Consider the following 133,625-nt stretch of genomic DNA (forward strand, 5'->3'; position numbering starts at 1 on the left):
GAGATATGTAACACAGGATCGATCCCCAAGCCAATATGTGTACAACTATACAGTGGCGCATGACATTGATTTTAGTGGCTGGGAATGGTCATGAGTTATGAGACGTCCATATTAGATGTTCTTCAACCCAATTGCCGGATTTTTGAGACAATGAATTTTGTGACATACATATTTGCGCAAACTAATGTGTAAACCGAATATTGTATACAAATCATCAATCGCCGTAATGGTATTACACAATCCGATGATCACAGTCATCTTCGGAAGATTAAACGCCAAATATTTTCATTTTTGTATAGGGGGCCTACCAGCGTTCTGAAACATTCTAAAACACAAAGGAGGTTCTCAATCGTCAACTGTACCACAGTGCCATTAACGTAACATTGTTCATGATTGCCTATGTAGACTACAATGTATTTCGTCTAACCATGATTAAAGTTTACTAGTATTCAAAAGTCACGCGTGATACGTTGTTGTTGTTTCTGATTTTCTTTATATCGCGTCTTGAAACCGACACCCTCGTCTTATACGGCCCATAAGTCATACAGCCCACAGTCATACAGCCCACCAGTAAGACATTTTATAATGAACAATGAAGCATTCAAACCCTGGCCATTGTTCAGGACCATAGTCAGGGTGTTAACCACACACTTCAATACACACCCATTGACCCCTATGCAGAGGGAAAGTTTTGTACAGAGGGTTGAAAATATAACAAAGTCTGGAACCTAACTGTGAAATTATTCATGGATTTCATGAAACTGATTTGTGCTTTCATATTTAAACCACCTCCAACAAAATTGTACACTATTCAGCTATCACTCATATCAATGACAGTGTTATCTGATATATAGTTTTTGAATTATTAAGAATCAAAAGTGGAAAATGTTTTTTGAAACACCTAGTAGTTGACTTTGGAAGAGGTTCATCTGATTGGTAATTCTCTAATTAAGGCGAAATTTTGCCTACGGCAAGTCAACGCCAGTCTGTTTTCTGTAGTGTCGAACTCATGTGGGTGTCGGTCTCGTGGGTTGGCCCCAACGGGATGGAAGTACAACAATGCGATGGGACGGGATAAGCAGACTGGACAGACCGTGATTGCCTTGTCAGATATCTATTTGAAACTGTCAAAAAGTAATCTTCACCGCTGCCATTGCTAATGAAAAATCTTGTAGGCCGTAATTAAACGGGATGAACGTAATAAAACGATACCGCACGTAACAGGCCTTAACAAAACTCAGAGGTGGGCCGTAATGAGACGCGGCGGAAAATATTGTGTAGCGTCGCCTGACCAGACACTGTGAGAACGGCGTCTGATAGCTACCTGTTCACCGCAGCGAAGACTGGAACGAAGACAATGAAAGAAGACTCGTACAATGTAGAATACGGAGGAGGGGAAACAGAAGAATGTCCCATCTACCCACGGCGCACTGCCGTAGCCCCCGGGTGTAAACGGAACACTGTACATCCTGAGACATTTTAGAGGGAATGTGGCGAATAAAATAATGAGAACAGTTTACCGTAGATTTTTTTTTTTGTTCCGAGATTGTCCATCACACGGAACCGAAAAATACATTGCGTACATTATTCTCTATAGCAACGATTATAATCATTTCCTTGAAGCATTACCTATAGATGTTTACAGAATAAATCACAATTGACTTCATAGTCACAAAATTTCTTAAGCGCCTTACGCCACGTGTTACTGTGCATGCGAGTAGGCAAACATGACGGGATCTTCAGTCAATTTAGTTGAAAACCACAAAAAGCCGCGCCTGACAAGTATTGGCCATAGTGGGGGCACACCTGTCAACAGTATGAGGACCACGACCTACTGCGGAATCGACCTGAATGGCTTCTCTGAGGCCCTATAGTCACGGGACTCCAAGTTTACTGCACTGAGCTCCTCGAAAAAAAAATGAGGGCAGTTGTTCACCTTGTGTATAAACATGGAAGGACGTTTCTTATTTCACATCTCATCTTTTCGAGGAAACAGTCGAGATATTAGTGAATGTCACTGTAAACCATAAGCTGTGCTCAGTTCATGTTTGAATATTTTCTTTTGAGCGCCAACTACTGTGGATGACACTGAGTCTTGAACGATGTACTGTTATTGATTACTGCAATGCATTTTGAAAACTTAAGGTTTATTGATTGCTTATACCATTATCCGTCAAAGATTGTCGCCCCGAGCAGGGGGCGACAATTTTTGACGGGACAACAATTTATGTCGCAACAGAGTTGGCGGCATAAATTGTCGCCCCGTCACAAATTGTCTGGCGACAACTTTTGCTGCTCGTGCAGTTCCCAATTTTTGGGGTCATCCCACGAGAGCGACACCCACGAGTCATACGGTCCATGAGACCAACAAAAAAAGATAGGTCCATGAGTCATACAGCCTATGAGTTATACGGCTCACGAGTCATACATGAGTTCGACACTACGCACAAAAGGCTCAGCGAGACCGACACTAGGCAAAGAAAGCCCACGAGACCGACACCACACAATAAAGGCTCACTAGACCGACAGTACGCAAAAGAGGCTCACGAGACCGACGCTAGGCAAAGAAGGCTCACGAGACCGACAGGATGAACAGCGCCATATACATGTCAATTACCTGTACAGGGTGTTCCATGAAGGAGAAAATTACATACTGGCGGGTGCATTTACGTCACGCTATCGAGCGAGAGATTGTAACTAATTGAACAGCACCATATATTGATCAACGACATCAAGTAACTATGTATGTCTACACGTGTGGCTTTTAGAGGGAAGTTCTGTCACGCTACGGGGAGAGACATGTTACCAATTTATACGTTTGTTTTTTATGAATAAAATTGTCCTCTTCATCCCCCCCCCCCAAAAAAAAGTATTAAAAAACAATAGAGGACAAGAACTATGTATGGTTTGATTTTAGATGCCATCGTTCTATTTTAAATAGGCTTTCCCAATTTCTAGTTAGACGGTGGACAGGATGTAAGGGGTTTTATTTTTCGCCCTTTTCTTTCTCGCTTCACTAGTTAAGTACGCCCAATTGGATATCCTATCCGTCTTCTTATACCCACCTGCTTAGAGTTCAATTCTATTTTTTTTTCTGCAACTGTAATGTATGACATTGCAAAGGATGAAAACGTTTTATATCGCAGCGATTGTGGCTTGTATTTGTAGAATTATTTTCCTCAAAACGGTACATTTTTCATGAAATAGAATCATAGCTGTTTTCACGGATGCATCTTCTTTTTCCGAATCCGTAAAGCTACCTTAATAGACGATTATATTATCATTTTCTGTGAATTTGTACTAAATCAACATCTTTGCAGATGACTACTCCCCTTCCATATCATGTATAGCAATTGTGCACTGCAACATTGACCATTTTGTGAAATATTTTCTTGTAAACTTCATTTCACACCTGGGTATTATTCTAGTTGGTTGATCTGAATGTCCACATCATCCTTTTTTTTTCTAAGCAGTTGTATACCGGCATATGTTTTTGCGGACAGGGAAATGAGGGTGTTTTGGCATTTTTGAAATTAATGTTGAAACATCTCATGCACATTTTCTTAATTTTGTTTATTTTTTTCACAAACACTCAAACACGCAAACACTATTAAAAATCTTGAACAGTTCAGGGGCGAGGGAGGGCAATTGACGGGGTAATCCCCTAGCAACTCTCCTTTTCCATCTCTCATATCTTCCTTATGCCAGTATCTGGACACACTATACAATTAATTGGTCTATAGGTGGCGCTGTTCATCCTGTCGGTCTCGTTGGCGTTCTTTGCCTAGTGTCGGTCTCGTGGGCCTCTTTTGTCTAGTGTCGGTCTCGTGAGCTTAGTTTGCCTATAGTGTCGGTCTCGTAAGCCTTTTAAGCGCAGTGTCGGTCTCGTGGGCTTTGTTTGCATAGTGTTGGTCTCGTGAGCCTTTTGTGTGTAGTGTCGAACTCATGGGCTGTATAACTCGTGGGCTAATTTTACTTGATGTCGAACTCGTGGGCTTTCTTTACTCAGTGTCGAACTCGTGGACTCTATAGCTTGTGGGCTGTATGACTCGTGGGCTGTATGACTCGTGGGTGTCGGTCTCGTGGGATGAGCTCGATTTTTACACATTTTGTAGGCGTATGTCTGGGTTCATGGCATAACACTTCACACATTTTCTGTGCATATTTGCCCGGTTTTGCACTTCAAACATTTTGTGTACATACTAATGTCCAGTTTCATGATATATACTCCACACATTTTGCGGAAATAACAATGCCCAGTTTCATGTTAATACTCAACACATTCGGTGAGCATAGTCCGGCTTCATAGTATAACACTGACACATTCTGTAGGCATGAACATGCCCGGTTTCAGGGTGTAATACTTCACACATTTCGTAAGCATAACCCTAATTTCATGATACAATATTTCACACATTTTGTTGGCGTATGCCCAGTTTCATGGTACAATACTACGACTTTAAGGTTACAATTGTAAGTCGCATTGGGGTAGGGGATATACAGTTAACAACAAAATTATTTACCTCAAGGAAATGTTTGGTTTTGAGCAGATTTCTTACAAGTAAAGGATTGAGTGCTGGTGATTGGGTGTTATATCTCAACATTTCTATTGTTATGCAAATGAGGTGAAACTGGAATTAATGTCAATTTATTGAGGACAAATAAGAGCAAAAATTTAACACCCAATCACCATCACTCCTTCCTTCAGTTGTAAGATATCTGCCCAAAACTTTCTCAGGGGTATGAATAATTTTGTCGTTAACTGTAGCTGTACACGTCGGTTGTGTAAATGGTACGTTACGAATGAATGAAAGTGATAGTCTTGAAACTGTAAAAAAAAAAAAAAAAAAAAAATCAAGGAAATAACTACTATCTGGAAATTTGGCTATATTTCTTCCTCCTCCATTATCTCTCTCTCTCTCTCTCTCTCTCTCTCTTTACTTCCCCAATTATTGGTAAAACTGAGCAGTGGAATAATGAGTGTACTTTTAAGGGGAAAAGCACAACAACAGCAACAAAAACAAACAAACTAGGATTCCCTGAAGTAGGCCTACTCAGCACAACATCACGCAATAATAAATAATAATAATAATAATAATAATAATAATAATAATAATAATAATAATAAAACAGTCCGAGGCAGATGAACGGGAAGGGGGGGGGGTACTATGATCCATCAAAAAAGAGTGGGCAGATGAGGCACAAACGGGTGGGGGTCTTTTATATTTGAAAAGAAATTTGAACAATGATAAAGCCTTGAACAATGATATCACCTTCCACGTACCCGAACAATTTTTGCGAAAAAAAACTATCATGTTCACTGGACCTAAGTACTGGAATGAACTCCCTACGGAACTTACAAGCTGCACCACTTTAACCTCATTCAAACGAAAATTAAAACAATATCTTTTGAGCAGCTACGGCATGCATATTGTATAGTACTTGTTGCTCAGTATTTTCTCCCTTGTCTATCTTATTTATCCTCTAGTAGTAGTCCGACGGGATCCTAACCATGTACATTATTATTTTTCGATCAGTCTGCCTGTTGCGTTCTCTGAGCACTTATTGTTACACTCGATTGTTGGAATTCTTGCGCATGGCAGCTGTCTGTTACCATGGTCACACGGCCTGCATGGTTTAGGACCCCGCTGGAATTTGACTCCTGAGCTCCATTGTTCTTGTGTGTATATTTTATATTCACGACAAAATTCTTTTAGCCCACCTTCCATTTATGTATTTATGCCAAACTGTTACGTCACAATCTATACCTCCACACTCACTTAAATCCTTACAATCTCAGTCGTTGTTCTCTCAATGTCGTTTCTTGTAGTAGGTTATAGTTGCAACATGTGACCTTTCTGTATTTTATTCTGTATTTTATTTAGCAACATTTGATTTGATCTTGTTCGTTTTAATCGGATCCCCCAGTTATAGTATGGTCTAAAAATATCTGTACTTATGCTTCCCCTAATCTGATTTTACCCCCTGGACCTGCGGCTCTATACAAGCTTGCTTTAACGCAAGCACCATCATATTTTTCGCATCATGATCTCAGTTTAACTCGCATGTATACAGACCTTGTGTATACCAAGACAAACTTTTGAATATTCCGGTGAAGTTCTATTTTGAATTATGTTCTGTATAGATTTCGTATCAATTTACTTTATATTGTGATATATGTGAGAAATATGAAAAATAAATTGAAATTGAAAGCTATTTTAATCTTTTCTCAAGCAAAGAGTAACTTTTACCTTACGATTGGAAAAAAAAATATTCTCAATCCTTGACGAATTAATTTGTTTTCTTCCCTTCATTCATCCCTATATTGATGCGTCCTAAAAAGTAATGGCTATGATCTCGCTCTCCCCCAAATAATAATGATAATGATAATAACAATAATGATGATAATAACAACAATAATAATAAAACTGTTTGAAGAAAATAAACGGGTGGCTCTATAATCCATCTAACAAAGTTGCATAATAAAAAAAACCCGAGCAAAATGGAGGGCGGAAACGAAGGAGAAAATAGTTTAATTTTTTTCTCTCATAGCGTGGGAAAAGAAATATGAATAATAATAAAAACGATATATGAGGCCTAAGGCCCGTGGATTTCCGGGGATGCTTGGAGGTACATGGGCCGGGGGGGGGGGGGGGGGGATAAAAGTCAAAATATCAAGGATATCTCCCTGTTTCGACGGAACTTTTGGGGAATTCCATAAGAGGTTTTAGTAATTTTACCCAAATTTTGTTTTGTTTTGTTTGTTCTTTTTTTTGGGGGGGGGGAGGGGTGGAAATCTAGGTAAGTGTGTGTGTGTGGGGGGGGGGTTGGGCGGCGGGTGAGGGACAGGACAACCCTCGGATTTCAACTGGTGCTGCTAACCCCTCGAAACTCAAAGTTCTATAATTTATTTTTTTTTTGGGGGGGGGGGGAGTTTATGTTTATGATTAATTTCTATTAATTGATTTCTAATCTCAATTAAGCAGGATATTATAATTATTTATCGTTTGATGTGTGACTGTGTATGCAAGAGTTGAACGCCTGCATGAGATGAGTATATAGGTTCATCTGTATAGACATGTGGATGTGATGTGCATGTGTACGAGTGTGTATGTGTGCTAATGCGTGTGTTCGTATGAGTACGTTGATAACTATGGTTATCATTTTAAAGTGATATATTTTTTATAATAATTGGTATGAATTGGTTATTGCTTTTATATGATGCTGTATATTCTTTTTATGTTAATGTAACCGATATTTGTCATTGTTGAAATGTTCATACATTGTATGTTGTTTGATGTGATTGATAATGTTCTTGAATGTGATGCATTATAATTTAGCCTTCGGGCTACTACTGTCCATGTTTGTTTTAATAAACCATTATCAAATCAAATCAAATCAAATCAAATCAAATTTAATCAAATCAAATCAGATCAGATCAAATCAAATCAAATCAAATCAAATCAAATCAAATCAAATCAAATCAAACAAATCAAATCAAATCAAATCAAATCAAATGGCGGGAAGATTCCAACTCATGGACCGGATCACGGCACATATCAGTATCAAATTTCTCTGTGAGCGTTGGTTATGGGTAGAAGAGAGCACAATTCAACAAAAAAATCAGAAAACATGTAATTCTTTCATTAATCAAAATGTGGAAGATCAAATATGTAAACCCCCCCCCCCAAAAAAAAAGAAGAAATATAAGGCCCTCAGACCCGTGGATTTCCACGGGTGCTACTAGTTAATATAAATAGCAGGTAAACGCCAGGCAGATACATTGTGCTTTCATTGTGTATGCTCCTTTTCTTCTATCTGTTCACGGAGGTGTTCAATACAGGAGAAGATACTAGAATCTCTCCTTTGTAACCATGCTCTGTGCAGGGAAGAATTAATGAGGACTATCGTAGGTGTTGATGAGTTGCTTTGACGAAACGCAGCGTTCCTGTTTAAATGTGCATTGTTCCTCAATCACAGCAAACCGAGCGAGCAGTTCGATGCCCCTTCCAATACTTTCGGCAGCAATGTGTATAGAGAACAGGACACGTGAACAAAAATCAGTTTAAAAAATGTAGGCCTACTTCGTTAACTGTAACATGATACTCAAGTATACACATAAGTAGGGCCCTGCTTTAGCCAATTACATTTCATTATCAGAAAGATTTCACAATTAAATTCTAAGCTTCGCAAACGAAGCCATTTTGTACGCAAGGTAGTTGATCGATTTTCTTTAATGAAGAAAAACTGAAGGGATCTGTTGCCTGCCATATACCCCCCCCCCAAGTCCCACACAGGATTTTCACATTAAATTCATCTGAACGGAGGTCTCCGTGATATATTCATACTCTGTAAAAGAGCGGCTTAGAGCACAGTCAAAGACAGTGGAATGTATGTAAGCTTTCAAGAATTGTCACGCAATGAACCAAGGAAAAAATGCACAAAGTGCGAAGATATTTCACTCCTTCTGAATAGGCCTATCGAGACTACGAATGCTCAACGAACTAAAACAAATGAGATGCGTTTGAATCTGTTGCTAATAATGCTTAAGAAACAGCCCCAAGCTTTGCATGCATTTGCATGACATTCGACGGTGGAAAGGCTTCATTTGTCTAAAGAAACGTTAACCGCTTTGGCAAATTACCCATTACACAATACTTTACGCATGTTACGTGCCGGGATTACGTGTCATCAGGAGCAGGGAGGTGTCAGAGATGGAGAAAAAAAGAGAATCTTTTCTTTTGCCCATGCTCCGTGCCGCCGAGAAGTTATGCACTCTACCGCAGGCGTTGATAAATTGCTTTGACCATGGACCTGCTACACATATGGACCATGAACGGAGGTCTTTCTTTGATCCAATGTTCACCACCGCCACCTGATTATGTGCATCTTAATGAGTACATTCAGACGTTTGGACAATGACGATTGTGTAATCGTGCATCATCACTGACAAAAGAACCCGGTTTCCCTCATTTCAGTCATATTTGGCTGAGGTGCCTTTTCAGACTCAACTGCCTTTGAATAAACACCAATGATGGGGAGCAGCAAACCTGAAACAAGGACAAACTTTGCGTCACAAAATTGGTAATTACTGAAGCGGCCACTTGCGGCCATGCATGTAACATCCTTGAATGGCAAGACAAGCATGTCGTCTACAGCACTGCCCATGTTTACTCTGAAACAATGTGCGACAAATGGGGAAAAATAAATTACAAATCACAGTCAATCTGCTTAATTAGTTGCTTTTTCTTGTAAAGTACTTGCATTTCGCAAATGAAATTGCTTTAGCGATGATTTCGCAAGATACACTGCAACTGCACATGCATTTTTCTTGATTTAAGAGAGTTATTAGCTTCTGCACATGTAGTTTTTAGATTTCTCAACGCGCCGTCTTGTTTTTATCCAGGCTGGCTGTCGGTGGACAACACTGGATCAAAGCAGGAAAGCATGTTCAAAATGTGTTTGTGACACTTTTGACAGAAACAGGTGCACGAATTAATTAACGAGCCATGAATGTCCATGTGTTGTAGGTCCATGCTTTGACACAAGACAGCACTTCTGTTTAAATATGCATCATTCCTAAAATGCAACATACCTAGCCAGCAGCAAAACGCTGTCTCTCCAATATTTTCAGCAGCAATTGTTCAATGTGCAAAGAATATAGGACACACGAAAAAATGTAGTAAAAATGTACTTCTTTAACTGTAAAATGCTATTTAACAGGTAGAAACATGCAATTGCCAAATACTAAATTCGATAGATTTGGTAATAAAGAGTTAAACCCGGCAAACAATATCAGATTGTCAAATATCACCTTTTTTTTTTTTAAGACATTAATATTCAGTCCGGAGGTATCAATAACAAAGAGATTTGATGAAGAAGAAAAAAAAAAACATTATCATTTCATACACGATTACCACCAACTTGTATACAAGATTCAAAATTTCCTCTGAAATACAGTTGAAAATTCTTAAAATCAAGAACCTATTCTTTAGTCTCCTTATCCAAACTCTATGGAAAAGCGGCGAGGAGTATGGAACATCAAAGCCAGTGAAATGCTAAGGGTTAGCATTAGGGTTTGTCTTGCTATAGAACCCATATGCTATTCGCACAAATTGCGAAGAGACTCCACTTTTTTAACACTTTTTTGGTATGGTAGTGGAGAGCTTTAGCTGTTATTTTAGACGCGATCGCTATAACAGAGTGACGTTTTGATGACGAAACTGTTGTTTACAGTATGTACCTATCTTTTCTCAGTCCCCCTGGCATTCACAACGTCCCAAAATTCAGGAACTACTTGACTAACAAAAGGCATTGGAATGCACCTTCACAGCATAGTGGACATAACTTGCATGTTTACCTGCAATGTCTTTTGAAACGGAAGCATGACAGTTAGGTTTAGCTATAGGGAAAGCTACATTCCAATTTCTTTCATTAATCATTTAGTACCAAATTGACTCACCATCTGACAAATAATGCCACTGGTAGAATCTTGGTTTTGAAGTTGTTTTTTTGTGGGAGCATAAGAAAAATAATAGAAAACTATTATGAAACATATGACAATATTTAGACATTCATTTGGAAATTGCACATGCCGTCGAGGTTATCATGAGTCAACGCAAAGTCCACATGCACTTGCATTTTTTATGCCCTATAGTTCATTTAAAGGAAAATCGAGTCTTTGTTCAACATGACTTTTGATAAGAAAAATAATGACATCAATCAAACACGATAGCGATATATATTCATTTTTCAAATCATGGAAAATTTGGAAATCAGGGCTTTTTTTCATGATTTCCAGGCAAAGTCATAATGAACAGCCATAGACAAATGAGATGAGATGATGAATCCGTTAAACTTCATATTCCTCTCCTGCATAAATCTTCGCCTTTTATTTCTTTGTCGATATGAATAGACAGGCAATGTACTAAGATATCATGCGTGCTTATGATTCACAAAAGTTGCAAAGCTTGCCGGAGGCTTGCCCTACCATGGACCTAATTATACACGGACTGTTTAACTGCTTCTTTCTTTGATGTATATGATCGTCGCCGACACCTGATTATGTGCATCTTAATGAGTACATTTTGTTTCTCGAGGCATTTTGGGGCGCTTATGTAAAAAAAAAAAAAAAAAAAAAAAAGATTGCAGGATTCAAGAGACACGACCACTGGGTCGGCCGCCATCCTGAATTCCAATGTCATGGCCGCCATGAAGAAACAATTAGGGCTTAAAGATTCTTGTCTTGGTTTCTAAATGACTTGTGGCATTGATATTTCGTACACAAGGGCTTTTGGACATACTAAATTCAAATTCATGTGACGGATGGATTTAAAATGTCTGACAAACATATTGAATGACCGCCATTTTGAATTTCAGTATTCCGCCTCGACCAAAAAGTTGAAAATCCCTATCTTATGTTCTAATGACGAATGTCGCTGAAATAGGTTGCACATAAATATTATAACACGCTTGGTTAGGAAGCGGAATATTGTGATCTGTCTGACGAACGGTTTGCCCGCCATTTTGAATTCCAATATGGCTGCTAAAGACCGAATAATTTATTACGACTAATTACATAAGATATAATAGGATCTAGGGGGGGGGGGACTGCTGATTCAATTTGCATTGGTAAAGAAGAGGATTTCGTCATGAGGGCAGGGAGTAGGTCTACACATCTTGCTCCTTCGGTTATGTCTTCAGAAGTTGGTCCCAAAGGCAACAGGCGCCGATAATAAGCCAGTTCGTAGTTCCACTTTGCGCATGAGCAGAAAAAGGTCATTTGTACCAAGAGGCACGTTGGTTTTTAAATTCACTGAGATAAGCATCTGTCATATAATGATTATTCATGTCATCCTTGTAAATGTTGCTTGCCAGTACATCCACCTGACAGCAAACCTGGTATTTGGCAATATGAATAAAAAAGTTTTTTAATGCATTCAAAGCAAACCAATGAAATGGATGCTTCCCCGATGGCTGATTGACGGACCATTCTGGTCACCTGGTCTATGCAAGTTCATTTATTATTTGAACACGAATTCCATGAATTTATTGTTACGTCTGGTAAGCTTCCCGGTACGAATGTCTCTTTGAAAACGATTAAAGTGCCTAAGCAATTGAGAAAAAAGCGTTTACAATAGAACACCTGTGAACATACCATAGAGCTGCATGAACATACAGAAGACAGCGCTCTTCTTTGTATAGCGGTTTAGTTTCGATTCAGAAGTATAGGGATATAAAAACGAGACCAAATTGGTTAAAAATTCATTTATTATGACTAAGCTACTCATTTGGAAATGCTATCATAGCTTGATAAGCATATCTATGCCCGACAAACAAACTGACACCAAAAAGGTTGTGGCACCTCAGATGGTACCAACAACCCATTTTTCGGGTCTTGGCCCATGGACTAAATGAAGACATGGTATATTTTGTCATTAGGGCAGCGAGTGATCAGGTTGCCCCTTCCTACCGTCCGTAGATAGGAGCCTGCCTCACATAGCATCAGGCGGCGGGAGTTTGCATGTATTTGAATACGATTCATGTATTGAAAGCAAGCACATTAATGTTAACCTCCCCCAGTTTGGATCCTTGTGCGACTTTTTTTTTAAAATTTATTTTCTTTTTTAGAAACTGCGTGATTTCGATAGCACCAACGAAGACACGGTATTTTGTTAATAGGCGTTTTCACATCAGCCCGATGTTTCGAAATAGCGCGCTATTTTCTGACTTGGCAAATTAAAAAAATATCGCGAGCTTGGATTTTTATCGGGCTGATGTGAAAACGCCTACTGTGGCAGGGAATGGTCACGTTGCCCCTTTTGTAATGTTAGTAGTAGCTTGCCTCACATAGCACCAGGTGGTGGGAGTTTGCATGCATTTGAATACGATTCAGATTTTGAAAGGAATCAACTGACTAAGAATGTTAATCGTACCCAGTTTGGGTCCTGTGATAGGCTACGCCTACTTTGAGAAATTGCTGATTTTGTTGGCACCAATGAAAACACGGCATTTCCTCAATTAGGCATCGAGTGGGCACGTTGCTCCTATTGTAATGTTCGTAGTATAGTTTGCCTCAAACAGCATCTCTTAGGCTGCGTTCACATAGAAGTATACTATTCGGGTATTCGTGCGCGTTTTCGAGGGCACGCGAATAGCTTGAATCGAACGATAGGATGTCCTAACACCGGTTCACATAGGAGGGCACTATTCGAAAATGCCGAATAGCGTAGAATACTATAGCATAGTGGGAATCGCGTTTGTTCGATTTTCGAGCAGCGTATACCATCTTTTGTTTATGAAATGATGAATATTTTGGTCTGGATTTGCCCTTTAGCAAAAATAAGCATGTAGACTGACATTCTGACGCAGTTTAGAAATTGTTATTGCTGAGATGATAGTGTAGGAGGAAGAAGTAGGGAGTTGAAGGTGCGGGTGATGGTGTACTGGGTCGACGTTGACGGCGCATAGCGAATAGCGAATAACGAATAGCGAATAGCGAATACCGTATACTTCTCACCATGTGAACGCAGCCTTAACGAGAATTCGAAAGCATTCGAATATATTTCAGCTTTTGAAAGGAATCATTTGACTAAGAATGTTAACCGCACCCAGTTTGGTTCGTGTGATATGCCAGGCCTACCCTAAGAAACAGCTGATTTTGTTCGTAGCACCAGTGAAGACACGGTATTTTTTCAATCGGGCAGTTAGTGGATATTTTGCCCCTTTTGTATTGTTTCTAGTATAGTCTGCCCCAGTCCGCATCAGTTGGCGCGAATTCGTATGCATTTGAATAAAATTAGACTTATGATTGGAATCCCTTGACTAGGAATGTTAACCGCGCCCATTTTGGGTCGCGTGACAGGATATATTGAGAAACTGCTGATGTTGTGAGAACCAATGAAAACGAGGGATTTTCTCATATGGGCGTTCAAGAGAGTTTGTACTCCTGTCATTGGCTTGGGGGTCGATTCAGTGAAAACAGGGAGGTGGGAACACCTCCCCGGTGAAAAGTATTAAAGGGAACAGCGTGGACAGAGACCAGCCTGTACCACCGCTGGAGGAGTCTATGCTACATGGAGGAGTCGTGCATGCTGAGGAACGAGTCATCTTTCCCTGCAGCAAGGCATCCGACATCATGCCGGTGAGGAGCGGGGAGGACCACACGGCCGTTTCGTGGACATCATCTCTCCCAGGAGTTGGGCAGCTGTCTACAATGGCTCCTTTGTACCGGCATTCAAAGCAAATATAAGTAAAACACATTTAGCCCTCTATTTATCTATCTATTTATTTGCTTCACGAAATATCTGTAGACTATATAGATCTATGGTCTTAGTGAGGTAAAAACACTACACACGATGTGTGCATCAGATGCTTTTTTATGTTTACAAGTTAATGTTATGTAACATTGTTTGTGTGGAAACTATATTAACTGGTTACTTTATATTTGTATGCCTGTCGTATCAAAGGTAAATGTTTTTTGACAAGCCCACCATGCCGAGTGTCCCAACAGCCTTTACGGGGGACGTGCAGTGCAGCCAGTGAGACCAATCCAAGCTCGGACACCTGCTCGACTGACCACGGAGCCATCCCCGGCAGCAGACACCAGTCCACCTGTATACCGCCACGAATGGGCCATTAGTAGTTTAGTCTGTGTTTTAAATCTACGCTTGCAAAATGATATTGTTTCACCTGTGTTACAGTATAGGGCGTGTCCAATATGCCGCTTTATCTCTTTTATCTCTTGTATACGGGTTCCGTAACCATTTATAGAATCTAGCAGTTAGCTCAAGTGGACATCATTTTAGCAGAATACGGTTTCAAGCGGTGATAGTGTATTGGCTGTAAGCTCTCATTGCCTTTGGTTTTTTAATTCCATATTTGGGACAGAAATTATAGAAAACTGCTATGCTACTACACGCCGTGTGCCACCAAATCATCTATATCCTGGACTTCCGTTTGGTTTTCTTTTTATTTGAAAAAGTAAAACTAAAAAAATAAAAAAAGTGAAAAGTAATACCGATTCTGATCAGTGTAGTGAGATGTAGATTGCGGAAACGTTTATGATCGATATCATGTTTGTATGTCTCTAGTTAAATAAGACTTCTACAGGTTACTTGATCCAGAATGCCGAGCATCCACATTGCCTTAGTGGGGCATACAACCAACGAGACTAATCCACGCTCAAACAACCCATTACTAGAGCTGACCATAGAGCCATCTTTGACGGCCGGGGCCTCCCCTCTCGTACTTCACATTGGTCAGCACTGTGAGAACGACTTTCACGATCCCGGGTAATGCATCTAAAGTTTTTATTAAGTGACTTGGCTGTCTTTTTGGGGACTGGCCGTTTCTTTGCTTCATCCAATATAACTTTATTCCTTTATGATAAAATCTGAATGATCTTAAAAGCAAATGACTGCGAACAAGTTTCGCTTTTAATTGTATATACTGTCTTAAAACCATGTAAACATGAAGTAAGGTTAGATAATTATTAAGATAGATCCACAATAAATTTTGGTATTTCCTGACAGACGATAGCTAATATCTTAAACCATAAGACTAAATGGAGGCTCCAATAGATGAATTTAGACCCTTCTTTTGGTTCTAATTCTCCTCCCAAGAAACCAACAAAATAGCTGGCGACGTGCTTTGTGATGCATGTCGTATGTAGCAGTATTCCCCGTTGCCTCGAGACATTTAGCTGAATGATATGACTTCCCCTCTAATAACGACAGCTTCATCTTAAGACTTGAAAATCTCTCAAAGACCTGGTCAAGCATCACATTTTAGTGGAAATATAGATTGCTTCATGGACTTGTACAGTTGATTGCAATACAGAAAAAAATAATGTTACGAAATTAAAATAAAAGTTTATTTTCAGAACCTGTTTTGTCTTCATTTTCAGAGTGCCCAGATTGAAATGTGACACCCATCTCATTTTGTATGCAGAGCATATAAGATAAAATATGTCCCCAAAAAAAAGAAAAAAAAAAGCAGAATGTACAGACACCAGTGGGTGTGCTGTTACGGTGCCAACCAAGTCAGCACTGTGACAGCACGCCCCCTGGGGTCTCTACACTCTGCACTTTTGACATATTTATCTTATATACTCTGGCATCCAAAATGAAATGGAAAATAAAATTCATTTGTTCAGTCTTGTAGTTTCGGATGTGTTGTGAAAGTGCAAAGTGTGAAATGTGACATCCACTTCATTAATAAGTGAAGTGGATGCATATTCATGTGCATATACAAGTATATGCAAATGCATATGCATATACATCGCATATACAAAATGATTTAAAAATAAAGTGTGTGTTGGTGTGATTGTGCCGCGTGTCCCGTATTACGTAGTAAACGAGTCTATACAAAACGATATAGAAAAATATTAATTTCTTAAAAGACAACGCTAGGCCAGACAAGACACAGTATCATGTGCCACATCAAGGGGATGGAGTTTAAACAAGATGCAATCTTGTTTAAAACCCATCCACTGGGTGTGGTACACTCTTTGAGACTGGGTCTTGTCTGGTGGAGTGTTGTCGTTTAAGAAATTAATATTTTTCACACCCAGGGGGTGGGGTTCAGAGCAAGAGTAAGCACACCCAGGGGGTGGGGTTCAGAGCAAGAGTAAGCACACCCAGGGGGTGGGGTTCAGAGCAAGAGTAAGCACACCCAGGGGGTGGGGTTCAGAGCAAGAGTAAGCACACCCAGGGGGTGGGGTTCAGAGCAAGAGTAAGCACACCCAGGGGGTGGGGTTCAGAGCAAGAGTAAGCACACCCAGGGGGTGGGGTTCAGAGCAAGAGTAAGCACACCCAGGGGGTGGGGTTCAGAGCAAGAGTAAGCACACCCAGGGGGTGGGGTTCAGAGCAAGAGTAAGCACACCCAGGGGGTGGGGTTCAGAGCAAGAGTAAGCACACCCAGGGGGTGGGGTTCAGAGCAAGAGTAAGCACACCCAGGGGGTGGGGTTCAGAGCAAGAGTAAGCACACCCAGGGGGTGGGGTTCAGAGCAAGAGTAAGCACACCCAGGGGGTGGGGTTCAGAGCAAGAGTAAGCACACCCAGGGGGTGGGGTTCAGAGCAAGAGTAAGCACACCCAGGGGGTGGGGTTCAGAGCAAGAGTAAGCACACCCAGGGGGTGGGGTTCAGAGCAAGAGTAAGCACACCCAGGGGGTGGGGTTCAGAGCAAGAGTAAGCACACCCAGGGGGTGGGGTTCAGAGCAAGAGTAAGCACACCCAGGGGGTGGGGTTCAGAGCAAGAGTAAGCACACCCAGGGGGTGGGGTTCAGAGCAAGAGTAAGCACACCCAGGGGGTGGGGTTCAGAGCAAGAGTAAGCACACCCAGGGGGTGGGGTTCAGAGCAAGAGTAAGCACACCCAGGGGGTGGGGTTCAGAGCAAGAGTAAGCACACCCAGGGGGTGGGGTTCAGAGCAAGAGTAAGCACACCCAGGGGGTGGGGTTCAGAGCAAGAGTAAGCACACCCAGGGGGTGGGGTTCAGAGCAAGAGTAAGCACACCCAGGGGGTGGGGTTCAGAGCAAGAGTAAGCACACCCAGGGGGTGGGGTTCAGAGCAAGAGTAAGCACACCCAGGGGGTGGGGTTCAGAGCAAGAGTAAGCACACCCAGGGGGTGGGGTTCAGAGCAAGAGTAAGCACACCCAGGGGGTGGGGTTCAGAGCAAGAGTAAGCACACCCAGGGGGTGGGGTTCAGAGCAAGAGTAAGCACACCCAGGGGGTGGGGTTCAGAGCAAGAGTAAGCACACCCAGGGGGTGGGGTTCAGAGCAAGAGTAAGCACACCCAGGGGGTGGGGTTCAGAGCAAGAGTAAGCACACCCAGGGGGTGGGGTTCAGAGCAAGAGTAAGCACACCCAGGGGGTGGGGTTCAGAGCAAGAGTAAGCACACCCAGGGGGTGGGGTTCAGAGCAAGAGTAAGCACACCCAGGGGGTGGGGTTCAGAGCAAGAGTAAGCACACCCAGGGGGTGGGGTTCAGAGCAAGAGTAAGCACACCCAGGGGGTGGGGTTCAGAGCAAGAGTAAGCACACCCAGGGGGTGGGGTTCAGAGCAAGAGTAAGCACACCCAGGGGGTGGGGTTCAGAGCAAGAGTAAGCACACCCAGGGGGTGGGGTTCAGAGCAAGAGTAAGCACACCCAGGGGGGTGGGGTTCAGAGCAAGAGTAAGCACACCCAGGGGGGTGGGGTTCAGAGCAAGAGTAAGCACACCCAGGGGGTGGGGTTCAGAGCAAGAGTAAGCACACCCAGGGGGTGGGGTTCAGAGCAAGAGTAAGCACACCCAGGGGGTGGGGTTCAGAGCAAGAGTAAGCACACCCAGGGGGTGGGGTTCAGAGCAAGAGTAAGCACACCCAGGGGGGTGGGGTTCAGAGCAAGAGTAAGCACACCCAGGGGGTGGGGTTCAGAGCAAGAGTAAGCACACCCAGGGGGTGGGGTTCAGAGCAAGAGTAAGCACACCCAGGGGGTGGGGTTCAGAGCAAGAGTAAGCACACCCAGGGGGTGGGGTTCAGAGCAAGAGTAAGCACACCCAGGGGGTGGGGTTCAGAGCAAGAGTAAGCACACCCAGGGGGTGGGGTTCAGAGCAAGAGTAAGCACACCCAGGGGGTGGGGTTCAGAGCAAGAGTAAGCACACCCAGGGGGTGGGGTTCAGAGCAAGAGTAAGCACACCCAGGGGGTGGGGTTCAGAGCAAGAGTAAGCACACCCAGGGGGGTGGGGTTCAGAGCAAGAGTAAGCACACCCAGGGGGTGGGGTTCAGAGCAAGAGTAAGCACACCCAGGGGGTGGGGTTCAGAGCAAGAGTAAGCACACCCAGGGGGTGGGGTTCAGAGCAAGAGTAAGCACACCCAGGGGGTGGGGTTCAGAGCAAGAGTAAGCACACCCAGGGGGTGGGGTTCAGAGCAAGAGTAAGCACACCCAGGGGGTGGGGTTCAGAGCAAGAGTAAGCACACCCAGGGGGTGGGGTTCAGAGCAAGAGTAAGCACACCCAGGGGGTGGGGTTCAGAGCAAGAGTAAGCACACCCAGGGGGTGGGGTTCAGAGCAAGAGTAAGCACACCCAGGGGGTGGGGTTCAGAGCAAGAGTAAGCACACCCAGGGGGTGGGGTTCAGAGCAAGAGTAAGCACACCCAGGGGGTGGGGTTCAGAGCAAGAGTAAGCACACCCAGGGGGTGGGGTTCAGAGCAAGAGTAAGCACACCCAGGGGGTGGGGTTCAGAGCAAGAGTAAGCACACCCAGGGGGTGGGGTTCAGAGCAAGAGTAAGCACACCCAGGGGGTGGGGTTCAGAGCAAGAGTAAGCACACCCAGGGGGTGGGGTTCAGAGCAAGAGTAAGCACACCCAGGGGGTGGGGTTCAGAGCAAGAGTAAGCACACCCAGGGGGTGGGGTTCAGAGCAAGAGTAAGCACACCCAGGGGGTGGGGTTCAGAGCAAGAGTAAGCACACCCAGGGGGTGGGGTTCAGAGCAAGAGTAAGCACACCCAGGGGGTGGGGTTCAGAGCAAGAGTAAGCACACCCAGGGGGTGGGGTTCAGAGCAAGAGTAAGCACACCCAGGGGGTGGGGTTCAGAGCAAGAGTAAGCACACCCAGGGGGTGGGGTTCAGAGCAAGAGTAAGCACACCCAGGGGGTGGGGTTCAGAGCAAGAGTAAGCACACCCAGGGGGGTGGGGTTCAGAGCAAGAGTAAGCACACCCAGGGGGGTGGGGTTCAGAGCAAGAGTAAGCACACCCAGGGGGGTGGGGTTCAGAGCAAGAGTAAGCACACCCAGGGGGTGGGGTTCAGAGCAAGAGTAAGCACACCCAGGGGGTGGGGTTCAGAGCAAGAGTAAGCACACCCAGGGGGTGGGGTTCAGAGCAAGAGTAAGCACACCCAGGGGGGTGGGGTTCAGAGCAAGAGTAAGCACACCCAGGGGGTGGGGTTCAGAGCAAGAGTAAGCACACCCAGGGGGTGGGGTTCAGAGCAAGAGTAAGCACACCCAGGGGGGTGGGGTTCAGAGCAAGAGTAAGCACACCCAGGGGGTGGGGTTCAGAGCAAGAGTAAGCACACCCAGGGGGGTGGGGTTCAGAGCAAGAGTAAGCACACCCAGGGGGTGGGGTTCAGAGCAAGAGTAAGCACACCCAGGGGGTGGGGTTCAGAGCAAGAGTAAGCACACCCAGGGGGTGGGGTTCAGAGCAAGAGTAAGCACACCCAGGGGGTGGGGTTCAGAGCAAGAGTAAGCACACCCAGGGGGGTGGGGTTCAGAGCAAGAGTAAGCACACCCAGGGGGGTGGGGTTCAGAGCAAGAGTAAGCACACCCAGGGGGGTGGGGTTCAGAGCAAGAGTAAGCACACCCAGGGGGGTGGGGTTCAGAGCAAGAGTAAGCACACCCAGGGGGGTGGGGTTCAGAGCAAGAGTAAGCACACCCAGGGGGTGGGGTTCAGAGCAAGAGTAAGCACACCCAGGGGGGTGGGGTTCAGAGCAAGAGTAAGCACACCCAGGGGGGTGGGGTTCAGAGCAAGAGTAAGCACACCCAGGGGGTGGGGTTCAGAGCAAGAGTAAGCACACCCAGGGGGTGGGGTTCAGAGCAAGAGTAAGCACACCCAGGGGGTGGGGTTCAGAGCAAGAGTAAGCACACCCAGGGGGGTGGGGTTCAGAGCAAGAGTAAGCACACCCAGGGGGGTGGGGTTCAGAGCAAGAGTAAGCACACCCAGGGGGGTGGGGTTCAGAGCAAGAGTAAGCACACCCAGGGGGGTGGGGTTCAGAGCAAGAGTAAGCACACCCAGGGGGGTTGGGGTTCAGACATGTCATCTTGTTCCCCCAAAAATTTCCGAAATGAAAGAAATATGGTATTATTTCATTCATCAGATCTACATGTATTACTTCAATTGTAATAAATTTAAACATTTCCTCATCCTCTTTTAATTTACTTTTCCCACCCCCGCTCGGTTCCTATCCATTGACTTAGACTCTGCACACTTTGAGGATTGACAATTTTCCGAATATTCCATGAATGTGCACATCAGATCGTTCTATGTTCTAAAATTCCCAAAATGCAATACACCCCCTCCCACACCCTCTCCCTGTCAACTTCCATGTATAGATACTATTTAGTAAGCTTACACAGTGATGTCGCACACACGGAGCAAGAGGTGAGATGCCACGATTTAGTTATTTAATATTATTATCTTTTGATATTATTTTCTTTTCTTTCTTTTTTATAGGAAAAATCCGAAATTTCACCAAAAGTGTGCACCAGATCGCTGAATCTCAGGTCTGAAAATGCAAAATCTTCCTCGTCAGGGGGGGGGGGGGGGAGGGGAGACACCCTTCTCCCACACCCGTCCCCTGCTCACAGATATTCCAACTCCGAGTCCCTCCCCCACCCGCTAACATTAAAATTAAATCAATCTGCATTTTCATGATTGAAATTCAGCAATCTGGTGCACACTGTGGATAAGATATTTTGGACAGAACGCAAGAAAATGGTCCTCATTTCGGGAATTATTGGGGACAAAATGAAATGCTATTCGCTCTTGCTTAAGCATGGCAAACTTTTTCTGGGACAAAGAATTGTGATATGGGATTTGAAGTTAAGACTGATGGAAGAAAATGAATGCAGTGAAAAAAAATGGACAAAAACAGATAACATTTAGGGAGGGTACCTCCCTCGTATGCCTTCTCTCTCGGTCTCTGTCCTAGCCCGCCTCACACATACCATTTTGAAATCAACGCCGCTGTGAACTCTAAACACGTGCTCATACACGTTGAAGGCATTTTAATTGCCACAGTAGACTTTTGCTCCTGCCTGCTGTTGAAGATTTATGTGGTAAGATTTTCTTTTCAGTTTGATTAATATCTAATTGAAAAGCTCGTTTTGGGTTCGCACCTACAAATCATACACAACACATACCATGCAACCCCCCCCCCCTCCGCACACACAGATACGCATAACTTCCATTCATACCCACCCCACCCAAGCGTAACACTGGAGCATGCATAATCACCCCAACCACACACTGACACAATTCATAGTGCATGACCGACGACAATTTGTGCTGCTACGTTTCATTTTGCCTGCACAAATTGTCGCCATCGAGGACAAAAATTGGGGATTGCCCAAGCAGCACAGTTTGTCGCCAGGCGACAAATTATGCAGGAGCAACAATTTGTGCCGTAACAACCCTACTCTTTTTTCCCAGGAAGGGAAATTTCTCGCATTTGAACATGCGTAGAATCAAATTTTGCACACGAACCGCTCCACTACCGGCCGCGTCGTGCTTGCGAAAACTCACTATTCATGATGTTAAAAGACGGAGCTAAAAGCGTCGGTAATACACAAGATGTGATTGCTTACAATGTAGGTAGCGCTTTCTTTTTTTTATTTTTATTGTCGGGTTTTGGATCAGGATGTCAAAGATTCTTGCACAGTGTAAAACGTAAAGCGTGTGGTAATAATGATCTCTGGTCAGTATAGCTACTAGCAGTCCGTGCATTCAAAAAGATAACTTTTCTGTACGTATTACTCGTAACATCGGTCATGTTGTCGGTGACGCGATTCTGTGTAATACTTTGATGATATCACGCCGGTACAGCAGTTTTTTATACGCTCGCTGAACAGTAAATGTTTTGCTTTTAACACAAATTCTTAAATTATTCAGCAGAAGTGCGGCATTTAGTATACCGATTACCAGCTATGTTCTTCTTATGCCTGTTATATGAATTTGTCAATTCACTGAAGTCTGAAAATTGTCTGCCTTGAAGAAAATTGAGGAACATGATTCATTTGAAAGCTCGAGAGGTTCTTACTGCAGATATTAATTCCAGTGTTAACTGAATTAAGCAGCTACATTTTCTGAAAGGATTAACACGTACAGTTCTCATGTCAGTGATAATGATAAGATGAAGTGAAATTAGGACGTTTAAACTTGGTTTTGTGCTTTAATTATCTATTGTTTTCCTGCTTGTAGGTTGCAACATGCGAACATAATCATCCCAAATACTTATGCTGCAGCTGCAGCTGCTGCATTAATCTACTAGTATCATGATTGATCAGGAATAAAATAAACAGAATATCAAAATAGTGTATGGGACGAGATAAAAAAAGAGTAAATGAAGACAACTGACGTTTTGATTTTGGTTTGGTTTGATTATATTTCTGCCTTTTTCCAAACCACACATAACAAAAGAATGCACATATTTAGAAATTAACATTACACGACGCATAAGCCAGCATACTGTCTTAAAAATTAATTCAAAGTACATATATACACACACACTATGAACATGACAGTTTTCGATGTATGGGACGTGTAGCATAATAACATTCACAAAAAAAAAAAAAATGTTCAGAAGCAAATCGTTGAACCAACAGTTGTAAATTATGTAAATAATGATTGATAATCATGTCGTTCCAATAAACAAATTTCACGAAAAAAGAATAACAGAAGGGGATTTAAATGAATTGATTTCAAAATTACACATTTTTAGCTATTATGATAACAGAAAAGCAGGAGAACGCGATTATAAACAGCAGCTTGACGTGGATCGAGGCCTCGGGGTAAAATTCGAGATTTGAAATTGATTTACATAATATCTGTAAGACGGACGTGTCTACAAAATAGATTCAATAATCAAATCCAAAATATCGTAGTAATTAATGAAGTCAAAAATAAAGGGAAAATTCAAAATAGTTATCGTTTATTTGTTGTCAATAGGCATTCTTTACTATAATACTGTGCTGAGGTGAGTGCTGTGCTATGCTGTGCTGTGCTGTGCTGTGTATGCCAGGAAATACAGTTTTGTTAATTTGACGTTTGGTGTATATATACCTGATTGGGTTTGCTTCCGGTGAATTTTTGTGTCACATTTGTATATGTCTGTTACATGCTTTTGTATACAATATCAGCAAGTTTAATATGCAGCAAATTACTAAGCTCCTAAAACGTGCAATGTTTGGGTTGCTGTTGTTGTTTTTTGTTTAATGTCGGAACTCCGTAATATGAGTATAATTAACACCCATTGGACTTCAGCTGGCGATATAGTGGTCAGATTTTGGCGTCGAAAGCATGGTTCCAGTTTGTGTTCTGACGAAACTTGAATAACGAGACCATCTAGATAACGGATTACACACTTTTTAAGAAGGTTCTCAAGAGTGAAGATTAGTTTGATGATTTTTCGAATGCATGAGGAGAAATCACGCAAATATGTTATGTCCTCTGAATGAAATACGTAATCTTTCTAATCCTGGTGAATTCTGTTACGGACTTGATTTTTTCTTTTATCCAGTATACGTTAGTTTCACTTGTATTCTCTTTCTACAACAGACTACAAAAAAAAAAAAAAAAACCGAAAAAAAAAACTGCTTACACGTTGTCATGTGAGCATATGACGAATTCGTTCTTCTTTGATTGTCAAATAAACATAGTTTGTGCCAAATTAAACACAAAGTACGACCATTGTAATTTCACATTAGACATCCAAAAATGTCGCAAAATAACTTCATAGCTTCACGATTGGATATGATAAAATAATGCTTGAATCAGAGACGGATAAAACAAAACGATCTTTTTACGAAGCATTCCTGTATCTAATTGGGGCAGCAAAAGAAGCTATGTGTCAATAATGACATTACTCTCTAGGGTCTGTTTGTAGCAGAAATGTTTTGTACTCGATTTGTCGTGCCTTTAAAGAGCGTATGATCAACGTAAAGAAAGGAGAAAAATTGAGCAGCGGTGTCAGAATCCAACAAAACCAAATCACCAAAAGGCATGTGAAAATCACAAAAAAAAAACATGAATAAACAAATCAGAAAAAAAATAGCAGATTTCGGAACGTGTGGTTTAGGGTTCAACTTGAAGACAACCACAAACTGATTCGTAACTGATCACGTTAAACTTCCATCTTATACCAGTATACTCTGCATGATTGAATTACGCTGGTCTCCCAATGTATTGCAGAACACGTTTGGTCAAACGCAATAATTACGAAACGTGTAACGATGTGCTCAATGGGCAATACCTCAGTGCATGTGTGTGTGTGTGTGTGTGCGTGCGTGTGTGTGTGTGTGTGTGTGTGTGTGTGTGTGTGTGTTTGTTTGGTATGATTTGCAAAAAACAAATCAAAAACACATATTGCAATGTATGTTAAAAAAGATGTGATTTAGCAGCACGAGAGAGAACAATACAGCTGCTTATTTTTGTTCATATTTCATTGCGAACACGAGCCTGGTTAAAAAATATAATACACACACACACACATACACAATTGTGTATGTGTGTGTGTGAGTTTTACAGGAAAATGCAATGTGTTGAGGGAGAAACTTTGGGAAAGGAGCATTTTCGCTTCTATTTATCATGATCATTTTGTTTTCTGAAATCACCAGCAAAATACATTGTGCCAAAATATCAACAAGATTTGGTTACAAGGATAAAAATTTATCACCAAGGGCTTCTAGAAATCACCAATTTCACATTTTTTTTTGTTCCCGAGATCATCATCTGGCAGCCCTGTTCAGCAAATACAATGGGAGAGAGAGAGAGAGAGAGAGAGAGAGAGAGTAGTGATGGCGCAAAGATATTTCGGGATTACGTCCAGCATTGTCAAGTAAGTCGACAAGGCGCGCTCAATCAATACGTTTGCATTAATTACATTGAAGTCCATGACTCTCTTCTATTACAGACAATTCATCGCTCCGAGTTTTGTTACTCGCACTTGGGCAAAGAACGACTTCAGTGAAATACGTCACCATCAGCCAATCAGTTTCGATCGCTGCTAGGGAGTACACACACACACACACACACACACACACACACGCACACACACACACACACACACACACACACACACACACACACACGCACACACACAAATGCCTGCAAAAAAAAAATCGAATATTTCACACTTTTCTAGTAATCGAGACATTTTGAAACTGAAGCTAGCGGCAGACAAAACTCTATAGTTTTTGAATCAGCTAAAATAAACAAAAAATATCTGGGTTTTTTTTCTCGCTACACATGTGCCTCGACGGAAGAGTGATTTTCTCGGTTGTGGTGACAGCGACGTGTGGCTGCTTTCGACGCGACGGATCATACCTATAATTATGTGAAGGATATTGTTGCTGTTGTTGTTTTCCTGCTGTTTCTGAAAGTGGTGAGCTGAAAGCAGATTTGAGTGAGGTTCTACTGCACAATTCAGGGACGGATGAAAAGCCCTTCCTGTAAGAAAACACCACAAATTGAAAGGAAATGGGACTGTATGAAAATTGAAACTGATATCTCTCCCTTTGTTTTTTTTTTCCTCCTGTTCCTGAAAATTGCAATGTTACTGTGTGCTAAAAAAAGATCTACCTGAAGTGAAGTTCCAATGCATAATTCAATGACAGCTTTCTTAATATTTGTCTGCAAAAAAAGCTCTTATTCTGTTTCAAAACAACACATAGTGAAAGGAAACGGAGTTTTTTACTATGAAAATAAAGAACCTGATAATTCTGCTTATCCCTAAGATAAGTATCATCTCCCTTTGATAACAATATCATACTTTTGAAGACATTTCTGTATATCCAAGAAGTGCAAAAATCTCACCAGTCTACTTCATGGTCAGACGCATACAAAATTGTAGAATCGATGTCTTTGAGATTTAGTTTTCTGAATGCAGGTGACATGATTATAAAATCGATAATGTATCCAACTTCAATATTTATACCCAAGCTGAGAAATCAATGTGATAAAATTCTAGATTTGGTAATACAGAATCGAAGGATGAATCCCATGATACTTTCTGTCATTTGTTTAACACAAACTGTTCTACTCCCTATCACTGCATAGATTACATTTTGTATCCAGGCTAGGTTTTATGCTCTTTCTTTTGTAAATCACCAGCCAAAAATATGATTAACCTAGCTTTTTTATATTTCCCTTATCAACTTGTGATTTAATTGTTCTGATGGGTAATTTTGTTATATGTTGTGCTGAAATACCTCTTTAAAAGTTAAAGTTTGTCGACAGGTTTCTGTGACAATACCAAGTCTTCATTGCATGTTATAAATAGTAATTCTCTATAAGATCTTCGTTGCATAACTCACATTATGATCCCTTTAAATCCAATTCTGGTCTGTGTCCATATGGCGCCTGTTGACATGAATAGGTCGTGATATCACAAATTCATAAATTGTTTGTTCAAATATCTACGAAGTGTCTCAGTTACAAAATTATTTTCTTCTTTCCTCTCCTGATGTCATCAACAGCACGTCAGATGACACAAGAGTCACAACACCTAACAGAATGCAAATTTAGACATAACCACGTGAACAAGTTCATAAGAGGAAGGCAGGTTTAAAATGAAAATCCACACCAATTCAGGCAATGTTCTCGACTGATTCTTAAACATTATTTCTTTTAAAATAAACACAGCAATGGCTATATAATTGTAGGCCTACAATCGTACGGTGTTCTGCTGACTTCATAATTATGTAATGTATTGGTATGATATAATTTTCAAGTGCATTCTTTCAAAATGATAGTGGAGGCGTTGTGCATAATGCTTTCGAATCGGTTATTCTGAATGAGCTGAATATAAATGAATGCTGCAAAGCCAATGTTTATAGCCCCCAAGATAAAACGAGTATTATTTGTTCATCTGAAAATAATATAGCGAGTTCGCGAATCCCACTATAGCGAATAAAATTGTTTTATGAAAGAAACGTGAGCGATAAGATGTGTTGTTCGATGCGTGTTTATTTTTGTTAAAAAATAGCTGCTTATGACTGCTTCCCAACTACCAAAATTTAATCATCGGTTCCTTGTGTCAATATCAACATTTCCTGCCCGTTCCATTCAAATCCGTTCGCAACTTATTGAGTTATTTTGCAAACAGACAAACAAATAAATAAACAAACAAACAAACAAACAAACCAAACCAAACGATCGAGTCCCTCTTTGGCGGAGATAATAAAATGACGAGCCCATGGGGGTAAACTAATGGCGACAAAAGGGGCCTGTAGAGAAAGTAATCACATAAATTGACTACACACAACAAGCACAATCTAAGGAGGGCTATATGTAGGGACACGGAACAATAAAACAAAGGGAGGAGTTAGAAGCAAAGGCAGGGAGCCAAAAATTAAAGGAAGCCGGGGATTTTTAATCCCCGGCAAGAGGGTATAGACAGACAAAAGGCAGGAGGGTAAACAGACAAAAGGCAGAGGTGGGCCATTGATGATCCCAAGGATTATAAGGGCAAAATGAGAGGGATAATGATAGGGAGGTAACATCAGACAACTATGATGAATAACATAAAAGACACAGAATAGGAACAGTGACGCAGCATCAGCATGAGCGAAGGGGAGGGGGGGGGGGGGCTGAACAAGTAACGAGCCCTAAACCTGGTGTACATAGATGTTACCAAAATATGAAAGTGAGAGCCATTAAAAGCAAAATACAAAACAAACAAAAAATGATATAATAGTATATAGAAGTGGAACGACATAAAAGCAAAATTCAAAGGAGAAATATAAACAGTTATTATGCATATATTATTGCATACATGATAAACACACACAATACAGGTGTGCGTGTTTGTGTGTGTATGTGTGTGTGTAAAAACGGCTATACAAACGGCAACTTTGACAAGAGGAAGGAAGAACTGACAGTGACCTCGAGTAAGAGGTGTAGGCCTATAGGAAAATGTGTATAAGGAATGACAGAAATCATAATTAGTATTCATTTCCCTCATCGATATCAGGAGGTATTGAGAACATGGGGTTGGATTGTATGAAGTCGTCTCATCCAGCTTGCGATATCTGCTTGTTCGGATTGTGTCTGGATATGAGTTAGTGCTCAAAGATCCAATGCTCTGTAGAATCATGTCAGTGATAGTATGATTTTACAGGAGAAGGGACAGGACTGATATAATTTCTGAAATCTTTGAAGGCTTCCGTGGTGGTAGAACGTTGGGTGGTAGAAGGCTTCACGGTGCACCACGTATTCTTTCTGGAGTAAGTGAGTGGCCCTGAAAAGGGCCTACCCAATCCCGACGTTTCGGCGAGCATGTTCTCGCCGTTCTCAAGGGAATGAGCAAGTTGTTGTTGTTGTTGTTGTCATAATTTTTGGCGTTGCATTCAATACTCGAATATTTCACGCCAAACATTATTCATTATTTTATTTTTAGACACCACTTTAATTTTTTTTTTTGAGCAAGTGAGTGGAAAATCCGGCTTAAATACCCTCATGAAGGATCAAAGGGACCTTGTGTTCCTAGAGGGAAAGTCTTTGATTGGCTGAATGGGTCACAGTAGGTGGGCAGGTCAAGGTTGAGTGCACACAGTCACTTCCTGTGTGGAGAGGTTGTCACGGTTGGCTGCACACATTGTGGTGGTTGTCTAACTGTAAGTATCAATTAGGGCCACTATTGTGTGGAGGCTAATGGGTGTTAATTAGCCTGCTTGTCAAGTAGAGTTAGCCAGATATTGCTCAGGTGGAGGCCATTATCCTGCGGGACAGTATTATGTACCTCGATTTCCAGTGCTTCTCTGACTCGTCGTTGGTACCAGTTGGGGACTTGTGTGATGAGTCTGCTCTCATCCCATAGGATCCTGTGTTCACAGGTGTGGGCATGGTGAATAATAGCAGACTTGTCCCGTTCGTCTCGTCGTCCATGGGCCTGATGTTCCTTTAACCGGGTGGCGAAGGATCGGCCTGTCTCTCCGATGTAGACCTTACCGCATTCACAAGGAATGCGGTAGACTCCAGGAAGGTTCTTGGAGTGTCGTTTGTCCTTGTGTGTGGTGAGAAGAGATTGAAATTGAATTAAGGATACAAGAAGACTAAAGCGAGCGAAGATCAAGGAAGCCAGACTTGTCAACAATCTCACCTTCCTCAAGAGGTGCAGAGATACAGGGGAAATCCCCCGGGGTTTGGTGCTTCATGAACCTGTTCACTCCAGACGGGCAGCGGCTATACTCAGTGGCGTATCTAGGGGGGGGGGGGGCAAGGGGGGCACGTGCCCCGGGCGCCACTCCTTGGGGGCGCAAAAAACGAAAAAAAAAGCGAAGAAAAGAAAAAAAAAAGAAAAAAACGAAGAAGAATAAGAAGAAAAGAAAAAAGAAGAAGAAGAAGAAGAAGAAGAAGAAGAAAACTCGCCCGGAAGGGGGGGGGGGGGGCAGAAAACCAAATCAAACAAGATAAAAACAAAACATGATGATGACGCGGACAAAATGACAATGTTTATTGTGTTCACACAAGAATTCCATGTTCCGTGAGCTGAAATACAAAAATTTTCGGCGCGCTCGCTGCGCTCGCTCGCCAAATATATATAAAAAAGAAGGTAAAAACAAAACTTGATGATGACGCGGACAAAATGTCAATGTCTATTGTGTTCACACATGTCATTTAATATTTAGCAGGCAAAATGTTTCACTGAGCAGCGGCTGCAATTTCTTTCGTTCTGAAGCGATCGCCAATTGGATCAAAAGGCGCCAACGGTTTCGAACATACGGGGGGGGGGCGGCGCAAAAAAACCCCAAATAAAACAAGATAAGAACAAAACGCAATGATGACGCGGAAATATACAAATTTCGGCTCACTCGCTCGTACTATTAGAGTATTTTTTCAAGTCCTCAGTTTGGTGGTATAAATCGTTATCTATAAGGCTGTCACTATATCTTGATTAGAATTGTAAGATTTCATGAGCAAAAAATGACAAGAGTTCCAGGTTTAGTAAGCTGAAATAGAAAAATTTTCGGCTCGCTCGCTGCGCTCACTCGCCAAAATTTATCAAAAAAAGGAAGAAGAAGATAAGAACAAAACGTGACGATGACGCGGACAAAATGACAAGGTCTATTGTGTTCACACATGTCATTTAATATTTAGCAGGCAAAATGTTTCACTGAGCAGCGGCTGCAATTTCTTTCGTTCTGAAGGCGATCGCCGATTGGATCAAAAAAGGACGCCAACGGTTTCGAACATTCGGGGGGGGGGGGGGGCGCAAAAAAAATCAAAAAAGATAAGAACAAAACGTAATGATGACGCGGAAATATACAAATTTCGGCTTCAGTTTGTTAGTATAAATCGTTACCTATAAGGTCGTCACTATATCTTGATTAGAATTGTAAGATTTAATAAGCAAAAAATGACAAGAATTCCATGTTTTGTAAGCTGAAATACAAAAATTTTCGGCTCGCTCGCTGCGCTCGCTCGCCAAAATTTATATATATATTTATATATATATATATATAAAAAGAGAGATAAGAACAAAACGTGATGATGACGCAGAAATATACAAATTTCGGCTCACTCGCGCGCACTGATTTAGAGTATTTTTTTTAAGTCCTCAGTTTGTTGGTATAAATCGTTATCTATAAGGCCGTCACTATATCTTGATTAGAATTGTAAGATTTAATAAGCAAAAAATGACAAGAATTCCATGTTTTGTAAGCTGAAATACAAAAATTTTCGGCTCGCTCGCTGCGCTCGCTCGCCAAAATTTATATATATATATATATATATATATATAAAAGAGAGATAAGAACACAACGTGATGATGACGTAGAAATATACAAATTTCGGCTCACTCGCGCGCACTAATTTAGAGTATGTTTTAAAAGTCCTCAGTTTGTTGGTATAAATCGTTGTCTATAAGGCCGTCACTATATCTTGATTAGAATTGTAAGATTTGATAAGCAAAAAATGACAAGAATTCCATGTTTTGTAAGCTGAAATACCAAAATTTTCGGCTCGCTCGCTGCGCTCGCTCGCCAAAATTTATCAAAATTCGCTACATTTAAATCACCCTCAAAAGACCCCTTTTAAGTGCTTGAAAAAAGCATATCATGTAGACTTTGTTTAAAGTCCCTACCGGGATGGGGTTGGGGTTGAACACTTTTTCAGAAATTAGGGGCGCAATTTTCACGCTTGCCCCGGGCGCCGTTTCCCCTAGATACGCCACTGGCTATACTTCAACAAGCTTCAGAGAACCTCACACGCGAACGGATCGGATTCACCCATTGCCAGCTCAGACGACTCAAACAGGACATCCAGGCGACTCAGGACAACCTTCAGTCCACACTCTCTGAGGAAGACTGGTGCAAGGTTGATCGTTTCAATGAATCCTCCAGTGAATTTGTCTTCCAGACCACCAGGACTCGACAAATGAGGAAGTTCAAGAAACTGATCCCTCGCAACCCCACCACCAACAAACCGACCCGAACCTTGCGGCCCAGCAACACCGTTGTAAATCTAAGTCGGCGCCAGTTGACTAAAGATGAACAACAGGTTCTTTCCCTTGGACTGAACTTTGCCGTGGCCCCCAAGCAAGTTAACCGGAAGGATTTCATCCAGCGCATTGAGCCTGGTCTCAAACATCTCAGCCGATCGCAGGCGGATTCGGTTCGCATCCAAATCACCCAGGCACTGACTTCGGTCAATCCAACTCGGCCTAATCTCACTACAGCCGAGAAGTCAGGCATCTCCAGTCTCAAAGAGGACAATTCCATCCACATCCTCAAAGCAGACAAGGGGAATGCAACTGTGGTGATGGATAAAGAGGACTACGAGACCAAGGTTCATACTCTGCTTGACACTGACACCTACAAGAAACTACCCAGAGACCCTACACCAGCTCTAGAACGAAGGGTAAACGACAAGATTCACAAACCGGACATTCCACTTAGACCCATCGTCTCGACCAGGGGCTCTCCCACATACGCACTAGCTCAGCACTTGGCTTCTATCTTGCAGCCTCTTGTTGGCCAAACTGTACACCATGTGAAGAACTCCAAACAATTCATTGACCAAGTCCGTCAGATGACAGTCTCTAACATTGATCTTCTCATCAGCTTTGATGTTGAGTCACTATTCACGAGTGTGCCAGTCAAGGATGCGTGCGCTACCATCCTCAAGAGACTCGACTCTGATCGAACTCTACCAGACAGGACCAAACTGTCTCCAACAGAGATCCATGACTTGCTCGGTATGTGTTTCAATTCCACCTCTTTCAGATGGAGAGACACTTTCTACCAGCAGACAGAGTTGCGTGTGAAGGGCCTCCTACTGGTGTTCTACGTGTACCTCTGCGGCCAACCCCCCGCGACTCACCCGGAACGAGTTTTGAGCATGCTCAAGGCCTTGTCACACCGTGTCTCGGTGATTTGCGGGGAACAAAACATTGCTACCCGGACCTCCCAGCAGTAACTGTTGGTCCGCACCTGACAGTACATATTTATAGTGCGTATCTCGCCAGCAGTTGCCCGGAGGTGCGCAAGCAAGTCCTATTTACCCTCAGCCACTCTTTTGAGCATAACCAAAACTTTTCCGGGTGAGCCGCGGGGATTGCCCGTAGAGGTCCAAGCAGAATACCAGCAGGAGGCCCGTAAGCTGCCGCAAGTCACAGGCAGTTGACCCGCTTGAAGTACGTAAGTTGCCCGTGGATCTATGCTTTTGCGTTCCGAGCCTTAATGAAATTCTGTAGGACATCTGTCATATCAATTTATTCCTTCAGAGGAATTCCTTCACCGAGTTGTCAGCCCTCACTCACCACCCGTGCGCCCACACGCAGGTCAAACAGAATGGACGTAAGTAGAACGTAAGTAACACGGGTCCGCAGGTAAGACGCATGCCTAACTTGCCCAAATCCTTGTCCGCCCGCAAAAATTGCCCTGCGTGCTCGAAAATCCCCACACGCATCGAGCCCTCGTATCTTGCCCAAAAAGATGTGACGGGGCCAAAACTTCGCTGCGGGTAAAGAGGACTTGCGTGCGCAACTCCGGGTAACTACGGGTGAGATACGTGCTAAGCTAGGTTTTGTATGTGCGGGTCATCTGCGGGGACATCCGGGTAACATTTATCGTTCTTCGCAAGTCGCACACAAGGCTTGCCCGGGAAGGTGTGACACGGCCTGAATGAATTTGAAAGTATCTGCGCAGTCACTACTGGCGAATAAGAAGACTACTACAATGTATGATGTCGCAGGCATGATAGGAGAATTTCACAAAATTGTATATTTTTTTGGGGAAAATGCACATTTCCTCTACTTGTCACTGACGTATGTTAAGGGCATTATTCTCACTGCCTTATGAAATAGGTAAGTCAAGCGTATGCGAGAAAAGTGAAAATATGTTCAATTTTCTTTAATGCATTAATTTTTCTCTATATCGTTTTACACAATCTTGTAGCAGTCTTCGCCTCAAACAGCAGTGATTGAGCAGGAACTTCAAAAATTCATGACTTTTAAACGGATTGTCTGATTGTCCTTAAACTCTCAATGATGTGTACTAATAGGCATAATTATTGCTGCATTCTCACTCAATTCACATAGGTAGTCCATGGGCCAAGACCCGAAAAATGGGTTGTTGGTACCACCTGAGGTGGCAAAACCTTTTTGGTGTCAGTTTGTTTGTCGGGCATAGATATGCTTATCAAGCTATGATAGCATTTCCAAATGAGTAGCTTAGTCATAATTAAATGATTTTTTAACCAATTTGGTCTCGATTTTATATCCCTATACTTCTGAATCGAAACTTACCGCTATACAAAGAAGAGCACTGTCTTCCTTGTAAACGCGGTGCGCTTAGTCTTTATTCAAGGCAGCGAAGGGAATATCCAAAAGGTTATGATGTCCACAGCTGTCACGCGGTCCGCTTAGTCTTTATCTAGACCAATGTACCGTTATCATATCTAAAGTTCCTCATAAAAAGGATTATCTATACTGTTTTTATACTACCCTCTCAACAAATACATCAGTTTTAAACAAAAATCACTCTGTTCATTTACAATATCATTCATTATAATGTTTTGTAGTGTACCGGTACATTGTTTTTGCATTATCTTTTATTGTTGGATGGAAATAAAGCGACAATGGCGTGGTGTTAGCGTTTTCACTGTAGCGTTTTCGCCGGAAAATGATAAATAATTGAAAAATACGGTAAATTTCACGAGGAATTGCTTTTTGTTGTTGTTGTTTTTAGATAAAAGGATATAGACTGTATCATAAGCTTTGGATGTTCCCTTCGCTGCCTTGAATAAAGACTAAGCGCACCGCGTTTACAACAGAACACCTGTGAACATACCATAGAGCTGCATTTTACAGCTCTATGGAACATACAGAAGACAGTGCTCTTCTTTGTATAGCGGTTAGTTTCGATTCAGAAGTACAGGGATATACACCCAACGAGACCAAATTGGTTAAAAATTCATTTATTATGACTAAGCTACTCATTTGGAAATGCTATCAGAGCTTGATAAGCATATCTATGCCCGACAAACACTGCTATAACGAGATATCGGTTATTACGAGGAAATTTTCCCGGTCCCAAATTTCCTTCCACACAAGTCTATGTAAAATGCTACTCTTATAGCGAGATCGGCTATAACGAAATAACTGCTATAACGAGATAAATTTTGTGACTTCCAAACAAAGAAAAACATAGCCAATCCAGGGGCGTCACCAGCTTTTTTTCAAGGGGGGTGCGTTTTGACACTAAATGTTTACGAGATTTTTTGGACAGACATTTGGAATATAGGAAGCTCTCAATCCCTAGACTTTTACTGTCTTTTGAGGGAAACCAAGCGGGGAAAGGGCACCGGCGTAGCTAGGATTTCATCTTCGGGGGGGGGGGGGGGGGGGGGGTTAGTATGCGAGGGAGCGAGCAAGGGTGGAGGGAGGGTGTGGAAGTGCCGGAGGGGTTTGTATACCCCTATAAATGGATTATGGAATGACGGTGTGAAACGACAAATTACTGGCAGCGATATCAGGAGAATGGCATAACGACTATACATGCGAGCGAGGGGAGCGAGCGAGCTTGAAAGTTTTGACATTTTACAGTCCAAAAACTGCCGTTTGTATAGCCATATTTTTTTGCTTTGTAAATTAAGGGGGGGGGGGTGCACCGGGCGCAACTGCTGGCAATTACTGGCAGCAACATCAGGTGAATTGCATAATAATTAAATGCGAGCGAGCAAAGAGAGCGAGTTTGGAAATTTTGACATTTTACAGTCCCAAAACTGCAATTTGGAGCCATATATCTTTTTCGCTTTGGAAATAAAGGAGGGGTGGGGGCGCAACGGGCGCAACTGCCGGCAATTACTGGTAGCAACATCAGGAGAATTGCATAACAATTAAATGCGAGCGAGCGAGCTTGAAAATTTTGACATTTTACAGTCCAAAAATTGCCGTTTGTAGCCATATTTATTTGCTTCGGAAATTAAGAGGGGGCGCACCGGGCGCAAGTGCTGGCAATTACTGGCTGCCACATCAGGTGAATGGCATAGCAATTAAATGCCAGCGAGCGAAGAGAGCGAGCTTGAAAATTTTGACATTTTACTGTCCAAAAACTGCCATTTGGAGCCATATTTTTTCGCTTTGGAAATAAAGGAGGGGTGGGGACGCAACGGGCGCAACTGCCGGTAATTACTGGCAGCAACATCAGGAGAATTGCATAACAATTAAATGCGAGCGAGCGAGCGAGCGAGCTTGGAAATTTTGACATTTTACAGTCCCCAAACTGCCATTTGTAGCCATATTTTTTTTTTTTTTTTTTGCTTTGGAAATTAAGGGGGGGTGGGTGGGGGGCGCACCGGGCGCAACTGCTGGCAATTACTGGCAGCAACATCAGGTGAATGGCATAACAATTAAATGCGAGCGAGCGAAGAGAGCGAGCTTGAAAATTTTGACATATTACAGTCAAAAAACTGCCATTTGGAGACATATTTTTTCGCTTTGGAAATAAAGGGGGGGGGGGGAGCACCGGGCGCAACTGCCGGCAATTATAAACATACTGACAGCAACATCAGGAGAATTGCGTAACAACTAAATGCGAGCGAGCGAGCGAGCTTGAAAATTTTGACATTTTACAGTAAAAAACAAACTGCCGTTTGTAGCCATATTTCTGGCGCATCGGGCGCAACTGTTGGCAAATACTGGCAGCAATATCAGGAGAGCATAATGATTACATTCGAGCGAGCGGAACGAGCGAGCTTGAAAATTTTACATTTTACAGTCCAAAAAGTGCCGTTCTTAGCCATATTTTTTTGCTTTGTAAATTAAGGGGGGGGGGGGTGCACCGGGCGCAACTGCTGGCAATTACTGGCAGCAACATCAGGTGAATTGCATAATAATTAAATGCGAGCGAGCAAAGAGAGCGAGTTTGGAAATTTTGACATTTTACAGTCCCAAAACTGCCATTTGGAGCCATATATCTTTTTCGCTTTGGAAATAAAGGAGGGGTGGGGGCGCAACGGGCGCAACTGCCGGCAATTACTGGTAGCAACATCAGGAGAATTGCATAACAATTAAATGCGAGCGAGCGAGCTTGAAAATTTTGACATTTTACAGTCCAAAAATTGCCGTTTGTAGCCATATTTATTTGCTTCGGAAATTAAGAGGGGGCGCACCGGGCGCAAGTGCTGGCAATTACTGGCTGCCACATCAGGTGAATGGCATAGCAATTAAATGCCAGCGAGCGAAGAGAGCGAGCTTGAAAATTTTGACATTTTACTGTCTAAAAACTGCCATTTGGAGCCATATTTTTTCGCTTTGGAAATAAAGGAGGGGTGGGGACGCAACGGGCGCAACTGCCGGTAATTACTGGCAGCAACATCAGGAGAATTGCATAACAATTAAATGCGAGCGAGCGAGCGAGCGAGCTTGGAAATTTTGACATTTTACAGTCCCCAAACTGCCATTTGTAGCCATATTTTTTTTTTTTTTTTGCTTTGGAAATTAAGGGGGGGTGGGTGGGGGGCGCACCGGGCGCAACTGCTGGCAATTACTGGCAGCAACATCAGGTGAATGGCATAACAATTAAATGCGAGCGAGCGAAGAGAGCGAGCTTGAAAATTTTGACATATTACAGTCAAAAAACTGCCATTTGGAGACATATTTTTTCGCTTTGGAAATAAAGGGGGGGGGGGGAGCACCGGGCGCAACTGCCGGCAATTATAAACATACTGACAGCAACATCAGGAGAATTGCGTAACAACTAAATGCGAGCGAGCGAGCGAGCTTGAAAATTTTGACATTTTACAGTAAAAAACAAACTGCCGTTTGTAGCCATATTTCTGGCGCATCGGGCGCAACTGCTGGCAAATACTGGCAGCAATATCAGGAGAGCATAATGATTACATTCGAGCGAGCGGAACGAGCGAGCTTGAAAATTTTACATTTTACAGTCCAAAAACTGCCGTTCTTAGCCATATTTTTTCGCTTTGGAAATTAAGGGGGGGGGGGGCGCACCGGGCGCAACTGCTGGCAATTACTGGCAGCAATATCAGGTGAATGGCATAACAATTAAATGCGAGCGAGCGAAGAGAGCGAGCTTGAAAATTTTGACATTTTACAGTCCAAAAACTGCCATTTGGAGCCATATTTTTTCGCTTTGGAAATAAAGGGGGGGGGGGGGCGCACCGGGCGCAACTGCCGGCAATTATAAACATACTGACAGCAACATCAGGAGAATTGCGTAACAACTAAATGCGAGCGAACGAGCGAGCTTGAAAATTGTGACATTTTACAGTAAAAAACTAACAAACTGCCGTTTGTAGCCATATTTCTTCGCTTTAGAATTTAAGGGGGCGCATCGGGCGCAACTGCTGGCAAATACTGGCAGCAATATCAGGAGAGCATAATGATTACATTCGAGCGAGCGGAACGAGCGAGCTTGAAAATTTTTACATTTTACAGTCCAAAAACTGCCGTTCTTAGCCATATTTTCTCGCTTTGGAAATTAAGGGGGGGGGGGCGCACCAGGCGCAACTGCCGGCAATTACTGGCAGCAACTTCAGGAGAATGGCATTACGACTAAATGCAAGCGAGAGGAGCGAGCGAGCTTGAAAATTTTGACACTTTACTGTCCAGAAACTGCCGTTTGCAGCTATTTTATTTTTTTTTTTCGCTTTGGAAATTAAAGGGGGGGGGGGGACGCCCGGTGCGCCCCTCCCCCTGGATCTGCCACTGGTAGTCAAGGGTGTGGGTTTAGGTTCATGACTGGGGGAGGTATGACCAGCGAGGTGGCGTCGAAGTGACCAAGCGGGGAAAGGATGTCCAAAATCTGCACTTTAGAGCATCCCCTAAACTAATTGTGCGTGTTTGTTTGTGTGTGTGTATTATATACATGGAAAAGTTAGGAATTAGCCCAGGTCAAGTCTTTTTATTGGCAATGCAAGACATTTTTATATAAACTAGTATGTAAAGCAACACTGCAAAATCAATGATCTAGCTTAGCTATAACGAAGCAAGGTACAAAGGTGTACATTCTACATCACATTGCGCAACATTGTAGCGACTCTTCGTTCGGATGTACTGAGTACACTGCGCACATCCTGCTTATATGCAGAATGCCAACCAGGAATCACAATCTTTTGTCGGGTCCGGGCTTTTTGAACAATGTTTCACACTATTATACCTATTTAATTATGGTTAAAAGAAATCATAGAAAAATATCTTATTTCTGGATCACCCTTTCATTCAAAAGCAGTTTACTAACACTTGAACTACTATTTCGGTAAATTTTTTTTTTTTAACCAGCGGATTGGGAGGGGGCGCACCCCCCCCCCCCTCCGTAGTTACGCCACTGCTTTTGGGTGAAATAATTGGACAGATTTCTTGAATTCTAACAAAAAAGCAAGAAAATCTTTTCATCGCGGGAATTATGATTATGTGGGGTGGGGCAAATGGTGCGCTTGCCTTCCAATACTTTTATGGGGGCAACATTTTCGTTTTCTTTCAAAAGCAAGAAAATCTTCTCATTTCGGGAATTCTTGATTATTGTGGGGGGGGGGGCAAAACTAAAATATGCGTGCCCCTCCATTTTTCTCTTTTTTTTTTTTAATGAGGCTAAGGCTCGCTCTTGGGCTGGCAATATGGATTGGTCAGAAGTAACGTACATAGACCCTACATACTTGTAAGTAGCACACGTACATGCAAACGTGTATAAGTGCTCCGTAACGTACGGATGTACAGTACGGTTGATAAATAGTAAACACTGTAGAATACACGTATAAAATCAGTGCTGCCAGAACCAGGGGTGCGAATTGTTTTTGCCGACGATTTGTGTGTGTGTGTGTGTGTGTGTCCCTGGTGCAAAATAAATACAAAAAAAAAATAGAAAAGAATAATTATCTAGCATCCGGCGTTGAGGTCGCTCGCAGACTGATTTTTTTTTTAAATTTCTGAAGGGGGGTGCCCAACGCCCCCCCACCCCCCCCCCCCCCCCCCCCCCCCCCCGTGACGCCCATGCAATCAAACCTGTTATAGCGAGGTAAAGCAAAATGTCCTCGGGCAAAGCTTTACTTCGCCTGTGCTATCACCTTCCGAGATTGTAAAGCTCGATGCGCTAAAAACTGTCTTGTACACACATTTTTCTTCAGTGCACTCCAGCTAGCACCGCATGTTGTACGTGAATTTGTGTGTGTGCGCGCACACTGATACATGCAGAAAATGTGGTGGGACGGCCATATGTATACATGACATCATCATGACGTACGTTAGCAGGTGTGAGGCAATCTGATGCTGTGATTGTGATTCCCCATCTTCACACACAAACGCAGTCGCTAAATACAGAATGTGTCACATACACACACAGCATTGCGCAGATATTCCACACACCCATACCCATAACCACATACTAATCCAGAGACGATCTTGACACAATCACAAGCTAACAGATTCAAACATCTATTAATAAGAAACACATTCTTGATATTGGATTTCATTGGCGAAAAACATCTTCTTACCCATAAAGGTGAGTAATTCCCTCACACACATTATCAACTTATCAGTATTGATTGAAAGATGATGGGTAGTCCTACATGTAATTAATGTCTTTATAGTTATGCTTTCTTTTGTACCTACTGATGCAACGAGATATCGGCTATAACGAGGAAAATGAGTCGGTCCCGACTACGTGTATCTCGTTATATCGAGTTTCGACTGTATCATGCTGTGTGAGATGAGAGCTGCGTGAGAACCACAGAGGTGAGTGAGTATACACACGATACAGTTCCGCCGCTGTGCGGCGCTCTATCATCTTCGGCGACCTGCATGCATGCACAAGGCAAGGCGCTTCTGCACTACGGGCGGACGCGGCGACGACATGCTGCTGTGGTGTGAGACGCCAAGAGATGGGTGATGTTTACATGTACCGACTCGTACAAGTTGTATAGTTCTACTTCCTTTGCTGGCATCCATGCTCTTTGCTGTGTCGTCGTCGTCCCTCCTCAGCTTTTTCCTCGTTCGGCTGGCGCTGGCTGGCTACGATGACTGCCAATTGCAGACGGGCTTGTTTTCACTGACAGGAAAAATAGAGATGGAGAACTGTTGGTGTGTACGGTATCTATTCCTCGTAGAACCTAGGCAACAGTCGGTAGGCGGGGTGTGGCCCAGATAAATGCGTTTTTAATTATTTTGACCTCACGTGTAACTTAGTGTAAGTGTCGAGGTCTACCACTACCATACCAACCAGGGAGGTGGGAAGAGACCTCCCTGGGCAAACGTGCTGGGGGCTGGGTCTACCGATATGTGCACAGTTAGAAGTTAATTTCAGTTCGGGAAACCCACTCACAAGGGGGGCCCCTCCTTATAAGTAACCCGTCCCCCTTAAACCCCGTCCCCCTTATAAGTAACCCCCCGGGGCACCCCTTATGTTGTTGTTGTTGTTGTTCACTTTCCATCTGTGAAGATGGCTGGATAGCCCATATTCAGCTACACTAAGCTGGTCTTCCATGGGGTCCAGTTGGATGTGGGGTGGGACCACTTCACCGGGTTAGACACCCTGCTCTTTTCGATGAATGAATGAAGCGGGATCTTTTACGTGCATGAGCTGTGACTCTCTCATACACGGGACCTCCATTTTATGTCCTATCCGAGGGACAGAGTGTTTTGCCTCTTGCTAGAGGGGACGGTATGTTTACACACAACATTGCTCAGTCCAGACTCGGGTTCGAACCCGGGCCGCGTGATCGTGAGGCAGACGCGCTACCGACTGAGCCAACTCACCGCCCTTATAAGGAGTCTCCACGCTTTTTTGCAATGCAATGCGAAAATGAAAGGACTGCGGCAATTCGCTTGATTATGTCCATAAAGCTTCACAAGTTTCCTAGTTACTCACGAAATTTGAGCAAAATCGGTTTGAGGCATCATATCTAAAATCATGGATTTAAATGCGATGTCAAACGACCCATGCGAATGCTGAAATGCGAGCGATTACTGGCGCGAGTGTCGCCAGGCGCGGCGGCGCGGCAATGCTTGAGTGCAGACGTGGCGACTGAGTACGAAAGTCTCCGTACTCAGTCGCCACGCCATTTCAAAACAGTATGTTGTCTGTTTTGAAATATTGCGTACATATATCCTGACATTGATGGCAGTATATATGCACATATATTCCAACATTGCCTGCTTTTTCTATAATTGATCCAATTCCTGATAATCATTAACTGCCTACATATATATGTAACTTAGCGCAGACACCTGCATGTACATGTATGTGCCGATATTACCCATCTTCTTATATAATTCAATTTATAAAAACAAAACATATTTATATTACCCATCTATGTCATTTCCACACTAAAATACATTATTTTGTGCTTACACATATATACATACGTACATACATATATCTGCATGCTTAGCATACATATACATACGTAATATATATGCATGCATAAGCCATATGCATACATGTATATGCATGCATAGCATACGTATACATAATAAACATTAGATTACATTACATTACAGACAGAAGTGCGATGGCGTTAAAGGCTTCAAGCCAGTAATACTGAAGATTTAGGGCCAGAAGTGGGTCAACCATGGAGTAAGTACTCCTATAAATTTGGTTCGTATTTAGCAAAATTTGGGAAAATCGCAATTCTGTCTTATAACAATTATTTGTTTTAAAGTATGTAATTATTAACAGGACACACTTGCCTGTATATTTATTCAATAACCATCCCATCAAGAAAACATAACAATATCTGATGGGTATCGAAGAAAAAAAAAATAATATAACAACTTTCAGTAATGACATATTCGAACCGCTCTCAGCTTGTTGGTTGACCTCAGATGTGAAACAATGCTTGGAGCGGTTCGTTGGTTCGTTCGCATTAATTCATAAGGCGTAAAAAAAAAAACTAGAGTCATATAAATATTGAGACATATTTTTGTTGGGGACAAGAGTGCGACTGTAAGAGGCAGGCTTCAAGCCTATCAATATAAAAGAAAAGTCCGGAAAAAAGGGTCACCTAAGGGAGTCGATTGCTCCTGTTGAATTGTTTCGAAAAAAATTGGCAAAATTCAGTCGCTCTCTTGTCTTTGAGATTATGTCATATTGAAATTTGTGCCAGAGGGGCTGTATATTGTTGAGCAACATGCTCTTACATAAAAAGGAGGATATGCAATCATTATCGTGTAATGTTGCATTCAGTCATATATATGACTGATAAACATATAAAATATAATTGTATCGATAGTGAAGGTGAATCGAGCCTCTCCATGCTTATTTGGTGACCCGAGTTGTTTAGGTTAGGGGGCTATTGGAGAGATCCGATGCGCCAAAACATATTGAAAGAAAAAAAAGAAGAAAATCGGGTCGGATGTGCAGATGATAGGTGCCAGTAGGGGATAGAGGTCGCTATGCTCCCCCTTACTTATAAGGGGGACGGGTTACTTATGAGGAGGGGCCCCCCTTGTGAGTGGGTTTCCCGAACTGATTTAACCAGACCCTCAGGCCTATCTGTTACTGTCAGTACTGGCACTGCACTGTCCCACCCAGTGTCTGCCATGCCTTAAATTTACCGTTTATTATTAATTAAACCTAACTTAGAGACATAGGTCTATGTACCGGTAGGGTGTAGACGGTCTAGGTCTAACGGTTAGGCCTATATATACAGCATACAGGCATGGTATTCACCGGACACCATCATGGGCATGGATGGTATTGCCGGACACGCACATTTTTGCGTAGGGGCCTACTATACTAACGTTAATGAATTTGACATTCTGTAATTTTACTATATGCGTGAGACTTTGTAGATTAGCCTCACAGAACTTTGTGTGGACCGAAATCGCAATAAAAAAACGCGACATAAGAATGTAAAAACACAAAGAAATTCACTTTTTTTCCCTCAAATTTATAGGTCTAGTTGAGTGACACGCACCTCGTCATAGTTCATATTTAGGCCTTGTGCATGTTTGAATCACATTTCGTGACTGGATTCTGTGAAATCCCACTCATTATCACCTAGAGACAGGAAAAATGCTGAAGATTCCATCTAACCAAAAGTTCACTGATCGATATCAGAAATTTGTAGGCTCTATCGTCCTCAAAACGTGAACGATGCGGAATAGTTGTGCGCTAAAGGAAGGGGCCCGCAACTCCTCCAGAGACTCCAACCCAAAGTACCTTCTGATCTGGAGATTCTCTCGCCTGAAACCCCTAGCAAACGGGAGACTCAAAGTTGATGTGTGCGAAGCGCGAAATTCCCAGGGTTCTAGATGCTCTCTGGTGCTATCTAAGGCTTATTTTTTCAACATACGATAGAAATATGTAAGAAATCCTTTCCAACGGGAGACAAAGAGCCAGGGCGGGAGAAATTAAATCTCAAACGGGAGAACGGGAGATTTTGCAAAAATGGGTTTTCAGCGGGAGATCTCCCGTCGAAAACGGGAGAGTTGGAGTCTCTGCTCCTCACCTGCACATGCAGCACCCATATAGACAAAGCACGTGAAATAGAAGTTGTTGATTTCTCACAAGGTTTTATTGCGTGAACTGTTCGAAATGTTCAAGACAGACATTTTACCGTAAGATACGAAATTTGAGCCTCATTTGCCGATTTTTTTTCTTTGTCATCCGCTCAGTGAGAATGTGTATAGTGTACCATACGGTGATTTGTGGAATGAAATGTGATTCTTGTGCAAGGACTAGGTGTGAAAGACGTTGATTATTTCACTGCGAAAATCGTGTCCGGTAATACAATGCTATTTTGCACCGTGCAAAAAGACAACTTTTTTTAGAGGGGTATGTTTGAAGCATATTTTCTAAAAACTGGAGTGAACAATTGTAAGTTGGCTGAATTCCTTATTTCCAGGAGTCTGTGAATAAGTGGTGTTATTTTTAGCCGAAATTTAATCCTCTGAGTACGGAATTCAAATCCACGAAAAAAAAAAGCGTCTGGTGCGATACTGTACTCTCCTACTGGTAGATCACTAGTCTACTACTAAGCTTAACTAGCTAGGACCCTAACGTTAGGTGCCAGTGAGTGTGTGTGTCTGATGAAGGAATGTAATGTAATTCCTCTAACGTTACTACCTCTTCAGTATTCGCTACCCATTCTATGGAAATTTCTGTCGTGTCAACATTTAGTATACAGCCCTGTCTCGTACACAAGTGTTGGCGCATGGGGTGGACGCAGTGCTTTGCACTCTGGTCGGGCTAGCTGTGTCCTATATAATTCCATTATTCTACATCTCTCTGTCATTTTACAATGTATGTTCATATTTGATGATAGGAAGAGTACAGTCCTTTTGCCTTGCAAGTTGCAGTTTGATGACTTGTTATGTACATATACATGATCTACATGTAGAGTCCAGACCAGTCCAGCATTGTGTGTTGCCTTGTTGGTGATCGTCGACCCACGTCAATCCCATGCTGGTTTGTTCATGAAAAGAAGATTCAGAACTGGGGAGGCTACTGTAGTTTGCGATGGAGTACCAGGAACAAATCAGGCCCTGGAATGTATTTCTCAAGGACCTTGCAGCTCAGGTACTGACTAGTCAAATTCTAATTATTATTTAGCACTGTATTGATAAATCAATTGGTATAATCCCAGCACAATTAGACCTCTAGTGAATTTTAATAGTACCAAGCGATAAATAGAAAATGTGTGTAGAACCAGTCTACTACATTGTAGGAGTCCATGCTTAAATGCTTGAGAGAAGCGGAACAAGGAAGGCTGTAGTGCCTGTACAATGTACCTCTCAGTACCAAAAAAAGACAATAAACTTTCTGGATTCTAGATTATGCAGACTTTCAAGGTTTAATGTTAGACCTGGTAGTGGTACTTCGGTACTTAATTGGTAGCGTTGGGATACCATAATTGTGTTGGAAGGCGCTGGCCCAGCTCGGTATATTTGAGAATCCTCGTAATTATCATTGTGTACCGCTTGCTCACTACTCACAGTATCTCGATCTTCAGTCTTTATTTAGAACAGAAGTAAACACACAGGTGAGGAATCTTGTCTGGAGACGAGTGTTACTGATGGACATATAAATGCTCCAATGCACATCTGCAATGTACACCGTGTACATGTATTCGTTGACGGGCCCTATTCATTGTTTCAAGTGGTATCCCATTGGGCTGCAAAGTAATAAGGACTGATTAAATTCCACCCAGTCTACCCATGTCTCCCCGTACTACTGGGTCTTTCGAACCATGTTCCGTAAAACGGGGTGGATAGGGACGGCAAGGTGAATAGGGACAAAACCGAGGAAAGTTTTTTAAATCTGCATGTTTTATATTTGCTTGAACTTTTTTTTCTTATTTTTATCATAGGATGGAAGGACCATCCAACAGTGTATAGAATGTGGTCCACCTGATGTAAAAAGATTTAAGGGTACAGGAGGTCCAAAAAAATTTTTTTCAAAAATATCACAAAAAATCAGGATGGTCAAAACTTTTCTGCTCCTGTGGCCATTGATTAATGAAATTTGCTCAAAATGTGCATGAACCTAGCCTGTTAGGTCCTATACCACACCTTAGAATTTGAAATAATTATTCCAACAGGAATTGATGACAACATGTTTTTTCTTCTCTTGGGCAAAAAAAAATAAGTTAGACTGGGGTGAATAGGGACACCATGGTGTCGTGTGATTGGCCCTTAAAACTTTTTGTATGATTAATTATTTTGATGTCATAAATTGGCCTGAAATGTTTGTTATGTCCAGCTATTTCTAAAAGTGTGAATTTTTTCCCGATATCTCTTGACAAGAGAGCAATAAGATCTTGGGATATGTGGCTTCACTTTTGTATTCATAGACGAGAGTGAACTTTGCTGTCTTAACCCTAACTAGAGCAGGAAGGGTCTGGGAACCCCACCCCCCACCCTCTGGGAAATTTTTTCACTGCCTAAGACAGGCTAGGACTTTTGCACATTGTTTGTATTTCATGACCCTTTTTTCTGTCTTCTACATGTTTTAATGCCATTAACACCTTGTTTGGGTCAGACCCATACTTCAGGTGCCAGATTACAATCACTGTAAGAACTCCCAAAATACCCCAACATCATTACAGTTAAGTATCACTGAATCTAGAGTGTATGAATAACATTGAGCATCATAATTTGCCACTTGAAGAAGAAGTGGGTTGATATTTGAGTGCAATTCAATGGATTAGTAAAGTTTTTGACTTACTTTCCAATCTTAACCTTTGACCTTATGGGTCACATTTTTGTATACGTAAGTCAGTTCGTTTTGTTGAGCTGTTAGCATTTTTTTTTTTTTAAAGATTGATTTAACGATGGAATAAATTACTCTGAAATGTTTGTATATCTTTTTAAACTCTCTAGGTGTTCCCTTAATCCAATCTATTGGATGGATTGGAAAAACTGTCTCTGAACAGCTTTTTTCTTGGATCAAAACTAGTGTTGTCCCTTTTGACCCCGAATTCGGGGTCAACAGGGACAGCGCCATTTTGTTAAAAACCATGGTTTTCCCCCGAATATTTTTTTTTATAATGCCAAATTAAAGGTATTTTAGGTGGACATAAAATCCCCACATAAGATTGGGTGTTTGGGCTACATGAAAAAAATTACAATCATGAGAACATTAAAATTGTCCCTATTCACCCCGTTTTACGGTTCTAGAAATCTTGCTTACAATGTCCATGTGTATGTTCATTTGTGGTTTCAAAATGGAACAGACACATCAAGTTTGTCATGCTTGAAATGTGATATAAGATATAATACTGTAAGTTGTCAATCAGATCTTCGTCTTGTAGATGATAAATACATGTAATTGTACATGCATGATTGTTTTTAAATTGACCTGACAGATGAATTGATTTTGTTTTGTGAGGATGGTTTCCAATCAATGAGAACTCACAAGTTCGTAACACTTGCCTTTCAAGATAATACTGAAGAAACAACTCCCTAAAGCACAGGACCATATACCTTGAGAAAGGATATGAACAAATTGCTCTTGGAAAGTATTCCATTGCACAATCAGCTGCCAACAATTGTCGTTGTTGTCAGTTTTTTTTTTTTTTTACATTAATTGTGCCTTTGTATCTCACGGATTTTGTGTGTGTGTGTGTGTGTGTGTGTGTGTGTGTGTGACTATGACATAAGTTACTAAAGTCATACAGTTCTCTTGCCCCCACCCCACCACATTTTCTTTCCTTCAATTGCATCAATTTTACCTTATCAGTGGTTACGGATTATTGATAAAGCATGTACAATTTGTGAGTCCTAGGAGTAATGAATAGAGCTTTGTAAATGCTTGAACTTATTACCTCTGCCAAGGGAGGAGGTTATGTTTTCATTACCGTTTGTTCGTTTGTTTGTTTGTTCGTCCCTGTGAAAAATAGCTCAAAAAGTAGTAAACGGATTGGGATGAAACTTGCAGGAAGGGTTGAAAATGACACAAGTAACAAACGATTAACTTTTGGTAGAGATCCAATAATTTGGGGGGAATTTATGGAGGATTTTTGATATTTTGGCAGGAAGGGTCAATGAACTTGGGAGTTCAGGCTGCGCATATTTGAGGTTTGTTTAGTGCGTGCCATGGTGCGTGCTCTAGTTTCTGCTAGGGCGAGGCGCGCCGTGCAGCTGAGCGTTTATGACGTAACAAAGGCTTCTATATTGGGAAATCGGGCGACTTTCAGCACACAATGCTATACATTGGAAATTGAAATGAGCTGCATGCTTGGTGAAGGTTTGCGCTCTCAGAGTGCTTTTCTAGTTCACAAATATTTTTACAAATTACATTGAAGAATGTGGAAGATGACATTGAATAAAATATGTGCAATATCATACATTTTGTAGGTTAGAGATGAGGAATTTGACGTCATCAAGCGAATCATTGGCGACAAACTGTCTGCCAGAGAGAGGGAAGCCATAGAGGAGCCTGGTGAACTTCTGGAGGTGCTGGAAGACAAAAACCTGATTGGGGAAGATAATACAGGTAACAGCTACACTGTACATACCAGGGGTGGTATTCTGAGGTCGTAATTAAGTCTGTAATTAACTTCGTGACTAAGTCATGAAGTTAATAGGCCCTTAATCATGGGCAAAATTGGTATTCTGAGGACGTAATTAAGGTATGATTAAGTCCCCTGTAATTATCTTAGATCCCTCCCATCTAATTGTTATTCCATCCAATCAGACACGTTGTTAGAAGCCAAAATGATGATTACACACGCAAATATGCCCTCAATGCGCGCTCCTGCACGCCCCCTGTAATTACAACCCAAGATTTGATTACAACCCCTCACCTACGCATGCGAAGATCTCAACCTCTTTGCTCACATAAAATGACAAAATTCCTCGAAGATCGGCTATATTTATTTTTTCTCTGAATTCTATGGATACCATGACAACAAGATTCAGCCACTCCTCGGTTACCGAAGACGGTAAGCATCGTTGTGGCAGAGAAAACATGATGTAATGCGTGATATCGGAGTAGTAAATGACACTCTTTGGTATCATTAAGTTTTCCATTAACTTTCATACTTAATTACACCCTCAGAATACCGATTCGTAATTAACTCTGTGATTAAGTCCTCTCAGAGGTGCACGCGCATTGATACGCGCAAGCGCGTAGGTCCTTCCCGCCAAAACGCTTGTTGCTATGGTAGTTGATATACCCCCTACTTAATCATGCTCTCAGAATACCAATTCGGTAATTAAGTGCTAATCAGACACTTAATTAGCCCTCAGAATACGGCCCCAGTATGTCATCCCTAATATGAGATTAACACCACCAGTTGATCTAACTGATATTGGAAAGGTTCTGGCCAGTGAGATGTTCATAAGATGTGAGGAATCTCAGTCTTAGAAAGCTTTGAGATGAATTGAAGTGACATTAGGTCTATGGTATGTATTGATTTACAGTGTATCCAAAAAAAAAATAAAAAATGGAAACTTGAAATTGCAGAGAATCGCACAGTCTAACCTGCCCACTTTGCTAACTATGGACTGGTGGACATTTGATGATGGAAATTAAGTTCAATTAGTTATCATTACATATTGCTCTTTCCTGGGTATAGCACGGTGCCAGTTTTAATGTTACTTTTTTGTTTGTAGGACATGTTCACAATTATTTTTTTTGGCACAGTACATTCAGTTGTGAGGAAGACATGTTCATTTGTTTTACTGCTCAAGAATGTTTTTATTTCATCTTTCCATTAGTAAGGCAGTAATTATACCCCCACCCACACATAGTGTGTAGGGGGGGGGGGGGGGAGGCTATAGGAATCACTCTGAGGTCGGGTGGCCAGTCGGTCGGTCGGGCGGTCGGTCCGTTGCAAAATGTTGTGGAGCCAACTCCTCTCATTTTTTTGAGCAATTGACCCAAATTTGGCATGTGTGAGCACTATCGAAGGTAATGTACAAGACACCTTTTTCGTTAGTATTGCTTTATGCGTTGCCATGGCAATGGCATATTTTCCGTAAAAAACTTGTTGATCGAACTACTCTCATTTTTTGAGCAATTAATCCCAAATTTGGCATGTGTGACTGCTATCAAAGGGAGATGTGCAAGACACCTTTTTCGTTAGTTTTGCACAATGAGTTGCCATGGCAACGACAAATTTTAAAAAAAATCTTACAAAATGTTGTGGATCGAACTCCTCTCTCATTTTTTGAGCAATTGACCCAAAAATTTGGCATTTGCGACCGCTATCAAAGGTAGATGTGCCAGACACCTTTTTTTGTAGTATCGTGTAATGCGTTGCCATGGCAACGGCATATTTTCATAAAAACTTGTGGATCAAACTACTTTCTCATTTTTTGAGCAATTAACTTCAAATTTGGCATGTGTGACTGCTATCACAGGCAGATGTGCAAGATACCTTTTTCATGAGTATTTCATAATGTGTTGCCATGGTAACAGAAGATTTTCATAAACATCTTACAAAATGTTGTGGATTGCACTACTCTCAGTTTTGTAGCAATTCAGTTTGGATTTAGGATATGCGAGCAATGTAATGTATATTTGTGCAAAACACCTTTGATGTGTGTGTTAATAAATCCGTTGCCATGGCAACAGCAGTTTTTTTTTACCAATCATACAAAAATGTGTGGATTAGCCTAACTCCTTCAATTTTCAAACATTTGGCTTGAAAATTGACACGTGTGACCACTATGGTACGTAGATGTGCATACTTACTCTTTCGTCATTGTTGATTAATGTGTTGCCATGGTAACAGCATAGTTTGCATGAAAATCATATGAAAATATTGTGGATTCAGTTAACTCCCTCAGTCTTAGAGAATTTGACTTGAAATTTGGCACACATGACCACTATAGTATATAGATGTGCAAACTTAATCTTTTGTCAGTGGTGAGCAATGCGTTGCCATGGTAACAGCTTTTTTTTACCAAAAAACATACAAAAAAATTGTGGATTCAGCTAACTTCCTTTAGTCTTCGAGCATTTAGCCAGAAATTTGGCACACATGACCACTGTGGTACGTAGATGTGTAAACTTAATCTTTCGTCAGTGGTGATCAATGTGTTGCCACGGTAACGGCATATTTTGAATGAAAATCATACAAAAATATCGTTAATTCAGTTAACTCCCTCACTCTTCGAGCATTTGGCTTGAAATTTGGCACATGCAACCACTATAGCATATAGATGTGCAAACTTAATCTTTCGTCAGTGGTGATCAATGCGTTGCCATGGTAACAGCATCTTTTCACTAAAATGCATACAAAAATATTGCGGATTCAGGTACATGTAACTACCTCAGTCTTTGAGCATTTAGCTTGAAATTTGGTACATGTGACTACCATAGTACGTAGATGAGCATACATAGTCTTTGGTCATTGTTGATCAATGTGTTGCCATGGTAACAGTATATTTTGAATGAAAATCATGCAAAGAGTCTCACTATTATTATTATTATTATTAAAAATATTGTGGATTCAGTTAACTCCCTCCGTCTTTGAGCATTTGGCTTGAAATTTGGCACATGTGACCACTATAGCATATACAGGATGTTCAAACTTAATATGTCATTATTGTTGAAATATGCGTTGCCATGGTAACAACATTTTTTCACCAAAAATCATGTGGATTCAGCCAACTCCCTCAGTCTTTGAGCATTTAGCTTGAAATTTGGCACTCGTGACCACTATGGTACGTAGAAGTGCAAACTTAACCTTTCGTAATTTTTTATCATTGTGTTGCCATGGTAACAGCATAGTTTGAATTAAAATCATGCAAAAATATTGTGGATTCAGATAACTCCCTCAGTCTTTGAGCATTTGGCGTGAAATTTGGCACATGCAACCATTATAGTACAGAAATGATATGCAAACTTCATGTTTCATCATTGTTGAACAATGTGTTGCCATGGTAACAGTACATTTTGAATGAAAATCATACAAACATTTTGATTCTCCTAACTGTTTAGAGCATTTTGGCTTCAAATTTGGCATATGTTACCTCTATATTACCTAGATGTGCAAGAAATCTTTTGTCAGTGTGGAAAATGTGTTGTCATGGTAACAGTATATTTTGAATGAAAATGATACACTAATGTGAATTCAACTAATCCCCTCATTTAGCATTTGGCTTGAAATTTGGCACATGTGACGGCTATGATATATAGTTGTGCAAACTTCATTTTTTTTCTTAATATCCAACATTGTGTTGCCATGGTTACACAATTTTTAATAAAAACCATAGAAATCATCAGTTTATTTATCTTGCTTACTCAGTTTTTGAGCACTTGACTTGAAATGTGGGACATGCCACTAACAGTGAGCAATACATTTATTCACTGTTGAACAGTGCATTGCCATGGTAATTTTTTTGTCATTAAAAAGTAAAAAAAAAAAATATTGGTTGAGCTAATTCTCTCAGTTGTGGGTGGGGGTATATTAATCACAATGAGTGATAGTTCTAGTTTTGTTAATGATTCTGTTCAATTTGTCAGGATTGTTGAAAGAAATCTTTGAGAAGTGTGACTACCTTGAGCTGATTCCAGAACTGAATCAATATGAGGAAAAGCGGAGAGAATATGTGAAGAGAGTCAGTATGCTGGCAGGCAGGTATGGCACACCCTTCACATTTCCTTTCGTACATACATTGTACCTTTGGGTTGATCAAATAGCAGTTGATGCGCAGTGCATGCAGATGTAGGCTATAGTTGGTAGTGCTGCAAATATGGCTGGAACTGAAAATTCAAAGGCAAGTTATAAGTGGTTTAAGCTGTTTAAAACTAGAAGCTGATGACTGCTGTGAATATGCAGAATAATCGAGAAGTACTTTATAATGCTATTTTTGGGAGATTAAAGGTTCACTTTGTAATGGGACACAAAACCTCCATCAATGGCAATTCAAACCCTTCAAATGAATCATTATGTGTTTGTGTGTGTTCACTCCCATGCCAGTCATCATCTTTTTAATGTGCTGTGACATGGCAGTTTGGCAAGGGTGCTGAGAAATCAGTACAATATTCCCCCATCAGTAGCATCATAATGTCAGAATGAGGAGAATTGCAGTTCTGTAATTGGTCTGCTTTAACTTGATAAAATGGGCGTTATTAAATCTCATGAGCCATATCACTCTGTTGGTGAACCTAGTTATGATCTTTGTTTATACCTGTAGCAAAATCTATTACATTGTGTATGTTTTGAGTTTGAGACACTTTGTACTGAGTATGATTTTTAAGTGTAACACACAACCTGTGAGGATCATGATGAAGTCACAGCACTTGTTAGTTATTTTGCTTCCAGAAAAAAAGAAACCAAACCAAGCCAAATAAAAACACAAAACAAACAAAAAACTATTTCTATAGTTCTTAACTAGAATAAGAGGGTATGATCAGTACCTCATATCTGACATAGTGATTCAATTTATCCATTGTTATTTTCTTCTCCACGCTGGCTTTGCTCTCAGGCGAGATCCTCTCTTTGTAGGAAGGGATGAGTACATACAGGACATCATCGATTTCATGCGAGGAGAAAGCAGGATATCACGCAACCACAAACTCTGCTGCGTCTGTTTGTGGGGAATGGCTGGATCAGGAAAAACAAAGCTGGCTGCTGAAATCTGTGCAATCTATGCAGAGATTGAGAAGCCCTCACCCACGTAAGCGTCCTGTGGATTTTGAAAGTGCCATTGTACACCATGTTCAAATTTGTTTAAACAAATAGAATAAATCGAAAGACTAGAATGTTGTAAAACTTTCATCAAATTTGGAGTAAACTAGGTCAGCTATAGAATTTCAAGTTTTGTATAATAGAAGCAACCACATTATGCAACATAGACAGGATATAGATGTCATGGCCTCGGCAATCCTTCATTGACCTTCACTTAAATCCTTACCAAATTCTTTTTTTCTTTTTTTTTTGTCGTTGTGATAGAATATCAAAAGAATCAGATCAGCACTTGTGATCTTAGCAAATTTAATTTGTAGAGGGAGAAAAAGTGAAGAAACTGGCACCTTAATATTTTTCTTGTCGAATTGTTGCTGTGCAACAATTGAACTTGAGGGTAATTTTTAGGGAAGAAAGGGTTGTGGTTTCAAAGTCGTCTACACAGTATAATTTAAATTTCTGTATTATCTCATGATCAGCTAGCTTTCATGCATGTGTTTGTGACCAGTAGGAAGAAATACATTTTGTTGAATCTTAACCCAACTTGTTTTGTTTCTTTCTTTTTTTTATTTATCAGAGGCAATTTGGATATGAGTTGCACTCCCCAGAAAAATATTACTCCATAGTTCTCTTAGTTTTTTCTTATATTTTTTTTGTTGTTGTAACTTTATAGATTATCAAGAGATTATGAAATATTGGGTGTGCCTTGATAGAATTGTATGCCTGTTTGCACTCAGATTGTCAAATGAATTTGAAGGACCGTTACATATGCCTGAGAATGTGAGAACATGTAACTGTAAGTAGCTGTAAACATGGAAAATGAGAAAAAGAGCCTAAAATTTTCTAATTTAGGGGAAGAAATCTATCAGTCTAAACAACAATTTTGAATATTTTGTCATGCATGTAGTATGTGTGAGTGGTGTAGCATTTGCTGTAATTGCCATGCAGTTCTTCATTCATGTTGTGTGTTAGGTAGGGCAGAAGTCAGTATATGCTTTGTTTTTGTTATGTGTCAGTAATAAATGCCCCCAACTCACTAGAAAGGTGACCATGGCAACCATGCCAATCTGTGAAAAGTTCCCATATCATGTCACATTTGTGTTGGGATCAGTCAATATTTTCTTGTGTCTTTACATTTTATATAGCACCTGACTCGCGATATTTGTGAAAATATAAACCTCGCAAAATAATCTGCATGTGCAATATGGAGATTCACATGTTGTAGTATATTGTTGTAGCAATGAGAGAAAAAAAAATCCATAACTACACTTGTACAAGTGTATCCCCACTTGCTTAACAACTTCACCTTTGTGAAATTGATGCATGTGTTTTTTCATGCCTCCGCCACGAAGTGGTGCCGGAGGCATTATTTTTTTTAATTCTGTTTCCAAACACCAAATCCTGTATTCCTGTGAGGATTTTGAGTAGCTGTACTTATTTCTTTTTTACTCTTTGCAAACAGATTGATCTTGGTTGACCTCAATCAAAAGAAGTCAATTAATGATGTTGGAATGGCCCTGCTGAGTGCTGTGGGTAGCCCTGTTGATGTCCAAGAGTTCGAGCTTGAATTGGTACTCGGGTGGATTCGAGAATGTATTACAGGTAATGGGTCAATCAAGCAGCGGGTTAGTGTAATCTGAATGGAAATTTTAATCAATTCGTCATGTTCCCATGGTGCTTTTCATTACATTTGTATGTTGTAGCATTTCTCAGTCCATGAATTCTGTGAATGTCTCTCATGTTCTTATGTTCTTGACATTTTGTTAATTTAGGATGCTCTGTGCTTCACAACAATGAGTGATCATCAGCAGTTATTTGCAACTAATAAATATGAAATCATTGATTTGTTCCAAAACTTGAATATCTAATGTGATCAAAAATAAATTACATATCCTCTGATATTGAATTATATTATCCTCTTTATTTTTGATATGTAAACTTTTTCTGTTGGCTTTCGGTCTGCTTGATCATGGATATCTGGCCGACATAGTATGTGTATTTCATATGTTAGTTCCGTTTTCTTCTCCCTGTCATGGGTACAATTGTAGGTCCCTCATGCATGTTGATTTCATCAATAGTTCTTCATACAAAAACTATTTTCATTAGACTCTCAATTAGAAGGGGGAGAATTACTGGATAATAGAGCAGGTGACTTTGTGTGTGTGTTTGTGTGTTTGCATAGCTGAGAAAGGGTAAGAGAAGTTGTCACAGGCAAACAGAGAGATAAAAAGAAATAGAAAGCTCCTGAGGTATTTTTTTTTTTTGGGGGGGGGTGGGGGGATTGGACACAAAGTGATTGTGTGTGTGATCTTTGTACACATATTGAAACAATACATCAGAATTATTGTATGACATCTTTTTTGTGTACACGTGTGTTTTATGTTGTTTTCTACCACTACAGAGTATGTTCTGCTACTCGACAATGCAGATGACTTGTTGAAACCAACATCTCCCACCAAAGATCATTTCCAGAATCTGCTCAAACAATCTGTAGAAATTCCAAATGCTAATGTCAAGATCATCCTCACGTCTAGGTAATTTCATCAAACTTTGAGGAAAAAAGGCCAAATGAAACAAGAAAAAAATCATAAACTTAATAGCAGCATTCCCTTCCTAAAGTCTGTTTACAAAGACTGAAAATAGATTCTTTGCTGTTTGGTTTTGCTCGGCATATAAAATGGTGGTTGATACCAAATGATCGTGTTCTATGTCAAATGTTCTTTTTTCTACCAAAGAATATGTCCTTTTTGTCAGGGTGTATATGTATCTTTGTTCAAATTATGTGCCACTACCGTGAAAAAAAGAAACTTGTTTATAGTACAGTAGCAGGGGCAGCTCCAGGAATTTCGTAAAGGGAAGGCACCTTTACAAAATTAAATGGGGGGGGGGAGCACAAGCCCCCCCCCCCCCATTTTTTCTTGTAATTTCTTTTGTTTTAACAAAAAATAAAGAGAGGGTGTGCACCAGGTGTGCCCCCCTCTGGATCCGCCACAGCAGTACTGTACAGTCATGTAGTTGGTGATTCAAATAGGCAATAAAAACACTGTTTAGGGATGTGCTATTTTATAGTTAAGAGGTAGACATTTTGAAAAATGATAATAAATGGTCTCTTGTTACTTGATGTGAAAAAGCATTCTTTGATCCAAATGATAATTTTCATAGGCAAGAATGTTGTGCCTTTTTACAGATAAACCTTTTGTAATGATATGATGCTTCCTTTAATATATTTTTACACTGGTGCGCTTAGATATGCAGTGAATTTCCCTTACCTGAGCAATACGTCCAACTTCAAAGAGATGGAGGTGAAACCACTGGAGATGGCAGAGGCGGTGCGTCTCCTCACCAAGTCTGTCCAGCAGGGTGCTGCAGGTGAACTCACAGTGGTTGGCCGGGAGATCATCACAGAAAAGCAAGCCATAGACTTGGCTACACACTGTGGCAACAATCCTCAGGCCCTGCGGGCAGTTGCCAGTCAGCTGAGATTTGGAAAGAGTCCCGAGACCATCTTGCGAATCTTGGCGAATCCCATCAAAATGGAATTGGTCCTCAATGACCTCAGTCTCTTTGGCTTGGGGCAAGATGCCACTAAAGATTCTGCAGAGGGTTCTAAACAGGTGAGAGAAGAAGGACATTTGTCACCTGGTATCACAGAACCAACAATGCATTGCCAGATAGAATATTCAATTTGTGTCGGACTTCAAAAGAGATTGCCTAACCCAAAGTAATCTTTAACTTAATCAAAGGGATTGGTACAAGCGTAGTTCCTTACAAGCTGACATAATTGATCATAATTCCAAAATCTGAGAGTTTATTGCTTTAGAGATATGGCATGAAAGTTTAATAGAGGGTTATATACAAATCTTTTTAAGTGCGCTATTTATAGGGTGCACACAAAAGATAATCTTAATATGTGATAATTAACTGCTGTGAAGGAATTGTCACATAATAGAACTTGGCATATTGTATCAATTATGTATACATGTACATGACCATTTTAAAGTTGCTAACTTTTGTATACATACTTTTTTTTTACTACAATTTCATTTGCCTTGTGCACACAAGGGAAAAGACAACAGAAACAAAAGGGAAACGGGTTTGTTAACACTACAAAAATATTACATTCACTGAATTTGTGCTTCCAAAATAGAGAAATTAGAGATGAGATTAGTATTCTTTCAAAAAATACTGAACAGGACTCGCTGACAAGGTTCATCTGATTGGAGAATCAACTGGATGAGCGTTCTTTTTATTACAATCAGTGGAAATTACCTTAGCTTGATACGACTTTTGCCTGCTGGCTCTGCAGGCTTCTTTAGATCGAGCTTTGTGAGGAAGACTTCTCACGATATTTGTGAACGGCTACAACAAAACGATTTGAAAGTCAGGGAGGTCGATTTTCTGAAAATGACATGACATTACTCCCTTACTCTTTGGTTCTAATTTCATATGTGACCCTGCACCACAAAACCAACAGAAAGTCGCCAGACATGAATTTTTAGTTAATGGCAGATTCTGAAAGAGCAGACTCTAAGCTTTATAATGATGTATAACTCAAATCAAATAGACTCTCCTTTACCTATGTAAATAATGAAAAGAAAGCACACACTCTGGAAAGTCTAAACTGAGAAAAGAGGCTGATCTGAAGCACTGGGTCTATTCAAGATCTTTATCCTTACCAAGCCATGCTTGCTGTGGTATGAATGTGGAAAAAAAAACAGGATGTAAACCACTGGAGCAACGTATCATATCTTGTCACAAAGTCTTATGTTCGCTGTACTCGATTCGAAATATCTCTGGATGTAAAGGGTGCTTTTTAATGAATTATACATCAACTTCAAACTTCATAGACTGGACTAACTAGATATCATGCTCACAGAAAATTGGAAGAATCTGACTTGTAGCTGCTCTTGAAGTGACAGGTCTTATATCAGCTCATCCTCAAAGAGTAAAGTAGGTCATATTTTATAAGCACTACTGTCTGCCAACTTGATGATTCACTGATACTTGTTTGTTTTACCTGATTTTTTTTCCCCCATTCATAATTGTATTATGCTATAAAGGTGCTACAATGCCTGGGGGTGATGTTCCAGGACTTGGCCCCTCAGCTGAAGCCAATCCTTGTCCAATTGGCCATCCTGCCTGGCCTCTTCAGCCAGTCATGGGGCCTGACTATCCTGGCTGACCCTGCTGGTAATATGGAAAGTGAGCTAGAATTCTACTTGGATGATGTCGTCCGCACTAGTCTTCTAGTGCGGGAGTCGCTAGAGATCTTCCACCAGGAGCGTGAAAGAAGAGATTTGGGGAAGTTCTACTCCATGCACCCACTGGTCCGTTGCCTCTGCCTGATGATGGTTCAGAAGGATCCTGACATGAAAAAAGCCTTTCAGAAAGGACTCCTTTCCTACATCAACAAGTGCTTCAAACTTCTCCAGGCAAGTCTTGGTGGCCTAAATCTGTGACCCTGATTGTACCAGCCTTGTAAAAGTCATAGATGTTTGAATAGAGACATACACATGAAAAGGCAATTTGACTGTAACGAGTAATAGAGACTGAATCATAATTATCACATTATCAGTCCAAATTCCAAAATCCATGACTTATTCTCATTTTTCCTCTCTGTGATTTCTTGCAGTATTTTACTACCTCCTGCTTTTAATCTTTTGTGCAATAGTCATGTCAACTTCTGTTTTTATATGCCTGTAATGTTAAAATGAAGCTCTGGTTTGCAAGGGATGTTCACACTTTCCTTTCAAAATATCAGAAGTGGGAGTGCAAGTATGAAAATGCATGTTCTCTGTATTTATGGTATAATGTAAAGGAAAAAAACAACAACAACAACCTAAAGTAAAAATGGTAGAAATCCTCCGCAGGATGGTAGGATCACACAGGGTTAAAGGGTGTGTAGTTCTGGTCGAGGTGAGGATTTAGCTTTTAACGTTTTGCGAGATATTTAGAAACCACTCTATGAGATGTCAAAGAGCATGCAGTTCTAAGGGGTATCAAAAGTTTATTCAATGAAAATCAGTTTTGAAATGGCTGAGATATCCAAAAACAAGGTGAAACAAAGAGATCCTAATAAAGTTGTGGCAAGTCGCCTTTTATTATTAGCACTTTTTGGGATATCTTTGGGTGTTCTTTATTCTGCCATCCATCATTGCTGTTCATTATATCACCCAGACAGCATGAATGAGTATTCATGCAATAACTTGATTGTTACCCAACAGAGTTTATTTAGACTTAATAGGAAGGTGTACTGTATGAGTAGTCATTCCTCATGAGAGCACAACAGTTTGTTGTGACAGCGCCCTCATTGTTCTGATTTGGATGCAAAGTCACATTTCTTGTTTGTGCTGTATCAGCCAATTAATGTGTTGTCAGATTTTATTCAAACTTGCTCTGGAGGTTTATAGGAACTATTCTAGGTGAAAAAAAAAAAAGTTTTCATTAATACTGCCGTCATTATTCTGACTTCTGTAGGATGCCATGCCATATTTCTAGTATGTGCTATACCAGCCTCATATCTGGTTAGATTTCTTTGTATCTCACAACAGTTAACCATATTATACAACATTTTGACCTTAAAAAAAAAAAAAATCCAAATAGGGCATGGGGAAATGGGTTCAGGGAATACATATGCTCGAACAGGTCCCCCATCAGAGTGCTCAACAAAATATGGGTGTATTTTCTATTTCCTGAAGAAAGGGAAATTTGTAACTTCAAAGACAGAGGAAAATGAAGAGGGGAAAACAGAGTTAGCGAGGCTCTTCAGTTCACAGAAATGCTCTTAAAGAGGAAATCCACCCCCAAAAATAGATGAGCTAAAGAAAAAAAAAAGAGAGAAAAATATTCCCTCCAGAATGATTGAAAAAGACTAAAATCGGATCAGAATAGAGGAAGATATGACATTTTGAAATTGCACATTTTTTTGGAAAACATTTCTTGACTGGTCCTTATGAGTATTGAAATGAGGTGATGATGTCAAACCCTCACAAAATTTCATATGTCTTATATTAGAGGTGGGCTATAGAGGGTGACATTTTCAGAACATGCTCATCACACCTTAGTTTGATGACTTTTTGCCTACTGACACCATTTTTGAAAAAAAGAACGAAAAAAATGCAAAATCCGGGGTGCCCCGGCCGAAATCGTAAAAAATCCAAGATGGCCGCCGTTTCGGCTTTAAAAAGACATTTTTAGCCATAACTCGGCTATTTTTTGGTCTATTGTGATGATTTTGGTGTCTTACCCCATGTTTTAGGGGTCAAGGAAATGGATTATCATGATAATTTTAGTGTAAAACCTAAGCTTCTACATGAAACTAACCTTTTTCCCATATTTAGGGTTAAATTTCCTTCTCCTTTACCCCTACCCCAACCGCCATTTTTTGCACTTTTTTCTGTATTTTTTTTTCAAGTCATGTTAACTACCGTACTCTAAATAACAAGTTCTAGCAATCTGTTTTTTTTTTTTTCACTACCGACAATACAGCAAGAATTATACAAAATAACTTACGGTATACATGTATGTGTCATGCCAATACTGGTATGTGGCTGGTGCATTCATAATGCATGGTAACTGTGGAACCAGTATTGTACTGTATCTGCTTGATAGTGTCCATTAACATTTTGGTCCTAAAACCTTTAACAATATAAATAAATAGATATAATAATAAATATTCCTTCTCCTTTACCCCTACCCCAACCGCTATTTTTTGCACTTTTTTTCCGTATTTTTTTCAAGTCATATTAACTACCATCATTTTGATAACAAGTTCTAGCTATCAATGTGGTGTTTTCTTGCAACAATACAGCAAGAAATATACAACTAACTTACATTATACATGGTTTACATATGTGTCATGCACTACAGGTCTGAATACCAAATGTTTATCAGCACTACAAAGCAGATACAGTATAAGCACTGGCTTCTGTTACAATGTACCATACATCCTGAATGCACAAGCCACACTATACCGATATGTGCATGACACATGTGTAAACCATGTATAATGTAAGTTATTTGTTATTATTTATTATTATGTTTATTTATTTATATTGTTAAAGGTCTTAGGACCAAAATGTTAATGGACACTATCAAGCAGATACAGTACAATACTGGTTCCACAGTTACCATGCATTATGAATGCACCAGCCACATACCAGTTTTGGCATGACACATACATGTATACCGTATGCTATTTGTATATTATTTGTTGCTGTATTGTCGGTAGAAAACAAAAGACCAGATTGCTAGAACTTGTTATCAAAAGTATGGTAGTTAACATGACTTGAAAAAAATGCGGAAAAAAGGCAAAAAAATGGCGGTTGGGGTAGGGGTAAAGGAGAAGGAAATTCAACCCTTAATATGGGGAAAAGGTTAGTTTCATGGAGAAGCTTAGGTTTTCCACTAAAATTATCATGATAATCCATTTCCTTGACCCCTAAAACATGGGGTTAGACACCAAAACCATCACAATAGACCAAAAAATAGCCGAGTTATGGCCAAAAATGTCTTTTTAAGGCCGAAACGGCGGCCATCTTGGATTTTTTACGATTTCGGTCGGGGCACCGCGGATTTTGCATTTTTTTCGTTCTTTTTTTCAAAAATGGTGTCAGTAGGCAAAAAGTCATCAAACCAAGGTGTGATGAGTATGTTCTGAAAATATGACCTAAAATTGACCCTCTATAGCCCACCTCTACTTATATATGAATTTCTGAATTTTTTTTCATAGCTATTATATGAAGTAAAAGTGTTATTATTACAAGTAAAAGTGTGTTTTCATATCAAGATATATTAGAGTTAACATCTGTTTTTATTTTGGGGGACTTTATGGCAATTTTTATATTTATACAGCTGAAATGTCAGATTTTTGTCATTTCTGTATGTGAAATTAATAGGAAATTGTGAGAGCATGACATTACCAACTTGTTCGTTGAATATTCATAAGGACTGGTTCCCCTCCCCCCCCCCCCCCCCCCCAAAAAAAAAAAAAAAAAAAAAAAATCAAAATGTTGTGTCTCCCTTAGTTATCCAAGTCTTATCCTTTTTGTATCTTTCTGTAGGGAATATGTATTTCACTTTCTTTCGAAGTTTATCTATTTTGAGAGTTCAGGTTAGGCTGAGATCCCGGCCATCGATCGTATAATCACCATGAAAATTGGCACAGTCATGACTCTAGGACATAGAGCTCTTACCTTATTGCACAGTGATATTGATAGAATAACAGCACATTTATTTGAAAAGTTTTAAGTGGACTCATAGAGTTTAAAGTTGCAAACAAAAGTCATGCAGCTGTTTATTTTGACAAAAAATCTGTCATTGATTAAAATCTGCAGGATTTTACCAGCTATGACAATGAGGATGCAAGTGGTAGTTTGCAGAGGATGGAAAATGAGAAGGTGAACATCACCCAGTACCTGGAGCTAGAGATGCGCAAAACGTTTGATGGCAAACCTCATCCACTGTTAGAGTACCTGCCCGACTATAATGATATGTTGGGCTATTCTGACATCGCCAGGAACAGCAATATTCTCGCATTTATGGAGCGTTTCATGTTCACCGAGCAGAGGTCAACCTTCTTCGAGCAGCGAGCTGAGGTTGCCCACAAGAAAGGGGACATCCCTGGCTGGGTGAACTATTCGGGATGGTTTGCAGATCAGCAGTTACAACTCCACAAGTGAGTCTAGTGTAGGAAGTAGTCTTAATTTGCAATCTCACTGGAATAATCTTCATGCAACTGCTCAATGAAAGAACCAATAATGTCACAGCATATTTTTATGTAGTATATGCCTATTACCAGCATAAAGGGCTCAGCACATTCTGGCTGAATTACATCGAGACATGAAGGGTTGGACATCGTTTGAAATTGTAACAAACTGCTATACAGTATGTATGTCCACAGTCTGTGATTGTACGAATGTTCCAAAATATGGAGTAATCAGGGTTTCATGAAACATGTTACCAAGGTGTTTTGATGTGTCCTTCATAATGTTGGCCCCAGTATGTTTAATCTGTTGAGGATGAGTCCCGAGTATACTTGGGCAGGTGTCTATGGGAAATGCATGTTGTAGCAAAATCAAACCGTCCTCAATGGGTTAATGTCAAGCACTCACTCGGTGGCCCGGACCACAGACCCTCAATTATAAGATTCCTGGTCTGAGTCTGCTTGCAGAGTGGTTATGTCCATTAGACAAAGCACTTTGTCCTCATTACCTAGTCCCATACAGGGGTTGTTGATTATAAATGGTAAAGATGTTTGTCCTGTGGAAGCTGCTCGTAATCATTAAGGGCTTTGAATAGGATCCACATTAATTCAGTCAAATCAAACAAAATTGAAAGTAAACTTTCTCAATAGGGTTTTATGGTACAACTTTAGCTTGTTCTATACCATACAGTTTCTAAACAGTGTATGTGTTAGATAAATTAATGACATTTGTGAGCTGAAAGTCAACAATATGTAAACATGTCAAAGTGTCAAAATTAACTTTTATTGTCATTGATTACATCTTCATTCACCATCGTCCTAACTTCTTCAAATGCTTACTATTATCCTCTGCCATCAATGCAGAAACATTGTCCTTGTTGTTAAACATTGGCTTACGAAAACTTGTGCTTACCTCTCTTGGCCCATAGAGATGTTGACTCGACTGAGACTATGATCTTTGACAGCTCATAATGTGTCTGTTCCACGAACCTCCCATTTGGACTCCAACTTACATTGTAACTAATGGTTTCCAGTGATCATTTTGTTTTTTGGTAGATTTGAAGAAGCAGAAAATGCGATAAAGGAGCCCGTGTTGGTGTGTGAAAAGAGTCATCCATCCATGTCCACTCAGCTAAAGGAAGGCTATAGCCAGTGTCTGTATGTCAAAAGTGAGTTGCTTCTTACTGGTAGATGTCCACAATGTGCTATTCTTAACCAAACTACATGTAAGTGGCAAAATGCTTAGCTTGACTTGCTATTCAGAAACTCATCATCAAAATTTAGATAATCTGTCCATGCTTGACCTAGTTGTGAAGTCAGCAAGCCCATTCAGGTGCAATGTGCCTCAGTCCAACAGGCAGGCCATTGCAATGCAATAGAGAGTAGAGAGTAGGTAATCTCTTTTTATCGCCACTTGTTACCTCTGCCAAGAAAGGAGGTTGTGTTTTCGTTACTGTTTATTTGTCCGTGTACAAAATAACTTAAAAAGTTTGGATTGGATTTGATAAAACTTGCACGAAAGGTTGAGAACAAAACAAGGAACAGATGACTAAATTTTGGTAATGATCCGTAAACTTTTATTGCTTTTATGAAGGATTTTCAATATTTGGAAGGAAGGGTCAATGAACTTCACAGAGTTCAATCTCTTTGAGCTGCACATTTTTGAGGTTTTCATACCCGCACTAAAGTGCATGCTCTAGTCTGCTAGGGCGAGGCGTGCCGCACAGCTGAGGGTTGATGACGTATCAAAAGGCTTCTTTAATGGGAAATCAATCAGACATTTTTGGTAGAATAGTGTGATTATGTGTCTTTAGAATCCCTTTTTCATTTCTGAAAAACCTTGTCCACACTCTTCACTTTCAACTCTAATAACTTTTGAAATGATAGTGCTACTGCTTTGAAAGTTGGCATTAATTATGGACAGAATATGTTAATGAGGCATGCTTAATTTCAGTTTAATCTGATAATCCCTTCATTGTTGTTACTCTGGTGGTTTGCTTCCTGTTTTTTGTCCCATTCATCGCACAGCCAGCACGGTTTGGTTTAAAAGATTAAGCACTTGAATAGACACTACTTCAGAGCCTCTTTTCTCAGTTCACACTTTTCCTGAGTTTGTGCTTTCTTTCCAATATCTAGATAGGTTAGGAGAGTCCATTTGATTTGAGTTATACATCATTTTAAAGCTTAAAGTCTGCTCTTCTAGAATATGGTCTTAACTAAAAATTCATGTCTGGCGACTTTTTGTTTGTTTTGAAGTGCAGGGTCACATATATAATAAAGTATGCTTGAGAAGACTGATTTCAGAAGGGTTTCAGAATTTTTCAGTACAGGAAGAATGAATAATTGCTTCTGAAATCAATGCAATCATGCTACAAGGCCATGCAATAAAGCCTGTTAAGAAAATGTCAGTTGAATGAATACTGCCTCAGTCTGTAAATTGTCTGAAGGTTAAGTACTGTACTTTCTGATCTATTTCTTTCATTAGATAAGAAGACTTGAAATAGTTATACTGTAGTCGATTAAACTGGTCAGATTGGCGATGCCGTAAAACCATTGGAAAATGTGGCATACTTGAAGACTGTTTTCTTCTCTTCCCATCTGTGGTGTTACATTCCTTGGGACTTTTCCTCACTTGTAGGCAATCTGTTGGTTCACAAACCCCAGAACAGGAAGCACATCCAGAGGCAGCAAGGCAAAGAAGGCATCCGTCTCATGGAGAAATGCATCGAGATGCGCCGAGAAGTCTGTGGAAACAAAAGTATAGTGACTGCACGTACTATCAATGCCCTAGGCTCGATCTATTTCAGGTGAGCTTGATTATGCACCACAGAGAGGGGGGGGGGGGGGGGGGAGTGAGAATTACTATATGTGCCCATGTACAATACACTATTTTGTGTTAGTCTATATCCAAGATAAGCCAGCTACTCCTCAAGGCTTTTAGTGCGTGTGTTTTTTTGTTTGTTTGTTTTTATTTTTTTTTTTTGTAAAGACATATATAGGTTTTGCATGAGTATTACAGATAATTTCAATGAAGCCAAAGTGCTCGGCTCCCAATAATGGCCACCTGTGTATGAAGGCAAGCTTTATATTATGCTGTGGTTCAGTTGTAGTTATGCATTATATTTGACTGTATCTCTGTGGAGAGGGAACCCAATTTATCGTCAGTTTTGTTTCAAAATTGAAGTTTTGGTAATGAGTCTCTCCTGCACAACTTTGTCCAATATTTAGGGCTAATGAATTTGAGAAAGCCCTGAACCATCACAAGGATGCCCTGGCAATCATGAATCAACTCACCAACAACCACCCTGAGATCCACCCGGACGCACCATTCTACGTGATGAACATTGGCACCTGTTATCACGAAATTGGATACCTCTACAGCCTCTCAGCAACTCAGAAAGACCAGGGAACAAAGTGAGCATGAATGTCCTTGTTCCCAATATCTTTCCTTTTTCTTTTTTTTCCCTCCAAAGAATGTATAGATACATGTAGCATAGATAAGTACATGTACTTCCCATAGTTAAGGACATGCTCAGTTCTTAGTTTTAATTGTAATATGGTTGACTAGTATGCTGCAAAACGTGCACATTCTTTGGACAGCAGGGCAGCAACACAACATTCATTTTACTTCCATATCTGCTAAGAAAATGCACAGTCACTACCAGTTCATAGTCTCTGAAGGATGAACAAAAGAATGATGCTTAAGTACAGAACCCAAGTACACATTGTAAGTTATGGAATCATATGGTCATACACCACAATGTATTGCGATTGTTGAAAAGAACTTGTTCCTTTTCTAACAAGGTCTCCAGTTTTGAATAAGTTATGGCTTATCCAAACCATGACAGCTCATGGATTTGACCAAAAGTTTGAAAATTAATAACTTTTGAAGTGATTGTGATTTTTCCTCAGACTTCAGTGTGAGTAACTAAACATCTCAGCATTCACCAAATCCATTTTTCTTGTTTAGAATAAAGTACCTTTTAGTGACTGTGCAAATTCCTCTGAAAAAAAAAGCAACAACAATTGACCTTACTCTGGAGGGCTTGGTGAATAATGAAATGTAATGGAGAAAAAAAAAAAATGAATTCACAATTACAAATGCTGATCACTTTTGTTCATTGCACCTTTTACTTTTGAAGGTTCTTCCAGAATGCCATCAGTGCATACAACCAGGGTCGTGACATGTTGCGTGGAGTGGGCATGGAAAGATCGCACATCATGGGGAGCATGTTGAAGAACTTGGCCATGACCTACTGTGAGATGAAGGACTTCAAGCAGGCCCTTACCATTGCTGACATTGCTGCAGGCATCCGGGAAGAGACGCTGGGCCACAATCACCCAGATGTTGCCAGGGCACACTACTTTGTGGGCTCACTCTACATGTCTCTTGGGGACGAGGAAAAAGAAAAAGGGAGACCAATCGGTAGGTGTGCAGCGCAGGGCAAAAAAACAAACAAACAATAAATAGATATTAAATGAAAATGAAAAATAGGTGTTAGCATTTAAAAGAAAATTGGGATGTTCTTTAGCAAAACAAAACAAAGAACTTAGTTCCATTGAGACCAAAGGACTTGTTCTTTCTGATGTGTTATCATATATTAAACCCATTAGAAAAAAAGTTACAACTCTTTTACCAAAAAAAAAATCAAAATCATAAAAGCCCCCCTAGCTCACAGATTTTTGTGACAAGTTATAGGACTTCACAACATTCTGTGTGCTTTAGCAGCTACTTACAAATGCAATTTTAGACAGGCAAAGCCATTCTTTCTGAAGGTATGAAGACATAAAAATAATGATTTTCATTTTCATGTAATTTAATGTCTGTGGATTTAGTCAGTCACATGTATTTCTTTTCTAATTGGTTACATACAGCTGAAATCAGGGAGTACAAAAAGGCAAGAGAATGTTTTGACCATGCCCTAGAGATAGAGTTTACGGTTGGCTATGAGCGACGCAGCCAGGATTATGATGACCTAAAGGAGGACATTGAGAAACTCTTCACCAAGATTCTCATGAAGAAACGTGAATGGGAAAGATACAAAATGAGGATGGTGGTAAGTCTTTAACTGTTGTAAAAGTACTCTGTATCAAAACAATGGTATTGCTGCAGCATTTTATGTGTAATGGCAGTTAGGGTGATATAGATAATGTAGTAATAGGAATAAATGAGTAATAGTTTGTTTGAATTTGTGGAGAGTATTTTTTAAACTCTCCTGAGCCAAAGGCTCAAGTGAGCTATCACGATCACTCACCGGCCGTCGTCCGTCATGCCATAACTTTTTACATTTTCATCTTCTTTTTAACCCCATGATCTATTTTTGCCAAACTTGGCAGGTAGCATCCCTTGGGGAATAGAATTCCAATTTGTTCAAATGGGCACTATGCCCTCGGAGAAGGGTCCAAATGGGGGCCTTAATTATACATTTATACATTTTCATGTTCTTCTTGAAAACCCCAGGATGGATTTTCACCAAACTTGGCAGGTAGCATCCAAAGGGGATAGGATCTCAGTTTGTACAAATGAGAACCAGACTCCACCTGGGAGGGCCCAACCACCCCCCCCCCCCCCCCCCCCCCATGAAAATCTTCTCTAGAGCCAGAAGTGAGAGAGCTAAGTTGGTATTTTGATTAAGGATTTTGATGACAGTAGTGCCATGTTTGTTAATGGCAGATCCAAGGCAGCCTCCCTTGAAGGGGGGGGGGGGGGTCCAAATTTTGGTCGAAATTCTTCATTGTCATGTTCTTCTTGACAACACATGGTCATACTTTCACCAAAATTGGCAGGTATTATCACTTGGGTGATGCAATACATTTTGTTCAAATGTACACAGAGAGAGCCCCCAAATTCCATCTTCTTCAAAGCACATGGTCAAATTTGTTACCAAACCCAGTGCATTATACCTAGGGTGACAATATGTGTACTTAATACAAGGACCACAGAACACCCTATTTGAAAAAGGGAAAAACAAAAATATTTAAAACTGGAAATACTCTGAGTAAACACGAGCTATGTGAATCTGCTTTGAAGGTTATTTAGTAGATCCAGGGATGGGGGGGGGGGGGGGGCAGATTGCACAATTAATTGTTTTTGTTTTGTTTTGTTTTGTGTTTTGGACTGCATAGTTATAATTTCTAAATACTGTGTACGTGGCAGGTGTTTTTGTCAGTGTGGTAGAATATATGGACACCATGCCCCCACAAAAAGCCCTCAAAGCTGCCCCCACCCCCAAAATTTGCAATGTTCTGAGTTAGTAATCTGCTAGAATGTGTGGATGGTGACCTTGCAATACTCAGGTGGGTACCAGACCCCCAGGTCTCTTGTTTTCATGATTGTTTGTTTGTTTGTTTGTTTGTTTGTGTTTCTGGATCAACTAAAGGGTCCTTCCAATTCATTACACCTGGGTCAAGAAGCACAGAGTGGGGTAATTTTGTTGGCCAACAATCGTGCTAAGAAAGATTCAAACCCAGGACTGTATTTTGAGGATCCAAGAACCTCAGCCTCTGTTGAACAGTGCTTCCATGAATAATTCATCAGCGCTTACATTTGTGGATTGGATTCATGAATTGAAAGATTTAGTGAAGAAGTGAGTCCCGTGATATGTGGATTGTGATAGATGATTAGCCATTATTGTTGTTAAGAGAAAAATATCAGAAAAAGATTATGCCTCACTTTATGTTGTCATTACCATTTGAGCCCTGTACAAGGAAAACAATTGTACATCATGCTGAGCTAATGAAAGCTAAAACATACAATTCATGAGATATTTTTACACTGTTATGTTGTGGATAAAAGAAATCTTACGTATGGAATTTACTGAATGTTGCATTTTGATATGGCCATACAAACTTTTTTTTTCTTCTAGAAACATGAGAAGGGAGAATTTGTACCACTGAAGGAGCTTGGGCAGGAGGAAAGGAAACGTCCAGGAGGTAAAAAAAAAAAAAATCATTACATAGATTCCAATCCATGTGTACTAATGACAAACATCATGGGAGAAAGTTGATAATTGTCAATGTTGTCATTATCATATTCATGTACACTTGTCAATAAAGTGACAGTGAATGCTTTGCTGCAAGAAACAATGCACTCTTCAGTTACTGTAACTTACCTTGTTTTCTGCGATTAGTACTATTTCGGTGGCAAATAAGTGAGACAACGCTTGTTTATTCTTACTCTGTCTCAGAAAATAGTGTGACTGCTCATAAATTTTTAATTTGAGTGACATTTTGGTATGTGTCAAATCTGCATAACTAGCTATACATACACATCTCTTGTACATAGCCTCTTTGTAGCGGCGTGATGTTCCTGTGAGTTCAAATCAAAAACTGAAACACTGGAATTTTACTCATTGTTTATGACACCAACTGTTTCACCACCCCTACTCTCCCTGCTGCTTTGGTGGCCTGAAACATTTCATCTGGTATGCCACCCAATACAACAAACCCTGAAAATAACTGTTAAACATGGGAAAGATTTTCTCCACTGTCAAGTTTTGAGAACCTCACAGCAAATTGGGGAGACAATTTCAAAATTAAAGGGGAAATTCCCTTTACCTATACTATTGACCAAAACTCTCAGAGTGATATCGAAATAGAGCAATGAAATTTGATAAAGATTTGGCAAAATGCCTTTAAGTCAAACATTTGGAGTTTAATATGTTGTGGTGCACTAAAATTGGTCAAAAAAGTTGCCATGCAAAAAAGCCAAGAAATATTGATGCCTCACAGCTCCTTGTTGATTTGTCATAAAAGTATGAAGCTTTTGTAGCTAATAATTCAGCACTTTTCTCTGTATCATACCCATTGTTAAAGTGGTCAAACTCTTATAGTTGAGAACAATATGAAGAGAGGGATACAAGTTCTTTTAGTACTATGTTTGTTATGTGAAGATATTTGTGTAATGGTCTTATTTAGCTTTCTCACAGTACCCCCAGGTAGACAGAGTAATCCATATTTAAGGCACCATTACATAAATGTAACAGGTAATCTCATGATTTTGTTTTCAATTTGAAAGGTTGTATGAAAAAAGAAATCTTTTTAAGAAAATTGAAATCACATTAAAGCATGATATGCACAAATTTTCTGAAAAAAACCTCCCAACAATTCTGTTTTACTGACTGCCCTAAAAAGATGCCCATCCAGTCTGTTAGTGCACAGTGAGTGATGGGATTGATGAAGCTGCAGCTGTAGGAAAAGTGAAGAGAACATAAATCATGAAAGCATCGACCAGTCTTAAAGTTAGCTCACTTAACAAGTTCCATACATTATTCTCAAAGTCCCATAGACTTTGCACAAATTTTTTATCACATTTCTATAGGCATTGGTTTACCATCTGCGTGCTTTTCTATTCTGCTAGATCCTCCTTCTGTTGCCAGCCTCGCAGAACCGGAAAGTCCACCCAAGAAATGCCTACTATCTTAAACTGTTCACATGTGTGAGAATGGACTTGTCAAGAGGTGACTGTGTCGAGGTGATAAACTACCTGATGATAGGACTCCTGTCCAGGAGGAACTGGAACTTTGTGCTGTGTCTTGCTTTAAACCTATTGCCTCTAAAGATTTGTCTTTCTTCACAGTTAGGTAAGGGTAAGGCAACTGATTTTAACCTGAATATGGTTTTACTTTGTAGCAGTTCTCTGTCTTTCCATACTATTGCAACTCTCCTAGTAGTGTTGGCATTCGTTTTAGGCAGATGGATTGCAGACATGCATTTGTAATGTGCAGTCGATATTTCAGTAATCATGCCAATCAAATTGCAATCACAATTTTGTAAAGCTTATCAATCATTGCAACCTGTCAGTGCAGTCACTCAATACTTTACTATTGACTAGCTTTGTTTTTATGGTGTATCACATACCTTTGTCCTCTCTATGGCCAGGAAGGCAACTCATTCGTTTACATCAACCATTTCTTCCAATCTACGGGATATCTTGTAGTTTACGCAAAGACTGCAATCACTGCTGTACAGGATAATCCATAGAAGAAATAATGTGGATGATCTTATCATTTATAGATATTAATGAATAATTTAACAATAATGAATAATTTATAGATGTATTATTTCAATAATGATGATTGTCTTTCTGTACAGAGGCTATTTTTATGCCTCCGCAACGAAGTGGCCGGAGGCATTATGTTTTCGGGTCGTCCGTCCGTCCGTCCGTCCGTCCGTCCGTACGTCCGTACGTCCGTCCGTACGTCCGTACGTCCGTCCGTCCCGTTTTGTTTTTGTCGATATCTCAAGAACCGTGTGGTGGTTTTACATCAAACTTGGTATGAGGGTATATTCTTGGGGGATAATACTTTTTGTGCATTTTAGGGTCACAGGGTCAAAGGTCAAAGGTCACAGGTTATTTTGTGAAAAAAAATTTGAAATTTCATGTTTTTCTCCATATCTCGCAAATGGTTCAAGGTATCTTCATGGAACTTAGTATATATGCTTGTACCGATGGGCATTGATTATCTAGGGAAGTTGGGGGTCATGGGTCAAAGGTCAAGGGTCAAAGGTCAAGGTCAACTCCTCAAAATATCACTACTTTCCTTAAAATGCAATATGCCTGAAGGTTTTTTTTTTTAAACTTGATGTATGGCATGTATTACCCAATATATATTTTTGCGGAAGTTTCTTGCCAAAAGGTCAAAGGTCAAAAGGTAAAAGGTCAAGTGAAAGTGCTAAATTGCACTTTTTCCTCCATATCCCGAAAGTAACTCAAGGTATCATCATGAAACTTACATATTTATGCATGTTCAACCTAACAGTGATTCTCTTTGGAACTGTGAGGTCAAAGGTCAAAGGCCATGTTTAGATAATGCTATTTTCCCATTTGATACTGAAATTATACTTTTTCTCAATACCTTGAAAATTACTCAATGCATTAACTTATAAAAGGGTCAAAAGTCAAGTAAAAATCATCAGTTCCCCAAATACCTGCACTCTGACATTTTAATCATTCAACCAATTGAACCTAGTTCTAGGAAAGTGAACATTCAGCACATTTGTGTCAAACCTGTCATTTTAATATTTTGCCAGTTGTGTGAAACTGTCATCACACATTGTCAAGACATTGTACTATGTACCTATTAGGAGAACCATGCATTATGGCGGAGGCATATCAGTAGCCGTAGCGATATATCTAGTTACTTTTCATTAGTGTTTTCTATTAAAGACCTAATAAAATGGTTTAGACATTTTTTTCTCAATGATGTAATAATATTAAATGTTAAATTCTAAGTAATTCTATGGTTGTGCGGGTTTTTTTACTGTTCTGAATTTTGTTCTATATTTGTTAACATAATGGATGCAATTTCCTCGGTTTCGGAAAACTGTCTATACTTTCGCCGCATGCGGCGCACTATCACTTCTAAATTGTGATGACGTCTAAGAACGGAGTCGTCGATATTGATTGTCCGACCAGCCTAGCCATAGCCAGCGAGCTATGCTAGCGCAGCGCAGCGACAGCCGGCCGGCGGCGGCTGGCTAGCGCTAGCTAGCGGGGGGAGCGAGCTAGCGAGCGCAAAGCAGGTGCTGCGCTGCACTATTGTCATTGGCTAAGCCTTTAGACAAAAGAATATTTAATGAATTGTATCGGATTTAATACTGCCAATAATACAGATTACAACTGTGATACGCTTGGATATCCATTATTTTCGGCAAACTCGTGAAATAGGCCACACCACTGCGTGTCTGTACTATTAATAGTGGGGTGGCTTAGTGACAAATATACTGATAATCGTGACACGCCGGACAAAAGCGTCATTTTTTCCTCAGACATTTGTATATATATGAGGATCAAAATTAGGGGGTGCTCCAAGAAATCCGCTAACAGAAAAAATGAGAAAATGCCCTTAATTTGTACATAACAATAATGTCTGAATTCAAAGACTATACACAGGGCATTCGCCAGGTTTCTGTACAATGCAATGCAATGTACATGGTTGCTAGTCTTAAAATTCAGACCCATAATACGACATATTATGTGCATGTTTACAGTAATACACCATTTTTACTGGTTTTCCTATGGTAACGGGTGGTTAGTCTGTGTTGCAGACCTGAGGGAGGTGTGTTGGAATAGTCCAGTTTTCTTAAGCACCTTTTCATTAAATAATTTGATATAATTTCTGGTAAAGGATTTTTTTAGTACTGTCTACCTCCTGTTGAGAAATGGCAAAGAGTGACATGTGACTCTGGCTCAGATACTTTAAATCTTGGGCAATGACTTAGCCAGGTGTAGGACTATGTCACAGCTCATTTTTTTCTCCCAGAACTACTAGTTTACCAGTAGAAGAGCTGCATATTCCATTGAGAACTTAAGGTTTTGGGTATTGCCCTACATATTTCCTAACAAATTTAACCCGTTTCCTCCAAGATTGTGTGAATTCCATAGGTTTAGCGCAGGGATTACCTGGTTCCCGTAAGCAATTTTTATTGTCCGCACTTCCCCTCTCTATATGTTTCTTATTTCTTTATGGGGGTTATTCAAATGTTTAAAAAGGTTAAAAGTTTGTTTTCAGAGATGAAGTTGAATTTAGACAATTTGAATATTTTTAAAAATATATTGATATTTGTAATTTCACTCATAAAGACTTAAAGCGGTTTGAATATTTTTGGTCTGATAGCTATGTATATTAAAAAGTTATTAAAATATGTTATTAACTCTTTGTGCCACGTTCGCACGTCCGACTCAGTCGACGGCGTGCCAACTTCGCATATTCTGCTCAACAAACAAAGCCGCCAAAACCGATCGATAAATCGCTAATCACTGCTAATCCCGCGGCACAATGAAACCGTATTTCGTGCTTTTGTTCCTCTCATATACGGCTTGCATTCTATGTAGTGATTGACTATCAAGCGGTGTTCCCAACTAAATTTGCTCGTACATTCCAAGTTTCTGTCACGGTTTTATGTGCAAAAGTCATGCCTTTACAGTAATGTAGCAACTGGTCATTCGAAAGAGAAATTGAAAGTAGATTCGTTATAAAATTCATATCGAAACAAAGTTCGGCATTCCTCTTTAACTTTGCCTACTATTATGCCCATCTTAACGGAAATTTGTAGAGGTCATACAAATTAGAAAAACAGAATTCTTTCTCAAAGCGTGACTACCTTCGTGTCTCGGAATAACGTGGCACACAGGGGGTTTTCACTATGGCACATAAAGAGTTAAAAAGTAAAAGCAATGTTTGATTGGTTCACATTATCCAAAGAGGGTGGGATGTAGTTGGCTAGTGAACAAAGTCTATGGGGGAGTTTAAAAAGTTGATAGAAATGAAACAAAATTGGCATAGAGCAGAATCTAAATCACAATATGATATGACAAAATTCCCGACCCCAAAGGCGGTTGATTCTATGATGCTTTATGTCAAAATACATTCCACCCAAAATACATGTGATTGATAGGAGGAAAAAGTATAGTATATTAAAAATAATATAGTTCAACTAACCCCATTAGTCCAGCAGCATAATGAAATTATTGTTAAGTTTTATCGCCTTGTGAATTGAAGATGATGTTACATAATGACAATTATCAAAGTCAGCTAGATCTACTAGTATATCAAGAAACCAAAAAGAAGGGGTGGGGTGGGGTGAGGAGAGAAGAATGAAGTAAGTTATTAGTATCTGTAGTTTTGGTTTTCAGTATATTCATTTTAATTTCCTTAATTTCCGTTAGGTCATCATGGATTGGAGCATTTCTGTACTAGTAATCTGCCAGGAACAAACACAAGAAAAACTTAAAGGTCCTATATATACACTTTTGGGAGAGTGACTTGAAAAAAATGTTCAGGATATCACATTTTATGCATAATATGTGTAGGTCTGGGGGCATTTCATGAAGCATTTTGTCCGACAAGTTGTCGGACAAATTTGCTCTCTGCCAATCAGATGCAAGGATTTCTGTAGTTTGTAACAGTTTGTCAGAAAAATATCTGACCAAACTGCTTCATGAAATGCCCCCCCCCCCCCCTGTTGTATCACAAGACATCCTACCATATACAGTTTTTGCAATCAAAGCAAACATATAAAGAGATATCAGTATTTTTCTCATTAAAGCATACACAATGCGGACGGTTTAGTCTGGAAACATGTTATCATAGAAATATTGTTCACATTTTGTGTTATTAACAATACTTAACATTGATATATACAGATTCATTTTTACAGAGATTCTTTCTATCCGTAACTCACTCTTAAGAATAATTTTCAAGCACTAATTTTGGGTTTTTGCCTTTAATTATCCACAAAAAGGAGGACTCAATGCATAAAAGGTGTATGCTTTATTTTTGGAAAATGTTGAGGAGATCGGGAAAGTTATATATATTGATGTAGATTTTGGACCTGAAGGAGCAGTTGAAGCATTTTTAAGAAACAATGCCTTGTGGCATCGTTCTTATCATCAAAAATTAATAATGACAAACTCAAATGAAAATTGGAGGTGGGGGGGGGGGAGAAAAGACGAACATATTGACATGAGACAGCTTGGTAAAGATTAAACGCTAAAATAGACAATGCAGCCTCTTTTCTCAGTTCATACTTATCCAGAGTGTGTGCTTTCTTTCCAGTACCGGTATTATTATTTAGATAGGTTAGGGGAATCCCTTTGAATTGTGTGATACATCATTTTAAAGCTTACAGTCTGCTCTTTCAGAATCTGTCCTTAAAGGACAAGTCCACCTTCATGCACACATGGATTCAGTGAATACAACAATATTAGTAGGACACATCACAGAAAGCTTGGAAAAAATCGTACAATCCGTTCAAAAGTTATGATTTTTTAAGGTATCTGCACAGTCGCAGCTGGATGAAAAGACTACCATAGTGTATGATGTCACATGTGCACATTCCAAGGAAAATAAAATGAGAATTTCACAAAACCATACTTTTTGAATAAAGTTCACATAGTTTCTTTGACTTGCTACTGACATGTCAAGAATAATATTATTCCCCCTGCCTTCTGAAAGAGAAGTCGAGTATCCTTTTGTAAGCGAAAATAATTTATGTTGAATTTTCTTTATTCATTCTTTATATCGTTGTACACATGTGACATTACAAGGTATAGTAGTCTTCTCATCCAGCCTCGACTGCATGAGCAGAAACTTCAAAAATTCATAACTTTAGAACGGATTGTCCAATTTTCCTCAAACTCTCACTGATGTGTTCTACTATTGTTGCTGCATTCACTCAACCCACATGCTATAAAGGTGACAAATCTTTGGCGACTTTTTTTGTTGATCAATTATACCAACCCTGATGGAAATCTCTTCAAATTCATTAGTTCTGAAGTCTCCTTTAAGTTTAACCAAAATCTATATATGTAGTTGCCATGGCAACATACCACTTAACACTAATGAAAAGTATTTCAAACCTCTATACATCCCGTCGATCAGTTGTACCTATTCAAATGGAATCTCTTCCAAACTGGAAAATAGCCTCCTGTAACTAACTTCAATTAAAAACCCTAGTTTTGGGTTGCCATGGCAACGCACAAATCAACAATTATTTTTGACCCCTGGTTTATACTCTTGGTACCTTCTATACAACGTTCATATCAAATTTGGTGAAAATTGAATCTTCCTACCTGAAGAAATAAACAAAAACATGATTTTTAGGAAAAGTTCATTGACCTTTGACCTTTGACCTTTGGAAAATTCACCCCAAATTCAATCAAAATATTTTACTTGTTCTCAATATTCTTCCTGCCAAGTTTTATCCAGATTGGATATTCCTGACCTGAGAAATGTCCAAAAAACCTATTTCACAAATAAAGGTCATTGACCTTTGACCTCTGACCTCCTTCCCAGCATCAATTTTCTTGGAGCACCCTATTTTTTGAGAAGGTACATCATGAAGTACCTTTGGTGAAAAAATCATGCTTTTGTCCGCCGTGTCACGATAATTTCACTAAGCCACCCCACTATAAATAGTAATACTACGGCGACTCGCCTGTTTAAATACTCGTGAATTCAGCCCCAACGTGTGGCGTTCATCGGTAGGTAAGCACGACGGTGGGGCTGCCTTCCACAGTCAGATCAATACTCGTGAATGCGTCGAAAATGACTTCCTAATATGGCCCTCGACTAATTTAACGCCCAATTTAACCATAAATACAACCCTACCTAACCCTAAACCCTAGGAGGACCTACCCTTGCTTGCTATAAACGCACGGGTACGGTGCCCGCGCACTGCGGTGGGGCCTATTTCACGATAGAGCCCCACCACCACTGCGTGTCTGTACTAATACTACGGCGGCTCGCCTGCTTTATAGGCTTAGACCTACTCGTGAATTCAGCCCCACCGTGGCGTTCATCGGTAGATAAGCACGGCGTTGGGGCTTCCTTCCACAGTATGATTTGTAGCATAAAACAAAAACTACTCGACCAAAATCGACGATCATTCTTAGTATCGTTTTTCTTAGAAAATGGCGCATCTAAATTACTGATAACAAATATTGCAGAAACTGACCATGTGAAACTGGTTAGGTCTTTTCTTTTTTTTTTGAGCCACGACCCACCCTGTAAGTAATCCCCCTATTAAACGTTAGAGTGTAGCCTCTGTACTACTACCAAAGATTCTGCTATTACTACTTACTAGTCTACTAGACCTAGTAGTAACAGTACTACTACTAGTACTTGTAGACTATTACATGTACTACTAGTACTACTACTAGTAGACTACTATAACTACTAGTAGACTGCTACTAGATCTACTACTAGACTACTACTAGCATTAGTAGTTTAACTTGTTAGCGCCGGCCAACGGGCCAGGCCACAGCCGGGACGCTCCCGCTTGCTGCGGCCGGAGTAGCCGCTCACTTTGTGAGCGAGCTGGGTCTGTTCTTCTACTACTTACTAGACAAACAGTTACAACTTACAATGTCAATCATGTAGAATACAGTATATCCCTTCTAACGTTAAACTATATGGGGGTATACCAGACATACCACTCTGTATTTCCCAGGCGATCGTTTCCGTGAGGTCTATTCTCGGACTTGGTGCCATGTTCATACGCTCTTGCACTGGCAGCGGGGGAGATGCAGCCCCACGATAACGTTCTGCTGGTTCATTGGCTGCCTCTCCCTCCCCATATTCCACTTCAACTTCATGTGCCTCCTCTTCTTCTCCGCTATCGTCAGAGCTGCAGTCTTCATCATCATCATCATCATCATCATCATCAATGTCGAAGGTTACCCATATAGGGGAAGACATTATGCTCGAGGTACCAGGTATTTGTGCAAGCTAACTTAGTGATAACGTACGTGGTACTAATGCGTACATGTCGACAGTCAGTGGGTCGACCGGGAGCGCACATCCCGCGGGGCCCGGGCCTGGCCGGGCTAGCTAACGTGTACGGGCGTGTACCAAGCTAGTAATCTGAGTGCTTGTGCTGAGCGGCGTCTGCTAACTGAGCACAACTCCGTGCTTATACGTCATCAATCGGTTCAGGGGTGTTGGTCACGTGACTATCTTTTTCGCAAAAGCTGCAACGAGGTCCTCCAAAAATGTGATATTTGGGGGAGTTTCTAGAAGCGATAAAAACCGGAACGACACTGACAACATATTTACATTGATAATCATGACATATATTTTACATTTCTTTTGCATATTAAAACATTTTGCAAGCATTTTATTAGGTCTTTAATAAGCAATATAATTATTAACAAATTTGTATTTCATAACTTTGCAAATATTTATATCATGTGACATCACATAATTCTCCAGAGGGCTCTGATTTACATTTTATATCGCCGACCAGTAATGTATAGTTTTATTCTCACAAGTGTCAATGATATCATTATGAAGTTAAGAGAGCACATTTGAGTGAACATGTATGAAATAGCCTGTATCACTGATGGCTTATAAACTGCAATTTTTATAAACTGTATCAGACATCTTAGCAGAGCAAGTTAAAGGGACTGTACAGTACTGGCTGAGGTGAGGATTCATGTTTTGAACATTCCTAAGTGAGGTAATGAGAAACCTCTTATGAAATATGAAAGGGCATGTAACTTTAAGAAGGATTCAACGTTTATTTGATGAAAACTGGTTTTCAAGTGGCCGAGATATCCAAAAAATCAAAGTGATAATAATAAAAGGCAACAGGCCACAACTTTATTAGGATCTCTTTGTTTCACCTTGTTTTTTGATATCAGCCATTTCAAAACTGATTTTCATCAAATAAACTTTTGATACCTCATAGAATTGCATGATCTTTGACATCTCATAGAGTGATCTTTGACATCTCATAGAGTGGATTTTGAATATCTTGCAAAACGTTAAATGCTAAATCCTCACCTTGACCAGAACTGTACACACCCTTTAATTTCTTTATTGCCCAAGTTTTTGACTGTCATCACTATTGACCAGTCAATAATTTCATTACCCACTCAAAAAAGTCAATGGCAAAATGGCAGGCACAGAAAGATAAAGCTGACATCAGAGGAAGTTGGATAGACTCTGTAAACATGCTATTGCAGCGTGCATAAACTATCGCACACTTGTGGCAAAAGAGTTCAGGCACTGACTTCATGCACTGTACTTGGCAAGTGATTGCACACTGGACAAGTCTTGACACAGTTAGCAAGAGATGGCTGAACATACATTGTAGCCATGCCTCCAAGGATAAATTGCCCTAAATGTTTCTGTTTTCTCTCTTTGCAGGATGTGATTACTCGTACATTAATCGTCAATATTCTAAAGTCAGCTCTCAGTGTGTAATGTGGCTGATAAATGCTGATAAATATGATCTGGCTACTTGCAGGGGATATGACATTACCTTTGCTCTTTCGACTTGGGCAACACAATTCTAGTTCAGGCAATAAATGTTGTATCCCTCTCAAGATCAGTCCATATCATATAATCACACAACCGACAGATATGGGTTAATTCCACCTCTGGGTAATATTTTTTTAATTTTAGGCATAATGTGAAATGCAGTTGACTGCATCTGAATGCAGCTCTATCTAATATTCCTTTATTACTTTGACCTCTCATGCAATTGATTTTCATTCATTTTTTTATTTTTTTTTTGAGAGGGGGGGTGGAACTTGACGCACATAAAGTGTAAATTAGAATGATGTAAAGTATGTAAATGTAGAACATTTTCAGCTGAGTTATCTTCATAGAATATTACATCTTAGTAAAGCATTGTGAATATTCAAGGTAATGCTATATGTTTGATATGTGTGTCACTACATTCGTATGTATTGTATGTTTTTCGTGTATGTATCGCGTGTTCTGGAACAACAGATATTCCAAATTGAATACCTGTTTTCAAACGAAATTGAATTGTTGACATTCTGCAATGCTTTTATGAGTGAAAAAAAGGAACAACAAAATTCACCCGCGCAGACAACCGGCCATATTATGGTGTATGGCAAGCTTGTAAATATTCCAGTATATGCAGTGTAGCTATGGCTGAATTTGTACTGTCAATAACTTTGCTAAATGATATGCACTTGTGGATTGCTGCTTGGAACAGTGTGTCCTTGTATTGCTTTGTTTTGTTTTGTTTTTCTACAGTGGAAACCAAATACGGAGAGATCGATTGTAATGTAATGTAACAATATTTTGTTCTTAACTCTTTATGTGCCACGTTCGCACGTCCGGCTTAGTCGATGGCATGCCAACTTCGCATATTCTGCTCAACAAACAAAGCCGCCAAAACCGATCGATAAATCGCTAATCCCGCGGTACAATCAAAGCGTTTCTCGCGCTTTTGTTCCTCTCACATACGGCTTGCATTCTATGTGGTGATTGACTATCAAGCGGTGTTCCTGACTATAGATTTGCGTGTACATTCTAAGTTTCTGTCACTATTTTATGTGCAAAAGTCATGCCTTTACAATAATGTAGCAACCGGTTATTCAAAAGAAAAATTTAAAATAGAATTGTTATACATTGTATAATTATAGGAGCAAAGTTTGACATTCCTCTTTAACTTTGCTCATTATTATGTCCAGCTTAACAGAACTTTGTAGAAGTTATTCAAATTGGAAAAACATAATTCTTTCTCAAAGCATGACTACCTTCGTGTCTCAGAATAACGTGGCACACAGGGGGTTTTCACCATGGCACATAAAGAGTTAATATCATTAAAGCAAAACAGTCCTTTGTTGTTGATTTCTTAATTTGATTACCATTGGAACAAAGTATACTGTACTACACAATTACCAAATGAAATTTCTGGTCTCAATAGTCTGTGGTGAATGCTAAAGTACTTTATGTAGGTGCAGTAGTGCTATCTTTTGAAAATTTGCGCTGCACTTTTAGAAATTGTAAAGGAATAATGTATGTCGTGGCATTTGAAGTACACGCGTATTGGTAAAATGGCTATTCTTTAGTTTGTGTCCATGGTTAGTGCAGCCTGTATCAGAATTCTGCTTGCATATTTCAGGAGTGGGCATAAGTATGGTAATTTCTGATGCTATTTTCAAACCACATACATGTATGTATTCCTAGTTGCATTATGTCTTCATTGATTTTACCAATAACTGAGTATCAGCAGTCAGTTGTCTGCATTAGAATATTAACAGTGGCGTTGATTTGAACAATGGAGTTCAGATATTCACTCTCATTTATCTTACTGTAGTGTACAATGTAAAATGGATTTGACACAAGCTACGTATAGCACAGTACTCTACCTATTCTTTGATCTTATGATGTGATATTTTGGAAATTTTGGTAGTTCTAGGATGTTATCAGGAGCTGTCGTTTGCTTATTGTCTATTCAGGGTTGCAGTACTGAAGCCTAGATCAAGTCAGGTTAATGGTAAGACAGCCTTTCAAGGTGAAGAGCTGTGTTTGTCAATCATGTCTGTGGTTATGACTAAGCTAGGACTCGGTAGAATTCACGCAATGAATGTAAAAGCCAACACATTCACGGCTGATTTAACGGTTTGGCTAAGTTATGGCCGTTATTCGCAATTAGATATTCACCATGGGATACAAAATGAGTGGTCGCTGGGATTTTTCAGTGGTTGATATGGACAGGTGGCTGCTAAGACAGGTTTGACTGTATAAAAACATGTAACCCATGGGTGTATTATATGTCATTTATTGAATATTCATACGCTGGGAAGCCATGTCAAATGGGGTGCTCTCTCGTTTTCGTTTGAGTACTGAAGATTACATATTAAAGATTGTTTAAACTTTTTCGCCTAGTTCAAAACACATGTATAGAAAGTGATAGCTTGTGGATCGGTTACAGGTCATCATTCTAAAGGTTCGTCATGACCAAAGTTCATTATTCCGAAGGCTCCTTATTTGGAAGGTTTGCCATTCCCAGGTTTCGTTATTCTGAAGACTCGTTAATCCGAAAATGAAACAGTGTTTGTTATTCTGAAGCTTAGTTTTTCCGGAGATTCGAAGATTCAAAAGTGAGTTAAAGTTTGTTGTTCCAAAGGTTTGTTAATCTGAAAATGAAATAAGGTTCATTCTGAAGGTTTATTAATCTAACAGAAAAGGAGAAAGGTTTGTTATTCTGAAGGTTCGTTAATCTGAAGATGATAAAAGGTATGTAATTCTGATGATCTGTCAGTGTACTCCTTTTTTTTCGTTTTTGGATTAACGAACCTTCATTATACAAATCTTCACAAACCTTCAGAATACTAATGCCACCGTGCTCGTAATAACAAGCCCTTTGTCATTTCCGAATTAACAAACATCTAGGAATATCATAATTTGTGTGTTTGGTGATAACAAACCTTCGGAAGAATGAACTTTATTTCATTTCGTATAAATGTATTGTAATAACACAAGTTCTCGTCATGAACAGGGCGTGACACAGAAAGCAAATGTCTATGCAGAGACGATCTGTCAATGCTTGTTTATCTATGTATTTTCATAAGCGAGTCACATTTTGTTATAACGGAGCACATGTCTTTGTTTTCCCCTTTGTCAATGGCGACCGGAAAATATTTCCATATAACAAAAATGTTGCTATAACCGTGTTCGTTTTAAGCGAGTTTTGTACAATGGACTTTAAAGGGGAAGTTAAGGCGATTTTCATTATTTCATGTCATGTGCAGAAGTTCATAAATTGACATGTTTACCCTTGTGGAATTAATTGTGGTTCTTGAGCAGAGAAACCAATATGCGTATCTACAAAAACCCAAAACAAATTACACTGAACAAGGTAGTAGTTTCACCATAAGAATGCATGAGTAGGGGTGCTCCCTAAAAAATGCTTGAGTCTCACATTTTCAGAAATGTAGCAATGCAATTCCATGACAATACCGCTTGCTTAAAAACAAGGTCACCTGTGTAGAATTTATGTGTGCTTTCTTCTTTTGTTCTGCTTCCTTGAGCCCCTACTCATGCATTCTTATGGTGGAGCTTCTATGTCATCATTCTTGTTCATTGTGATTTGTTATAAATTTTGCAAACATTTTTATACAGTTTGTATCTTATCCCAATTCACTATAAATTTTGAAACTTTGTACCCATAGTATAACTAATATATAGTTGTTTAAATGTAAATATCTGAAAATCAGCTGGAGTTCTCCTTTAATGACGATACTTTGGGGACCTGAATTTTCACTTCGTTCCAACTAAATTTCATTCATTCTGTGTTCGTTATGTAATGGGAGTGCACTGTAGTAACATGTGATGGTTAAATATTATTTGAATGAAGCCATTTGAATAAAAGTACCTCATTTCATCTTATTTTTGTTGTCCTTTTTAGGGGACTGCAATTTGACTTGTGTCATATTCGTATTCTAAATAGTGCACGCAGAAAGCTATTTGCTTGATTGCAGAAAAAAAACCCCAAAACATTGCTGTTGTCACTCTCTTTTAAACTGGTGTGTGTAAACTTTAAGAAATACCCATATCTTGTACTTTGAGCAGATCTGAGAAGAGTCAATAGAGTCTATGTCTGACATAATAAGACCAAGATGATCTTGCCTTTAAAGAAGGAAAGACAAAAATGAGATTGCACACTTAATATGGCACATGTCATATAATGTTGCATACCGTTACTGCATCTATTCATTCCAAATGTTCTGCTTGCTTGTCCTCCAGAAATGATTAAAAAAATTTTTTACCTACTCTGTAATTTTAGATATATTTCTTCTGTTAGATATGATTTTGTCTGACTTTCTTCCACTTAAATATTGCTATTTGTCATAAATGTACTAAGTAGGATTATTGGATTTGAGTAAGAATACGAGGTATGTGTATGTATACAGTATAAATGTTTGAATGTTTTACTGTCTTTGCAGCTGAAATGGTATGAATATATAGCTGTTTTACTGACGTCCGTAGCATTTGTCTCTGTTCATCAGATGTGTTTAGTATTTGCCATCTTTGAAAAAAGAAAAGAAAATTGGCTTGGAGTAGGCATGACAGCAATCATGTTTTAGGTTGTCCACTCATTTGACACAAAGTAAGTGTAACCTTAGTCAGCTTAGTACGAATGTAAATCGTAGAATGGGAAATTGTCATGTCATCTCCCTTTTATGCTTTTATATTGGTTGTGCTTGTGTTTTAGAAAGAAGGGTAGTGTGAATGACAACGTAACTTAATTATTGCAACAACTCTGTCATTACTCAAGATAAGCATCTGCACTTAATACAGCGAATCATAGATTTACAAGCTAAAGATGTTTGGATTGTACAATCTCTTTTTCATAAGATGGGAAAGAAAACTCTATTAAGAAAAATCAATGAATGCTCCTATTTTTGTGTTACTGTGAACGTGAGATTGCTTGTGTGTGTGTGTGTGTGTGTGTGTGTGTGTGTATTCTGTAAATTGACATTATGCTCATACTAAATAAATACTATACATGGGAATTTCCTTGAATGCAGACATACAAATTCTTGCCGGCTCTTGTACCGAACTAATTGTTCACTGGTTTCTTTGTGAACTATAATTTAGGCGCGTGTCCGTAAACTAGTACTGCATGCACAGGGGCGGATCCAGGAATTCTGTAATATTTCTGGTGGCACTTCCGGGTTTCATTTCATTTTTTTCTTTTTATTTCTTTTGTTTTTGACGAGAAATAAAGGGGGGGGGGGCGTGCGCCGGTTGCGCCCCCCTCTGGATCCGCCACTGATGCAGGTCTATAACTTACAGTACACATTTATTTTGAAATCGTTTATACATAGTATATTATTGTCCGACACACACGATCACAATAATATTGAAAAATGTACCTGTCATTAGAGATCATTAGAAATCGACTCTTTCTTGAAATGAAATTTGTAAGATCGCAACTGCTGATCTGTAATTTATTAGTTTTGCTGATCTGTCATTTAATGCTGATCTGTAATATAATAAATTTCATTACCAGAGGGAGACAAATTGAAGAAAATTCACATCTCCACCTTCACCCCTCTGATTAACCGTAATATTCTCTTGCTTTCATTAATGCCTTGTCCACCTTGGACTACATGTACTTGACAAAACAATGTCGGAAGTTCGGAGCGTGGATATTTATTCCTAGTTCATCGTATCACTGCCGGCAACCAGGGGTAGCCTGGTGGTAGTGTCGCTGCCCGGAAAGCAGTAGATGACAGGTTCGAGTCCCGTGGTTCCTTTTTCACGATTTTTTTTTAAAATATAAAATCACAGATCAGCAGTTGCGGTCTTAACAAATTTTATTTGCAGAGGGAGACAAATTGAAGAAAATTCACACCGTGACTGTTTCTTGTATATGTCTATTTTATACATACAACGTCTAAGTCACTTTTCGCTGTGTCTTAACACTAACCATTCTACTTCTATTGTCATGGACCATTGCTGCATGCTTATGTGCCAATTAATGATTTCATAGACAAATGATTGAAATCCTTATATCGTCGGACACACATAAAACGCCATCATCCACAACACATCAGTCCTGATGAATCATTAAATCAACCGTTTATAGACGAATTCATTTCTCGCCGCGTCTTTGACATAGACCACTTTGCTTTTGTTTCAGTCGTTGCGTGAAATCCTATGGCTAATTCATAAAAGTATAGATAAAGCAAACGATTTATGCCTTTTGTGCTGTTGAGCATCGTTAATTACGTCGAGGTCATATTCGAAGAATTTCACTATTTTTCCCGTATCTACGCAATGTATGAATGTATTTTCAAGAGACTAATAGTGCATTGTATTGTATGACCAGATAAAGTTTTGGGCCATGGGATCGAAGCTAAAAGGTGAAGTACAAATGCCAAAATGTCACTTTCTTTCTTTTTTTCTCGATTATAATGCATGCTCAAAGTACATTATTACCATGAAACTGGTAGGAATACATTGTCTTACATCTTAATGATTCTCTTGGAAAGTTTTGTCATCATGGGGTTAATGGTCAATATTTAATGCTCAATAATGTATTTCTTCATATTTCGGAAATGGCTCAATGTGTGCACTTAATTAAACTTGGTGTATATACGCGTTACCTCACAATGATTCTGTAGGGAAATATTTGGGTAGCTTGGTCGAACATCAAGTCAAGTATGCTAAGATTTTACGATTTCCTCCACATTTTTTGGGGAAAAAATGGTTCAAAGTATTGGCAGGACTATTGGTGTATGGTAATAGATAATGATTACTTTGAGAAAGTTGCGAGCCAACAGGTCGAAGGTCAGGGACTGAAGGTGAAAGGTGAAGTGTCAAAGATGAAGACTAAAATTGATGCTATATATCATCTTTAGAATTAATCGAGCATTTGGAGATGTAGCACACGTTTAATTAACTAAGATTTCTTCTGCTGGAAACGGTTACATGGTCATGACGTCAAATACCACAAAACTTGTATTTCTATTGTTCTTTATCAAGTTCAATCATGAAACTTGATAAAATACAGTGTGATATCTTCCTGAAACAACTTCGCCATCCACATGAACCTTGATCCAAGGAATGCATATAATAATGATTATAAACACTTTGAGAAAAATACATTGTCAACTTGGGGAAGTTTTGAGAATTAGGTACTTGCTAGAATAAAAGACAGATTTGAAATACAATTGAGTTTGGAACACCCGCAAAGCTCAAATTTCTTTTCTTATTTCTTTCGTGGTTTGCTGCACAATACCAATAGGTTGGTTGTTCAGAAATAGAGGATTTACGTATGTAAGTGTCCAAAATATAATTAGAATTCAAAACAGTTTCAAGATGTGCTTATGGTATGCTACATGGTACCATACCATGTATATGACCTGACAAAGTTGCTACGTACAAAATTGTGTTGTTGATTCTTATTTTAGACTGGTATTGTAGTAAATTAAGCTTGGTTTCCATCTTGAGCAATCATTGTTCTAAGCCTCATTAGCATATTAAGCTATTAAAAAAAAATCAGGCAATAGTTATTGTAACTTTCCGAGATTTTATACTAGAAATACAGCACCACTTTCCATATTCATATGGTGCAAGTGGGATTATTAAAAGTAAGGAATATAGTTAGAATAATGAATAGATTTTCATATGTACAAAAGTGAAGTAGATAGCACCATACACCATGTACGTATATGGCCTGGACAAGTTTTGTTTCTTGTAGTTGTTGTTGACTAATGTCTGAGATGGATACTTGTATTGAAGAATAGATAAGGCTTCGTTGCCACCTTGGTAGCCTGAGGCAATTACAATTTAGTAGTCTGATCAGCATTATCATCTCGTTAGCTTTATGTAGAATACGTTGTGCAGGAATTCAATTCTGACGCCAGTTTTTATTTGGGGGGGGGGGGATGGGTGGGGATGGGAGTGGGCATCCCCTATAAAGCAAACTAAAGGTCTTTCGTTGTTGAATGATTAAAAAATATCTATCCTGTAGCAAACAACTTCTCTCGTATGATTAAACACAAAAAAAAAAATCTATCCTGTAGCAATCAACTTCTTAAGGTCACGCGCACGGTATAGACCGATTCTGTGACGCGCTATGTGTATTTCTGGCATGGGCAGCGCCATTAACGAGGTGTCTCAGCCGACCCCCCCCCCCCCCCCCCTTCCTCTTCCCCACCCCTTCCGCGCGCGGAATGAAAAACTGATGCATGGTCGTTTTAGCCAATAGGCGTCTCGTACTGAGTGCGCGAACGCTTGCTTAGTGCGCGAACCTTTGTTACAAGTGCGTGATAAACATGTTGCCCGGGGGTGGGGGAGAGCAGGGGGTCGGCTGAGACACCCACTATGGCTGCGCCCAGTGCCATAAAACTATTAACCCGCTCTGCCACAAATTGTCTGCTGCCCTCAACGAACCCGAATCGGTCTATTTGGACTATAACAAATATGCAAATTAGCTCATTGTACAATAAAAACCGTTGTTAAATATGTATTCCTCTTCATAAAAAAACCCTTAAAAACCGTACTTATTTGTTTTCAGGCTTCCTGTATTAAACTTAAAAACATACATGTATTAACATACAACATATTACATATTCTACTTATTAGCTGAACATGCTCATTAGGCTAATAAAATTACTTCGTTTACTTCAAAATCCGTGTACAACAAATGGAACAACAAAAGACCTTGCACTTAACCACTTTTCCAGGTCATAATGCTCCTCGGTGTTATATCATGTACTACGCAAATTAGATCATTATGCTAATCGCAGAAGTTAAGACACTTGCATCATTTGAAATCGAAAAAAAAAAAACCATTGTGTTATAAATAGATTCCTCATTATAGAAAATATTTAAAAAGCTGTGTTTTCCTTGTCTTTAGGCTTCCTGTACTGAAATTAGCAATATCCAGGCTTCCTCGGTTAAGATTAACATATTATGCTAATTAGCTAATTAAGCTATTTAGGCTATTCAAAGGTAATTACCCAAGGTTGAGAAGGTTGCAACCAAACTTTTAATGCATTGCTAGTATCCATCTTAAATACGAATCTACAAAAAGAGCACAAAACAAAAGACTACTCGCCTATGGGGACAATCCCCCACTACAGTATCCTTATTTCTCACCCTGTGGAAAGAGTAAACCCCATACTGTTCCCCGTCTCGAACTGCAAACACCACCTTCCCGAATAACTACTCCCGAAAGCAATTACCATGTTAATGTGGCGATCCCCCCCAAGACGATAATTGTTCGGAAGTAGTTGTCCTGCTGGTAGCGGTTCTGACTACAATGTCGAAACGACTACGGATTTTTTTTTTTTTGTCTCTATCTCTGACTCTCTCTTTGAGAAAAAGCATCCAAGTTTACGATTCAATGAGGCACGAAGAAGCTTAGCCATTTAAATTGTACAGAAGTACATTTACAGGTAATATGCTTTTGGAAATCTGAAATAGAATAATAGACTCCCGGATCTTGCGCTCACCCGAGTATCGCAGGTTCTCCATCTAAGCATTCTTGTATACTTCTGCCCGAAAACATAGTAAAGTGTGTGCGCGTATGTGGGGGCGCGGGGGGGGGGGGGGGGGGATGGTGTTCAGTTGAATTTCCTATCACACCGACAAAAATACATGCAACTAGCAAGGTATGGAAAATGGAGCCTTATTTGACAAACTTCCCCCTAGAGATGCTACCTACCAAGTTTGGTGAAAATCCGTCCTGGAGTTTCCAAGAAGAAGACGAGGCACGACGGGCGCTGAATGATGGCAACTCAATGGAGCTGGTCACTCAGGCTTGTCGGGCAGAGTATATCAGTGGAAATATGTTCTATTTCCCAGTGATAGCAACGCCTGTCCAGAAAAATCGGGTATAGAAAAAACTGCAAATATCCTATCGATGACGGTTTTTAAACCACCAAATCTTCAATAGGTGAAGTCAAAAGTTTACTTCCCCCGGTAAGACAAACTTTACAAACGTCAGTTAGTCAACCAAAATGACATTTTCATTTTGTTCCATAATAGAGGGTCCTATAACCTGAGAGCTTTTGTGGCTTTTGAGTTGGGTGGTCATATATGCCGTGACCTTGCATCACAGAACCGACAATAAATCACCGCGGACATGGATTTGAAGTTATGAATAGATTCTGAAAAAGCAGACTCTATAAAGTTTTAAAATGATACATACTTCAGTTTTAATGGACTTTTTAAATCTATCTATATGATTGAAGCAGAGTACACACTCTGGAAAAGAGTTTACTGAGAAAACAGAATCAAAACTTTAGGATCTCTTCAAGTGCTTATTCTACCACTACGCAGTGAAGGGAAGAACAAAAAAGGAAGTAAAACTTCAAATTAACCACAATGAAGGAATTATCAGATTAAGGTGAAATTGTGTGGCTCCACTCTATAAGCACATTCATGACTTAAACGAACTTTCACTGCAGTAGCAACATAACTTCAACAGTTACTAGAGTTGAAATGGAAGGGTGCTTACATGCGTATAGAAAAGGAATTTTCAAGAAACGAGGCCTAGCGGTTAGACTTACCTTATCATGGTAATCAGCTCGGTGTTGGCTTTGAACCCAAAGATGTACACCGGTACCATCGCACAGGAAAGATGAAAAAACACACCAACAGTGACAACTGACAGGGAAAACGCAAAACAGCGCCATCGACCAAACATCGTGAAACTTGCTTCGTACAAGAAATGCTGAGACATCCTAGGAAACAGAAGGAAGCTGAAAGGTTCCGGAGTATCCATCGTGGAGGACTTGATCTGGCAAAATCAGATCCTTCTTCAAAAAACACGTGAAACGAAGGAAGTCTCGTCAGCATGGTCTTCAGATGGCAGGATCATTGCTCTTCTACCTGCAAGTGGGGGGAAAACTGTCAAAAGGGTGATAAGAAGCGACCACGACCTTGACAACATTTAGGTACAGCACAGCAATGTATTGATACTTAAAATGCAAGAAATTATTACCTGTACTGCCTTACATCATGGTATCTTTATCTGTTTAATTTATAATCCTGACTACCTCCATGCTACATATATTGTAATTTTATACTTTTTTGTATGTTTTTTGTATGTAAGGTCGTCTCCTGTTCGGGGCCAGATCATATGCTTCCCCGAGTAGTCAAGGAATGTATCCATTATTTTGCTACACCTTTGTGTGATATTTTCTATGCATCATTTAGCTGTGGTATTGTTCCAGAAAAATTGAAGATTGCAAAAATTATTCCATTATCAAAAAAGGGTAAGCCTGAGTATATTTCAAATTACAGACCTGTTGCAATTATTTCAGTTTTTGTAAGCTGTTAAAAAAAGCTATGTATAAGAGGCTTTATGCCTCTCTGATGAAGAACAATTTTTACTTTCTGGACAGTTTGGATTTCGGAAAACTTATTCCAACTCATTGATTATTATTTATTTCACTGATCATATTTTACAGGAATTTGAAAAAGGTAACCTTTGTTGTGGAATTTGTATGGATCTGTCTAAAGCATTCGACACCATCGACCACCACCTCTTATTAAAAATTACATTTACATGGTCTAAGAGAAGTAGCATTACAATGGTTTCAACGTTATCTACAGAACCGGAAGTAGTATGCTGTAGTTGCCGGTATTGAATCTGAATGTCTCAGTGTGAGCATTAGTGTACCACAAGACTCAGTTCTAGGGCCTTTATTATTCTTGATATATGTGAATGATATTGTGAATTCTTCAAAGACTTTGAAATTTTCAATACTGTTGCGCTTTTCTCTCACAAAGATATATCCTCATAAATTTCCACAACGAATAATGAACTTGAAATAATAAGTGAATGGTATAGGAGTAATAAACTGTTTTTAGATTTTAGTAAAGCAAAACATATGTTAGTCCATCCAAGAGGTAAAAAATTCTTGTCTCACACCCAAAATGTTATGATTGGTAATATTTCCATTGAGAGAACTGAGTTGATATCTTTTCTAGGAATACTCATTCATGAATCCCTTGACTGGAAGTATCATGTTGCAAACATTTGTTATAAATTGTAATTGTGTTTTATCCAAATTAAAAAAGTGTATTACCGTCTAATATCTTGGTAAATATTCATAATGCAATAATTTTACCTCATCTTAATTATTGCAATGAAGTATGGGGAACACATACAGTGTACACATTGACAGATTATATATACTTAAAAAACGAGCTTTACGTATAATAAGCAATTGTCAATTTATTTGTCCAAATTCACCACTCTTTGTGCAATTTCGGATGCTTCCAATTTTTGATTTGATCAAAGTGAATGTTTTGTTGTTTATGTTTAAATGTCATCAAAATATGTTGCCCGATGTATTCAGCAATATGTTCCAGATAAAATTTTCATTCCACTCATATCCCAATCGGGACCGCTACAATTTTCGTAAAACTTTGACTTATTCAACTCTAAGATTGCAATCCATACGTTTTACAGGTGTCAAGGAATGGAATTGTATTGATGGTGACCTTAAATCTAGCTCTACATTTTCTAAGTTTAAAGTTCTATGTAAACAGAGTGTATTTAGACAGATGTTATCCATGACTGAGTAGACTTCCTTTCTTCCTCTACCTTTCTTTCTCTCATCTCTTATTCTTCTGTACACTTAGGGTGGATGTGTGAGTGTGTGTGTATGACTGTGTCTGCCAGCATATTAAGCTAAGGTATATTTTTGTGTTTGATAATAGAAGATCTAAGTACACATATGTGTTATTTCAATTTGGATTAATCTTATGTATGTATTGGTCCATGTCACAAGAAGCGTTGTTGATTGTATGTATTTTACCTTTTATGTTTGAGGGCTCTAGCCACAAGCACATACAAATTGTAACTGCTTCTTAGGAGTCCTGGCATGTATTTGTTTCTTTGTAATGACCTGTAATTTGTATATTGTTTCATATTTTGCAAAAACAAATAGATGAATGTATGATTTAAAAAAAATGTTCTAGTAAAAAGAACAAAAGAGCAATTTCCCATTCGTTTTATCATCCCAAACTTACGAATAACGTAGATGAATTGCTCTTTTAGGAAATATGAAAAAAAAAATCGAATTGACTGGGTTGACCAATTTCATGTATTTTGAGTCCTTACATAAAATCAGAGTGTGTGACTTTATGTTGGATTTTTTTTTTGTGCACGATCACACACACACACACATACACACACAAACATATATATATATATATATATATATATATATATGTGTATATATATATATATATACAGTGTATCATATATATATATATATATATATATATATATATATATATATATATTTCACTCATTGGCGCTACAAAGAAATGTAACCCTTGACTATCTTTTCTTCTATTTTTTTTTTTGCCCTTCAAGTATAGGCTAATTTGACTCAAATTTTTGGCGTCCCATGCCTTTGTCTTGAATGAGGTTGTTATTACTCTGTATGCTCAATACATAGGCGCACGTTTTAGCGGAAGTGTAGCCTTATTTCAAAAGGATCGTAGGACGAGGTGAACTATATTGCGAGGGCACTAAAGTAGTGACCTCTCAGAACAAAAATTCATGTCTCATTAAAGCAGTGTGCAGTTGTACTGTAAATTTTATCAAGTTAAAACAAAATGAAACATGTCACGTAATGATGGTCATCACAAACCCCGTCATATATGAACCATCTCATATTTATTGATGTTAAAACAATAATGAATACTCAGTATATTGTTTGTCTTATAAGGTATGTTTTGTGCTCTATAATTATGTTTGCCTATGTGTACTATAATATATGCAAATATGTGTCTTTGGATAGATAATGGTTGCTGGTATAACGATGCGCTTCGGGTAAATGAATCAATATACACAAGAAATAGAGAGTAAGAATGAGAGAGAGAGAGAGAGAGAGAGAGAGAGAGAGAGAGAGACAGACAGACAGACAGACAGACAGACAGACGGAGAGAGATAGATCAAGACAGGGGGAGAGAGAGAGGGAGGGAGAGAGAGGTGAATTTTCGTCTCAAGCGCTGCCTACGCAGGGATCAGCTTGGAAAATCATTAGAGCTTGTCATGCATATATCCAATGCATCCATCTAACCGCGATATGAACGCAGCGTGCCTCGGGGGAAAGCAGTTCATAGTACACTGTAAATGGACGGGGCGGGTCATATCAGTTCACACACGCTTGCAAAAAACCTAATGCAGCGCACAAAGGCGCGGTCGCAGTAAATGCTTTGCTGTGTCCCATCTCCACCCACTATCCAATACCGCCCCTCCTCTGTCTCTCTCTATCTCTCAGAATCACAATTCTTTTTTTTAACCACCATCTGTCTCTTGGACCATCGCTAATCAATTACTTGGACTATTACCCATTTTTAAATTAAAGTTTACACTTAGTCTCTTTTCTTTCATAACGAATCCGTCAAAGCAAGCAAATATCCAGGGCATTCGCGATTCTGCATGGTTTGGTGCGTAGGATGAAGTTGAACTTTGACCTTCTTTATTCACACAAAGCGAACTGCTTTTCGTATCATCTCAATAGGGCACGTCTCTACATAACTGAATTTGTGATTCAGGACATGGCCAGTTGATTTCTGACCCACGTATTCAGACACTTTAATAGATTTTCCAATCAGTTGCCAACACTGTAATTCAGGAAATTGATCCGGAACACCAGATCTCTGTGATCTTCAGGGGAGAGAGAGAGAGAGAGAGAGAGAGAGAGAGAGAGACATGGCAGTAATAAAAAACACGTCAGGGTTGATTATTTAAATTTTCCGCTTCATGAAATCAATGTGTTGAATTTTGTTTTTTGTATTAGATATGCGATGCTCTCTACCTAAATGATATAACACGCACAAACGTGCACACATGCATATAATTATATCTCATTGTACAACACGTGCGTTTCTATTATTCCTATATAATGTCCTAGTACACCAGTGTGTATGATACAGCTAAACATCCTATAAGACCAACTAGGCTCCGTAAGCGCAGACGCGGCCACAGTCAAAAATTTCAGAACGGGTATTGTCATTAAACTATCTAATTAGGCTCGCTGGCGTTGTTACGTTCGTACTCATGAAGCTCAGAGGTTATCTGCAGAATCAACCACTGTTCATTTACATTAAGAAATCAATACTACTTATGGGTGCTCCTAAATCAACAATACATAGCAGAGCCAGAGAGAATGAAGCCTCTATTTTCCATACTCTAGGAGTGCGTCCAGTGATATATATATATATATATATATATATATATATATATATGAAACAGAAATCAACAAGCTCGTGCTGTCAATACCAGCAATGTATTTTTACACAAAAATTTTCGGACGACTTGCCCTTTATCAGCTGCTCTTGATAAAAGAAATCAAGAACACTTGATAAACGAGTCGCCCGAAAATGTGTATGTCAAAATAAATTGTTGGTATTGACAGCATGAACTTGAGTTCTGTTCTATTTTTTTATATTATTGCACCAACACGTGAACTACTAACTCAATATATCTCTATATATCTACATATATTTATACGTATATATATATATATATATATATATATATATATATATACATGTATATAACGAAGAATCAAGAAATAAACTAGTAATGCATTATTTCGCCAATTAGAATGAGTTTATTGTTCCCCCGTCGAGACTCCTGAAGAAGGTGGAGGCCACCGAAAACTTGAGTACAATAAACTCATTCTTATTGGCGAAATTATGCATTACTAGTTTATTTCTTGATTCTTCATTATATTGGAGCCAATACGTGAATTCGCAACATATATATATATATATATATATATATATATATATATATATATATGTGTGTTTATATATATGCGTGCGTTTATTGTTATTATTTGTTATCCTTTGTTTTGGTTACACTGAGACTACGCGCGCTGGTGGGATATTGACATATCACTGTGAAAATCCATTGGCACCTTCATTGTATCATGTTAACTTCATTGCCTTTATGACGTTTCTATTATTGCTATTATTGTCTCATGATCTTTTTGTGCAGCGCGCGCAATCCTAGTGTGACGTCTTATCTATTATGACGTGTAGTATGACACTCATAAGCGCACAACATGCGTTTGTTGTTATTATCTATTATTTTTTTGTTTTGGTTACACTTATTGCGCGCGCTAGCAGGGTAGTAACACCTCACTCTTAATAATCATTGTGAATATTCGCACTGTCATCCCTGAAGAAGAGGAAGGTTCCTCGAAAATTCGGATTATTCATTAAATCAAGATTGGCTATCAATGCATTCCCTGCATTCCTCTGTTGTGACTTTATTATTGCTATTTCTAGTACTGCCAATACGCGGAACAACTACAATATATATATATATATATATATATATATATATATATATGAGATTAAAACCTAAAATGGCATTAAAACGCTTTATCCTGGCGAGGAAAGCGCATATATATATATATATATATATATATCATAAAACGTACGCAAGATCAGCTGAAGATACCAAAATATGGATATGCTATCAACGTTTTACACCAATAGTAAATCTTGCCGATTCGTCAACACTGGACAAAGGACGAGGTAGTAGTGCTGATGTTAATATCAATGACGCCTTGTCAGTGGTCTCATTTTTTTGAGGATATTTGCGATGATGAATTCTATATTAGAAATCCGTCGACTTGTTCTATTCATTTGTGAGACGAATCATAGGAAAATGAAACTATCACTAGCTCTGTCACTCGTAATGAGTCTTTCTATGAAGGCAAAGTTGTAAGATTGACAAAGTAAACAAATAAGTCGTGCAAAATGAAAGATTATTCTTTATTTCAGAGCGAATGCAATATTTACAAAATTATTAACAACAGATATTTACATCATTGCTGACTAACAGGCAGGTAATGGGGCCCGAAACATTTCCAAAACATATTGGATGAAAACTTCATAGGCTACTGCTCTTGATACAGCAACCTGGCCTTTTATCTATTAGTAGCAATGTCGCCTTGAATGATAAAAGTTTTCATCTCCTTCATAATTATTTCAAGTGTAGTCCGTGTATCGTTGCTAGATTTTAGTTGTGTCGTAGCTCATTTACCAGTCTGTTTTAGTTCAAGAGAATGTTTGATGCTGTTGTCGCAGATTCCACAATCCCCACCAGAGTCATCGGTTGCTGCTTCTGCCGCCGTCGAGCTGGTTGTAGAAATGCACAAGCAGGATTTGAGTTGTTTACCATTTTTCACTTGCCAGTTGCGCTTGTTTCTGTTAATGATAAAGGACAAAAGGCGGAGAAAGAGAGAGCAAAAGAAACGATTTAGGGAGGCTCTGTCTGCAAAAGTCTGCTGATGCTCTGCTCATAGAATTACCTAAAAATAAAGCATTAGCCACCTGATATTTTGCAATGTTTCGACCAATACCTGATACTATAGTATATCTTAACGTTTTACGTTCAAATTGAGCAAAAGTCACAACAATGATTAAAAACAAGTCACGTTTACTCATGTTCATAATCATTACAATAAGCTTCAAAGAACTGGCTATTCAAATGAATTGAAAATAGGCCACAAAAGAAAAAAAACAGTGGAATTTAGATGGTATTAGCCATTATGTTGTGTTACATCCGAATTTCAATCATTTCTTCTCTAAATGTTCTTACAAAGGGCAATATATGTATTGGATTGAGGAAACAAAATGTAAAATAACAAAAATACTACCGCGTTGAAATTCAAATACGCTGTAAACATTGAGAACAGGTCAATGTGAAGAAGCGAGAGGAATACGGTTTTTTTTTCTTGTAAAGTACGCTGTAGGTTGCTATCAGATATTTGCTGATATGTATTGACACCAAGAACAATATTTGGAATAGTGTAAGTCAGCACTGAGCTCTTCGTATTAGTATTGTTCGTGAAATATGTCTCCTTAGTGATAAACACGTTATCTTTTTTGTTGAAAGCAGGAGTACAGACTGTATAATACTATACTCAATGATGACGACACTTGCTTGGTTTTAGCCAAGTACCCACAGGAGAGGAAGTGACAGTGCACCTGCCGCTCTACTTATCTCTTGATAGTAATCTCTTCTGATGTCGATTTGCATCAAGACATACGTCAGTATTCTAACCAACACTAAAATGTGAGTGTGTCTGGGTGTGTTGTGTGATTGAGTATGGGTACATGTGTTTAATGATACAAGTTGGCATGTGTGTGCGTGTGTCTTGTGATGTATTGTATACAGAAAATGTAACTCAAGGGGAAAGATAACATAACAATAGTAGTGATTTTGTGCATAATTGAATTAGCATGTATTATTAGGTGCATCGGCCTATCACAGTTATGGCTAGAGAAGTTAAATTGGACTTAAAAGGACACGTTTCTTAAACATCTTTGCCAGGTTGTTTGTATGTCATTTTATCTGTTTATTGCCGCATTCCTGCTTGTCATCCTTTCAGACTATGTATTATGCACAATTAAAAGCAACAGGCTGAGAGGTTACTTTCAGCAGGTTAAGGAGAATCACAGTCAACCTCGCATGACTCGGCGTCAGATTAACTGAATACAGTATATTTATCTCAATGCATAATAAATTTTCCTCTTTCCTTATGTATTTCCTCTTTCTTTTGTATGCATTTCCTCTTTCCTTATGTATTTCCTCTTATAAACATGCTTTAGGTCAGATAAAGTACTCAAAGCTCAGTTGTTCCCAGTCCCATCTTTACTTGTTGTTTGTCCTTAAACATTACTCGTTGCATAATTCCATACATAGATCAGCCATACCTCGACAACCAAATGCTATGATAAAACATATGTGGGTGCCAAAGATAGCGTCATGATTATATTTTCTTTTAAACTTAACCGGAAGTACTGCGCTATCAAAATGACTTTATGTCCAACACAATACACCAAATAAAGGAAATATAACCTTACATCAACATAATGTATTCAAAGCACTGGAAGAGGGAGCCTTAATTCCTCCCTCCTCTTGATACATTAAAGTACGTGTGACGAGCACTTGTACATGTAATATACTACAAACGCGTATCGTATAGGGCCCAAGCACAGACGCAGTTAGCACGCATATCCTGCCATTCTTACATTCGTTTCTTCTTCTTCTTTCTTTAGATGACAAACTTTCGCCAGAAAAAAAAAATACATTAAGGAAGACTGTCCACATTTATCCCTTTTAATATGATATATTCTTATCACACACCTATAACAAACACGCACACATTTGGCATTACACAGCATTTCACACAATGATTCAAAAGTCCAACGTCAAATAAGTCCAGCGGTATCGACATGTACAGAAGGCGAAGATTATTTGTGTCCAACCATTCTCTTACGGTTTAAGATAAGAACGTGCATTGCTCTAGCATCGAGTAATCACATGCGGGATGAATCTATCATGTGTAACTATTGAAGATACTACGCAAAGCAATAGATCTATATAAACACGAAAATGTGTGTGTGTACAGTATGTGGATTTGAGGTTGCATTTATACACTTTTGTACACTTGCATACTAATTTTGTATGTTATTTGTTACAAATATAATCCTGTCGTGTAATAAACCAAAGAGAAACAGTATCTGACCTTGGGACGGAGTCAGCAAAAATGCACTTACCTTTCTTTGGTCTTTTCCTCTTCACTTCGTTGGCGACAGGAGATGTCATGGTCTGCGCAGCCCACAGTTCTGGGTCGCTACCAGGCGGAATTCCCGGCGTCGGCACGGACTGTTGCTGCGTCGTTCTGTCGTCTGCTCCCGTTGCCATGTCGACACTGCATTAACGATGTTCAACGAGTCTTTATAAATCCAACTGATGTCAAAGGTCACAAACGGCTGATATATTAAAATTGAAAGGACCCCCAATCTATTTATTAACATATCGGCGGTGTTAACAGGACTCGTGATAGGCCCCCTGCAAAGTCACCATGTGTTGAAGAGTCCTTCTTGCAGTAAACATGATTTGCCCTGGATTTAGTGTTCAGTCGTTACGTTACATATGAATATCATTTGCATATATTCTTTCTTTTCGATTTGATTTTCAGTCACTACCCCATAATGAACGAATTGAATAACACTGGCATGTGAGTTTGTCATATACCAGAGAGATGAACACGCCCTAGCCTAGAAATTAACGAACCATAGAATTATTCAGGGACAATGAAAATGTAGGTATACAGTATTTGTTCAATAATATTCGTGCCGTACCAACGGACGGACGTTTCAGCACTTCTTCTTCACTATAAGATGCTACAACAAGGTGCACAGGGAAACTGAAATTACTCACCCAATGTTCGGATTGCTTCCCGTAAAGTATAGTAGCGTCAACAATGAAGTACTGGCGCAGCACTGGCGTATCGCTGTTCTGTCACTGGAGGCTCGGCGGCGGTATTGGTGTCATGGGAGGGGCGTTGCTGCAGACGTGCAGTATTGGGCCCGTTTGCTGCCACGTCGCAAAGCTCTAACTGAGAAACAAAGCATATCACGAATCAATGATGTTGTATACCCTCCCTCTCTCGTGTTTTTTTTTTTGCGTGCCCCTTCTTTGTCTCTCCTTTTTTTTTCTTTTTACCTATACCAACCATGTAGATTCGTATGCTTGGAAACTAAAGACTGGCGCCTAGTACATGCAGGATTTGTAAATGATATTTCGCAGTTTTCATGTTTGCCTCGTCACGGTCCCAGACACTTGCGATAGCGTTGTTATTTTGAACTTTAGTGGGCGGAGAGGTCAAGTGATTGTGGTGTCAATGTATGAAAATTTACACTAAAATATTGATAGTGATTTGATTTAGTTGATGAATATTAAGATGAGGGTAACTTGGCTTACATGACCAAATATGGTAAAAGAATGTTTCGTCGTCGTATTACGCTCTCCTTCTAGTCGTGATGTAGTCTCTTTTCAGTACAAAAATATAATCGAGCTATATGAAAATCTCTTGGACGCATTATTTTGTATGTGGTAGCATCGGCTTGGTATCACCATGATTCGAAAGAGCGCCATAGCTGAAGTCTAGAGAGTTGTCGTTAAGGGGTATGTTGGAGTACCTGTTACGACATTTTTGTTTCCTCTGTTATGTGGGAATCCCATATCTGTTTACAACATGCCATTGCATTGAGTCATAAGACCCCAATTCTGTTTGGCTGTGTGCAATCTTTTTTCTTGTTATCGATTTCCCCACAAATAGAAGTTAAGATCAATGCACCAACAACAGCATGAGAACATAACAACATATGCAGACACGTAGGCCTATACACATAATATACACTCGCAGAAACACAAGTATACACACACACACAAAAACTTTGCTTTAGCATTTTTATCCACGACCCCCTTTAAATCTTTATGGTTTGAACTCGGAAGCTGGAAATACTTGATTTGCTCAAAGGGGAAAAAAATGATAATGAGAAACACCCACACAAATTAGACAAGAAATTATGTTTCTCTACTTTTCAAAAATAGAATAAGTCAAAGAGTTGACATGTCAGTGGATTACAGAGCAGAAAAATCAAAATCATATGAAAATCATATGAAAGTAATTGATTTAAATGATTTAGTTTTCCGAACGAAAATGTAAGACTGCACTCTATCGCTTGATGCATGACACCAAGGATCAAACATTCGTTATCAAACCATTGTTAATACTAGCTATATGCGTTATCTATATAAAAAAGTAAAAGTACATGCAGAAGACAAGTCTAACATCAAAATCTGCACCAAGGGTGTTTGTACATACGAAAGTCGTCTTTTGCTAACCGAAATTGTGACTATTGCAGTAAAACCTGTTGGAAAAGAAAAATATACTTCATCATTTGTTTGTACAGGGTTTTTACTTACAATGAGCTTTACATCCCTTTCCTCATTAAAAGCACTGCAATGATTTGTGTTCCAAAATGAATAACACTTACAACTTCATAAATTTTATATCATTTTTATCAAATTTCTCAGTATGACATTAGAATTCAAAATTATGATAACGCATTGGTTGTTTTCCAACGATTTGAAGGCGACCCCTGAGCCTAACAGTAGCAAATGTAGATATGCGCTGGGAGAAATTAGATCTCATCTCTCTCTCTCGCTCTCTCTCTCTCTCTCTCTCTCTCTCTCTCTCTCTCTCTCTCTATCTATCTATCTATCTCCTGTTTCTCTTTCTCCCAAAGCATATTCTTACATCCAAGGTATGAGTTCATCATTTTGTACAATATTGGCAAAACTATCAAAATAGTCGTCAATAATTAAACAAGAAATCGCCATCTAGGAGACAGGTGAAAAATTTTCGGCATGGGTGATCAAACGAAGACATGCACTCATCAGCCGAAGGTCGCAGCTTTGGACTAGGGCAAAGACTTTAAGGTTTTGTATAATTTTTGGTTGGTGTGTATGAAGATATAAAAGATAACTTTCTTGTAATAGATAAGATACAATAGTCTTGGTTCTACGAAGGAAAAACAAAATAAAGTGAAGGTATTAGGCTTTAAGACTGATGGATCTACCAATAAAAAACAAAAGTAACACGGACACAACGGGCGAAGGGAGCCTTTTGGTAGTAGTTTTGTGGAGTATGATTTGTTGTAATTCTTGTATGATAACTTTTTTTTTTCAGAAGCAGTAATAAGGGAGAAGTAGGGACTCTCTCATTAACAGTCATATGGAATTGTTGATATTCATTTCTGGTCTGATTGTTGAACGCAGCATGTAAAAAACCGTCAGCTTGATGCATGACACCAACAATCAAAAATTGATTAAACCAGTTTAAAAACAAAACTGTATGTACTGTCTCTTTCAAAACATAAAGAGACAAATCTACAATTTTATCTGCACCAAGTAATGTTTGCTCACAGAGACAGCTTTAAACAACCGGAAATCACAACTCTTGCAGTAAAGCATGTAGGAAGTGGGAATTATTCTTTGCCATTTGTTTCTACAGGCTAATGACTTACAATGAGCTTCACAACCACTTCTTCATTGCAGAAGTGACATTAATTTAGCTTCCAAAGTGGAATACTTAAAGAACTTCATTCATCATAAATTGGTGTTTTACAAACTGTTAGTTTGACATCAGCATACAAAATTATGTTAACGCATTGGGTTTTTTTTTCGGAGATTTCAAGGCGGCCCCTGAGAATGTAACCTCGTAGCAGTGGTGACATGTGCTGGGAGAAAATTGACCTCTGATTTTTTTTTCTCTTTCTCTCTCTCTCTTTCTCTTTCTCTCTATTTCTTTCTCCCAAAGCACAAGTCTAATATTCATGGTGAGACTTCGTCAGTTTGTATAATATTGGTAGTCTAAGAGATATTAGAACGATAGTCAAAAGAAAAAAAAAAATCTTCGAGAACACAGGTGAAAATTAATCGGCAAGAATGATCAGAAATAGACATGCATTCATCGACAGTAGGTCGCTATGTACCAGTGAGTCTTGATATGTGCAAATGTTAACGGTTGTGCATAGATCTTGTTGGTGGTAGGAAGGAAGATAAGTTACTTGTGAAAGACAAGGTATATCAGTGTAAGTCACAGCTCATCATCGTTTGCTCATCTTGTTTCTGAGAAGGAAAAGGAAAACATCGCGAGTGGATGATGAATATGTCTAATTGATATATGGTGAATATATCAATCAAAAAAATACATGTACTGAACATGATTTTTAACAAAAATAAGCATAATGAGTTAATGCAGCTCTCGTCTCATGATCATATTTATTGTAAAGGCAGAACCTCCTCGTTAACCTTCTCAACAAAAGAGAAACAAAAAAAACATGTCAAAATTCAGGATTAGATACGAGTAAAAAGACCCTTATCATAAGATATTCCTTTCTTCTTTCGCTATCCTACTTTTCAGTTGTATTTATTGATTGATACGTCATCACAAGCTTTTACAGAAACAGTAACCTGCAAACTGGTAGGAGTGAAACATGAAACATAACGAATCGCTTCCGAAATTGATCGGTATAATAGACGTTTGCTCGACAGAAGCATAATAGTGTTTACTGTAATTATTTCTGGAAATTCAATTATACGTTAATGGCTGCGTCCTAAGAACTTATCATTTGCCTGGGCTGCTGTCTTTCTTGTTGTTATCTGTGTTTAAACTGAAAATGCTAGCATTAGTCTCACAAACTGTAACAATGAAATAGACGTTCTAAAAGAGACATTCCGGAGAAACTAACACAGACAGAACAGAATGAGGGAATTGATCGGATTAACGAGCCTTCAGAATTCAAATGATCCCTTGAACGTTCAACATTGTGTATAATTTTTTTTTTTTTTCTGGGTAACGATCTGAAGGCGACCCCTGAAAGTTTAACCATAGTATGTGGTGACACATGCTACGCGGAAATCGACCTCTATCTCTTGCAGTGTAAGTTGTATGTCGTCCTAAGCATCAGTCTAATGTCAACAGTGTGACGTTGCCATTTTTTACAGTATTGGAAGATACTCAAACGATAGCAAACACAAACAAACCAATCTATCTTCCAGAACACAGGTGACACTCATCCACAGAAGACCGCTGTGTACTAATGAGTGTTGATAGCCATGAACACAGACCACGATTCTGTAGTCTTTCGCTTGTGTGTAGGAAGGCGGGATAGGTTCCTTTTAAGAGGCAAGGCATAATAGTCTCACCCAAAGCAAAAAAAAAAAAGCAGAAAATAAGCGAGTTGTCAAATATTTATGAATTTATCAGTAAGAAAAAAAAGTAGAAAAGATGATGAATTTTAATCAATTTCATTCGAAGACAAAACCTTCATAATTATTGTAAAGAGAGAAGTAAAGAAAAACATAACACAATCAATGGTCAAACACCAGTAAGAAGACATATAATACAAGATGTCCCTATTTTCTTTTCCTTAGATTATTTTTTGTGGTATTCATTGATTGTTACGTCATGACACACCTTATCAAAGTAGGACTGTTAAAAAATTGAAGAAGTTAAACTTGTAAACATAGCAAATTACTTTCGATTGATATTGATGAGTGTAATTGATATATGTAATAACATTGAAACATTATGGCTACATCCTTTAAACCCGATGCTAGTCCTCTTTCATTTTGCCTAAGTCTGAATAAATATGATAAATAGAGGAGGTATTCATTGAGGCACAGTCCTTGTCAATCCCATGAAATGATATTCATTTTTCATTACATTATATTTCTTGTCTCGAAAAAGAGATGTAAGACTAAAGTTAAATTCGACTCATGTCACCAAGCATAGTATACTAGCATAAGACATTGTGAACAAATCAGTATCTCTAAATTACTGTATGCCTTATTTCTAGAAACAATATGTAAGTATACTTATAGAAAGCATGTCTACAATTAAATCTGCATCAAAGATATTTGCCACGAGTGAACTCATTAATGATAGACTTATTGATCACTGTAATGGCGATAAAACCACAGTAATCTGAATGTATTCTTTGCCATTTGTTTCTACGGGGTTATGATTTAGAATAAACTTTACAGCCATCTCTTCATTTCAGTCTCTACTTCAATTTGCCTTCCAAAATGAATAACTTTACCAACTTTATAGATCACATATTGTTTTTGTTCAAACCCCTAATTTGACATTAGAATTGAAAATTATGTCAACACATTGGTTGTTATTCGACGTACTGGAGACGATCCCTGAGTGTAAGCACATCATTACCCTTGACGACGTGGACATGGTGATATATGTGATAGGCGAAAATCGATCTGTATATATCCTTTTCATGCTCCTTGTCTTTTTGTCATTTGGAATAATGCTTGTTGAAATATCTAAATGGATTTAATTCCCGCTGATTATATTGATAGGGGTATTTTCCGTATAACACAGATGAAAATTATTCGACATGATCCATCAAATTGCGACATTTACGCATCAACAGAAGATTACTATAATATGATGTGAATCTTGACATGCCCAAAGTCACATAAAACAGACTGAGCATTATTTGTATTTACAGTTCTTTTTGTTTATCATGTCACTTGTCCGTGAGAGACAAACTATAATGATTTGTCTCATATTTCATCATCAGCAAATCAGTAAATGATACTACACAAAAATTCACACAGAGACATGGGGATACCATAGGAGCTGCATTTTGCCATATAATTTTATAATATATCTCCAGTGTGTGGATATAGAAAATAATTCACAGTCCTCAGATTTTTTCTTTTTAAATTTTGAATACATTGAAAACTGTACAAGTAATGTGTTTATTTGGCACGTAAGATTTCAAAACTATATTCACATTTGTTGTATGCTGTGGTCGTTATCTGACAAACAGGCCGGGAGACATTAGAGTGTAACCATGTCTATGAGCGTTGTACTGCATGCGAGAGGCAGTGAAAATTTGTCGGCATTTACACACACACACACACACACACACACACACACACACACACACAAACACACATACACACACACATACACACACACACACACACACACACGCACACACGCACGCACAGACAAAAAACCATTACCGCCGTACACGAGCTCTGCCCAACAACAACAACAACAACAACAGCAACAACAACAACAAAACTACAGCAACAGCAATAACAAACACAAAAGTATCCCCATTGGATGTCCTCGCAGTAGTGAGACGTCATACTCGATCAGATCAAACTACACAGTTAGTGATGATAATGGCCTAGTGGTTGTTATAATTATATCACATTTCAAAGAGAACTACCAAAATTTCAGCGACAATGAACGCTAGATCAATCCCAACACCAGGACCCTTCCCCAACGAGTCAGATCCAAAGAAACCGATAAGTGTTGATACTGCTACACAATTGCAATAAAAATACAGCTATAAATGTACATATTATTGTATTGCTATCTGAAAAAAGGAGAGAACATTAATGGTAACAGAAACATTTGAAGCAAATATCAGTTACCAATATTTGATTGAGTATTTTTTTTTTTTTACTTACTAGGCAATCGTGATGATGTAAGTGCCATGTTTAGACCAGTGGCAAAATATTTGTTCATAAGATGTTATCACTGGCATTCTTAATTCATCTCACTTTACTCGGATTCCTTCTTTACATGTTCTTGTGAATGAAAATACAATATCGTTACTTATCAAATTATGTCTAAAATAACAATTGTTGCTATAGAAAATGAAGAAATTAGTCACACTAATATGCACGAGAAAACTACCCCGACAACCTCATAGATATTACATAATTATACTGCAAATACATTTCATTCTGTTTGGGTTTTAATAAGTCATAATAAAAACTAAAAAAATCATCAATTTCAACAGGTTCCCATTCATGTGCAAAGGCCCGATCTACGAGAGACATTAACACTAAACGTTCCACTGGGAATGAGTCAAGACAATTTCGTTCTCTTGGTTGCTGACCACCTCGGAGACTCTCGTTGGCAGATAAATTTTCAAGATCGCCCGCTTAGCGGCCCAGCAAGTTTGTGGGATGCCGGAATCAGGGAGGGTTACACCGTGCTGGCTCATCTTTAGGCAGATGTGAATGTGTGTGGCATTGCTCAGATAAACAACCGCGTCGGGATGGACGGGGGGGGGGGGGGGGGGGGGGAGACCTCCACCAGGACCATCCGCAGAATACTGAACGGGATATCAATAACTCTTTATGAGTTATGAGAAGGAAACAACAGAAGTGTTAGATCGTATGTCTTGCTTTATTTTGTTTTTCCATTTTTCGTCTGAGTAACTTTCATTCATGATTACTCTTATTTTCTTTTGCTTCAGTTTGCTTGTTTTGGCCTTTTTGTTATGTACATGTACGTGCAATGTACAAAATGTTGTATCTATTTAGTTGTGTGTTATTGTTGTTGTTTTTTTTTAATTCAACAACGGCGACTCACAGATGAGCAACCATCGCCTGAAGTAATGAACCGTAGTGAAATAGACTAGAATATCACTCAAGGCTACAGACTCCCAAAACAAGAAATTTAAAACACCATGAAACGACAGTTTTCGTCTAGAAACACCAGCTGTCCTTTGTTTCTAAGTGGGTTTTATACTGAATGTTGATACTGCAATGTATGAACACGAACAATGTGACTGAAAATTAGTTTAAATTGATTTGATTTGATTTGATTTGATTTGGTTTGATTTGATTTCGTGGTTCCTGCATTGTCGTTGTACATACATGCATTATGCATGGACATGTGTTCGCACATTGTTGGTGTTATATAATATATATGTATATATATATATATATAGTAAACGAATCAGTAGAAAAAGAACGCCGTAAAAAATAATAATAAATCGTAGATCTTGAAGATCTTAAAAACGGAGCATAGCTCTCAAATACTGAAAGGCAAGGTCACACTCTTCATCAGTGCCCATGGTGTGACAAAAGATCTTAATCAAACCCGTTTCTGAAACAGCAATGAAAACACGTCTGATCATGGGCAGACGGATTTTGAAACTCACCTTTCAAAGAAGTCACTGCGCTAAACAGATGGAGGTAGCGCACAGTGTCCATAGTGACGCATCCAATGACGCGTAGTCATGACTGCAAGATGACATGGCAAATCTCCGGCTCCAAAACAGTGAATCTGAAAAGGGCCTCATCGCCAACAGTCGGAAGAGTAGCATTATATATATATATATATATATATATATATATATATATATATATATATATATATAGTGAAAACTTTGAGCAAGGAAAATTGGTTTTCATCGGGATTCGAACCCGAGACCTCCGGAATTTTTCACGTTTATCATTTGTTTCTGGTCAGTTTTCCCTTTCTTTGTTTCAATATGTATACGTATGTTGTTTACAGAGTAGTTTTGCCTCCGCTATTATGGCGTTACAATATGTAACAAAACGTATCAGCGATAACAAGAGTTAACATCTGTTCCTCTCTGGAAAAAAAAATGACGGGTGAAGCCATTGATGGGAGAGTATGGAAACAGTAGCTTAAATGATTAATCATTATCATGTGCACTTCGTACATTTTTCTGTGTTTATTTGTGTGTGTGTGTGTGTGTGTATGTGTGTGTGTGTGTGTGTGTGTGTGTGTGTGTGTGTGTGTGTGTGTGTTACAAGGCTATTGTGGGGAAGTCAAGTAAAAATTAGATAGTGGTACCTGGAAAGTAATTGAAGTAAAGGATAAGATTACATTTTTACCTGAAAAACTATTGATGTCATCTACTATTAGGTTGAATATTATAAGGTCTAAGAAATCTCACATGTTAGCATTGTTTATATGTCTCACTGTTATGTCTATGCATGTTCTGGATACAAGAATGTTTATATCACGTATCCATAGAGAATGACTGAAACCTTCTGATTTATCAGGTTTTTCAAAAATTAACTTTCATTATATCACTTAGAGCGCTTGAAGACTGTAGACCTTTTAAAAACAAAGGAGAGCCAGGAGATAGCAAGCAGGAAGATATCCTCTTTTGGTAGTGAGTTGAGGAGGCAAATTACCAGAATGATAATTAAAAGCAAGTACCTGTCTGTCTGTTTTTCTAGATCTAATTTTGTTAATTGGAATGATAGTGCCTCTCATTATGATTGATTGACTAATTGCAGAAATGTACAGCTGCAATGGCAGACATTTTGAATTTCGAATTAGAATTTATTTTCTTTTAATCCTTCGCCCATATTTTATGAAAAAAAAAAACAACTACAACAAATGCGATACATATCATTTGAAAGACAGGCGTAGCTATATGCAATGGTATATAAACAAACAGATAGCATGTTCATGTTTGAGTTTCTTCAGTTTGTCTCCCTGGTTGCCGGCAGTGACACAATGAACATGGAACCAATACCCAAGCTCCGAGATTCCGACATTGTTATGTTAAGTATAATAGTCCAATGCGGACAAGGCATAGGATAAATGAAAGGAGGATATTATTGTCACAAATGTACATACTAGTAGTTATGTACATGTATGATGTACTGTATGCATGGTTGTTTTAATGAAAATTTGTTAAGATCGCAACTGCTGATCTGTAAATTAACAAGCATTTGTAGAGGGAGACAAACTGAACAAACTCAAACATGAGCCTTCACCCCTCTGAATAATATCTTTCTTTCAGATAGCATGTTGTTGTTTTTTTAATGACGGAATCAATGCTTAATAGTTCCATAACGAATAAGAGCTTGAAATATGAAGAAACCAATTGAAAGCAGCTCGACTGTTTCCTTTTTTTCTCAGAAAAAGAATAGGAGAATACTCAACTTAAACGTTGCGGATAGTTGAATGTTTTCATCCATTCATACAATAATCAGCATTTGCTAAGTAGATTTTGCAGTTTTATGATAAGTTTCCTTTATCTTCGTGGTTCAGTAAAGAACGAAAGAAAAACATCTAATAAACTTGAAATAAATATCACCAATATGAACTCAACTTCAGCCATTTTAATAATTCGTTCAGGTCTTGGTTATCTTCATGTAAAAAAAAAAGAGGAAACCTTTTGTTCATACATGTATATATATATATATATATATATATATATATATATATATATATATATATAAATATATATATATCTACATATATACATATATAGGGAGAGAGAGAGAGAGAGAGAGAGAGAGAGAGAGAGGATGTAGTGGCTGCTCCAACCCTTGACATATTCATGTCAAGGGTCAGCAAGTAATAATAATAATAATAATAATAATGTCTTATTTATCCAGGGTAGTCTCTTCAGTGTTGCCACTGCTCTACCAGAGGGCCCTGCCATTACTATTACCCCAGCGTTGCCAAGTACCCATTTGTGACCCGCGACAACGGTTTCAGGCAAAAGTCGCAAGAGAAAATTCCCTCCTAGGCGGGGTACAAACATTTTGACCATTATTTTTGTCGATTTAGGTTTTTTGCAGAAATCGAATCTTTAATATGTTTTCTACATCTACACTAAATTTCATAGCTTAAGACTAAATTTTTCCTATCGAAAATGGAATTTTAAGCACCCTATGTTTGATCGCACTCGTCAGTTTCGAGCTTCTTTCGAACGCCGCGCCAATATCCTCAGCGTTGCTACGGCGCAGGGTCTCGCATGCGATTGGCTGGTGCATCGCATACATTTACATAATTCGGCTTTCGGAGACACCGGTTGCAGCGTTTGGGGAATGCATTGTCCACGTACGATTGTACGATTCAGTGTTGCCAGATGGTGATTTCGGGAACCAAAAAAGGTGAAATTTGGTGATTTTTGAAGTTGTTTGGTGACAAAATTTTAGCCTGGTAACCAAATCAAAATTTGGTGATTTTTGGTAACTTTTTGGTGATTTTTAGACCCATAAAAAATAATCACACTAATTGAAAAAGAAAATGCATTTTGCCCAAAGTTTTCCCCTTATTTCCTGCAGAAACATAACATGTGCCCCCCCCTTTTTTTTTTTTGGTCACAGCGACACACACAAACACTCATAGTCATATATCCATACACATCGTACACATTTTGCACTTAGTGTGTGTGACTACGGTGCGCCGAAAATTGCACCGAGACTCGCGCAGTGTTTGATAAAGGTTTATTGATATAATTTTGTCTTGAAATTGAAGCTTTACCTACGCTTTTCCAAATTTGGTGATTTTTGATGGCTTTTGGTGATTTTTTACAAGCCTTTTGGTGATTTTGCTCTGTTGGGACCTGGCAACGCTGGTACGATTACATGCTCCATTGTTCTTGCTATACTTAGTGGTTTATATACCCTCGGTCTGTAGTGCGTGGTCTTCGTTTGGCTTTCTATCCAAACTATTCTACCGCAATGTTCGACAATGGAAGTGAAACAAAAATCATGTAGCATGACATAATCGTGTGGAAAGAAAACTAAATATTCTCAAATGTGTCTACTTGTACTGTAGTAAAAATTATGATAGCAGACTGACTCAATGGAAGGTACGGATGAGAGGAAAGGAGCGGTCACATGTAACCAATCATATTCACATACACGTCAAGATCGCACCAAACGAACAAGTCGTGTTTGCTTGTTTGTTTGTTTGTTTGTTTGTTTTAATTCACTTAGCACCACTGAACAAAGCAACATATGCATGTCTTGCAAAAGCAAAACAAACAGGAAGCGTGACCCTTGCCAGCACTAGCAATTTTCTGCCTTCAAAAGGCACCACAATGAAAACGCGACTTGTAAATGTGTGGATTCGCCACAGCTCCTGTTACATGCACACGGCAGTGGCATGTGGATGCCATTGCGTAATGCGTGCACCATACACATGTACATTGTACATGTACACCATACGACGTGCAATTATCGTATTCGCCATCTTGAAAGACGTACTGGTAAAAACCCGAGCGAAATGCATTGTTAATCGGCTCCATACGCTGAGCTCCGAGGAAGGTGCCCGGGATATTTGAATCTCTCAGTGAGCCAATCAGATGTGGTTGCTAGAGGCGGAGCTTAACATCGATTGGCACCATCGTACGGATGGGTGATTCTCCCCTCGCATCGCCGCTCGGACATTGTCTTTGAGAAAGAGGTGAATCTTCAAAGCCTGTTTTCTCGCAATTTTGTCAGGCTAACAACTTAAAAAGTGCATTTTATTTCTCTTTCTATGCCCACTTATGGTGCCGAAGAATACAAGTGTTTTATATCAATGCAAAGCTTAGGAAATGGGCAACAACATTCAGTGAAAAAATGAATTTTCAAAATTCCCGACTTTTGCCTGAAACCGTTGTCGCCGGTCACATTTATACACCTGGGTCGAGAGGGACATTGCGGGTAAAAACATCTTGTCCAAGGACGTAATCACTGGGCGGGAATCGAACTCGGGTCCTCCGATCGGAAGTCGGGAGTCTTATCCACTATGCCACACCGCCCAATAAGAGGGGGAAAAGGGAAAAAAGTACAGTGTAAATAGCAGCTTTAAAGGACAACGCAGGACAGGTCAGGCTTGAATAGTCTACATCCCTAGTGCCATAATAATCAACCTATTGATTGTGGGTATCTTCGGCAAGACAAGACATCATCGAAATTGCTCCGTGACTTTTAGAAAGTAACAATGCACCATTATTTTACAAATATACCAAAGTAGTTAATGGAAGTCTCAAAAATTATTATTTTCTGTAATTCTATTTTCATGTATCAAACGTCCCATAACAAACACATGGAGTACATCCGCTAAGCTCCCTAGTTGCGTTCTTCGTTCATATTTTTTTTCTTTTTGTTGGCATGGTGCTCTGAAATGAAATATAGAATTACAAAAATGTTTATCTCAATACCAAGAGAATTGAGCCATGCAGTCAAAGGAGACTTTGAGCCATAGGATATCTCTCCTCCGCCTGCATGGCTCAACTCTCTTGAAGGTGGCAGGTTTAAAACTTCCCTACCAATATCGAAATCAGCAAAAAAAAAAAAAAAAAAAAAATCCATCAAATTTATCAAATAAAAGACTACAATGGGAACTACAAGTGTACATAACAAATTAATCACTAACTATACAGTTGCTGTCATGTCAGTAATAGAAAGTTTCAATACGTGAAACTAAAGAATTCACCTTTTGTTGTCTTTTGATTTGTTAGTTTGTTTGTTCGTTGCTATTGTTTTTTTGGTGACCTGTGTCTTTGTTGTGTTATACCATCTCTGCTCGCTTCTGCTAGAGTGACAGTGATGTCAAGTACTACCAACAGAGGGTACAAGTGGTTGCACCTGTGAATTCTAACACAAGTTTGAGGGGGTAGCTCAACTCTCCTTATGACTCAACTTGCCTGCATCTTCCCCATTGGTGTTGATTTGAAAAAAAAAAAACAACGTTGAAAGCTACAGGAAGGACTACTGTAAAAAAGAATAAATAAATGACGTAATGTAATATGGAAATAAATCATAAACATGTTGTTTTTTAAACATCTTTCGATAACTGCCACATCAGCAATTTCAATAAGATAACATACAAATGTTAACTAACAAGAGCGTGGATAATCTTCATGTAATTTTCCAAAACTATCCTGACAAACAAGAAACAATATCATTACAATCATCTTATATAGAACCCAAGAACCAAGGCAGTCCCACTATCCAAGTAATAAAATAAGAGGTCAGCAGGAATCGATGCGAGTGGTCCTTCCAACTGTGTAGAGGCACATGGCAAGAGGCGGGACGCGTCGTTTTGAACCACAGCAGCGTCAACCAACGTCCGGCTCCATGGGGTCAATTAGCCTGATAAGAGTCTCAGTAACAATACATTGTAATCAAGTTCAAAGTAATCAAAGTCGAAGCAACCGTCAATTTGCATAGTTACTTGTATGTGTACTGCGTAGGGTATAAGTTGTTCCAAACATATGAAATATTCTTTCAACGTGATTCATCTAGTAATTCCATATCACACCGATTCCTTTGTATGTTTGATATTTACTGATAACGAATACCTGGTGTCCTAACGATAAACCCTTTGAGTTACAATGTGACATTTTCCATTTAATTCCCACAAACATTTATATGGGATATCCATGTAAAATGCAGTGAAAAGTGGGGGCGTGCAAAACAAACATCAATAATTCATAATGATCAACATGTGTTTACGTTGGAAACTGTAACTGGAAAAAGGCTCAACTTGAAGTGTGAAACGCTAGTCTTATTCTCATTTTTAACACTTCCAGGACTAATGAGTGAAATTTGCACTTATTTCATACGCATACTTGTGGACAGGATATAAAAATACGCACGCAGAGGGCAAAGGGTCCATTGGAACTATTATAATACAACATCCGCAGACTTGCCTTGTGGCTTAACTGAACACATCATAATGAAGCCACTGTTAACCATTGGGAGCGGTGATAAAACAGATGTTCGAGTTCTCTTATTTGATGCATGTATGTATATATCAGGGAAATATTGTGTATCAGAAATGTAAAGAGTAAGCATAAGATTGGATCGGAATATACTATAGCTCAATTGAAAAGGTTTTTATACGACAAGAATTGTCTCGCAAATGTCGTATTTCTTAGTCTGTATCAAAGAAAGTAATTACGAAATTTAAAGTACACCATTAACCTAGAGCGGATTATGGTCTTATGCATATGAAATTACTGCAATGAATTGTAATAATCTAACCTGCATTGCATTTGTTATTCTCCAGCCAACCTTTGTTTTCTTCATCTAAATCAGGAACGTAGACGAAATTACGATAGCTCCTCAATGGCAGTGTGAGAGGATGTATTTAAGGGAACATGTTTACGTTAGAACCGTTATTATCTATATCAGAAAGAAGAAATGTAAACCTATAACAGAAAAATTATGGTATATCAATTTTGCTTTGAGCTCCGTGTGGCTATTCTTCAACGGTGGCCCAGAACAGACAAAGTTGAAGAAAATCCCCCTTACAAGCGTTAGAGTTGTATATGGTGTACCTTCAGTTCATTCCTCCGCCTGAACTTAATACTGTGATACTTTATGTTTATTCTTCCGTAGTCCCACCTAGATTATGTAACGCAGCAAATTCAAACTGAGTTCGGAACCTTTACTGTATAGTTTATGACACATGATACGGTTGAAAGTATAGCTGTGAGACTGTCCATGCACGTGTAAAACTTCTGTGTTCTTCTGTACTTTATGACCGTGTGTGGTACTGGCCAGGATACCGCCCCTTCCCCCCCCCCCCCCGCGACCCGTTTGCGCTGGCGATATGCCTTTTATTTGTAAAATTCCACCTAGATCAGGTATCAGGTAACAATCTGACACCACATTCATCGGTGTTGCTATCATTTACTAGACTCCTACAGTTGGGTGACGATTGCTATTGGAATAGTGCTGTAATCAGTATTACGGCAGTGGCAATGCATGACAAGTGAAATGGGATATTCTGCTTGTACAGCGACCCGCGGTTCATGCATCCTTTGCAACATAGAAAAAGAAGCCAAATTGATAATATTGTTTTATTGCTTTATCTTTTGGTATTTTAGTCTAGACTACCCCCCCCCCAAAAAAAAGGGGGGGAGGTAATCAATTCTCGGTGTCGCCAATGCGCAAGAAAACTCCTGAGCACGTTGAAGTACCCTGTCACAGATGCACTGTGGGATTCCTCTGTGCCATCGACGCTTCCGCTTGTCTTGCGCATGTTCCAGTTCCCATACTCTGCAACGGAGTTTATGTGCTTTTCCATTGCTACTTCTTTTTTCTTGGCTATAATTCAGCTTTAACCCTATTAAGCCCAAGCTATTTTGATCGCTCGCAGGCCCAAGGGGGGGGGGGGCACATTGTGGCCCCCTATATTCCTTTTTTATTGTTTGATGTATCATCATCATATATGGCACATCGGTAGAGTAACTTATACTCTACACGATCGTACATTTGAATTTTCTCAAGTTCACCCATGGAGGGCGATATTTTCCAAAATATAAAGAAGTACATAGGAAATATGCTAAAAACATGATTTTTCTGTATGATTTCTCTATCCCCATTTATATGTCTTATTATTGCCCAATAATTCTCATATTTGTCACAAATGATAAGCAAGTGTAATCTTATCATTTGTAATGGTTGAAATTTCTCAAGGTCACCACTTGAGGGCGCTATTCATGTCAACATAATAATACATCATGAGACCTGAGATGAAATGTTTGGGATGGGTACATCTATAGTTATGACATTTCATATTTGCATAATAGTGGAATTTCAAGATTGCAAATAGATATATGATAAACTAATGATATTACAGGCATAACTTGGGTGAGGGAATCAAAATAACACAAAATAGAAGGGCAATCTCTAGAAAATATTATTGTTTTCAATTATCTCTATCATATCTATTGTTTTATGCCTTTGTCACATAAAAAAGTAAATAATAAAAAAAAACTTTCCTGGACCATAATTACTTCAAATTTTGCTCCTTCAACAAATTTCAGCCAAGAAACGCACATTTCATCCACTGTCATGCTGTTAAATAAAATGGGAACAGAAAAAAGATGCAAAATTTGACTGACATGGTTGTCCGTTTATGGTTGCCATGGCAACCAGCAACATCAAATATAGCTAAATTATATATCAAAATGTTTGGAATAGGATTTTAGGAAAAGTCACCAATTTTGGTTGAAATCGGATAAAGGGCGAAGGAGTGGCAAATGAAAATCTGGTAGGGGGCACAATGTCCCCCCGGGCTTTATAGGGTTAAAAGATTTGAAAGTTTCTAAATTTTACTGATTTGCGGTCCTAGGGTCATGGGTCACTAAGGCCTGTAGAGCATCACTGTGTTTAGTCGCATGATGGAAAGGGTAGAAATATTCAACAAAAAATACCCAGGATCAAGATAGAACGTGACCTAACCTAAAGGGGGGGGGGGGCAAGTTTATTCCTTGAGCTATCCCATAATGCATCTAAAATTCTGCTCTGTGCACGGTAACTAGGTATTGGCAATACAGACAATTCCACCTTCTTTGTGCCGATCACAACGGTATCGGCAAAAAACAAATTATGCATATCCCTGAGTTGTTATTGCAGTGTACAACCACCCACTCTTTATAGTAGCGATGTTCATAAAGAAGTAATGTCGTGCTTTCGTCACATGTGCTATTGTGCGATTGTTACGAGCTTAGCATTGTACATGTAGATAGCAACATGACAAACTCTTCCCTTCTCGACATATTTTCGTCATATCGTTTTCCATGACTCCACAGTTGTACTATAATTATCATTATTGCTATCTTCATTATTACTATCATATTTTGGTGGAGTGACAACATGACTTGGAAAATGTGGATCTATTTTGTTTAACTTACATTAAGTGATTTAGAAAAAAAGAAGAAAAATATGCATTGAAATAATGTTGGAGTACAGAATGATAACTTTCCAGAGGCATTTTGCTGGTTTGGTTTTTTTTTTTTTTTGCTATTGATATACATCGGTGGTCCGGTGGTCCTGAAAGCATGTCTGCAATCAAATCTGCATCATGTAATGGCCATAAATTCATAGTAGAAAAAATGCATTCTTTGTCATATGTTTCCACAGGTTTATGACTTAGAATGAACTTTACAGCCATCTTTTCATTTCAAACTCTACCTTAATTTGCCTTCCAAAAGGAGAAACTTTAGGAACTTTATAAATAACACATTGTTTTTGTTCAAACTCCAAATTTGGCATTCCAGTTAAAAATCATGTCAACGCATTGGTTGTTATTCGACGTACTGAAGACGATCCCTGAGAGTGTAACCTTAGTATGACCTTTGACGACGAGTGGTAATATGTGGTAGGCGAATATCGATCCCTATCCTTGTTACGCTCTTTGTCTTTTCCCAAGGCACAATTTTGATAACCATGTTGTAACTTTGTCATTTTGGAATGATATTAGTAGAAACAGGGGAGAGATAGAAATTTTCGATGACAGTTTTATGAATAAGATTTTCAAAGTAACGCAGATGAAAATTATTCGGCATTAACCGCCAAACTACAACCTTTAAGCATCAAGAGAAGATAATTATGTGCGAGTAAATCTAGGCATGTGCAATGTCACATAAAACAGATTAGACATTAAATAACCTCAGAGTTCTTTACTCTTTATCATGGTATGTAGAAAGGTGAGTATGATGTATGATAAAGTATGATGATTTGTCCAATATCTCACCATCTGTAGATGAGTATTCTATTATGAAACGAAATTGCACACAAATATATGAGGATGACATAGGAGCTGCAAGGTGCGTTTCGCCATACTTTTTTCCAGTGTTTGGATCTAGGATCTTTGTGTCAATGTTTAAATGTTAGCATAAAGCAGAACATGTTTTGTGCACCACGTAATAGGACATTCTTTCTTTTGCTAATTATATCATTATCTCATAACATGTGAATTATCAAGATGTAGTAATTTACGCGTCTACTTACACGTACGTGAGAGAACAAACGTTTTAATAATATCCAGAGGAATACGTAGAATATTACATAGAACCGTTATCAACGCATCAGAACAATTGCCGAAAACGAATAGCAAAATAAGATATCCATCTAATCGCTTTAATTCACTATGTTAGTACGTTGTAGGTGCCTTGTAGAAAGGCATAAATCTATTTCTTCAAAATCATAGATTTGGTAGAGTTTGACGATGTTAAACTTGTCTACAAGTTTTCCAGCCATAAGAAATGTGAAAGCTTACTTTGAATACTCTTCTGAAATTCTAATGCTACTTGATTAAATGAGAATTTCTCGTCGGCTTGACGTCATAATCAAAATAACAATGCTGTAATATCCTAACATATACCATACAAAACAGAACCAATTCAAGACGATATGGTTACATGAACGAGGCAAAAATATATGTGAAGATTCTGTGTAGTTGACCTTCTGAGAGCAATATCCAAGATGAATTCGGTCTCCATTAGACTATTAATTTCATTCAGTACATTTGCAGACATTAAAAAAAGAAATCACATTCTAGAACTGCGTTTGTGTGAGCAGAGGAGTAGTGTTTGTGCACGGTCTGTATGTTTAGTTGGTTGTTGTGACGAGACATCATAGTGGAACACCAACAAATAGGCCTATTTGAATGACATGCTACATTCTACTGAGACTTATAGGGACACATACTGTAGGAAAGACGGGACTACATAGAAATTAAATTTGTCGGTTTTATTAGATCATGATTATATGCAGCGTCCTTGCTTATATGAAAGATTATATATCCATAATTTGCATATATAATTTGCATAATAAGAAATTGATATAAATCATGGCATTTCGTAAATAGGAAATTCTCAAAGCTACAAAATATCCATTTGGATGCTGACTTTCAAACATTTGTCAAGAAAAAATAAGTCATATTTAAGTGTCTTCTCCCCCTACTACATGTATTCAATTAGCTATATTTTAGCATACATTATGTTGAGAATATTCGGATGGGTAAAAGCCTACTGCCAACTTCACGTGGAAATCCCCGACCTAGAAAGACGTCATCCCCAAATGCAGTGCTTTGGCGCCTTGATATAAAAGCTGGTATCAAGAGAAAATGCACAATTTATTTGGGACTACTGAGTAGTTGAGACAAGCGTTTAATGTTCTGTATTTAGAACAAACTAAAGACATTTAAACCACGATGAGCAGTAACAAAAAACATCCACCAGGAGGTAATCGAGGAAACGAACCAGACCGCAAGCGACCGGTAAGCATGAACTCTACCAGTTAACAATTTTTGAAAGGGTCGTTTCCAGTGTAATTTTTGTAGAAAATAGGGATTAACGAGTACAGTGGGTTTTTTTTTTTCATATGATTTGCTTAACATTTTTTTTTGGGGGGGGGGGGGGGGGGTTAGGCGGCAAAAAGATATGCAAGGCACCTTTTCTAACCATTGTTACTTGGACAGCAAAGCTAAAATGCTGTCTTATTCTCAATTCTGATTCAGCATGTAAGTAACCTCCTTTGGTGTCTCTATCATCAAATGATTACAAATGGTAATTAATATTAAGATTTGAATAAAAAGGGATATCAAATGACTAATGACATGCTGCAATGGCGATTTGAAGCTATTACTAATGTCATCGTCATGGAAACTTATATGTGAGTATTTATATCTTAACAGGTTCCCATCAGAATCAACAATGCCGGTCGAACTACCACAGTGGATGTCGATTTGGGAACATCTCAAGACCAGTTTCTCGACATTGTTTCCGACCATCTTGACATTGCACGGAGACAAATGTACCTGACATTCGAGAGCAAGCCGCTAAGCGGTATGGCGAGTCTTGCGGACGCTGGAATCAAGGAGAATGGAACAGTGCATGTGAACATGCGCCTCCGCGGCGGCTAGCTATGTTGAAAGAAAACGAAGGTATTGGATCTACAGCAAAATGGTATACATGGGGAACTAAAAACAAGTTAAATATACATTAGTTGTGTGTTGCAACTCTTCATGGCAAACACACCTTTCATTTTAATTTCCAAAGACTGCAGCGGTCACTGTGTTTCCGATGTAGCTGACGACAATACAATGAGAGAGCTGATTTTGTGGCGGCACTGTGGCAAAGTGGAAATATCTGCTAGTTTTCTATCGGAGGTCCCGGGTCCCGTCAAGTGCATATACGTTCGGACAGGATGTTTGGAGTTTTGTTTTACACGCATTCTTCTTTTAATCAAAGTGTATGGATGGGTATCTGGCAACGGTATGGTATCAATAGTGAAAGGGCTTTCTCCGAAAGCAGTGGCAACTATACTCTTGAAAAATAAATGACATAGTCTGATTGTACTGCAAGTGGAAATCAAACAAAGAGAGAATTTAATGGCAAGTGATAGTTGTCATGATAGTGTTGAAAGGTAACTGACAGATTTTACACATTCACTACGGGAACCTGGTGGCCTGTGTATTAAGTCTATTGAGAATTCAGAATTCGATATGGAACAGGTTAAGATATACGAATAAGTCAGATTAAACCTATCCCATCTTTAGAGTCATATCTTAGGAATAGGCTTTGCAATTCATCGATTATATGTTTATATAGTCATGCTTAACAAAAAGAGAAATTTAGTCCGCGTTATACTACTAAATGACTGTAAAATTGAAATTGAAATTGTGATTAGATACTAGATAAAAGAAAGAAAACACAATGCATGTGAATTATGAGTAAATCAAGAATTATGAAATGCAAATGAGTCTGCTGAGATTAATTCAACCTCATATATACGGTATCTGACAATTTTTACCTTTGCTTATATCAGCTCGAATCTTGTGCAAAATGACATTCATTGATTTTGTGAATGTTGGTTATTCCTCAATAAAGTCACGTGTTATTCAGACAAGTTGTCTTACTCAAATGAACGATAATAACTGTCACAGTCATATATAAAAATGAAAGGAAAATCCAATATGCTGTAGATTATATATTTTGTTCTATTTGAATTGAATACGTCGACAAATTCTTGTTCATTCCGTTTGATTATTCATTCTAGTCGGATATTCAGCTCATCCTACGTTATAGCCACGTTGTACACACATGAATACATACAAAGCAACTTATTGTCTTTATATATTATATATGCGTGTATGTGTGTGTGTGTGTGTGTGTGTGTGTGTGTGTGTGTGTGTGTGTGCTGGGGTATTGTCTTTGGTTTTTTCAATTTTAAAGGGACATACAAGACGATTTTCATAATTTCACATCATGTAGTACATAAATCAACAGCTCCATGTGTAGACTTGTGGAATTTATTGCGGTCCTTGAGCAGAGAAACCAATAATCTAAAAATCTTAAACAAATTACACTGCACTGAACCGTGTTCATGATATAGGAGCCTCACATATTTCAGAAATGTAGCAGTGTAGTTCCATTACAATACCGCTTTCTTGTAACAAGATCACCTGTGTAGAATCTATACATGCCTTCCTCTATTGTTCTGCTTCCTTGAGCCCCAACTCATGCATTCTTATGCTGAGGCTGCCATGTCATCATCCTTGTTCATTGCAATTTGTTATAAATTTTGAAAACATTCTTATTCCTTATCCCAATCACTATAAATTCTGAAACTCTGCAATAAGTATAACTTATTCATAATTGTTCAAATGTAAAAGTCTGAAAATCTCCCGGAGGTCCCCTTTACAAATGCACACATTTCTTTGGCGAGATAGTTGCTACATTCATCTGTATAAGACCGCATTGTATTTCAAAGATTTCTTTGTGTCATCTAGTCTTCCTACTGCAGACGGCATTCATGGTAAATCGTTTCTTTAATTTCTTTTGATTTAGAGAAAGCTAAGGTTCACCAATTTCTACGGCAATTGCTAAAAGAACACGTGCTTCGCCATGAGTGAAAATTATGTCGACATTATAAAGATACTTGTCATCTTATTGCATGGCGCTTTTTGTAGTGGGGTCCGCTGACTCAGTCATATGTCAATAAACCATGACCTCCTACCTCTGCTTGCCACCATTAGGACGTGGGCTGATTTTGGTGTAGAAATTATCTTGTCCTATTCAAAACGGCGACTCTAGTTGTACTGCGTATCCTATTTCGGAGAAAAGTCAGATGAAACTTGGGGTATTCATGAAATCTTTACACGACCAAAAGACACGATAAAATGCTCATTTGAAGGAGAGAGAGACAATTAAGATAGTCAAGTTAATGATGTGGTACTAGGTCAAGAATTGATACTGAAGTTACTAATTTGGAAGGCGTAAAAAAAACTGTCACTGAAACAAAAAAACTTGAAAAGTAGGCTTTCTTTAACAGAAAGCTTATAACAGAAGTGGGATTTAATTAAGAGAGAACATTATGCTGTACCTTACAATACACTCAAAATGAATGATAAAAATGATTCGGAAATAATGTGCATTTCCAAACAATAGGATTTTTTTAGACGTTTATGTGTTGGACAAAGGAATGAATCTGGTCTCTAATCTGTCTCTAATCTGTCGAATATAAAGAGGGTTTCATTGGTCTAATTCATAGCTTGTTGCCAGTTGCACAAAAATCCTACCTGAAACAAGCAACTGTGACATTCAGCAAGGTTTAATAAACGCCGCGGTGTTCTAAGGTTGGTGACAAAGTATTTGTTCTTAGATTTTCAAAGTGCCAGAGGTCAATGCTAATTGTTTTGTTTTGCTCTGGGGGGGGGGGGTGAATAAAACCTTATTACAGTTTAATCATAACATAGTATCGAACACACAGGGTATCGGGGATAATTGTAGCAATCAAAACCATAACAAAACACTATGGGGATGTCTAACACAAACACACAGACACACATACACACCACGTCGTCATCCAATGACAGCATTGCAGCATCTCTATTACATCCCATTACATCCTATATCAAACCAAAATACCCGATTATTTATGATTTATTTATTCATGACTCTGTTCATATCAATCAGAGTTTGAAAGACAAAACAAAACCCAAAAGTAAAGATTGTAAAGATCTTGCTTGGTTTATCAAATGCTCTCTGAAGAGCAATGTGCCATCATTTGTTTCACGTACACTATGATTTGAACAACAGTTTGCAAAGCAACAGATCCGGGTTATTTCCCTCTACTACGATTTTTCCCTAGTGCATCTCTCCCTCGTCAGCCAATGAGAATCACACACGTTTGGATCTCCGGAACATTCTACCGTCATCTTTCTCAGGATAGAAACATAAAGAGCTGAACATCTCTCACAACAAGAATTTTAGGGTAGTAACTTGTAAAGTGCATCTAGAAAGTGTCCTCGAGAAAAAAAAAAAGAAGCAAGAAAGCATCCTCAAAGCTAAAATGGGTTTAAAACCTTCTTCTGGCAACCGCTACAATGAGACGTCTCGTCATAGGGACTCTGTAAGTATTTTTCAGCATTTTTTTCTGCAGGGAGTGTGTCTTACAGGTTTCTTTAAGTCCAGTAAATCTTTCATCATTATGATATCATATCAATTTACAAGTATCATATGATAACGTATCAATATACGAATGCTATGATATCTAACAGATACACAACCAAATAAATTAACCATACCAATACATGTACCAAATATCAATTCGTGATGCCTCAGCTCATTAACACAAACACAAACAAACAATCGCATCAAGTGGTTACACATTTAGGAATTTTGACTGTCTTCTTCATTCAAAACAGGGATGCTGCCCCTGTTTTCTGGCCTGCGTCATTTTTGCAGCTTCAATCGGCGTCCTCCTTGTGGTGTTGCTCTGCACTGGCAGCGTGTAACCAGGACATCGCTTGGTCGAATGGTGTGGCCCGTCAGCTTTGAAATGGCAACATGTCTGCTTTCGCGGAGTGTCATCCCCAATGTGTGACATGGGGCAGGCGATTGTTTCCATATTTATTAACATTAACTGGTAGCCAGGGTGAGGATAGCTAATTATAATTGTCCACAACTGTATTCAGAACGATTTAGATATATGAACCCATGGCTGAACATCTGGAAAAAATAACCGAAGTCTTCTTTAGATAAGCTCTAGATATGGCTACCCTCAATATACTGGAACAGAAAAAAGGTCTATTACAAATATGACTCCGTTTGAAATGGTTGTGCACTATACATCCGGGCAAAGGACAGTACCTAGGCATAACGTCATTATCTCTTTTTTTTCTCGCCATCCAACAGGATTATGTAATTTGCACAGGGTATAAGATATCTTTGGTAATATTTGACTTGCGTATTGTAGTAAATAATTCCTACTTACTTTTGTTACTTTGTTGTTATTTATCGTTCAGAGTTCAATATTCTCAACAAGTGAAAATATAGATGCTGTGTTTGTACTATCATTCTGTGTGTTTATGGTGTAATCAAACTCACTGATTGATACCTATAACTACACTCAAATTGATGAACCAATCATCACATGTTATACAAGATTGGATTAAAACCATGAAAAGTAAGACAATTCAGTCACTCTAAATCTCAAACAATAAGGCGATTGGTGTGAAGCCTAGTTTTGCTGGAGGCATACCAGAATCATTTTTCCCCTCAGGTTCTGGTGTGTTACTTCAGTCAAAAATGATTTAGTTTTGTGTGGTTACAGGAATCTGTGTGTTTTGCTTTTTTTTGGGGGGGGGGGGTTGCTATGCTGTGTGTTAAATGTTTTATAATTGTCATTGTATGACAACTTAATTAAAAAATCTCCCAGAAGAACGACCATTTTCTAAATTAGTAAACCGTGATAAAATAAACTAAGATATCACTCATAGGCTACAGACTCCTCATCCGAGAAATTTGAAACACAAAAAAGTCAGAGTTTTTAGTCTAGAAACACCAGCCGTCCCTTGTTCTAAACACTGAATGTTCCGTCTCATGGTTATGAACTTGAAGGATTTAAATTAAAATGAATGAACACCTTTTTCTCTCCGGCTCTATTATTTCGTGCATTTAGCACATTTTTTTCTTTTTGTATGGCTATTATAGGAGGAAAGCAGAAATTAGATATTTGGTATGAGAAGCAATGGAAGTAAAGGCTAAAATAATATGTTGACCTAAAAACTATTGATGTAATCTGTTAGTGTTTTAAATATTGATGGGTTTAAAAGAAATCTTACCCTGTTCACCCTGTTCATGTCTCAGTGTTGTGTCAAGTGAAGGTGGTATACAAATAGGTTTATATGCCGTATTGACAGATAATGATTGAAAATTTCGTTACCGATTTATCTGGTTTGTAAAACTTAACGTTCATTGTATTGCTTAACAGAAAGTCTTTGTAAACTGTTATTAATTGAAAAAACAAAACAAAGGTGGACCAAGACATAGCAAGCAGAAAATTTCCTATTTTGTTACTGGTCTTAAGAGATAGACTAGTTTGCGTAGAAATCTGTCTACCATAGATAAGTTTTTTTTTCCCCATCAATTTAGCAGCTGTACACAATTGAAACAGATTGGTAATTGAGAATCAGTACATGTCTGCCGTTTTATAAATTGAATGTTATTAATTGGAACAGCATTGTGTATCAGATGTTGCATATGATTGACGAATTGCACAATTAAAAGCTAAAGTACCACTCATTTTGTTTTTTGAATTTGAATGTATAATGTTTCCTAAAAGATTATGGTAAAAACCAAATACGATACACATCACTAGAAACAACCTCAAAAATAAATGCAATATGAGCAAACAGATAACACATAGCTTTTTAAGTTAATAGCGGAACTAAAGCTTAAGTCCACAACGAATAAATGTGTGAATATGACGGAACCAACTGCTAGCAATCTTGATGTTTTACTATTTCCCTAATATGAATGAAAAGAGTGAATTCAAACATCAGTTAGTCAAAAGTTGCCATTTATGATTATAATCAACATTAGCAATGTAAATTTTGCACCTTTTTGATGGTCGGTTCTTTCTTCTTGGTCGTTTAGCATAGAGGAAAGAATAAAAAACTTCAATAAATTTCTAATAAATATTCACCAATACACCAAAACTCAATTTTGTCTCTTGTAATAATTCATTCAGTTCTTTATTTTTCTTATAAAAGAAGAAAAATAGGGGGAAAAGGTGCGTGTTCATCTGTTAAGTAAAGTCATGTTATAATATATATATCAATCATTCAAAGAATTCATTTTATATTTCTTTATATATATGTATATATATGTGTGTATATATATGTATATATGTGACCCTGCACCTCAAAACAAACAAAAAGTCGCCAGACATGAATTTTTATTTAAGACCATATTCTGAAAGAGCAGACTTTAAGCTTTAAAATGATGTATAACTCAAATCAAATGGACTCTCCTCACCTATCTAAATATTGGAAAAAAAAGCACAAACTCAGGAAAAGTGTGAACTGAGAAAAGAGGCTCTGAAGTACAGTGTCTATTCAAGCGCTTAATCTTTACCAAACCGTGCTGGCTGTGCGATAAATGGGACAAAAAAACAGGAAGTAAACCACCAGAGTAACAACAATGAAAGGACTATCAAATTAAACTGAAATTAAGCATGCCTCATTAACACATTCTGTCCATAATTAATGCTAACTTTCAAAGCAGTAGCACTATCCTTTCAAAAGTTATTAGAGTTGAAAGTGAAGAGTGTGGACAAGGTTTTTCAGAAATGAAAAAGGGATTCTAAAGACACACCTAATCACACTATTCTACCAAAAATGTTCGAGATAAAACTGCTAAAAAATACACTTTCCTGCCCGTTTTATGATACCAAATTTTAGCATAATGTAAAAGAATACCCGCTCTTTCAGAAAATATGAAAAAGTCAAGTTCGGCTAGGTTGACCCATTTCACTTATTTTCAGTCCTCACGCAAAATCAGTGTGAGCGACTTTATGTTCGTTTTGAGGTGCACGGTCACATATATAATATAAATATATATATATATATGTATATATATATATATATATATATATATATATATAGAGATATATAGAGAGAGAGAGAGAGAGAGAGACAGAGACAGACAGACAGACCGACAGACATTTTGTAACGGAGGACTAAAACGGACAAATTTTAAGAACAATCCCATATTTTCAGCAAAGGAGTGTAAGTGGTATACCTTTAGTTCATTTGCTTGGTAGAGGCTACCGCCTCTTCCTCCCGCGCTTGCATTTTATAGTAGTATTACTTTTTGTTTGCTTGTATAATCCTACTTAGGTCATATCTAGATTAATCAATTATAAACAAATAATAATATGTTCAAGAATGTCACTATATAATTTTTGACCCTCGTTGACTTGCAAGTATTGCCGAGAAACTTCCCACGCACATGTAAATACACATTGATGTTCTTTCTTACTTTATGTGTGGTATTCGCCAGGATACCGACATCCCTTCCCTTGTTCCTATCTTCTTTCCTGCTGAATTTACCACTGAATACGGCATGACAGGCATTATAAGAACAATAAGCTCCATACTGGAAGAAGTTAAAACTGAAAGGTAACGAATTGCTTCCAAAATTGATTGGTTAAATAGCCATTTTACGACAGAAGCAGAATTGTGTTTACTGTAGTTATTTCGGGAAATTCAATTATACGTTACTGGCTGCGTCCTAAAAACTTGATAAATAATCTGGTCTGCTGTCTTTGTTGTTATCATCTATGTTTGAACACACAATGTTAACATTAGTCTTATAAATTGTAACAATGAAATAGAAATATCAAATAGAAATATCAAAAGTATGTAACGCATAGCTCATTTGTCGACGATCTGAAGGTAACCTCTGAGAGTTTGATTATGTTGTGACACGTCGAGGCAAAAAATCTCCTTCTATCTCTTTCTCTCTATGTTATATGTCGTCCCAGCCATTAATCCAATATCAATGGTTTATCTTCGTCATTTTAATTGATATTGGTAGAGATAAGCAGTTGATGGTCACAGAAGATCAATTTTTTTCCTTTTGAACACAGTTGAAAAATATTCGGCATTAGCAATCAGAAAAGCACTCATTTACAGACGACAGTTGTGTACTATAAATCTTGATAATTACATGCCGAACTGAGGTTCTGCATAGTATTTCATTGGTGTGTAGAAAATTAGGAAAAGGTCCTTTTAAGAGGCAAGGCGTAATATTCTGCCTCATAGCTCACCATAGTTGCTTTCGTATCCTGGTCTTATGAAAAAAAAGTAGATCACATATTGTTGAATATATCTATCAGAAAAAAGAAGTGGAAAATATAAGAATATATGAGAAATGAATTTCAATCAACGTTGTTCTGAGGAAGAACCTCCGAAATAATAACGGAGGAACATAGCAAAACATCACCAAACCAAGGGTCAAATATGAGTAAGAAGACTTTATTGTATGATATTCCTAATGTCTTTCCCTACCCTGGTAACCTGTTGTATAAATTCATTGTTACGTCGTGACATGATTTATCAGAGACCCAAAAAAAGAAGAAATCTCCAAGATGGAAAAAATGTTACACTTGAAATCATGATGAATTACTTCCAAAATTGATCTTTATGATAACCATTTACTCTACAGACGATAGAGGCAGAACAGTGTTTCTTGTTTTCCTATGAACTAGTGTTTCTTATGCATCGAAATTCATCTAAACTTTACTGGCTGCTTCCTTTTAAACCCATTACCGTCCCGCTTTTATTTTATCATTGTCCGTGTATAAATACTGAATTCGGAACAAAGAAAATATTTACATTAAACTGTCAAACTGTGACATTATACTACATACTTTGTAGAGAAAACACGGACATACCAGGAAAATTGTTACTGGCAGCACTGATCCAGGATTATTAGTAACAATTTCTAAATACCTTATGTTGGTTGTACAGATGGTTAAAAGAAGAAGTAGGTCTTTGGACGTGTCATAAAATGACACTTATGAAACTCAAACTCAATCCATGGCACCAGGAATCACTGTACAGGCGTAAGAAATCGTGAACAAATCGGTTTTCCTAAATTACTGTATGCATTATCTCTAGAAACAAAACATACATGCATTATCTCTAGAAACAAAACATACATTCATTATCTCTAGAAACAAAACTTGCATGGAAAGCATGTCCACAATCAAATCTGCATCAAGGAAGTCATTGAGTAATTCATGTAATGGCGATACACTCGTAGTAGAAACAATCATTCTTTGCCATTTGTTTCTACGGGGTTATGATTTAGAATGATCTTTACAGCCATGTCTTCATTTCAGTCTCTACCTTAATTTGCCTTCCAAAATGAGTAACTTTAACAACTTTACAAATCGCATAATGTTTTTGTCCAAACTCCTAATTTGACATTACAATTCAAAATTATGTCAACGCATCGGTTGATATCCCACGTACTGAAGACGATCCCTGAGAGTGTAACCTTAGTATGACCTTTGACGACGCGTACGTGTTGGTAATGTGTGCTAGGCGAATATCAATCTCTTTGCTTTTTACGCTCATTGTTTTTTCCCTAGGCACAATCTTAATAACCATGTGAAACTTTGTCATTTTGGAATTATATTAATAGAAATAAGAAAGTGATAGAAATTTTCGATGACAGTTTTAGAGAAGGTATTTTCAAAGTAACGCAGATGAAAATAATTCGGCATTAACGGTCAAACTACAACATTTAAGCATCAATAGAAGATAACTGTGTGCTAGTAAATCTAGGCATGTGCAAAGTCACACGAAACAGATTAGACATTATGTATCTTCAGAGTTCTTTACTCTTTATCATGGTAAGCAAAAGGTTGAGCTACATCTTTGTGAGAGACGAAGTATGATGATTTGTCTGATATCTCACCATCAGTAGATGAGTAAATGATATGAAACGAAATTGCACACAGAGATATGAGGATGGCATAGGAGCTCTTCTCGTTTGGCATTTGTTTCTTTCCTACTCTTGTACTTTAATACAATAAAAATTATTGCATAATCTATGGTGGTGCATGGAAAATTTCAAGTTGTAAATACTCATTGATTACTAATTAATGGTGTGCCTTATTATCAAGTGATAATCCCTCGTACTGGAAATTCTGGAGACAAACGAATCATTCGAGAATAGCCTTTTTGCAATGATCCGATCGCTCTATACATCTACAGCTGAAGAGAGTAACTCAAAAGTTATTTATTGGAGATAATATGCTACTACATAGAGTTAGATTTGTAGGCTTTGTTAGACCACATTTTCATCACATATAATGCAATGTACTTTTGATGTAAGATTATTGTATGATTTTTATCAATATTGTTTGCCAGATAAGAAATTGTAACAAATCATTGCATTTAGTAAATTTGGAATGGCCAAAGCTGCAAATATTCAATTCATTGCTGGCTTCCAAACATTTGTGAGAATCCCTTCATTATTGAGGTGTCTTTCTTCCCACTGCCTTTCATTTAGTTATATCGTCGTACACATGGGCCTGAATTCACGTACAATTGAAACCATGGTTTAAGCCGTGGCACAGACCGTAGTTTTGAATGGGGCATGGCCTTTTTTATCAGTCGTTTCTTCGATTTCGTCGACGAAATGAAATGGTAATTTCATCGACGAAATGACTGATTTCGTAACGAAATAGGCCATGTGACACTTGGCGCCTCATACGAAACTACGGTCTTAGTCCATGGTTTAAACCATGATTTCAATACCACCTTCGTGAATTCGGGCTATTATGTCGAGAACATTCGGACGGGTAGAAGCCGAAAGCCAACTTCTGGTGGGAATCCCCGAACTAGAAAGACGTCACCCAAAACTCAGAGCTTCGGCGCATTTATATGAAGCTGATATTACGATGAAATGCACACATCCGTCAGGGCTACTTACTTGGGCAAACATACGTTTCATATTTTTGTTTTAAATTTTTGCATTTTGAACAAAGTGCAAACACTTCAACTACGATGGACGAACCAAGTCGCAAGAGACCGGTAAGTATCGACTCTCGCAGTTTGCCATTTTGAAAAGGGAGGTTACCAATGCATTCTGAAGAAGAAATACAAAATTAGGAGTACTTTTTTTCCCCAATATTATATCCCAAACGATTTCATTTTTTTTTTCTTCAGGTAAAGCAGATTTGCGGGTACCATTTCTCTATCAGTTATTATTAGGACAAGAAAGTTAAGATTTTTTTATATGTTGAATGACTTTTTGAAGCGACCTCTTTCTTATGTCTTTTTACAAGTTGAC

General features: G+C 38.9%; 3 protein-coding genes and 1 long non-coding RNA gene across 4 annotated transcripts; 3 read left to right on the forward strand and 1 right to left on the reverse strand.

Annotated features, from left to right (window-relative positions):
- The first annotated feature begins 15,126 nt into the window (after positions 1-15,126).
- LOC139734480 (uncharacterized) lies at positions 15,127-34,167 on the forward strand. The gene is made up of 3 exons (XM_071645263.1): positions 15,127-15,268; positions 31,906-32,937; positions 34,139-34,167. Exons 1-3 carry the CDS (start codon positions 15,127-15,129, stop codon positions 34,165-34,167), a joined length of 1,203 nt encoding a protein of 400 aa, XP_071501364.1.
- Positions 34,168-41,078: 6,911 nt separating this feature from the next.
- Positions 41,079-73,214, forward strand: LOC139734483 (uncharacterized). Its single transcript, XM_071645264.1, has 17 exons — positions 41,079-41,280; positions 45,543-45,721; positions 49,000-49,138; positions 53,120-53,234; positions 54,085-54,276; positions 55,747-55,886; positions 56,686-56,818; positions 57,532-57,898; positions 59,345-59,716; positions 63,620-63,960; positions 65,044-65,156; positions 66,626-66,794; positions 67,216-67,401; positions 68,130-68,413; positions 68,863-69,044; positions 70,854-70,920; positions 72,347-73,214. Exons 2-17 carry the CDS (start codon positions 45,662-45,664, stop codon positions 72,409-72,411), a joined length of 2,925 nt encoding a protein of 974 aa, XP_071501365.1. The 5' UTR covers positions 41,079-41,280; positions 45,543-45,661; the 3' UTR covers positions 72,412-73,214.
- A 25,296-nt stretch (positions 73,215-98,510) lies between these two features.
- On the reverse strand, positions 98,511-102,456 carry LOC139734472 (uncharacterized). Its single transcript, XR_011711161.1, has 3 exons — positions 101,995-102,456; positions 101,328-101,482; positions 98,511-98,969 (listed from the first exon to the last, which is right to left on the reverse strand). It is a non-coding gene; the product is annotated as an uncharacterized lncRNA (long non-coding RNA).
- Positions 102,457-121,616: 19,160 nt separating this feature from the next.
- LOC139734473 (ubiquitin-like protein ISG15) lies at positions 121,617-123,633 on the forward strand. The gene is made up of 2 exons (XM_071645255.1): positions 121,617-121,747; positions 122,165-123,633. Exons 1-2 carry the CDS (start codon positions 121,682-121,684, stop codon positions 122,390-122,392), a joined length of 294 nt encoding a protein of 97 aa, XP_071501356.1. The 5' UTR covers positions 121,617-121,681; the 3' UTR covers positions 122,393-123,633.
- The last annotated feature ends 9,992 nt before the right edge of the window (positions 123,634-133,625 follow it).

Source organism: Diadema antillarum, unplaced genomic scaffold (genome assembly GCF_040938485.1).
Source record: "Diadema antillarum isolate AM-2024a unplaced genomic scaffold, OU_Dant_1.0 seq00000527_RagTag, whole genome shotgun sequence".
Taxonomy (NCBI): Eukaryota; Metazoa; Echinodermata; class Echinoidea; order Diadematoida; family Diadematidae; genus Diadema; species Diadema antillarum.

What these genes read in the sequence shown, in the direction of transcription:
- LOC139734480 (XM_071645263.1), top strand. Translation starts at nt 15,127, where the DNA reads ATGCCGAGCATCCACATTGCCTTAGTGGGGCATACAACCAACGAGACT. An exon ending in ACTTCACATTGGTCAGCACT is followed by an intron (nt 15,269 to 31,905) that starts GTGAGAACGACT and finishes CGTTTCCCCTAG; the next exon opens with ATACGCCACTGGCTATACTT. An exon ending in AGAGATCCATGACTTGCTCG is followed by an intron (nt 32,938 to 34,138) that starts GTATGTGTTTCA and finishes ACAATCTTGTAG; the next exon opens with CAGTCTTCGCCTCAAACAGC.
- LOC139734483 (XM_071645264.1), top strand. Translation starts at nt 45,662, where the DNA reads ATGGAGTACCAGGAACAAATCAGGCCCTGGAATGTATTTCTCAAGGAC. An exon ending in GTCAGTATGCTGGCAGGCAG is followed by an intron (nt 53,235 to 54,084) that starts GTATGGCACACC and finishes CTTTGCTCTCAG; the next exon opens with GCGAGATCCTCTCTTTGTAG. An exon ending in CAGAAAGACCAGGGAACAAA is followed by an intron (nt 67,402 to 68,129) that starts GTGAGCATGAAT and finishes TTACTTTTGAAG; the next exon opens with GTTCTTCCAGAATGCCATCA.
- LOC139734473 (XM_071645255.1), top strand. Translation starts at nt 121,682, where the DNA reads ATGAGCAGTAACAAAAAACATCCACCAGGAGGTAATCGAGGAAACGAA. An exon ending in AACCAGACCGCAAGCGACCG is followed by an intron (nt 121,748 to 122,164) that starts GTAAGCATGAAC and finishes ATATCTTAACAG; the next exon opens with GTTCCCATCAGAATCAACAA.